The sequence below is a fragment of the Rhinoderma darwinii genome, chromosome 1 (genome assembly GCF_050947455.1).
Source record: "Rhinoderma darwinii isolate aRhiDar2 chromosome 1, aRhiDar2.hap1, whole genome shotgun sequence".
Taxonomy (NCBI): domain Eukaryota; kingdom Metazoa; phylum Chordata; class Amphibia; order Anura; family Rhinodermatidae; genus Rhinoderma; species Rhinoderma darwinii.
Window position 1 is genome coordinate 317467888 of NC_134687.1, and position 144179 is coordinate 317612066.

Below are 144179 nucleotides of genomic sequence, written 5' to 3' on the forward strand. Positions count from 1 at the left end.
AGAAATTTTGATCACAAATGACATTTTATTGGAAAAAATGACATTTTTTTCATTTCAGAGCCCAATTCAAATACGTGCTGTGAAAAAACTGTGCAGTCAAAATGGTAACAACAACCCTAAATGAATTCCTTGAGGCGTGTAGTTTCCAAAATGGGGTCACTATTGGGGGATTCCTACTGTTTTGACACCTCAACACCTCTTCAAACCTGGCATGCTGCCTAAAATATATTCTAATAAAAAAAGAGGACGCCAAATGCACTACGTGCTTCTTTGCTTCTAGGGCTTGTGTTTTAGTCCACGAGCGCAGTAGGGCCACATGTGGGACATTTCTAAAAACTGCAGAAACTGGAAAATACATATTTAGTAGTGTTTCTCTGGTAAAACCTTCTATGTTACAGAAAAAAAAATGAATAAAATTGAAATTCAGCAAGAAAAATGAAATTTGCAAATTTCACCTCCACTTTGCTTTAATTCCTGTAAAATGCCTGAAGGGTTAAAAAACTTTCTAACTGCTGTTTTGAATACTTTGAGGGGTCTAGTTTTTAAAATGGGGTGTTTTATCAGGGTTTCTAATACATAGGCCCCACAAAGCCACTTCAGAACTCAAGAGGTACCTTAAAAAAAAGGCTTTTGAAATTTTCTTAAAAATATGAGAAATTGCTGTTTATGTTCTAAGCCTTGTAACGTCCAAGAAAAATAAAAGAATGTTCAAAAAACGATGCCAATCTAAAGTAGACATATGGAAAATGTGAACTAGTAACTATTTTGGGTGGTATAACAGTCTGTTTTACAAGCAGATGCATTTAAATTCTGAAAAATGCAATTTTTTCAAAATTTTCTCTACATTTTGCAATTTTTCACCAATAAACACTGAATATATCGACCAAATTTTACAACGAACATGAAGCCCAATGTGTCACGAGAAAACATTCTCAGAATCGCTTGGGTAGGTTTAAGCATTCCGACGTTATTACCACATAAAGTGAAATATGTCAGATTTGAAAAATGGGCTCTGAGCCTTAAGGCCAAAACTAGGCTGCGTCCTTAAGGGGATAAGCATGCTAGGGCCACATGTTGGATATTTCCTAAAACTTCAGAACCTTGGCAATAAATATTGAGTTGCATTTCTCTGGTAAAACTTTGTGTTACAAAAAAAATGGATTAAAAATTAATTTCTGCAAAAAAAAAATGAAATGTGTCAATTTCACCTCTACTTTGCTTTAATTCCTGTGAAACGTCTAAAGGGTTAAGAAACTTTCTAATTGCCGTTTTGCATACTTTTAGGGGTGACGTTTTTAAAATGGGGTTACTTTTTGGGGGTTTCTAATATATAAGGCCCTCAAAGCCACAACTGAACTGGCAACTGTAAAAATAGCCTTTTGAAATTTTATTGAAAATGTGAAATTGCTGCTAAAGTTCAAAGCCTTGTAACGTCTTAGAAAAATAAAAGGATGTTAAAAAAACAATGCCAATCTAAAGTAGACATATGGGGGATGTTAATTAGCAACAATTTTGTGTGATATAACTGCCTGTCTTACAAGCAGATACATTTACATTTAGAAAAATGCAAATTTTTTTGCTAAATTTTTGTTTTTCACAATTAAATACTGAACGTATCGAGCAAATTTTGCTAGTATCATAAAGTCCAATGTGTCACGAGACAACAATCTCAGAATCGCTTAGATAGATAAAAGCATTCCGAAGTTATTACCACATAAAGTAAAACATGTCAGATTTGAAAAATGAGGCTCTGTCAGGAAGGTTAAAAGTGGCCAAAGAGGGAAGGGGTTAAAGGGGTTTTCCCATGAAGGACATTTATGACATATCCACAGGATATGTCATACATGTCAGATAGATGCGGGTCCCATCTCTGGGCCCCCCACGTATCTCTAGAACGGGGCTCCCTAATCCCCGTTCTAGCTTTTGGTGCTAATGCGGTCTCGTGGCCACCTCCTGAGTTTATGGTCGGGAGTTACACAAACAGCGTAACTCGCTGAGCTACGTTTTTTTCGTAAGTCCCGACCATAATTTCAGGAAGTGGTCGGGAGACAACGTTAACACCAAAATCTAGAACAGGGTTTAGGGGACCCCGTTCTAGAGATAGGTGTGGGTCCTACAGGTGGGATCCGCATATATCTGACATTTATGACCTATCCTGCGGATAGCTCATAAATTTCCCTCATGGGAAAACCCTTTTAACTATAGACTCCCTGTACCTGATTAATTTTATTGGTTATTTTATGCTCATGGCTTTAATTCTAGGCACATCAACCAATTTGGAATACTTGGAATTTAAGATGCATGCTTTTATTTCTAGTACATTGAAGAGCTTGAGAGTGTTCTATTGTTGTTGTTATTATTATCATCATCATTATCATTATTATTATTTTTTCATTGTTTTCGTTTTACAAAGTGTGTGTGTTTATTTTGCTATGAAAGTGCAGGGGTGGGATCCGGACAGTTCTCACAGTTCTTTCGAACAGCCAGTTTTCGGAACTGGTGTGACCCGGTTCCCCTGCACTAAAGTGTATCTGCGTTTTTAGGACGTAGATACAATTGAGCAGTCTATTTAGCACTGTTAGGCAAGAAAACCATCAGTTCCTTGCACAGCAATTCGGCTCCTTTTTTTGTGAAGCAGGTGACGGAATGACATCATCGCGCTGCCTGTGTCATTCCCCTGGAGCAGGCCTAGCCAGAAGAGGCCAGGCCTGCATCACTGGAGGACGGTATGGGAATGGGACAGGTGACTATCTTTGTGGCTACTTTCTACAGGGGGCACTGTAACACTATCTACTTTCAGGAACTGGGTGTTTGACACTATTTACAAGGGGCACTGTATGTGTGTGACAATGTCTATCGTCCCTGGTTTAGGTTGACGCCACTCTGGCCGGGAATTCTGCTCCTAGAGGAGCCCCAGATGACACTGCCCATATATGGACAGTGACGTCAAGGGCTATCCAAAGACAGGAGTCCCTGGCCAGGGAACTTGCGATGCTCTGGCCGGGGACTCTATAGTTGAAAGCCCTGACATCACTGTCCATATATGGGCAGTGACGTCAAGGGCTTCCGTGAGCTCAGCCCTTAAAGTAGCGCTGTGCCTGGGAAATCCTCTTGTGAGGGTCAGGATCAGTTTATAATGGTCGTCACAAGGATTGATTTCTGAAAAATGGCCGTTAAAAACGGATGTGAAGGGAAACTCATATTATATAGATTCATTACACACACAGTGATCTATTCCCAGCATTTTTTTCTTTTAATGTTGAGGATTATGGCTTACCGTTAATCAAAACCCAAAATTTAGTGTTTTAGAAAATTGTAATATTATATAAGCCCAATTTCAAAAATTATTTTTAATACGGAAATGTTGGCCTGCTGAAAAGTATGTACAGTATATGCATTCAATACTTGGTCGGGGCTCCTTTTGCATAAATTACTGCATCAATGCGGCTTGGCATGGAGGCAATCAGCCTGTGGCACTGCTGAGGTGTTATGGAGGCCAAGGTTGCTTTGATAGTGGCCATCAGCTCGCCTGCATTGTTGGGTCTGGTGTCTTATCTTCCTCTTGACAATATCCCATAGATTCTCTATTGGATTTAGGCTAGTTTGCTGGCCAATCAGGCCCAGTCATACTGTGGATCAGGTATTGGTACCTTTGGCAGTATGGGAAGGTGCCAAGTCCTGCTGGAAAATGAAATCAGCATCTCCATAAAGCTTGTCAGCAGAGGGAAGCATGAAGTGCTCGAAAATGTCCTGGTAGATGGCTGCGTTGACTCCGGACTTGATATAACGCAGTGGACCAACACCAGCAGATAACATGGCTCCCAAACCATCACTGACTGTGGAAACTTTACACTGGACCGGAAGCAACTTGGATTGATGCCTCTCCACTCTTCATCCAGACTCTGGGACCTTGATATCCAAATTAGATGCAAAATTTACTTTCATCTGAAAACAGGACTTTGGACCACTGAGCAACAGTGTTGGTCCACCATGTTATATCAAGTCCAGATTCAACATTAGCCGTAATCATCAACATTAAAAGAAAAAAATGCTCGAAATAGATGACACGGTGTGCAACTAGTCTATATAATATGAGTTTCAGATTTTGAATTGAATTGCTGTAATAAATTAACTTTTTGATGATATTCTAATTCATTGAGAAGGACTAGTGTGTTTGTGTTTACACACGCGCGCGCACGCACGCACGCACGCACACACACACACACACACACACACACACATATAGTGACAACTTGGGGTTAGTTAGCTTACAGGATTGCCATCTCCAGGGTAGGATGGTTGGCACACTCAAGAATTTCCACTCCAACACAGAGAATTCGGTATGAAACTGGCTGCAACTAGCTTTTATTGTCTTCAATACAGCAAGCGGTTTTACAAAACCAGCCTCTAACTAAACATACAGCTTCCCTAGCTATCAAGGTAAAAGGCCTTCTTCCCAGCACCTCACTACAAACAGAGCTTCTGACTCCCACAGGCTGGCAATGCCTGTCTACCTCAGATTGGGAGCCTTGTGTGAATAGATCGCACCATTCTTAACCCCTTAACGCTCAGTGACGTACTATTCCGTTATGGAAACCATCCCGTTCGCGCTCCATGACGGAATAGTACGTCACGGGAGTAACGACACATGCAGGAGTTGTGACAGCTGCTGTCTTGTACAGCGGTTGCCGCAGCTAATATAGCGGGGACCGATCGATGTGTCCCCGCTGATTAACCCCTTAAAAGCCGCGTTCAATAGAGATCGCGGCTTTTTAGGGGTTAAGCTGCCATTGCCGGCCTGCTACACGATAACGGCCTGCGATGGTAACTATGGCAACCGGACACCTAACAATGGTGTCCGGCTATGCCATCGACGGAAGCCTAGTGGGTCCTGACGAAGTAAGGACCCACTATGCTTGCTGTCAGTGAGTAGCTGACAGCTCTAATACACTGCACTACGCATGTAGAGCAGTGTATTAGAATTGCGATCAGGGCCTCCTGCCCTCAAGTCCCCTAGTGGGACAAAGTAATAAAGTTAAAAAAAAGTAAAAAAAAGATGTGTAAAAATAAGAAAATAAAAGTTTTAAAAGTAATAAAAGTAAAAATCCCCCTTTTTCCCTTATCAGTCCTTTATTATTAATAAAAATATATAAACAAACAAACTATACATAATTGGTATCGCCGTGTCCGTAATGGCCTGAACTACAAAATTATTTCATTATTTATCCCGCGCGGTGAACGCCGTAAAAGAAAATAATAATAAACCGTACCAGAATCACAATTGTTTGGTCTCTTCACCTCCCAAAAAATGGAATAAAAAGAGATCAAAAAGTCGCATGTACCTAAAAATGATACTGATCGAAACTGGAGTTCGTTACGCAAAAGATAAGTCCTCACATGGCTTTCTTGATGGAAAAATAAAAAAGTTATGACTATTACAAGAAGTATTTTATTGTGCAAACGCCATAAGACATAAAAAAAACTATAAACATATGGTATCGCCGTAATCATATCACCCCGCAGAATAAAGTGAATGTCATTTATAGTGCACGGTGAACGCTGTAAAAAAATAGAATAAAAAAACTATAGTAGAATTGCTGTTTTTTAGTCACCACTCCACTTAAAAATAGAATAAAAACTGATCAAAAAGCCGCATGCACCCCATAAAAACTACAATGAATTCCTCAAGGGGTCTAGTTTCTAAAATGGGGTCACTTTTGGGGAGTTTCCACTGTTTTGGCACCACAAGACCTCTTCAAACCGGACATGGTGCCTAATAAAAAGGAGGCCTCATAATCCACTATGTGCTCCTTCAGTTCATTACCGCGCTAGGGCCACATGTGGGATATTTCTCAAAACTGCAGAATCTGGGCAATAAATATTGAGTTGCGTTTCTCTGGTAAAACCTTTTGTGTTATAGAAAAAAATGGTATAAAAAGGATTTTCTGACAAAAAAAAAATATATATGTAAATTTCACCTCTACTTTGCTCTAAATTTCCGTGAAACACCTAAAGGGTTCATAAACTTTCTAAATGCTGTTGTGAATACTTTGAGAGTTCTGGTTCCTAAAATGGGGTGTGTCATAGGGGTTTCTAATATATAATCCCCTCAAAGCAACTTCAGAACTGAACTGGAACCTAAAAAAAATAAATTAGGCAATACTTTGCTTCTTACGTTATACTGATAATGAGCAGTGCCCACCTTGAGATGGCCCCAGTTTTGACCGTTTGTATAAACGGAGACCCCTATTAAACCGTTTAAGTGCCCGGTTTTCCCAAGCATACACCACCGAGAAGTGTATTTCTATTGATGAGTTCTTGGTAGATTTTAAAGGGAGGCTTCAATTCCGCCAGTACCTGCCGAGTAAGAGGGCAAGGTATGGTGTGAAGATGTATAAGCTGTGCGAGAGTGCATCAGGGTATACCTACAAATTTAGGATATATGAAGGGAAGGACAGCAGTATTCAGACCCCAGAATGCCCCCCCCCCCCCTTACTGGGAGTTAATGCAAAAATTGTGTGGGATTTGGTACACCCACTGCTGGACCAGGGTTACCAACTCTACCTGGATCATTTTTATATCAGCGTCCCACTCTTCAAGTGCCTCGCTTCCAGAAGTCCTGCGGCATGCGGCACTGCTAGAAAAAATCTGAGAGGCCTCCCTAAGACTCTGCTTGGGCAAACACTCAGAAGGGGTGAGAGCAGGGCACAATCTAGCAGAAACATATTGTGTGTCAAGTACAAGGACAAGAGAGATGTCCTTGTATTGACAACAATACATGGCCACACCGGTACCCACGTACCTGTACGAGGTACTAGTACAGAGACCCCCAAACCAGACTGCATCCTGGACTACAATAGGTACATGGGAGGGGTGGACTTGTCAGATCAAGTCCTGAAGCCCTACAGCTCCATGCGGTGTGATATAAGAAGCTGGCCGTGCACATCATTATCAAGAACCTAATCTTTAGGGACTAAGAAGGGGGCACCCAGTACTTCTGGAAGCGAGGCCACACGCATCGTACCAGGGCAACACTTTCCAGAAGAAGTTCCCCAAACTAGCAAGAAGGGAAAAAGTCAAAAGAGGTGCAAAGTCTTCTATAAGAGGGGGATAAGGGAGGACACAATATATGAATGTGACACGTGTCCCAAAAAACCAGGGCTCTGTATGAAAGAGTGTTTTAAATTTATCATACATCCCTTAGATTTTTCATCTACCCTGACGCACTCCAGACAGCTTATCCCCCTCATCGTTCCCTTCTGAGCCCTGCCATGTGCCCAGGCAGCTAATAACAGCCACATGTAGGGTATTGCCGTACCTGGGAGAACCCACATTACAGTTTATGGGTTGTATATCTCCAGTGGCACATGCTGAGCACAATATATTGGACACTGACATGGCATATATATAGAAAAAATTGCAAATCTCACTCTGCACCATCTGCTGCACATTATCTTTTACATAGTACCTGTGGGGTCAAAATGCTCACTACACCTCTAGATGAATGACTTAAGGGGTGTAGTTTTTAAATGGGGTCACTTCTCGGGGGTTTCAACTGTACTGGTACCTCAGGGGCTTCTGCATACATGACTTAGCACCAGAAAAGCTCCAGTAGGCCGAATGGGGGTCCTTTCCTTCTGAGCCCTCCCATGGGCCCAAACAGCAGTTTATCACCACAAATGGGGTATTGCCGCACTTAGGACAAATTGGGCAACAAAATGGGGTATTTTGTTCCCTGTGAAAATTAGAAATTTTGATCAAAAATGACATCTTGTTGGAAAAAAATTTAATTTTTTTTTAATTTCACAGCCCAATCCAAATACGTGCTGTGAAAAAACTTTGTGGTCAAAATGGTAACAACAACCATAAATAAATTCCTTGAGTGGTGTAGTTTCCAAAATGGGGTCACTTTTGGGGGATTCCTACTGTTTTGGCACCTCAACACCTCTTCAAACCTGGCATGCTGCCTAAAATATATTCTAATAAAAAAAGAGGCACCAAAAAGCACTAGGTGCTTCTTTGCTTCTGGGGCTTCTGTTTTAGTCCACGATCACACTAGAGCCACATGTGGGACATTTCTAAAAACTGCAGAGTCTGGACAATACATATTTAGTAGTGTTTCTCTGGTAAAACCTTCTGTGTTACAGAAAAAAATGGAATAAAATTTAAATTCAGCAAGAAAAATGAAATTTGCAAATTTTACCTCCACTTTGCTTTAATTCCTGTGAAATTCCTAAAGGGTTAAAAAAACGTTCTAAATGCTGTTTTGAATACTTTGAGGGGTCTAGTTTATAAAATGGGGGTTTTTATGCGGGTTTCTAATACATAGGCCCCTCAAAGCCACTTCAGAACTGAACAGGTACCTTAAAAAAAAGGCTTTTGAAATTTTCTTAAAAATATGAGAAATTGCTGTTCATGTTCTAAGCCTTGTAACGTCCAAGAAAAATAAAAAAAAATTCAAAAAACGATGCCAATCTAAAGTAGCCATATGGGAAATGTGAACTAGTAACTATTTTGGGGGGTATAACCATCTGTTTTACAAGCAGATGCATTTAAATTCAGAAAAATGCTATTTTGAAAAAAAATTTGCGAACTTTTGCAATTTTTCACAAATATACACTGAATATATCGAACAAATTTTACCACTAACATAAAGCCCAATGTGTCACGAGAAAACAATCTCAGAATCGCTTGGATAGGTTTAAGCACTCCGACGTTATTACCACATAAAGTGAAATATGTCAGATTTCAAAAATGGGCTCTGAGCCTTAAGGCCAAAACAAGGCTGCGTCCTTAAAGGGAACCTGTCACCAGCATTTTAGCTATAAAGCCAGCAATACCTGGTGAAAGTGGGTGAAAAATCATTGTCATCTAAGCTATAAATATGTTCTAAGTAAGCTCTGTAGCTTTAGTATTCCATTTTTCAGCGGTCCCACACCGTATGCAAATGAGCAGAAAAGAGTCAAATCTTCATCTGAAAAGAGTCAGATTTTCATTCCTCCAGCATCTCAGAGTGGACTCCACCTCCTTCTTTTTGATTGACAGCTCCTTAGCCAGTCAGGGCCGGACAGGTGGTGGCAGTAGGCGGGGTTAAGAAGCTGCATCCCAGAGGGAAAAATAATTACCATAAAAGGCGGGAAAAGTTTAAACGACTATATTTACTGACAGAGGAGGACTTCAGGAAAGAAGAGAACAGGAACGAACTCTGGACAGCTGCGGCCATTGAGGGGTCAGGTGAGTTTAACAGGTAAGATGTTGATGACAGGATCCCTTTAAGGGGTTAAAGGAGTCCTCACAGCTGGCAGCTAATGAAACTCATAAAGCAGCCCAAACCCTGGACTGTCCTCAAGATGGAGTGGAACTTCTACTATTCTCTTCCACTCCAGCAACCCAGACTTTTTAAATATATAATTCTGGGCCGAAACCTGCCCCTTAGTAGCTGCACTGCTACATATCCTCCCACTCTGATCACAACCGGAGGTGGGATCACTTGACTACAACCCCCGGGGTCAAAGTTCCTGCATTGGGGTACCATCTCACATAAACCATATGATATACCCTATAACCAGAGGCACTGCTGTACATCAGATATTTGACTCGTGTCTATCAATCCCTTATCAATATGTGAACTTTCCACTAGGAGAGGGACACAACACACTTTCTCTGCAATATCAAACACTTTACAACATTTCAATTCATGTTTATGAGATACAGTTTTGTTCACCACGTCAAGTGTTACTTTATCAGGGGTTTCAACCAATTGCTCCGGCAATGGTAAAGATGAGTATACATCCCGGTCATGTGACTCCGTGTGATCCACCAGATCCATTTTGTACTCTGCAGTATTAACACATGATTCTTTATCACTCTGCATTTTACTTTCAGGTGACAATGTTACGTCAGTTACTGCACATAAACGGTCAGGAGTTAACCCTAGAACCTGAGCATCATAGCATATACACCCAATGATTGTGGTGTAAACTGTGTATTATCAGCTACATCACCACTTTCCGTAGCTTTACTCACCTCCATCTTGAAGTCTAAAACCACACGTGTCTCAGTATGTAAATGCTCAGACTGGCTAGCCAAGAAGAATTTCCCATGACACCGTTCAGACCAGTGGCGTAACTACCGCGGTAGCAGCAGTAGCGGCTGCTACGGGGCCCGGGGCTTGAGGGGGCCCGGTGGCGCCGCTAGCAGCCGTTATGGCTACTACAGCGGTAGCGCCGCTACTGTGGGGCCCGCGACGCCGAGCCTTACACAGGCCCTCTCATGCCTGTAGGTGTCGCTAGCACCGGAGGGGGCCCCAGTGCTAGCGGCAGCCAAATACATGTATTAGCACTGAATGGCCGGGCATGTTCCGTGCCTGACCATCCAGTGCCTTACAATGACACTGATTGGCTAGCGGCCGCTGTATGTGCCACATTTGTTTGACAAATTTCTCCATAAGACCCATTGCAACGGTCTCCGAACTTTCACAACTCAGCATAAACAGCCTCTCTCCTCAGAGACAGTCACTTAAAAAAATCCAGCTTCTGGCCTTTTAAATTCCAGGTGCCCTTTTTTGTGCCCAAAGCAATTCTCCACAATATGTGACATGTTGGGTTAAGTTAGCTCACAGGATCGCAATCTCCAGGGTAAGATGGTTGGCACACTCAAGAATTTCCACTCCATCACAGAGGATTCGGTATGAAACTGTCCGCTACCAGCTTTATGGTCTTCAATACAGCAAGCGGTTTTACAAAACAGTTCAAAATAAACCCTAGGCCGTCCAGCCTCTAACTAAACATACAGCTTCCCTAGCTATCAAGGTAAAAGGCCTTCTGCCCAGCACCTCACAACACACATGTGCTTACCAGAACCTCTGACTCCCACAGGCTGGCAATGCCTGTCTACCTCAGACTGGGAACCTTGTGTGAATAGATCACACCTTTCTTAAAGGGAATGTGTCACTAGAAAAAAATATATATATATTTTTAGTTAAACTGTTAGTCAATAAATGATTACACATTGTGTAAGGAAATATTATAAATTAGATTCTAATTTATAAAAATTTTATGTGCTGGTCACTAGAGGGAGCAATTCCCAAAATTGCAGCATTGCAATGTGGTAAAGCAACCTCATTGCTTTATGCTGCAAATTTGGTGTAGACACACACGCTCTAGTGTGCTCACACAATGCCCCCTCCTGTATCCTGGCTAGTGCCAGGAGAAAGGAGGGGGTTGAATGTTCAAACCTCCTACACTGTGTGCCGCCATTTTTAGAGCGAATGCACAGTGTAGGAGGATTAGATACAGTGTAATCACACAGTATAGCACGAACATACACAAACATAACTTACCTGCTCCTGCCGCCACCGCTGCCTCTGCTCCGTCCGCTCCTAGTGCTTGCATCTGAACATATGGATGGAAGCCACGACCGGAAGTAGTTATCTTACTGTCCGGCTTCCGGTCCACATGAAAATGGTGCCGGATGTCGCTTGGCCGAAGACCTTCCTTTTGGAATGTGTGGGAGCGGCGCATGCGCCGTTCCCACACAGACGGCGTATGCTATAGTGAATGGAACGGCTCCCGTTCTCATTCACTATGGGGATGTATGTGCCGTATTCCATCTCTGTATGTGTCGTTAATCGATACATACAGAGATGAAAAAAAAAATGGCAGCCCCCATAGAGAAGTAAAAGAAAGAGAAAATAAAAAAGTAAAACACAAAAACACATATAAATAAAATGTATTTCAATAACATACTAAAAGCAAAAACATATAAAAATGTTTTTTTTTGTGACACCTTCCCTTTAAAGGAGCCTTAATAGCTGGCAGCTAATGAGACTCCTAAGGCAGCCCAAACCCTGGACTATATATATAGTAGCGGTGCAACTACTAAGAACCAGGATTCGGGCACAGAATGTAATTATCAAAAGGAATGTTACTAGAGAAAGGGTCCTTTCTCCTTATTTATTTTGTAGGAAACCTGGAAAAATGTGCAGGATGCTGGAGTGGAAATGTTCCACTCCGTCTTTAGGCCAGTCCAGGGTTTGGGCTGCCTTTGGAGTCTCATTAGCTGCCAGCTGAGAAGGCTCCTTTGAAAAAAAATTTGATCTATTCACACAATGCTCCCAGTCTGGGGAAGACAGGCATTGCCAGCCTGTGGGAGTTAAAAGTTCTGGTAAGAACACATGTTTGTTGTGAGGTGCTGGGCAGAAGGCCTTTCACCCTGATAGCTAGGGAAGCTGTATGCTTAGTCAGAGGCTAGGCGGCCTAGGGTTTATTTAGTACTGTTTTGTAAAACTGCTTTCCATGTATGATCCTGGAGATAGCGATCCTGTGAGCTAACTTACCCCAAGTTGTCACTATGTATATATATATATATATATATATATATATATATATATATATATATACATATATACACACACTACCGTTCAAAAGTTTGGGGTCACCCAGACAATTTTGTGTTTTCCATGAAAACTCACACTTATATTTATCAAATGAGTTGCAAAATGACTAGAAAATATAGTCAAGTTGGATTGGCTTGATAGGCACTTCTTGCGTACCATACGGTCAAGCTGCTCCCACAACAGCTCTATGGGGTTGAGATCTGGTGACTTGCGCTGGCCACTCCATTACAGATAGAATACCAGCTGCCTGCTTCTTCCCTAAATAGATCTTGCATAATTTGGAGGTGTGCTTTGGGTCATTGTCCTGTTGTAGGATGAAATTGGCTCCAATCAAGCGCTGTCCACAGGGTATGGCATGGCATTGCAAAATGGAGTGATAGCTTTCCTTATTCAAAATCCCTTTTACCTTGTACAAATCTCCCACTTTACCAGCACCAAAGCAACCCCAGAGCATCACATTACCTCCACCATGCTTGACAGATGGCGTCAGGCACTCTTCCAGCATCTTTTCAGTTGTTCATGCGTCTCACAAATGTTCTTCTGTGTGATCCAAACACCTCAAACTTCGATTCGTCTGTCCATAACACTTTTTTCCAATCTTCCTCTGTCCAATGTCTGTGTGCTTTTGCCTATATTAATCTTTTCCTTTTATTAGCCAGTCTCAGATATGGCTTTTTCTTTGCCACTCTGCCCTGAAGGCCAGCATCCCGGAGTCGCCTCTTCACTGTAGACGTTGACACTGGCGTTTTGCGGGTACTATTTAATGAAGCTGCCAGTTGAGGACCTGTGAGGCGTCTATTTCTCAAACTAGAGACTCTAATGTACTTGTTTTGTTGCTCAGTTGTGCAGCGGGGCCTCTCACTTCTCTTTCTACTCTGGTTAGAGCCTGTTTGTGCTGTCCTCTGAAGGGAGTAGTACACACCGTTGTAGGAAATCTTCAGTTTCTTGGCAATTTCTTGCATGGAATAGCCTTCATTTCTAAGAACAAGAATAGACTGTCGAGTTTCACATGAAAGCTCTCTTTTTCTAGCAATTTTGAGAATTTAATCGAACCCACAAATGTAATGCTCCAGATTCTCAACTAGCTCAAAGGAAGGTCCGTTTTATAGCTTCTCTAAACAGCAAAACTGTTTACAGCGGTGCTAACATAATTGCACAAGGGTTTTCAAGTGTTTTCTAATCATCCATTAGCCTTCTAACACAGTTAGCAAACAAAATGTACCATTAGAACACTGGAGTGATGGTTGCTGGAAATGGGCCTCTATACACCTATGTAGATATTGCATTAAAAACCAGACGTTTGCAGCTAGAATAGTCATTTAGCACATTAACAATGTATAGAGTGTATTTCTGATTAATTTAATGTTATCTTCATTGAAAAACACTGTGCTTTTCTTTAAAAAATAAGGACATTTCTAAGTGACCCTAAACTTTTGAACTTTAATATTAGATAGATGAAAGAAGTTGTGAAGTTTGGACACTAAGTTAGGGAATTAACCCTTCACTGAGGAAGAAAAGAGGGTTGTCCACATATGCAGCCAATTTATACTGACCATCTGTCACGGTCACAGGGAATGTGGACCCACTAGGCCGCTCCGCCGTAGCAGAGAGGCAGCTGGCTTAGTCACAGTCTATACAAGAGTCTATAGCAGTTCCTAACACACGGGTACCTGAACTAGTCCAGACAGTGGCCGAAGCTTCAGCATGGATGGAGGTGGGTGGAGCAGGTTGTGCCAGATATGACGGGTAATACTAGATGCGGCAGACTACACTGGACGTGGTAGATGACACTGGACGTGGCAGAAGACACTGCACATGGCAAACGACACTGGATGTGGAAAACGACAGCAGGTGCAGTAGGACACGACTCCAACACTAATAGGCTCAGGAACAAGAACACAGCACGGGATACAGGATACAGGTAACAGGGCGCGGGTAACAACTGGAACGGGATAACACTAAGGGACCATTTTCAGGACTGACATGGAATACACTAACAATGCTCAGGCAAGGATCAGAAGGGCAGGGCCCTTCTTATAGTCCAGGAAATCATGTGTAGTTGATAATGATGATTTACAAATGCGCGCGCTGGCCCTTTAAGACCAGGCACGAGCGTGCACGTGCACCCTACAGGACACAGCGGACCGGAGCGGAAGTGAGTGCTGGCGTCTCCTAGGAAGGAGATGCGAGCCAGCGCTCACAGATCCATGGCTGCGGCCGTCAGGGGGTGGGTAAACCCGACGGCCCGCGGCCATGGACGTTACACCATCAGGGTGTTAAAAACTGTCGATACTGGGGTTTTTTCGGATGCGTCAGAGTAGGAGCTCTAGATAGAATATAAAAATCTGAGGTGTGAGAGAACAAAACTCTGGTACCTTTTTCATGATGGGAACAGAGATTGCCATTGATCTTAACTGCCGATTCGGGGAAGAATGTAGGTTCCCTATTCTATGACACATTATTGGACCTAGGCCAATATGAGACAGAATGAGAGAAAATCCCAGTTCATCATGTCAAATGCCTTCTTGTTGTCCATCGACAGTAGCATGAGCGGGCTATTGCGGATTGGATTAGGCTCGTAGCTCTAGTAATATCAAAGCTCACATTATGGATAACAGACTGAAGGAAGGGGGTGAGGCGCGTAGTTAGGATCTTGGCAAACAACTGCAGGTCAGTGTTGAGGAGGATAATCGGGCGCTAACTGGCATCAGAAGGCCCTTTCATAGGCTTTGTTATAAGCTTTGTCTCTCTACAGCAGACACGTACTATTTTAACCCTATGATAACATATTTGGGAACTGTCTGATATTATGCATGCATTATCAAAATTGTTGTTTTGGCAATCTGTTTTCTGAACATATAACAGGGCGACCCTGGGGAATTTAAATTCCCTACAGCCTCTCTGTCAGCTCATCAGCAGTCATAGACACACTGTTTATAAAAGTGCAAAGACAGTGACTGGTAGAAGAAGGGGACGCCACAGGGAGTTATGGATTAATGAATTGTCGGGTCCTTGTATATAAGCGAAAAGGAAGCCAAAATCAGCTGGGAAGCACAAACCTTCAATTATTGGGAAGAGGACAAAGAGTACAGTACCTTAAAGAAGTAAAAAATTTGCTAACAGGGAAGGAAAGAATAGTGATAGAAGACTCTAAACTAACAGAAGAGAGAATAACTGCACCAAGTGAGGATGGTAAACAATATCTGATTCATTGCAAATATGGAAAGTTTCTATTATGGAACCGCTTACCTACTATTTCAATATGATTTAGCATAATTAAAATATCCTAAAAGAATGGAAGTATGGTGTCATAGACACAAAGAAAGGCTATTCCAGTGAATGTAAGAATTATAGAGATACACACTGCTTTCTATCTCTCGAAAGGTGTTCTGTACTGGGATACTCCATTTATGTAACGTATAAGTTGACAAACACCTTGTAAGGGTTTACATTGCACAATCCCAATTTACACTGCCCAACATCTCATTTCAGACTAATTTTGTGTTGAGTTACATTGATTATAGTAAACCCTTTGACAGCACGCACTATGATCTGTAAAGCCATAAACTTGGAGCATTAAAAGACTATGTGACCTGTATTTGTAAACTATATGATCAGGGAGGTTGCTAGATCATAAGCCCCAAGCTATGATATTTGCGGTGCACAGGTAAGAGAACTAATATTTGTGGTATTCTAGGGTGGGGAAATAATTCACTATTTGTGGTTGTGTGCATGATTAATAACTAAAATCCCTGAAGGTCTGGGGTGGTTTAGGGGTTAACACCTAATAATCCTGATGATTTAGTATGGGGTAGGGATTCGTGGTATCATCTGCTGTGGTTTAGAGCTACAAATTACTTCAGTGTACCTATAATTTCATAGCTTCAAGGGTTTTTAAATTCTGTATCAGAAACAATGGTTACCTTCACACAGCCATATAGTTAAATAATACAATTTAACTGCTGTACTCTATGTAGAAGTAGTAGCAGTAGTTACATAGATTACAACAGGGCCGGTCACATGACGACGAGTCGTGTCGTCATGAAGGAATACTGTGCAACTAGACTTCCGGTCCCCCGCCAGCGCTATAAAATCTATTAGAATCTCATAATCAGCGGGACGGGATGTATATTCGCGAATGTACTCACATACTGCAGTGAGTACACTGCTAATACTTTTCACTCCCCACATAACCCCTTTAAACCTATGCAACTATAAACCAAGCAAGAAACAAAAAAACACTATTTAGCCATTGTATGGCACACTTTGCTAAAAAAAAGGTTCAATAAAACTATAATGTCTCTAAGGTATATTTTCAGATGACTGTAATATGAAAGCATTTTAGGGTATGTATTGCAGCTGCATGACATGCACCCTCGCGGTTCTACTGATCTTCTAACAGGCTTCAGGCCGTCTTCACGTTTTTTCACATTTTTCCAGATGGGATAACCCTTTTAACTCCATATATCAATATTTTTCTTCAGTTCTAAATTCAGTTCTCAGTAACTACCTTCTGAACATAGAATAATAATGTAAAATGGTAGTAGCATATGTATAATACATAGTCAAATAAATAGTTCAGCAAGTATGATGGGATCTACAGTGTGCAGCTAAAATACTATAACACCAAGTTAAAGCTTAGATATGTCTACCGAGCTGCTTGAAATTATTTTAAGATGTTACACACTATATCAACTTAATCACAATTAATAAATATTTTCCTCCTTTAGCTTGCTGTTCAAGATGTAAATCGCCAATTAACCACAAGCCAATAATAGATCATGGTTTGAATCTTGGGAATGGCGTAAATCAGACAGCAGAAAAGAAAAAAAAGCTAAAACTTAACACAAAAAGAAGGAAAATCCATACGCTCCTGCCTGAGTGAAACTCCAGGAATCATTAGCCAATCAAGTTCTATGACAAAGGCAAAAGTGTTTCAGGAGCAAATGGAATTATTGATATTTGTTTAAATTTGCCAATAGCTTAGACAATGGAACATTGCATAGGTTCTAAAAATGGACTATGTCAAACAGACTGCAAAGAGCCCAATCTAACAATCTGGATCAGTCACACTGAGAAGGAATTGCCAATATCTCATAGCCCTTTATCTATATCCAAGTTAACTCTTGGAGAGATTTCATTTAAAAATAAATTGGTCAAAAATTCCTCAGCCCCATGACTGCCTTTAGAAAAGATTAGGAAGTTAAGCGACTATAACCTAAAAAGGAAACTGGACCTAGCATTATCTTGAACAGTAATTTAGTTGTGGAGAGTTCTCTGTATGTTTCAATCCAACTGTATTATCTGGACCCCGTGTACAGTCGGTAGTAGGCTTCCTTAAGTTTATCTTTTTGAGTTTATATGACCTGTTGTAACGTCCACAGCCGCGGACCGTCGTTCTTACTTGCCCAACAACGGCCGCGGCCATGGACGAGTGAGTGCCGGGCGCATATCCCCCCTGAGAGACGCCGGCACTTACTTCCCTATCGCTGCACTGGTTCCCATAGGGTGCGCGCGCGCTCGCGCCAAGCTTTAAAGGGCCAGTGTACACACATGAGTAAAATCTGCAATTAGTCCATGATCACCCTGGACTATAAAAAGGGCCCTGCCCTTTCACTCATTGCCTGAGCGTTGTTGTGTTTACCCATGTTCGTCTTAGCAAATGGTCCCTTAGTATTATCCTGTTTCCGTTGTTCCCGTGCCCTGCTACCTGTATCCTGTGCTATATTTGTTCCTGTGCCTTAGACTGTTGGAGTCGTGTTGTGCCACCTGTCACGCCTGCTGATATACACTACATCTGGTGTCTGCAAGTTCATCTGTGCCGAGCCTCCATTACTGTCTGGAGTATTAAAGGTACTCTTGTACTAGGACTGTTGTTTGGCCAGCTGCTACTCCTCTACGGCGGTGCGGCCTAATGGGTCCACATACCCACAGATCGTGACACCTGTGTCTGCTATCTTTTGGTCCAGTCCAAGTACTTGCTCTCCAAAAGAACAAATCTATTTAATCCAGATTTAATTCATCTTTAACCCTTCCCGCTGCAGCCACTTTTGACCTTCCTGACAGAGCCTCATTTTTCAAATCTGACGTGTTACTTTATGTGGTAATAACTTTGGATTCTTTTACCTATCCAAGCGATTGCGAGATTGTTTTCTCGTGACCTATTGTACTTTATGTTACTGGTAAAATTTGGTCGATACATTCAGTATTTAATTGTGAAAAACACCAAAATTTGGTGAAAAATTGAAAAAATGTGCTTTTTTAAAAATGTAAATGTATCTGCTTGTAAAAAAAGATAGTTATACCACACAAAATAGTTGCTAATTAACAACCCCATATGTCTACTTTATGTTGGCATCGTTTTTTGAACATCCTTTTATTTTTCTAGGATATTACAAGTCGTAGAACTTTAGCAGAAATTTCTCACATTTTCAATAAAATTTCAAAAGGCTATTTTTACAGGGACGAGTTCAGTTGTGAAGTGGCTTTGAGGGGCCTATACAATACAAACCCCCATAAATCATCCCATTTAAAACCTGCACCCCTCAAAGTATTTAAAACCACATTTAGAAAGTTTCTTAACCCTTTAGGCATTTCACAAGAATTAAAGTAAAGTTGGGGTGAAATTTAAAAATGTAATTTTTTTTTGCAGAAATAAATTTTGAATCCTTTTTTTTTCTCCTGTAACACAGAAGGTTTTACCAGGGAAATGCAACTCAATATTTTTTGAGCAGATTCTGCTGTTTTTAGAAATATCCCATATGTGGCCCTAGTGTGAAGCACATGCCTCAGAAGCAAAGGAGTACCTAGTGGATTTTGGGGCCTTCTTTTTATTAGATTATATTTTTAGGCACAGTATCGGTTTGAAGAGGTCTTATGATGCCAAAATAAAGGAAACACCCCCAAAAAGACCCTGGAAACTATACCCCGCAAGGAATTTAGCTAGGGGTGTAGTGAGTATTTTGACCACACAGTTGTTACGTAGATGTTATTAGAATTTGGACGTGAAAATTAAAAATGTAAGTTTTTTTCCAATAAGATGTCGTTTTAGCTAAAAAAAAACAAACGATTTCCACAAGGAATAAAGAAGAAAAAGCCAACCAAAATTTGTAAAGCAACTTCTCCAGAGTACGGAAATACCCGATATGTGGTCATAAACTGCTGTTTGGGCACATGGCAGGGCTCCGAAGGGAAGGAGTCGATTTTGCTGGATTGGTTTCTCAGCACTATGTCGCATTTGCAAAGCCCCTAAGGTATCAGTACAGTGGAAACTCCCCAAAAGTGATTCCATTTAGGAAACTACACCCCTTGAGGAATTCATCTAGGGGTGTAGTGAGCATTTTGACCCCACAGGTGTTACATAGTTTTTATTAGAATTGAACAGTGAAAATAAAAACAATCCTTTTTCTTCAATAAGACTTTAGCTCAAAATTGTTCACTTTCTCAACAAATAAAGGAAAAAAAAGCACCCCAACATTTGTAAAGCAACTTCTCCAGATTACGAAAATACCCGATATGTGGTCTACTAGAAACTAGTGTTTAGGCAAACGGCAGAGCTCAGAAGGGACGGCATGCCATCTGGCTTTTGGAGCGCAGATTTTGCTGGATTGGTTTCTGGGCGCTATGTCGCATTTGCAAAGCCCCTCTGGACCAAAACAGTGGAAACCCCCCAGAAGCTACCCCATTTTGGAAACTTCACCCCTCAAGGTATTCACCTAGGGGTGTAGTGAGCATGTTCACCCTACTGGTGTTTTCCAGAAATTAGAGTACACTCGATGTTGCAAGAGTGAAAATGGCAATTTTTCCATAGATCTGCCAATATGTGGTGCCCAGCTTGTGCCACCATAACAAGACAGATCTCTAATTATTATGCTGTGTTTCCCGGTTTTAGACACACCCTACATGTGGCCCTAATATTTTGCCTGGACATTCGACAGGGCTCAGGAGTGAAAGAGTACCGTGCAAAATTGAGGCCTAATTTGGTGACTTACGAAGTTTTGGTTTACAATTGCAGAGGCTCTGATGTGAAATAATAAAAGGAACCAATGAGAAGGGACTCCATTTTGGAAACTGCACCCCTCAAGGCATTTATTAAGGCATGTAGTGAGCATTTTCACCCTACAGGTCTTTTACAAAAATGAATGCGCTGCGGCTGGGGCAAAGTAAAAATTGCAATTTTTCCCTAGATATGCCATTTCAGTGGCAAATATGTCGTGCCCGGCTTGTGCCACTGGAGACACACCCCAAAATGGTTCAAAGTGTTCTCCCAGGTATGGGGATGCCATAAATGTGGTAGTAAACTGCTGTTTGGGCACACTATAGGGTTCAGAAGGGAGGGAGCGCCATTTGGATTTTAAAGCACGGATTTTGTTTGAGGTATTACTGGTATTTCAGTTTATAATGTGGGGGCATATGTAAGCTGGGCAGAGTACATCAGGGGCATAGTCAGGTGGTATAATAATGGAGTAAAAAAAAAAAACAATAAAATAATCCATAGATATTTGTTACACTGTGAAGCAATCCTTTCTGCTCAGGCCAATGTCGCATTGATAAATGGTGTAGTTTCTTACGCCACTTTTGGTCCACACTCCACGCCTATGCAGTTTGGGGAATTTTGCTGGGAAGTGTTGTTCTAGTATAATATGGGCGACCTCGCTTCCAGCAGATATGTTTGGGCCCTCCCCTTCCTGGTTCCCTAATTTTAGGGCCTTGATAAATTGCCTCTTGAAACAGAAGAAATGTTCCCCTCTGATCTGCAGAAATGCATTATTTCCTTTCCTGACTTATTGGAGCCTTAACTAATTTTATTTTTTCATAGATGTAGTGGTATGAGGGCAGTTTTTTTTCAGGACGAGCTGTAGTTTTTATTGATAACATTTTAGGGTACATGTGAGTTCTTGATCACTTTTAATCCTATTGTTTGGGAGGCAAGGTGACCAAAAAACTGCAATTCTGGTATAGCTTTTTTAGTTTTTGTTTTTTTTAATACAGCGTTTACTATGCATCATAAATTACATGTTAACTTTATTCTGCAAGTCAGTACGATTCCAGCGATACCAAATTTATAGCGCTTATTTATGTTTTCCAACTTTTTGCACAATAAAATTACTTTTTGATCACTTTTTATTCCAATTTTTGGAAGGCAAGGTGACCAAAAAAAGCATTTCTGGCATTGTTTTTTAGTGGGTTTTATTTTTACGGCGTTCACTGCACGGGATAAATAACATAATATGTTTATAGTTCAGGCCGTTATGGACGCGGCAATACCAAATATGTATGGTTTATTATTATTATTATTATATTTTTGCAATAATAAAAGGCTTGATAAGAGTAAAAGGGGGGTTGTGTTTTATTTTATTACTTGAAACTTGTATTTTATTTTTTCCAACTTTTTCTTTTTTTTTGTCACTTTTTTTACATTCTTTTTTTTTTTTAGTCCCACTATGGAACTTGGTGGTCTAACTATCTGATTTATGTTGTAACACATTGCACTACCTATGTAGTGCAATGTATTAGAACGGTCAGTCGTTCACTGACAGCAAGCTGATTAGGATCTGCCTCTGGGCTTGGTTTAATCAACTTCCGTAATGGCAGACCAGGAGGCCATTGTTAGGCCTGCTTTTGACTTAGCAGCTGTCGACCCCTCTGTGATCGCATCGCAGGGCTGCCTATTTGGCTACAAATCACTAAGATGCAGCGATCCCTTTTGATCGCTGCATCTAAGGGGTTAATGGCAGGCATCGAAGCTAGCTGCCTGTTACAACAGGGTGTCAGCTGTAACATACAGCTGACTCCTGTTGCTGATGGCGCAGGCTCAGCTTCTGAGCCCACGCCATCATCCCGTCTGTACTGAAAGCCTTTTAGGCCCCACCTACAGGCGGGGCCTAGGAGGCTTCCGTACTAGGCAAAACGGGAGGCTAGTATTAGGCCTCCAGTTGCCATTGCAGCCATCGGCGATTGGCTACAAACACCTTAAATGCTGCGGTCGCTTTTGACCGCTGCATTTAAGTGGTTAATAGCGGGGATCGGAGCTAACTTCGGTCCCCACCAATCCAGCAGGGTGTCAGTTGTAACATACAGCTGACACCCGGGGATGATGGCACCGACTCCGCTACTGAGCCCATTTGTCGTATGGATACGGTAATTTGCAGGAAGCACTGGCTTTCTATGACCTATCCATACGACAAATGTCGAGAAGGGGTTAAGTCCAAGTTCTAAGTCCAATTTTTATGGAATTTTAAAAAGGGACAGTGCACTTGTACATATGATCTGTAGATATCGGCAGTAGCGGATCCTCATGTGGGCGGTTCGGGTGGCCGCCCGGGGGCCCAATGCTCCCAGGGGGCCGATGGCTGCCCAAACCGCACATCAGTTAAAAAAGAACTATCCAGCAGCTGGCTGCCGCATTGTTTCGGTCATCAGCCCCATCTGCTGAAGAAGGGGGGCATGTGCACGGGGAGTCAATTGCGGCACAGCAAATCAGCTGTTGATAGCGGACTGTCAGAGAGAGTGATGGGCAGGTGCTGGAGTCTCTCTCCCTGACAGTCAGCTCCTCTGTACTGCTGTGCACTGTCCCGCCTGTCTAAACCTCCAGCAGTTGCTTGATAATGGCAAGACTGCAAGTAGGAGTTGAAGGACCTGTGGTGAAATCACAGCCACATGATCAAGGTCCTGGAGGCTGCACCCAAGCATAAGCACCGCAGAGGAAGAGGCTGTGGTAAGTGTGGTTTGTGTATAGTGGACATAGTGTAACTGTATACAGTGTGTGCTGTGTGTATAATGTAAGTGTATATAGTGTGTGCTGTGTGTATAATGTAAGTTTATACAGTGTGTGCTGTGTATAATGTCAGTCTATATAGTGTGTGCTGTGTATTATGTCAGTCTATATAGTGTGTGCTGTGTGTATAATGTCAGTCTATATAGTGTGTGCTGTGTGTATAATGTCAGTCTATACAGTGTGTGCTGTGTGTATAATGTCAGTCTATATAGTGTGTGTGCTGTGTATAATGTCAGTCTATACAATGTGTGCTGTGTGTATAATGTAAGTTTATACAGTGTTTGCTGTGTGTATAATGTCAGTCTATATAGTGTGCGCTGTGTGTATAATATCAGTCTATATAGTGTGTGCTGTGTATAATGTCAGTCTATATAGTGTGTGCTGTGTATATTGTCAGTCTATACAATGTGTGCTGTGTGTATAATGTAAGTTTATACAGTGTTTGCTGTGTGTATAATGTCAGTCTATATAGTGTGCGCTGTGTGTATAATATCAGTCTATATAGTGTGTGCTGTGTATAATGTCAGTCTATATAGTGTGTGCTGTGTATATTGTCAGTCTATACAATGTGTGCTGTGTGTATAATGTAAGTTTATACAGTGTGTGCTGTGTATAATGTCAGTCTATATAGTGTGTGCTGTGTGTATAATGTGTCTATGTAGTGTGTGCTGTGTATAATGTCAATCTATATAGTGTGTGCTGTGTGTATAATGTCAATCTATATAGTGTGTGCTGTGTGTATAATGTCAGTCTATATAGTGTGTGCTGTGTGTATAATGTCAGTCTATATAGTGTGTGCTGTGCGTATAATGTAAGTCTATATAGTGTGTGCTGTGTGTATAATGTAAGTCTATATAGTGTGTGCTGTGTGTATAATGTAAGTCTATATATTGTGTGCTGTGTATATTGTCAGTCTATATAGTGTGCGCTGTGTGTATAATGTCAGTCTATATAGTGTGTGCTGTGTTTATAATGTCAGTCTATATAGTGTGTGCTGTGTGTATAATGTAAGTCTATATAGTGTGTGCTGTGTGTATAATGACAGTCTATACAGTGTGTGCTGTGTGTATGTCAGTCTATATAGTGTGTGCTGTGTGTATAATGTAAGCCTATATAGTGTGTGCTGTGTGTATAATGTAAGTCTATATAGTGTGTGCTGTGTATATTGTCAGTCTATATAGTGTGTGCTGTGTGTATAATGTCAGTCTATATAGTGTGTGCTGTGTGTATAATGTCAGTCTATATAGTGTGTGCTGTGTGTATAATGTAAGTCTATACAGTGTGTGCTGTGTGTATAATGTCAGTCTATATAGTGTGTGCTGTGTGTATAATGTAAGTCTATATGGTGTGTGTATAGTGGACATAGTGTAAGTCTATATAGTGTGTGCTGTGTGTATAGTGGACATAGTTTAAGTTTATACAGTGTGTGCTGTGCGTATAATGTCAGTCTATATAGTGTGTGCTGTGTGTGTCAGTCTATATAGTGTGTGCTGTGTGTATAATGTAAGTCTATATGGTGTGTGTGTATGTGTGTATAGTGGACATAGTGCAAGTCTATATAGTGTGTGCTGTGTGTATAGAGTTTATAGTGTGTGTAATGTAAGTCTATGTAAGTGGGTGTATGTAGTGTGTGCTTTGAATATATAGTGTGTGGTGTTAGTGTGAATTGTATATAGGGTGTTTCGTTTCTAAATTTTTGTGTGTGAAATTGTTTACCACCCATAGAGCCCTCAGATGCTCAGAACCCACCCTTGCAGTATAATCTCCCCTATAGAGCCCTCAGTAGTTATTATACTGCAAGGGGGAGGGTGTCTGACTGATTAAAGGGTAACTAAACTTTTTTTTTTTTAAATTGACATGTCATAGTGACATGTCAAAAGTTCTGATCGGTGGGGGTCCAGGCACTGAGACCCCTCCAATCGCTAAAACAAAGTGGTAGAAGCGCTCAGGTGAGTGAGGAGCAACTTTGTTTCTGATCGTCTTTCCTCTAATAGCCGAGCCAGCGGTTTACGGGCTCAATAGAAAGTCTGTGAGTCCATAAACCACTCAGAGGAAAGACGATCAGAAATTAAGTGGAACAGTGCTCACCCGAGCACTCCTGCCGCTTTGTTTTAGTGATCGGTGGGGTCTCAGTGCTCGGACCCCCATCGATCAAAACTTCTGACATATCACTATGACATGCCAAAAGATTTTTAAAAGTTTAGTTACCCCTTGGGGACTGAATTTATTGGTCTGAGTTAATGTATGGGCCTGGGGTCTTAATTTGCTTAGGGGTTTGGTCTGGGGTATAAAACAATTTAGTGTGTTTAGTTTCTGAATTTTTGTGTTGCTATAGACGCTGAAAATGGCTGCAGAACGAAGGGCAAAGATTTCTCATCAGGAAACTCTGCAGTCATCAGGAGAAGTCGCCATAACGGTCTGTGTTAGATGGAGAAGAAATGAGAGCGACCCCCATCGGAGAAGACATCACTTGTGAGTCATTGAATTTATAGATCTGTCCCCTCCCCTGACATGTCTGTTGTAGGAAATCCTGGTATTCTATAAAAAGTCTTTGTGTACCCAGGACTAATATACAAATGAGTGTTACCATTCCCATTGTCAGGAGGATGTGTCCCTGCACAGTGTGATACAGTCAGCGATGGTTGGAGACTGTCAGTATGTAGGGACACAGCCCTTTGACAAGGGGAATCGTAACACTCATTTGTCAATGCTCGCACAAAAAGGTGGTGTTCACTATAGACACGACATAGCAGGGCGGTGGTGGAGAGGGGGGCCCAAGCTTGTGGCCCAGGGCCCAGGGCCTATGGTATACTTAATCCGCCACTGGATATCGGACACGTTCCCATTGGATTATTTGGATACTCTGCTAATATGTTATCATTACTGGAGACTACATAACTTGTGTCTGAGCATAACATACCACTGGGTCACAAATTTCACAAGGGAATTGAAGACAGGTGTACCAAACATGTGGCATACTTAATAGCAACTGTTAGTGTTTGTTCTTCAATGATAGCCACAAGGGGAAAAGTAAACCTTGGCCGCACATCCACTTGCTATATTTGATCTATTGCGGCTCAGCAAAATAAAAATGTATGAACATAAGGTTCTTAGTAAAAATTTTGATCAAACTGTATAAGCCCACTTGCCACTTCACGACGACCTCTTTTAAGTAGGTCCCTACTCTATCAAATGCAGTATTGTCAGGGCTAAAACTTCCTTTTTTCCCTGTTATCTCACACCGAATAGCCACCTCTGTAAATTGAAAACTGGTCGCATGCATGCATGCATGGAAAAAGTACACCAGACAGACAAGTTGGTACACGTCTACCCTCAGTCAAGTAGGAAGTGAACTGAACTTTTTATTGAACAAAAGAAAGAAACACACGTTCCCTCCCTAGAGATGTGGGACGTGCTTAAGCTCTATTGGCTCCTCAGCTGTAAGTTCTTCTGTACACTCCTCTTGCATTCCAGGGGCGGTGTCTTCCATAGGCGTGCCCCTGATACATTCTCCATTTTGTTAGATTCCAGTTCTTTGTGTAATATACTGATATATACATACATATATGTGAGGATAATATTTTTGCAAACAATATACATGGTAATGATCCCTGACAGTCCCCCCTAAAAATATTATTACTCTATCCATGAGTCTTGATTAGCAACCTACCACTGACCACTCGAACCAGGCGGATAGGGGTTTTGATTTCTTCACCAACTTGAGACGAGCTACTCCTTATAAGTGACCCCCCTTTGTACCTGGACTTCCAAGGTTTCAGAGTGGTTCTAACTGTCCCTATTCTCCTCAGGATACAGGATGGTTGTCTTGGTATAGTCAACAAACCGCTGCTGGTTGTAATATATATAATTAATCCAGTCTACATTTTTATTAATGGTAATAATTGTCGCACTGTCACTTACTGTCCTAATGAGACTTTTACCCCTGCAGATATAACAGGTCATGGGCAGCATCATCCCCAAACCTAGATACACCCAGGTAACATGACCTCCGGGCTCTCATTGCTGCCATGTACTTCTTACATATGAGTGACAACAACCAGTGACCTTCACCTCACATCTCCAGATAAAACTCCTCAGATCGTAATTTGCAGCGCCGCGGCATATTTACACACATTCTAATTATAAACCTCAGACAATATAAGCAATAGGGCCTCAACTAATAATATAATGCTATCACCAATCTCATGCTATCACCCTCAGGTTTTGGGTCCCATCAGTTCATTGCCAGTCCTGTACATCATCGTCCTCTTCTTCTTCTGTCTTCTGTGGAGTCAGACTGCACAGTGGTGTCCAGTGGGGGATTTATTACTATCCTCCACCTGGTCACTTACTTATTAAAACACTTGATACTGCTGACGGAATAACTCAGGTCTTTACTTTGATCTTTGCTGATGTCATCAGGACTTGGTTTGGTCCTTCTTATCTGTCTCTTTTAGTATACGTCACCGGGCTGTACATAGCACCTCATGCTGTGAGCCTTGGGTGAGATCCCACGTAGAAGGATTAGTGGAGTTTTATTGTGACTACCACAAACCCTCCATATCTATCCTCTTCCTCTGGCAAGTTACTTGTCTGGGCGGCTGCTTAGAATTGTGACACTGCCGTCAGTTCATGATAAACACGTTGTAGTGGCTCAGGCTGCGCCTGCCGCATCTCAGTGATGGAGTTCATCATATTAAAAGTCTTCTAGTTCATGTTTACTGGCACTTGCCGGGGACCCCAACCCTTGTCAATTGTTAAAATAAATACTAATCTGGTGATAACATCATCCGCATACACTATAAACGTTGTTCTAAGTACATACAGTAATAATGACAGGCCCTTAATCGACATCAAACAAACACCTTTATATAAGAAAAACTTCTCTGTTCCACTGGACAGGGCACCTAGAAGATGTGTGACTACTGGATACATTATATTTGAACTTGGTGTTTACACTTTCCAGCAGGATTTATACCTTATTCTCAGCTGATTACCTGGAACATCTCCTATTCACAGAAATATACACCGATTCCACATGTTTATCTGACAAGTGTCTCAAACCAAATCCCCCCCCCCCCTACTCTGGTTCGTTTTACCTGGGAAGGCCTCTCAAGGTCTGTTCTCTTCGTTGGAGGCGGGTATGATAAGGTTGGCACCGGTCTGCCAGGACTATTCTGTAGGCAAATCAAACAGCTCTAACAGAATTTAGCAGCATCAGCTGTAAAGCCTGGGACATACCAATTAGATCTTACCACATCGATCCTTGCAGTCTTGGGGCATATGTGAGGTCATACACCATCAATACAAGGGCCATCAAGAGTGCCTTGGGTGGTACCGATTTACCTTCCTTTATCTGTCCACATTCTGTCAGAATCTGGTTCTCACACCTCCATTCGGAGTTGGACTCTTCCTGTGGAGAACAAGATTTTCATCGCATAATCAGTAATTGATCTTAATCAGATAATTAATTTGAAGAAAAACATTAACAAATAACATCTTTACATTAAACGTTCACATTGAGCAGTAACTAGAAGTGATACATGCAAACTCATTTTACTTCTTTATATATATCTATACATACACATATACACTGCACAGAATTCTCTGCTCTAAAATTTTCCTTTAACAACAAAAATATTTTCAAATGGGAATCTACTTGCACCGTGAAGTTCTCATTTACACAAACATAATACTGACGCCTCCAATAGTCCAATGCTTGGTCCAGAACTTTACATAAAACTTAACCTCAGTATTTAATATTCGCACTAAACTTTTTGAATATTCTTATTAAACAAACTTTGGGACAACATCTGGAGAACTGCTGACATCTTATCATTGTACAAACACCAGGTCAATACTTGGGATAACACTATTCCCCTGTCACTACACACAACGTCTGCAGTGGGGAAGATACTGGCCGGGCTTCAGGCCCCCCTCAGAACAGGTCTACACATACGAGCACATTGTCATACACTTCTACCTCGGGTAGTTGTATGTTCTGCAGTCGCTGGGACGGGTAATCTGGCCGGGCTGCTATTTTCACAGGTACCTTTGCTGTTTTACCTATATCATGCAGTGCGCACATCATGCCGGCTGCTACAAACCTAGTGATGGCATTATTATATCCAGGGACAAGCCAATTTACTGATACCTGGCCGAACATTCCATTGTTGTCAGGTCAGTCATCTCTTGCTCTCTCGATTGGCTTACCCGATGATCCAATAAAGTTCCTACTACCAATGGGCCCATAATTGTGGGCGATGCCAAAAGCGTACCTAGAGTCAGTGTAAATGTCAGCCGTCTTACCTTTCGCCAGGTTACAGCCTCAGCGAGCACCTCCAGCTCTGCTCCTTGAGATGAACAAGAAGGTGAGAGTGGTTTCCGAATAATTTACCTGGTGCCTCGTGTCTTGTACATACTGTATATGATCAAGTATTTCTACATTACAAATTTACATTAAAAACCCATGTCACATATAGATAGAACATTTCAAAGGGGTGGCGTCTTCATTCTCTAAAATAAAAACAAATGTTATACACTTCTCCACACTCATCAGATAATCCAGAACACTTTGAGAATCTCACTTTTATCAGGTTCTGTAAATACTTGATTAATACAAATAGAAATAAAAATTACTAAAATCTTTACATAAAATTAACATTATTCAGATATTTGCTGGAGGGGGATGGTCTCTTACACATTTTGTAGATCTCCTGGAACCAAATTCATTAATTCAAAACAAACCAAAATTGTACCTGATCAGTCCCTTCACCATTCCCCTCTTTGTGGACTCTGCGAAAGTAATGTAGCAGGGTTCAAAACTACATCTCAACATAATAAGGTCTGGCACTCTATCTGGGGGGCACTAGTTTAACCCCCTGTAATACACAACAGCCTGGAACAAAAATGACTTTCTCCTGACAAAAATACATTTTATCTTTAAAATGACTTGCAACCATTTACCTGTAAAACATTTTGCATTTTCCAAAATAACATTTAGGCAGCACTATAGCACATGCCTCATGTGTGAAAACAAAAACAAAACAATTGTAATTAGTTATTCAATAAAATGGAAAATATTATATCCGGTAATATTAATTACTGCAAATCAATAAACTGTATATAAAAATAGGGAACAGTGGGGGCACATACATTTTAAAGACCCCGTGTCTCACAATATCTGTAGTTTAATACATTTGAATTAACATCCAAACACATTAAATCTTATCACATCATAACACATAAATATGCAGCGTAACTTTTATCAACAACAGCGCATGCGCAAAGATAAGAAACTTTCCTGTACACAGAAAAAAAGAAACAGATTTTAACCCCATACACAAAACACTAAGAATTTTTGTTTTTAGACATTACTGCTGTTACAAAATAAGAGCATACAATATAGATCTAAAATCAGTGCAATATTGTAATCCCCTTGTCTCATCTGTCCACGCCCTGTATACCAGTCAGTCTGCTTTTCTGCTTTTCACACTGCACACAGCCCCCCTCCTCCTCCCAACCGAATTCTACAGGAGGGGGTCACACACTCACTCCTCACAGCTTCTATTCTCACAATCTTAACAATTTCAATGCTGGCAAAACAACGTACGTATCTGCAATCATTCATCACACTATTGTATAGGAATTTTCTACGTTCAAAACATTAAACACATAATCTGTAACAGTGTCCAATCTGTCGGCCACAATCTCTATATTATGATGACTGCAGCATATGTTACTGAGGGAAATGACAAAATTAACAAGGTTATCATTTCATACTGATTTGGTTGGGCCAGGCGTGACCTCATCAGGGGTGCACAGGAAGCACATTGCTCAGCTTTGAGGGGGGGTTTTGCTGCCCACAATGAGGACACACTCAACATGAGGTACGGACACCATTACAGGGCGGCGGCTGGTCCTGTGGTTTCTAATACATGTAACATACAATACCTTTCTTATTCCTAACTTCCATTCGCTTCACCAAATCATACGAATAGGATCGTCCGGGTACAGGTGATCCTGATGATTTGAATATGGACCGTAAACCATCCATTCTAACAGTCTATATTATACACGTAATTTATATAACAATTTTCGGTCTACAACTCTCTTGGTCTGGCCGGAAATATTACAATTTCGCAGTCTGCAACTCTCTCTAGGTCTCGCCGAAATATTACAATCTCCAGTCTGCAATTTTATTAAATCTAGCTGGAATATTACAATCCCCCAGTCTGCAATGTATTACATCTCGCTGGAATATTACAATCCCCCAGTCTGCAAATCACAGGTCTTGCTGGAAAATTACTCACGACTTATCGTGCCCCTGTATAAAACAGGTTATATTTTCTATCTAGTCCCTAATTACCCAGAGGATGGTTAGTCGGGCGCGACTAATTTCTTACGGGTTCGTGACCACACAGCGGGGATGTCTCTCATGTCGCCTGAGATAATCCAGCTAACCGACCATGGCTATACAGATTCCCACAAGACCGTCCACTAACACAGATAAGTCGAAGATTTAGAAAATCAACTGACTTACCGTGTTATTGTGGAGGTGATCAGGCTCCTTCAGTGGGCAGTCCTGGGTCGTCTGTTTCACCCTGTGATTGTCGGTTGTCTGGATTCAGATATCCCCTCAAGTGTGGCCCCACACTTCGGGCGCCAAATGTCAGGGCTAGAGATGAGCGAACCGGGACAACCGAACCCGGTTTCGGTCCGAACTTCCGGAAAAGTTCGGTTCGCAGCGAATCAGAACTTCACCGGGTTCGGCCGAACCCGTTTTGACCGAACCCGGGTACATTTTGGCGCCTGCCACATGTTACATCTAAAATGGAGGATTTCACAAGATCACCTGACATCAGGCTACCCCATAATGCCTTGTAAACGGCTCTCCCAGCCAATCGGGAGGCAGCATAGGGGCGGGCTCAAGCCTGCAATAAAAGTCTATGCACAGAGCTCAGTGGCCATTTTACAGACAGGAGCTGTAGGGATAGCATCTCTGTGCAGTAAGGGAAAGCTTTAGGAATCTAAAAGGCAGGAATCCAGCAATCGAAGGGGCTCATCCACTACTCACTACTCAGCCAGTGTGTGAATACGCTTTTAGGGCTCATCCCCGTTTCATCCAACTTGCAATACAGGCAGGCTTTGTAGTACTACAACGCCCAGCATTCCCTGAGTCAGTGCACAGTGGCTGATAGAAATTCTCATTCATTGCCATTTGGCAAGCCAGTGTCAGTGTGAATACGCTTTTAGAAGGGGCTCATCCCCGGCCGTTAACATAACAAACAAATAACAATCCAACTTGCAATACAGGCAGCCTTTGTAGTAGTAGTAGTAGTAGTAGTAGTAGTAGTACTACAAGGCCCAGCATTCCCTGAGTGCACTGCAGCGTGGCTGATAGAAATTCTCATTCATTGCCATTTGGCAAGCCAGTGTCAGTGTGAATACGCTTTTAGAAGGGGCTCATCCCCGGCCGTTAACATAACAAACAAATAACAATCCAACTTGCAATACAGGCAACCTTTGTAGTAGACGTAGTACTACAACGCCCAGCATTCCCTGAGTGCACTGCAGCGTGGCTGATAGAAATTCTCATTGATTGCCATTTGCCAAGCCAGTGTCAGTGTGTGAATACGCTTTTAGAAAGGGCTCATCCTCGGCCGTTAACATAACAAACAAATAACAATCCAACTTGCAATACAGGCAGCCTTTGTAGTAGTAGTAGTAGTAGTAGTAGTAGTAGTAGTAGTAGTAGTAGTAGTAGTAGTAGTAATAGTAGTAGTACAACGCCCAGCATTCCCTGAGTGCACTGCAGCGTGGCTGATAGAAATTCTCATTCATTGCCATTTGCCAAGCCAGTGTCAGTGTGAATACGCTTTTAGAAGGGGCTCATCCCCGGCCGTTAACATAACAAATAAATAACAATCCAACTTGCAATACAGGCAGCCTTTGTAGTAGACGTAGTACTACAAGGCCCAGCATTCCCTGAGTGCACTGCGGCGTGGCTGATAGAAATTCTCATTCATTGCCATTTGCCAAGCCAGTGTCAGTGTGAATACGCTTTTAGAAGGGGCTCATCCCCGGCCGTCAACATAACAAACAAATAACAATCCAACTTGCAATACAGGCAGCCTTTGTAGTAGACGTAGTACTACAAGGCCCAGAATTCCCTGAGTGCACTGCAGCGTGGCTGATAGAAATTCTCATTCATTGCCATTTGCCAAGCCAGTGTCAGTGTGAATACGCTTTTAGAAGGGGCTGATCCCCCAGGTTTTTATTCAACTTGCTGCACTCCAGCAGTGAAATGTCTGGTAAAAAAAAGGTTGTGAAAGGACGGGGTAGAGGAAAAAACACCCATTCCGTCTCCTCTTCCAGTCCAAATGTTGGATCTGTTGGTGCTAGACCCAGTACCAGCATTTGTGGCACAAGACATGTGCCCAGTTCCACTAGTAGCAGCAGCCATGTGCCTGCTGGTAGTAGTAGCAGTATCAGCAAGCAAGACTTGTCCATCTCCTCCGGTGGGCGGGTTACTTTAGACAATACGGCCATTGTGGACTGGTTGGCTGGCTCGCGGTCATCTCAGCAGGAAGACTCTGACGATCTGGCTTCAAGCAAGGTTTCGTTGGATTCCAGATCCTCTACAGTTCCTTGGCACAGTGACAGTAGTAATATACGTGGTACTACCTCTTTACGGTACTCTGCCGTGTGGCAATTTTTCTATACCTTCCCGGAGGACGAAAACATGGCACAGTGCCGTATCTGCAAGCAGAAAGTAAGGCGTGGGCAGGGCAGCAATGTAGGAACTACCGCTCTACGTAAACACATGGAGCGGCATCACAAGGCCATGTGGGACAATCGACATGCCCCACCATCATCATGTACATCTAATGAAGACCCCTCTGCCGCTGCTGCTGCTGCTCCGAGTCCCTGTCATCTAAGTAGTAGCCAGGCCTTATCCACCATGTCGTTGTCATCATCATCATCATCACTGTCATCTAGTGCTCCTCCTACGTCCCGTCAGTTATCCATTACGGAATCGTTGTCCAATAAACAACAATATATACCCAGTCATCCACTTGTCGTGTGGCTTAATTCACACCTGGCTAAGTTGTTGGTGGTGCAGTCGCTGCCGTACCACCTGGTCGATTCCGACGGCTTCAAGCAATTGATGGCGTGCGCTCAGCCTAGGTGGCGAATACCTAGCCGACATTACTTCTCCAAAACAGCTGTCCCTGCCTTGCACAAGCATGTGGAGGAAAAGGTGTGCCAGTCCTTGCAATTATCTGTGTGCAGCAGGGTACATGCCACCGTCGACACGTGGAGCAGCAACTATGGGCAGGGACAGTACATGTCTTTCACGGCCCACTGGGTCAATATTTTGCAGTCCGATGCACCACCGCAGCAATGCCAGGCATTACCACCTCCACGCTTGTATCTTTCTGGTTCAACTCCGTACACCAGGCGCCTACCATCCTCCTCCTCCTACTCCTCCTCCTCCTTGCCTTCCTCCTTGGAGGTCTTCCCGTCCCCGACAGGACACAGCGTATCTTCCACTCCTCCTCCCTCCTCTTTTCATAGGTGCAAGGTGAAGTGCCACAATGCTGTCTTACACCTGCTGAGCCTGGGCCAGAAAAGCCACATAGGGCAGGAGCTGCTGCTGTGCATCAAGGAGGAAATCGCACGCTGGCTGTCTCCTCTGAAACTCACACTGGGCAATGTTGTCTCTGATAACGGCAAGAACGTTGTGGCTGCACTGCGTCTAGGTCACCTGACACACGCTCCTTGCATGGCACATGTGATCAATCTGGTCATAACACGCTTCTTAAAGTCATATGTTGGTTTGAAGGGGGTGCTGGCCATGTCCAGGAGGGTTTGAGTTCGCTTTAGACGTTCGTTTGCATTTAAGCACGCCCTCCTGGACTTGCAGCGTCAAAACAATCTCCCAGAACACAGCCTGATTTGCGACGTTCCAACACTCTGGAATTCCACCCTGCACATGTTGGACCGTCTGTACGAACAGCGGAAATCCGTGAATGATTTCCTGATGCAGCAGACGGGCAGCGTTTGGAGCCAGTGTAATTTCGAGCTCAGGCACTGGCAGCTGGTTAGAGACACATGTCGCGTTTTGAGGCCCTTTGAAGAGGCCACACGATTTGTGAGCCGTGACGCTAGCGGAATGAACGATGTTATGTCGCTGATGTTCATTATGGAGCAAACGCTCACAGCGATGATTCAGCAAAGGATGGAGGAAGGATCACATCTGGCTATGGATGTTGAGGAGGAGGAGGAGGATGAGGATGAGGAAACAGGACCTGAAGAGGAGCTGGATTTGGAGATGGAATCACAGGAAGGGATAGGGGACGAGGCAGCCACACAACATGACAGTGATGGTGGTGATGACGAGTCTGACGACGACCTTGATGATGGACAACCATGGCAGTATGGGGTGGAGATGGAACCAACCGGGCCCTCTGAAACTCTGGCCAGGATGGCGAGCTGTATGCTTCGTTACTTGCGCGCTGACTGTCGTATTGTTTGCATGAAGCAAAGAGATGAGTACTGGATAGCCACACTTTTAGACCCTCGGTATAAAGCCAAAATGGGGGAGTTTTTTGCGCCTTCCGAGAGGGAGGCAAAATTGGCTTATTATCGAGAGAAGCTATGCAGCCAGCTTGTCACGGCTTTCAAACGGCAAACACCTGCTGCAAGCATGTCTGACCGGGGGGCCACTCTCCGCTCCCCACTGTCTCATCGTTCCACCGCCTCTGGCAGAGCTACCTCTGCAATAGGCGTCAGCAGCGGCAGCAGCAGCAGCCAATTCAGTTTGGAAAATATGATGACAACATTTTTACATCCAATACCCCGACCTGACACACATCGTAGTCACCAAAGGGATGTTCACCAACACCAGGTGCAGCACCTAAACAACCAGTTCACTCGTACCTGGACTGTGCCCTTTCTCCGTCAGAAATGCTGATCCCAGACCCCATGGACTTCTGGGTCAGCAGATTGGATCATTGGCAAGAACTGGCCCAGTTTGCCATGAGTGTACTGTCTTGTCCACCCTCCAGTGTAGCGTCAGAGAGGGTATTCAGCGCGGCAGGGGGATTCGTCACCCCTAAGCGAACAAGATTGTCCGCCAACAGCTTGGAAAATCTCACGTTTCTGAAAATGAATCAAGCGTGGATCGGTGAGGATTTTAAAACCCCTGTGCCTGATGCCACTGATTAGATCTGACATTGCTGCTGCTGCTGCCGCCTGCTACTGCCACCTGCTACTACGGGATTCTGTCCTGTCCACTCTTTTTTTAATGTGCCGCTGTTGGTGCTGCTACTACTTCTACCACCAATCCACCCCCAGTGCCGTCTGCTACAAGCAGGCCTGCCCCACCACAGGGCTTTGTCCTGTGACGGTCGTCCAGTCTCTTTTTTTAATGTGCTACTACTACTACTACTACCACCCTTGCTGTCTGTGTTTGCTACCTCTACTACCACCAATACACCTCCACTGCCGTCTGCTACAAGCAGGTCTGAGGCCTGCCCCACCACAGGGCTTTGTCCTGTGACTGTCGTCCAGTCTCTTTTTTTTAATGTGCTGCTACTACCAGGCTACCACCCTTGCTGTCTGTGTTGGCTACCTCTACTACCACCAATACACCTCCACTGACGTCTGCTACAAGCAGGCCTGCCCCACCACAGGGCTTTGTCCTGTGACTGTCGTCCAGTCTCTTTTTTTAATGTGCTGCTACTACCAGTCTACCACCCTTGCTGTCTGTGTTGGCTACCTCTACTACCACCAATACACCTCCACTGCCGTCTGCTACAAGCAGGTCTGCCCCACCACAGGGCTTTGTCCTGTGACTGTCCAGAACTCTTTTTTTAATGTGCTGCTACTACTACTACCACCCTTGCTGTCTGTGTTGGCTACCTCTACTACCACCAATACACCTCCACTGCCGTCTGCTACAAGCAGGCCTGAGGCCTGTCCCACCACAGGGCTTTGTCCTGTGACTGTCGTCCAGTCTCTTTTTTTAATGTGCTGCTACTACTACTACCACCCTTGCTGTCTGTGTTGGCTACCTCTACTACCACCAATACACCTCCACTGCCGCCCATCTGCTACAAGCAGGCCTGAGGCCTGCCCCACCACAGGGCTTTGTCCTGTGACTGTCGTCCAGTCTCTTTTTTTAATGTGCTGCTACTACCAGTCTACCACCCTTGCTGTCTGTGTTGGCTACCTCTACTACCACCAATACACCTCCACTGCCGTCTGCTACAAGCAGGCCTGCTCCACCACAGGGCTTTGTCCTGTGACTGTCCAGTCTCTTTTTTTAATGTGCTGCTACTACTACTACCACCCTTACTGTCTGTGTTGGCTACCTCTACTACCACCAATACACCTCCACTGCCGTCTGCTACAACAAGGCCTGAGGCCTACCCCACCACAGGACTTTGTCCTGTGACTGTCGTCCAGTCTCTTTTTTTAATGTGCTGCTACTACTACTACCACCCTTGCTGTCTGTGTTGGCTACCTCTACTACCACCAATACACCTCCACTGCCGCCCGTCTGCTAGAAGCAGGCCTGAGGCCTGCCCCACCACAGGGCTTTGTCCTGTGACTGTCGTCCAGTCTCTTTTTTTAATGTGCTGCTACTACCAGTCTACCACCCTTGCTGTCTGTGTTGGCTACCTCTACTACCACCAATACACCTCCACAGCCGCCCGTCTGCTAAAAGCAGGCGTGAGGCTTGCCCCACCACAGGGCTTTGTCTTGTGACTGTCCAGTGTCTTTTAATGTGCTGCTACTACTACTCTACTACCACCCTTGCCAATAAAAATGGTCAATTTTTTGAGGGCTTGTCAAAAGCCATTGCTTGTTGCTTTTACATCCATGTATGGATGAACCCCGGCAGGCATCTGCCAATAAAAAGGGTAAATTTTTTGAGGGCTTGTCAAAAGCCATTGCTTGTTGCTTTTACATCCATGTATGGAAGAACCCCGGCAGGCATCTGCCAATAGAAAGGGTCAATTTTTGGAGGGCTTGTCAAAAGCCATTGCTTGTTGCTTTTACATCCATGTATGGAACTCTTTTATTATAAAAGAAAAAAAACATAACAACAACATCAGCCGATGTAAACCATAACCAAAATACAACATATACAAACATAAACATAAGACATTATATACATATTTTTAAATACATCACTGTAATCCTCCATGTTCCCAGACTTGGCCAATTCCTCAACCAGCTACACTCATCCACATTCAACTTTTTTTGTATCCCCCGCCACCTCTCAGTATCCATTTGCCCCCACTCACTCCCTTCCGTACTCATTTGAAACAATCAGCCAGAATGTGTCAAACCCCCCAACGTTCATACCCATATTTATATACAACATACTTTAATCTTTACACCCACATATACATAAGAATATATATACACCTATATACACCTCCACCTATATACTTATATATATATATATATATTTTTTTTTTTTTTTTTTTTTCCTTTTTTTCTTTTTTCCTCAATATATATACTAACCCTAACTCTAACTAACCTAACCCTCCACCACACCAGGCCAACACCCCACCTCATGTCCCCTCACGTCCGCTTAGTCCTGATGCTGGCCTCTGCCACCACACTGTAGACCACCCACTCAGACCCTCGCCCCATGTCCTCTCATGTTCTGCATAGTCCGGGCCCGAGCGGGAGAAAAAATTGAAAACAATATAATCCTCCCCACACCCCCCCATTCCCCCACCCAACCTATCTAAACCCCTGTCACTCTCCCTCGCATATACATAACAACAAAAAAAAAACACAACCCGAAAGCACCAAGTTCGGTTCCTGTAAGCCTTTATACTGCCTTTATGTACTGAAAACAAAAAACTCTGCCGTGCACAATCCCAGCCTACCACCAGAAAGAGGAGAAAGAGACCCACCCGACCCCCCCGGGGATAGGATCCACCCACGCCGACACCTTCCCTATCGCTTCCCCCTAAAGCTGTCCCTTCTCTTACCGTTTGCTTGATCTAGCCCTAAACTCGCCCTCCTTTCCCTATTGTTTTCCCTATCGCTTAATTTTTTAGTGCCTAAGCGAGGGCGGACCCCCCCCAGATGAGCCAGATGAGCCCACCCCCCCTGAAGGTCAATACCCTAAGGCACCCCAAAAGAAAAGCCCCTCCATAGGCGAGAGGCTTTGGATGCTCCCAGTCTATCAACCTCCAAAGAACGTACCTTCACCAGGCCACCGATGATGTTCCCTACAACTTCTTCCACCAGAAGGATTTTGCTCTGCGTAGATACTAAACACCGTGCGTTCCAGGTAAAGTGCCTAACCACTATGCTAACTAAAAAAGAAGTGTTACGGTCCCTACCACCTAGGTCTCCGAACATCCCATAAGCCCACCCGGCATAGGAGAGGTTGGCTAAGCCGAGCCAGCCGATGGAGGCACCCACCCTTTTGTACACCTCTGCATTAAAGGAGCAATGAAGCAGGAAATGCTCCATACTCTCTAGTGTATCGCTACACTCCTCCCGAGGACATACTCTGTCGTCAGTGTTTTCTGTACTTCAAATTGCCCCTTACGTACAGTCTCCCGTGGAAGCAGCGCCAAGCCAGATCCCAAAACTTCTGGGGAATCCTCACTGAATTTAAAAGTTTTAATCCCTCCCCGAGGTCACTACTTTGGCAGTCTTTGAGAGCCAGGGGCTTCCGGAAGTGGGTCATCAGAACCCTTCTGTCGAGGAATTTCCTCGGCATGGTCCTGATCTCCCACACCTCCAGACCCCACCGGCGTACCATCTTCAAGACCAGGGCGGCATAAGCCGGGAGATGTCCATGGGGTGTACGCAGGTCTTTCACTTGGCCTCCTCTCTCCCATTCCTGGAAGAAGGGCTGAAACCACTCCCTGTAGGAGAGAATCCACCAAGGAGCCCTCTCTTGCCAGAGGTTTGCCATATTGATCTTAACAAAGGTGTTCACTAGGAACACCACTGGGTTAACCATACCTAACCCTCCTAGTTTCCTTGGTAGATACGTAACTTCTCTCTTAATTAGGTTGAGCCTGTTCCCCCATAACAGTTGTAAGAACAGGCTATAGACCCGAGCCCAGAGAGGTTCTGGCAAGATGCACACACTGCCGAGGTATAGCAACATGGGCACCAGGTAAGCTTTGGCCAAGTGAACCCTTTCTCTAAGGGTTAAGGACCAACCCTTCCATTGGCCGACCTTCTGGGCAACTAACTTTAGCCTGTCATCCCAGTTTTTCTTGGGATAATCACCCGGGCCAAATTCCACTCCTAAGATCTTTGCAGACCCCTGAGGTTCTGGAAGGGTGCCCAGGAGACCAAAACTAGGATCTCCTCCTCCCAGCCAGAGACTTACGCACTTGTCACGGTTAACCCTGGACCCAGATGCCCGTGAGTAACATTCCACTTCTGACATCACCCACTCCGCCTCCCCTTGCGAGGAGACGAAAATGGAGACGTCATCCGCTTATGCAACCACCCTCTGAGTGGCTTCCGGCCCTTCCAAGCCGACCCCGATCCCCGCCAACGGTCCACGGTCAACCCTTCTTAAAAAAGGGTCAATCGCAAACACATATAGCAGGGGACTCAAAGGACAGCCCTGGCGGACACCAGACCCAACCTCAAAGGGTGTTCCAACCCAACCGTTAACCAGCGCGAAAGTCTCTGCCCCAGCGTATAAGGTCTGGAGCCAATTGACAAACCCATCCCGGCAGACCATAACTCAGAAGGACCGACCATAGATACTCGTGATTCACTCGGTCAAACGCTTTGGCCTGGTCCAAGGACAGAACGTACCCCTTCCACTGGCCAGAATTTCCCCGCTCCACTGCCTCTCTGACACTGAGGACAGCACTAAAAGTGCTGCGGCCTGGAACGGAACAATGCTGGACCGGCGTTGCAAATTTCACCAACCGATTAAACAGCACCTTTGCGAGAACCTTTCTGTCCGTATTGAGGAGCGCTATGGGACGCCAATTCTCAATACGAGTCGAATCCTTACCTTTTGATAGAACAATCAAAGCTGACCTCCTCATTGACCTCGGCAGAGTGCCCGAGGATAGACACTCATTAAATACAGATGTCAAGAGGGGAACTAGGGTTCCTTTAAAGGTCTTGTAGAACTCGGATGTTAAGCCATCCGGCCCTGGCGATTTTTTCAGACCTAGTCCGTCAATCGCCAGCATTACTTCCTCTTCTTTGATTGGATCTATCAAGACATTAAGGGAGGAATCCTCTCCTGGCTCAGGGATAGTTTCAGCCAGGAAAGTCGACATCTCCTCTCGGTCTGGATCCTGCCTACCCAAAAGGTGAGAGTAGAAGGATCTAACGACCTCCAGGATCCCTGACTTGGATCTCTTCAGGGACCCTGTACTGTCTATTAGTCCTGTCACTATTTTACGACTCACTGACATCTTACAGTTCCTGTAGGGGTCGGGCGAGCGGTACCTCCCGAAATCCCTCTCAAGAACCAAAGATGCGTGCCTATCATACTGACACCTTTTGAGCAGCGCTTTCACCCCGGAGATCTCCTCCTGACTACCTCCGTCCGAGACCAGACGTTCGAATTTCCTCCTCAGTTCCTGATACAGGCGGTACCTGCTCATGGACCTGAGGCCTGAAAGCTGGCGGAAAAATCCTGCTACCCGATATTTAAACAACTCCCACCACTCAGACTTAGTGCCACCTAGATCCAACAAAGGTACCTGGTCCTGGAGAAAATCTTCAAAGGCCTGTCTTATTTCCGCTTCTTCCAGGAGAGTGGAATTCAGCCTCCATATACCTCGACCCATCCGAAGGGATTCTGCAATGTTCAGAGAAAACAAAATCATACAGTGGTCGGAGAAGTCCACCTCAACAACGGACACTGGTGAAGAGATGGCTTCCTCCTTCAAAAAAAACCTATCTATCCTAGACCTACAGCTTCCTCTTTGATAGGTGAACCCGGGGTGACCTGGGGTATGCCTGATGTGGCTATCCACCAGGCGAGCTTCGCTAGCTATGCTATTTAAGGCTACACTATCGTAGGCCAGTCTGTCTATGGAACCTCCTCTATCGCGGGGTATAACGACAGTGTTAAAATCCCCTCCAAAGATGACCTGTCGACTAGAAAAAAGGAAAGGCTTAATCCTCATGAAGAGATTTATTCGGTCCCACTTAGTTTGGGGACCATAGATGTTGATTAATCGCAATTCTTGTCCCTTTGAGAACATCTAAAATCAGGCACCTCCCCATTTCTAATTCTATCATCCGTCTGCATTTTACCGGTGTGGTGAAAAGAACCGCCACACCGCTATATGGCTCGGCCGCAAGAGACCAGTAGGAGGGCCCGCGTCGCCAATCCCTCCTGGCTTTTACGACGTCTGCCAAAAGTGACAGCCTGGTCTCCTGCAAAAACAAAATGTCAGCTTCAACTCGGCTGAGAAAATCAAAGGCCGCAAATTTAGCCATATCTGAATTAAAGAGGCTCTGTCACCAGATTTTGCAACCCCTATCTGCTATTGCAGCAGATAGGCGCTGCAATGTAGATTAGAGTAACGTTTTTATTTTTAAAAAACGAGCATTTTTGGCCAAGTTATGACCATTTTTGTATTTATGCAAATGAGGCTTGCAAAAGTACAACTGGGCGTGTTGAAAAGTAAAAGTACAACTGGGCATGTATTATGTGCGTACATCGGGGCGTTTTTACTTCTTTTACTAGCTGGGCGTTCTGATGTAGCTACTTACCTGCAAACGCCGATCCTGGGTTTCCCTCAGCTCCCTCTCCTTTTGCCTCTTCTCCAGCCTTCGATGGTAGGAAGGCTGGAGCCCTTTCCTTGATGTCTTCACTTGCCCTTTTGCTCCGCCCTCTTTGCACGCCTCCCCACCCACAGGAGCCACCCCTCTCTCTCCTCCTGCAGGCTTGGCGACGGCATTGACCACGGAGCGGGGACACCTAATGAATGGGTGACCTAAGTCACCACACAGGTGACACCTAATCTGGTCACACGATGCAGCTAGATGACCTATCCCCCCACAATGAGCGCACTTCTGTACTGTGCAAGCTGACACAGCCTCGGTTGCCCCTGGTAGAAGACCAGGATACGATCCCTCCCAAGGAAAGCAGAGGATGGGATGTGGGACACAGTTTGCCCCAGACGTTTAAGTTTCACCATAAACGTCCAGGCCCCCGACCAGATGCCAAACTCGTCCAGGTTCTTCCTGGGCATCTCCGCTACTTCCCCATATCGACTTAGCCAGGTCATGATGTCAACGCAAGAAAGTGACTCGTTACGGGTGAGAACGATCACCTTCTTGAGACCATTCTGACGGGATATTGCTTGTGCAGCAAAATCCCGCCAGCCGGGCTCGTCCTTCACCAGCTCATAATTCCCCCAGAAGACCTCTAGGCCTCCTGGTTGAACAAAGCTGATATCGAACTCAGCTGAGCCATGAGGATGTATCAGGGCGAAGATGTCACGCGCCCTGAAGCCCATCCCCAGCAGCAGCTCCACCACCGTTTTTCTGGGGGGACAGATTTCATTGCCACGCCACCGGAGACGGACCACATTCCTCCTGACCACAGCCTGCCCAGTTGTCGGGAGCGACCACTGATCTAATCTTTTCTCTCGGAAGGCCTCTAACCCGTACCTATCTATCCGGAAGGATAGATCCCTCTGCACACCCTCTATGGTTAGGGACTGCTTCCCCTCCCTTAAGGCCTGCAGGAGGCGCTGTTGCAAGTGACCCTCCCCAGGGCCCGAGGACGAGGGTGGGTGGGCCGGCGGCCCCCCCCCCACCACTACCCCGGCATAAGTCCTGCTTGGGGCGCTGGGAAGGGGAGCGCCAGGTCCCCCCACACTTCCGGCTGAAACATCCTCCCGTGATCCTAACACCCTTTTGGCCAAGCCAGGTTCCACATTGTTACATTTTTCCTTAACCTTCCCTGCCCTGACCCCCACCCCCACCTCTGCATCATCAGGCGCAACTATGGAGGGGCCGCCAGATGACATAAGCGGCACCTCCACGCAACCCTCCGCATCATTGGTGTCCATGTCACTTGCCAGGGCAGGGAGAGGCACTTCTTCATTTATATTTACATTAGCATTTACATTAACATTTTTATTCACATTTGCATTTTTATTAATATTTTTATTCATATTTTTTTTTCCACTGTATTTACTGTATTCACTGTATTATTGGCTTCTCTATTCTTTATCATGTTGCTTTCTGCTTCTATAAGCATTTTGCATGATGAGCTGCTTTGCAGCGGCCGCTCTGTGCATATGCCAGCCGGGCCACTCCCCTCCTCCACTCTGGAGTGTCCGACTCCGCCCCTTTCACCTGCCAGGCTGCACAGCAGCGGCCGCTCCGCGTGTTTATCAGCCAGGCCTCTCCCCTCCTCCACTCTGGAGTGGCCGGCTCCGCCTCCAGCAGAGGCTTTGGCTACGCCCTTGTCCGAGGCATCGGGAGCCCGCTGGCCTATCACACTGGCCGGTCCCAGTGCGACCGGACCGGCCTCATTGCAGGCACCCGACCCGCGGGACAGCGTTGCCCCCGACTTCCGGTCCGCCCCCTCCTCCGGTATGCGGCTCACACCGCACACCGGTCTCCGGGGCTCGCCGTCAGCCGGGACTGGGGCCACGCCCCCTGCAGCGCTCTGACAGCCAGCGTCGCCCACTTCACAGTGAGCGGCTTCCGGCGCCATCTTGCCTGCCCTCGATGCTATCTCCCCGCTTTCCCGCCCCGACTCCACTGCAGAAGCCGGGGCTGGGGGGTTTGCGGGTCCTGCACATCGGACCAGAATCTCTTCTGGCCCGGAGTGCAGGGGAGACCCGTGCACATATACAAGTCTCACCTCTCTACTTTCTTCCATCTGTCTCCTCAGCTTTTTCCGTCTCCTCCGCTCTGCTGTACTTCTCTCACCTTCCTCCGGGGGCAGCTCCGTGCCGAAGCTGAACCCCTCCAGCGATACTGGGGATTCCTGGTCACGTATCTTGGTCATCATACCGGGGGGGTGCTCCCCCTCGGACACGGAGCTGCTCCCCGAATCTGGCAGCTGTGCTGCACCTGGCAAGATAGAACTCGCCGGAACTGACTGATCCAAATCCTCCTGCACAGGAACCGGTACTGACTTGCCAGGGTTTTCCTCGTCCGCAGTTCCTCTGCTTGCTGTCACCTTGCTTGCTGTCAGTTTTTTTTTTCTTTGTTTTCTTTTTGGTTTAATCCTTCCATTTGCTGGAACCTGTCGTCGTTACGTAATTTCTCTGCGAAGGCTCCTCCCCCTTCCAGAATTACGGCTCTCCTGTCTTCCACCTCCTTTACCTCCCGCAGCAGGGAGCGGACCTGTGCCGAGTATTTGGCCCGCCTGCTGCCGGAGGATTTTGCCGCTCTCTGCCGGCCCGCCGTCACTTCTCCTCTGAGCCGCTGCAGGGACTTCCCCAGGTCTTTATATTCCTCGAGGTGGGCCACGAGGCGGGATCCAAAAGTAGTGGGCTCCTCTCCCAGGCCTCAGTGACCCCCACTCCACGAGGTCCCTGCAGCCATGGTGTTCCGGTCCTGCTTCTCCTTGCTCCATTGCCTCTGCTCTCCTGGCGGCATGCTGCGATGCCCCAGCCGCCTGGGGGGGTGAGGCCACATTGCTGCAGCCCCGCGATGTCCTCCTCTCCCCTGGGGCTGGCTCAGCTTTCCCAGCCGACTGGGATGTCCCTCCACCCCCCACCGGTCTGCTCTGGAGGGTGGAGGCCCGGGACTCCATCTCCAGATGGAGCCCCCCTCGGGGCACTCTGCTAGCCCAGGCAGATGTACTATACCTGGGCAGATAACAGAGCAGAGTCCCTGGGAAGGTATGCAAAAAACACCACACCCAAAGTAAGCACCTCCTCTCTCCTCAGAGAGCAAGCCGCATCTGCCAAAAAAATGGGTCAATTTTTGAAGGGCTTGCACCTAAAAGCCATTGCTTGTTGCTTTTACATTACATCCATGTATGGAAGAACCCCGGCAGGCATCTGCCAATAAAAAGGGTCAATTTTTTGAGGGCTTGTCAAAAGCCATTGCTTGTTGCTTTTACATCCATGTATGGAAGAACCCCGGCAGGCATCTGCCAATAAAAAGGGTCAATTTTTGGAGGGCTTGTCAAAATCCATTGCTTGTTGTTTTTGCATCCATGTATGGATGAACCCCGGCAGGCATCTGCCACCATAAAGGGTAAATTTTTTGAGGACTTGTCAAAAACAATTGCTTCTTCTTTTACCACCTTATATGTATGAACCCTGGCAGGCATCAGCCGCCTAAAATGGTTAATTTTTGTACCTTTTTTAACAATGCATTAAGCATACAACATGCACAAGTGCAGTGGTTTCTGTTAGTCATCACCGTGTCCCATCCGTTTTCCTATAGCCATACATGTTGGCGGAACTTTGACACTAACTTTGCATTAAAGACAGCTCAAAAGTACTTGGATACACTCATGGGTGACCTAAGAGTGTTATACAGGGCTTCTAGGGCTTTTAAACAGTGTTATACACGATTTTTAGGGGCTTTCTTGTATTACAGGTTCGGTCAGAACTAGTTCGGTCCGAATCGAACTTTTTCACGAAATTCGGCGAACTTGCCAAACCGAACTTTTCATAAGTTCGCTCATCTCTAGTCAGGGCTAAAACTTCCTTTTTTCCCTGTTATCTCACACCGAATAGCCACCTCTGTAAATTGAAAACTGGTCGCATGCATGCATGGAAAAAGTACACCAGACAGACAAGTTGGTACACGTCTTCCCTTAGTCAAGTAGGAAGTGAACTGAACTTTTTATTGAACAAAAGAAAGAAACACACGTTCCCTCCCTAGAGATGTGGGACGTGCTTAAGCCCTATTAGCTCCTCAACTGTAAGTTGTTCTGTACACTCCTCTTGCATTCCAGTTCTTTGTGTAATATACTGATATATACATACATATATGTGAGGATAATATTTTTGCAAACAATATACATGGTAATGATCCCTGACAGTATCGTATGGCAACCAGTGCCACTGCCACACAGCACATGCAGAGGGAGCAACCCAGGAGACAGCACCCATGCCACCAGTTTAAGACACCTTGGCTCTGGGCCACGTCCCCCCACAGATGTAGCACCACAGAAATAAAGATCACCACACAACACCACAAAAAAGTAAACAAATGGAAAAAGCTCACCTTTCCTTGTAGTCTCAGTGGCCAAATTGAGAACAAATAGGTAAAAACCCTTATGCAGTCTCCTGCTTTTTAAAAACACCTGGGCCAAATGGGTGGAGTGCTGGTACCAGAAAAAAAGACAGACTATAAATATCCACAAGGGAGAGATCAAAACCTGGACTGCACATCCACTTGCTAGCTTGATCTATTGCGGCTCAGCAAAATAAAAATATACGATCATGAGGTTCTTCGAAAAACATTTTAAACAAACTGTGTAAGCCCACTTGCCACTTCGCTGCGACCTCTTTTAAGTGGGTCCCTACTCTATCAAGTGCAGTATCGCATGACAACTAGTGCCCCTGCAACACAGCACCTGCAGAGGGAGCAACCCAGGAGACCAACAGCAAATGGTCAAAATGTTAACGAAGAACCTCATGTTCATGTTTATATAAAGGTTTTGGCTTAGTACAGTAGCTGTAGCTCAATGTGTATATTTTGGATGTGCAGTCTATGTTTCCTTCTTCGTGTTGAACATCTTCAATGATAGTGCCACCAATGTTCTGTAGCCCCGGTTATGTTTTTTCTTTTTTTTTTACGGTGGGCGTTTTTGAATATAATAATAATATTTGAGTTTATGACGGGATATGGGTTATTTTTATATTATATTCTATTTGCAGCAAGTTCCATTGGGGAATATGTATTCATCTAACTTTCTTAATGAGCATATCAGTTGAGTGAAATTCTTTCTAAGCAAACTGAATGTAGAGCTTTAAAGGGACACTAAATTTAATTGTGAGGCACTGTCTGTGCATTTTATTGTAATTTAATGTTCTTTGTACAGTAAGCATACATTTTTGGCTGAGAAGAGCTACATTATATTGTAATGTTCTTCAATGTACTAATAGAAAGTCCGGAAAAATGTCTGACTCCATAATCATGCGATCCCTTTAAGGATTCCAAGACATTAGCACTTTCCTCTGTTCTATGACCATTTTTTTTTTCTCTTGATTATGGTTCTGTTCTGTTCTGCTTGCCATGTACCGCCTGTCTGAATTCTACCTATAATTGCCTATATTTGCCATTGCCAGCTACCACCCTAGAAGACTGTTTTTGGGGCTACAACCTGGGGATACTCTTTGTGGGGAATAAAGGTAAATACCAGGACTCCAATAGATGCCATGTGTCATTCCAGCTTGTGCCAATTTAGGCCATGGCAAGCAATATAGGCAGTACCTTAGGATGATAAAGACCAAAAAAAATATATAGCTTACTTCACAATTCTATTCCGTTGAAGGATATGCTTATGTTGCTACTACAGCCATGCAACATACTACTAACTACCTTATTGGAGCCTCAATAATGGCTAGTTGGTGTTAAGGACACTAAGGGTCCTCTTACGCTCTGTTCATATCTGCGTTGGGGTCCCGTTCTGACGTTCTGTCAAAGCTTTCCGTCAGAACAGAAACCATGGGCACCGGATCCGTCACCATTGAAATCAATGGTGATGGAAATGGAAACCTCTGGTTTCCGTTTGTGTCTGTTCAGAGTCCCGTTCTGACGGAAAGCTCCAATGGAACGTCAGGACGGGACCCCAACGCAGATGTGAACAGAGCCTTACACGGCCCAGCCTGGCAGGGGATAGCACATTGATCATTGGTCATTTTCTCCTTTCCGAAGGAGCTATGATCAGTAATGTATGAGGATGAGTAATTGTTACTACGATGGCTTGTCCTCGTGCATTTCCATCATGTTGGCAGCCCATCTCCCTGTTTACACAGGGAGATGAGCTTCCGACAACGATAATATTTTTGACTGCATAAACGATACAATCAGCCGATGAACAAACGTTTGCTCGTTCGTTGGCTGATTGTTGCCCTGTTTACACAGGGCAATGATCGGGAACGAGCGTTCTGTGAACACTTGTTTGCACGATAATGGGCACATGTAAAAGGGACTTTATTCATGGAATCATTAGCATAAAAGCAAATGTGGAAGATAATGTTTTAAATATTAGCCCCTACATTATTACCTGAGTCACACCTCTAAAACCAACCCTGGTTTTAACCTCGAGAGTTATGATTACTAGACCTAGTGATGCAAATGACACCCCTGAAATGTTCCCAATTGTAGTGCTCACAGCAGGCTCTATATTTAGACAACAACTAGCACCCACAAAGCAGTGCCACCTTTCAAGTTTTCCAAACAATATTGTAATTCCATACTGTATCTATAGAATTGGCAATATAATGTTCAGACATAAAACTATGTACCAATAAATAGCAGTGATCATAACATAATCAATCATAATGTAACCATAGAGCAGGGACTGCTACTGCAGTGCCCATATAAACATACAACATAGAGTGCTATAATATACCACATCTCCTCCGTTGACCTGCACTGTTCTCTACTAACAGTAGCTTACATTTATGCAGTTACTTGAATGTAACTCTTTGTTCCTATGCTGTTCTCTACAGTCAGATCAGCACTGGATAATTCCATTGGGAAAAAACAATATATAATTGATCTCCTACTAGGAGATCATTTGGTCTGGCCCGACCTCACTCAGTCCGCGCTGCCGCCGCTTCATTCGCTTCTTCGCTTCGTCCGCCCTACTTATTCTACATTGTGGAGCAGGAGGAGAGCGAACGGAGGCAACTATGGCGGCGGCGGCGGTCTGAGTGAGGCCGGTGCATGCCAGCCCGAGAGTGGACCAGTCCGGTCTCCTGACCTGAGTCACCTGACCTCCCATCAGTGACCTGAGGTCAGGTGAACAGACTTGTCCACTCACGGGCCAGCACAGTCCAGTTATATGACCTCACGTCGGTATCGTGAGGTCAGATTACTCAAGTCAGGTGACTGGACTGGTCCACTCCTGTCACCGCACGTACTGACCTCACTCTGAACGCCAGTGCCGCCATGGTTTTTGTGCTACAAGCTGTTACAAATGTGACAGGACCTGTTTTAGAGGAGAACACAAAGTCAGGGTTTTTCCCATGAGAGACATTTCTTACATATCCACTTGATATGTCATAAATGTCAGATAGATGCGGGTCCCACCTATGGGACCCACACCTATCTCTAGAATGGGGCCCCCTGAACCCCGTTCTGCCTCTCTGTGTTGCGGCAGATGCAGGTGAATTCCGACCATGAAGAAGAAAACAGCGTAGCTCGCTGAGCTACGCTGTTTGCGTAAGTTCCATAGAACTGAATAGTAGTTATGTAAACAGCGTAACTCGTATGCTACGCTGCCTCCGTAACTGCCATTCACTACTATGGGAGTTACGGAAATAGCGTAGCTCAGCGAGAACACAGAGAGGATAATCAGTCGGAACACAGAGAGGTAGAATGGCGTTCTAGAGATAGGTGCAGGTTCCCTTAGAAAATCTCTGGTGATCTCATTCGGACGTGGATTGTAACTTGTCAAATCTAAAGTTGCTCAGCAGCAAATAAAACTTTCCATTGAGTACTGCAGAGAATATTAATTACACAAAATGCTTCACAGTATCTAATCGGCCGGGGACTCCTTACCTCAATGACATAGCTCATTATAGTAATAACAAAGTTCATTTTAATGTCATTCTTATGCTTAGATTCCTCTAACAAGTAAACAGCTTATAACAAAACCAAATAATGTCATTAATTAACGGCTACATTTTAAATCCTAACTTCAGTTAAGAAATGATGCATCTATCTCTAAATACCTTTGTAATATGGCGCATGAGTTATATGGTGAGCTAATACAGGAGAAGGAAAATATAAGATAGGTATAAGCTAATACAACATTAGAGTCAAAGGACATCTGCACTCCACATTGACGAAAATGAATGGTACAGATAACAATGATTTGCGTGAAAGATGCACAGTGAAAAGCTGAGGAGATATTTAAAAAGTCGGTCTAGGAGGAATATAATCTTTCACATCAGGAATTGAAAGTGAACATGGATAAATAAAAGTCAAGTATTTTACAAAACAAATTGAGTAAATTTGAGAGAGACACACAAAATTTTCTCCACATCCATGTATATACTTGGGCAGATGAAACTAGAAAAAGCAGGAACGACCAGAGAAGAACCGGAATAGATACAAGCTTGTAAAGGTCATCGACTCATACAGATGGATTGTCAAAATCTAGAGAACAAATGGTGCTCAGATCAACAACAAAGAAAGGACATCAGCCTTTTTTGGAGGGAAAACAACCGGGATAATCCTGGGGAAATGGACTCTTCAAGCCTGGGAGCCATGTCCCAGAGAGACAAACAAAAGAAGATAAAATGCAAGATGAAAACTCAAAAAATAGGTGAGCGTACGCTTAATTTATTTCTTCTAAAGCACTTACCAACAGTGAAAAGTCTTTCATTGACAAAGGGTTGGGTTTTGTTCTTACCCAGGACATTGCTAAATTTGACTTTGAGGTAAATTTACAAACGTTTTGCAGGATTCTGCATTTAAAATAGCATTTTCATGATTGATATGTGCAAAAAAGGTTGAAATCTGTTGACATTTCGTCATCCCTGAGCACCCTTAGCCAGATTTGTTCAATTGTATCGAGTCTAATGCTGGAATCATTCCATCAGGTTGTGGCTAATGTGATTAAAGAAAAGATAAAGAAGGGATAAAACATAATTTGGGGTGAGGTGAGACTAGAGCTGGACTGAGACTGAAATTCAGGCCTGGCATTTAAAAGCACACAGGCACTCTTGCTGTGTGGTAAATGTGAATTGTTTGTTTACTTGTGGGTTATAACTTATCGTGGGTGAATGTCACATTTACAGAATACAAACTACTGTAAACTGCACTCTGTTGTCTATTTGCCAAAGCCAGAGTGACACCAAGTGGAAATTGAATTTCCCTCCAGGAAAATTATGATTGCTCTTGATGGGAGGCTGGGCCATATTTGTAATAGAGACCCCCGCGGTCTTTATTACATGCAGTCAAAAAACAATCAAGCACATTCTTCACCCCCACACCTGCTTCCCTAGATGAGGGTCTATTATAAATGTCTCCCTGTCTGTGCTGAAAGCAATGAAAATTGCTGGAGCCCGTCCAGTTTAGACACCCTCTCCCCAGGTCAGACACCCCATCAGAAAAAAAAAGCTTACTGCTCCTGCATTTTCTCTTGTCAGCAGGTACCCGGCGTTGACGCCAAGCATGTCAGCACGTTATGTGCTAGGTCGCGCGTGGCGCCAGGACCTTGTACACGGTGAGTCACATACTGCCCAATAAGGCAGCCTGAGTGGATCCAGTGTGGGCTACTGCGGGCCACTTCCTCATCAGGCTCGGTTGCGGTCACACACCCTGCAATCACGATCGTACACGCCTGACAACACAGGCAGGTGCAGGCCAAAAGGTGTGTACACAGGGCACAGCATGGACGTCAGTGTGCAAAATAGATCTCCAGCTCAAATTTCAGGCATTTCTAGCAGTGGAACAACCTCAGCTGAACCACTGGACAAGGTGGAACCACGGAGTATAAATATTTGATAATGAGGCCCCAGCTATAAGGGTACTAGACCCATTTTATCAGAAATGCTAGAGTAATCAGAAAAGACTATCTAAATCAAAAATCTCAGTAAATGCAAAGAAAATATTGCACGGTGCCGTCGCAGGTATAATTTGAAAAAAAGGAGAAAAAGGAAGGAAAAAAAGGGGGGGAAAAGGTCATAATTCTAGCAGCACACACCGAGATACAAAATTACAAAAAGTATTTATTATTAAATATAGAAAGGTTATATAGATACCATTTCCCTGGTTATTACCATGCATAATAATCAAAGATTAAAGTAAATTATAACGACCACATAAGTGACCTGGCCAGGTATATTAAAAAGACAGGGCCCAAAAAATGCAAAATATTAGCTCGAAGGAGCAACATGCAGTATACTTATATATAAAAATAGATACAGCCGGTAAATGTGTGTGTGTGTGTGTGTGTGTATATATATATATATATATATATATATATATATATATATATATATATATATATATATATATATATATAAAATGAAAAGAGGACCGTGATGATCCAAACAAGTCTCTTGTAGATTGGCATTTCCTAAATACAAAGTGCAAGGAAAGCACATTAATCATGGATGAAATATACTAATTGTAAAGGATCTGCCAGACACAGCTTCTGTGTCGACGCCCGTGGGTAATCAGTCTGCACCTGCTCCTAAGTCTGAGAGAGTGACACGATCTTCTACCAGTCAGGCTGGGAGGCTGAGGAGTGGGAGAGCCTATCACAGCCTGGCCAGACGGAGCTAGCTCCCGCCCTCTGTCTATTTATACCTGCATTTCCTGCTCCTCCTTTGCCTGTGATTCTTTCCTGTTTCCTGGCTCTGCTGCTCCTGCTATTATAATTGACCTTGCTTCATTTTGACCCAGGCTTTACTGACTACGCTCCTGCTCTGCGATTGGTACCTCGTACACTCCTGGTTTGACTCGGCTCGTTCACTACTCTTGTTGCTCACGGTGTTGCCGTGGTCAACTGCCCCATTTCCCTTAGCTTCTGTGTACCCTCGTCTGTTTGTCTGTCGTGCACTTATTGAGCGTAGGGACCGTCGCCCAGTTGTATGCCGTCGCCTAGGACGGGCCGTTGCAAGTAGGCAGGGACTGAGTGGCGGGTAGATTAGGGCTCACCTGTCTGTCTCCCTACCCCATCATAACATAATCACAGGCCCATATACCTTTTCTACCCTGGTCCCTGACACAACTATGGACCCCCTTGAGACCCTGGCTCAGCAAATGCAGGGCCTCTCCCTACAGGTCCAAGCCCTGGCTCAGAAGGGCAACCAGCATGGTGCTACCCTGGTAGTGCCCCCCACTACACCTCTTGAACTCCACCTCAAGTTGCCTGACCGGTTCTCAGGGGACCGGAAGACTTTTTTCTCCTTTCGGGAGAGTTGTAGGCTCTATTTCCGTTTAAAGCCCCACTCCTCAGGTTCTGAGAGCCAGCGAGTGGGTATAATTATGTCCTGGCTCCAGGACGGGCCCCAAGAATGGGCCTTCTCCTTGGCTCCTGATGCCCCTGAACTTTCCTCTGTTGATCTTTTTTTTCCGCTCTCGGGCTCATATATGACGAGACTGACAAGACTGCCTTTGCCGAGAGTCAGCTGGTGACCTTACGTCAAGGTAAGAGACCCGTTGAGGAGTACTGTTCTGACTTTAGGAAGTGGTGTGTAGCTTCTCGGTGGAATGACCCTGCCTTGAGGTGCCAGTTTAGATTGGGTCTGTCGAACGCCCTGAAAGACCTGTTAGTTAGCTATCCCTCTTCTGACTCCCTAGATCAGGTTATGGCTTTAGCGGTACGTCTTGACCGACGTCTCAGGGAACGACGACTGGAACGTTGTTGTGCCTTCCCCTCTGACCCCCCCATGATGGCTCCCGAGGTTCCATTGCCTCATTCTTCCACGGAAAACTCGGATGAACCTATGCAACTCGGGGCCTCCGTGTGTCCCCAACTACGTAGAGAGTTCCGCAGGAAGAATGGTCTCTGCTTCTACTGTGGGGATGACAAGCATCAAGTGAACAACTGTCCTAGGCGTAAGAATAAGCAGCCGGAAGAACTTCCGCGCCTAAGTGACCATCGGGGAGGTCACTTGGGCACACAGGTATTTCCCGTATATATGAAACCTAATAAGATCTTGTTTCCCTTTCAGGTCTCTTTTGAGGGTAGGTCTGCCACCGGCAGTGCCTTCGTGGATTCAGGGTCTTCTGCTAATATTATGTCTGTGGAATTTGCTATGTCTCTAGCTATGCCATTGATTGATTTGCCTAAACCTTTCCCGGTAGTGGGTATCGACTCCACTCGTCTTGCTAATGGTTATTTTACACAGCATACCCCTGTTTTTGAACTCCTTGTTGGCTCCATGCATTTGGAGCAGTGCTCTGTACTGGTGGTGCAGGGATTATCGTCCGATTTGGTTTTAGGCCTTCCCTGGTTGCAGATGCATAATCCCACGTTTAACTGGAATACTGGGGATCTTACCAAATGGGGTAATGAATGCATGACGTCATGCTTTTCTGTTAATTTTATCTCTCTCCCTGAGTAGGTGAACACTCTACCTGAGTTTATTCAGGACTTCGCTGATGTTTTTTCTAAAAAGGCCTCCGAAGTGTTACCTCCTCATAGAGAATTCGATTGCGCAATCGATTTGGTACCAGGAGCTAAGCTCCCTAAGGGTAGGATATTTAATCTCTCTTGTCCCGAACGTGAAGCCATGAGAGAGTATATCCAGGAATGCCTGGCCAAGGGTTACATTCGCCCCTCTACTTCTCTGGTAGGTGCTGGCTTCTTCTTCGTAGGGAAGAAGGATGGTGGTCTTAGGCCGTGCATTGACTACCGAAACTTGAATAAGGTCACTGTAAGGAACCAGTATCCCCTTCCTTTGATTCCTGATCTCTTCAATCAGGTTCAGGGGGCCCAATGGTTCTCTAAGTTTGACCTTCGGGGGGCTTATAACCTTATCCGCATCAAAGAGGGGGATGAGTGGAAGACTGCGCTTAACACGCCCGAAGGTCATTTCGAATACCTCGTCATGCCCTTTGGGTTGTGTAATGCTCCCGCGGTCTTCAAGAATTTCATAAATGAGATTTTAAGAGACTACCTGGGGGTATTTCTTGTAGTGTACCTTGATGACATACTTGTGTTTTCCAAGGACTGGTCCTCCCACATTGAGCATGTCAGGAAGGTGCTCCAGGCACTTCGGGAAAACAAACTGTTTGCTAAAACCGAAAAATGTGTGTTTGGGGTGCAGGAGATACAATTTTTGGGTCAAATCCTCACTCCTCATGAATTCCGCATGGACCCTGCCAAGGTTCAGGCTGTGGCTGAATGGGTCCAACCTGCCTCCCTGAAGGTGTTACAGTGCTTCCTGGGGTTTGCTAATTATTACAGGAGATTTATTGCTAACTTCTCGGTCATCGCTAAGCCTCTTACAGATCTTACTCGCAAAGGTGCTGACCTCCACTGGCCTCCAGAGGCGGTCCAGGCTTTTGAGGCCCTTAAGAAGTGCTTTATCTCGGCCCCTGTGCTGATTCAGCCTAACCAAATGGAGCCATTCATCGTGGAGGTTGACGCCTCCGAGGTGGGAGTGGGTGCTGTCTTGTCCCAGGGTACCAGGTCCCTCACCCATCTCCGTCCCTGTGCCTACTTCTCCAGGAAGTTCTCGCCCACGGAGAGTAACTATGATATTGACAACCGCGAACTGTTAGCCATTAAATGGGCATTTGAAGAGTGCCACCACTTCCTGGAGGGGGCTAGGCACCAGGTAACGGTCCTTACCGACCACAAGAATCTGGTTTTCTTAGAATCTGCCCGGAGGCTAAACCCGAGACAAGCTCGATGGGCGTTATTTTTTACTACATTCAACTTTTTGGTCACCTATAGGGCTGGGTCTAAAAGTAATAAGGCTGATGCACTGTCACATAGCTTCATGGCCAGCCCTCCTTCGGAGGAAGATCCTGCTTTTGTTTTGCCCCCAGGTATAATCATTTCCTCTGTTGATTCTGGCTTAGTCTCCGAAATTGCGGCTGATCAAAGTTCAGCTCCCGGGAACCTTCCTGAGAACAAGCTGTTTGTTCCCCTGCAATTCCGGCTAAGGGTACGCAGGGAAAATCCTGACTCTGCACTATCTGGCCATCCAGGCATCCTGGGTACCAAGCATCTCATTGCCAGAAACTATTGGTGGCCTGGGTTGCTTAAAGACGTTAAGGCCTACGTCGCCGCTTGTGAAATTTGTGCTAGGTCCAAGACTCCTAGGTCCCGACCAGTGGGCTTTCTATGTTCTTTGCCCATTCCCCAGAGACCTTGGACCCATATCTCCATGGATTTTATCACCGATTTGCCTCCGTCTCAAGGCAAGTCGGTGGTGTGGGTTGTAGTAGACCGCTTCAGTAAGATGTGCCACTTTGTGCCCCTCAAGAAGCTACCCAATGCTAAGACATTAGCTACCTTGTTTGTCAAACACATCCTGCGTCTCCATGGGGTTCCTGTCAATATTGTTTCTGACAAAGGGGTACAATTTGTTTCATTGTTTTGGAGAGCCTTCTGTAAAAAGTTGGAGATTGATCTGTCCTTCTCCTCTGCCTTTCATCCTGAAACTAATGGCCAAACTGAGAGGACTATTCAGTCTCTAGAACAATATTTAGGGTGTTTTATCTCTGACTGTCAATATGATTGGGTCTCCTTCATTCCCCTCGCCGAATTTTCCCTTAATAACCGGGTCAGTAACTCGTCAGGGGTCTCCCCCTTTTTCTGTAATTTTGGGTTTAATCCACGGTTCTCCTCTGTTTCACGTGGTAGTTCCAACAATCCCGAGGTAGATGTCGTTCATCAGGAACTGTGCACAGTCTGGGCCCAGGTTCAGAAGAACCTAGAGGCGTCCCAGAGCATACAAAAGACTCAGGCAGATAGAAGACGTTCTGCTAACCCCTTGTTTGTGGTCGGGCATCTGGTGTGGCTATCTTCTAAAAATTTGCGCCTTAAAGTCTCGTCCAAAAAATTTGCTCCCCGATATATAGGGCCGTACAAGGTCATTGAAGTCCTTAACCCTGTCTCCTTCCGACTGGAGTTACCCCCGTCTTATCGAGTAAACGACGTGTTTCATGCCTCCCTCCTTAAACACTGCTCCCTGTCCTTGGCTCCCTCGAGGAAACCTCCGGTCCCTGTTCTCACCCCTGAAGGGGTAGAATTCGAGGTGGCCAAGATTGTGGACAGCAGGATGGTCCAAGGGTCTCTCCAGTACCTGGTTCATTGGAGAGGATACGGGCCTGAGGAGAGGACTTGGGTACCCGCCCGGGATGTTCACGCTGGGGTATTGCTCAGGAAGTTCCATCTTCGCTTCCCCAATAAGCCAGGTCCACTTAGAAAGGGTCCAGTGGCCCCTCTTAAAAGGGGGGGTACTGTAAAGCATCTGCCAGACACAGCTTCTGTGTCGACGCCCGTGGGTAATCAGTCTGCACCTGCTCCTAAGTCTGAGAGAGTGACACGATCTTCTACCAGTCAGGCTGGGAGGCTGAGGAGTGGGAGAGCCTATAACAGCCTGGCCAGACGGAGCTAGCTCCCGCCCTCTGTCTATTTATACCTGCATTTCCTGCTCCTCCTTTGCCTGTGATTCTTTCCTGTTTCCTGGCTCTGCTGCTTCTGATATTATTATTGACCTTGCTTCATTTTGACCCAGGCTTTACTGACTACGCTCCTGCTCTGCGATTGGTACCTCGTACACTTCTGGTTTGACTCGGCTCGTTCACTACTCTTGTTGCTCACGGTGTTGCCGTGGTCAACTGCCCCATTTCCCTTAGCTTCTGTGTACCCTTGTCTGTTTGTCTGTCGTGCACTTATTGAGCGTAGGGACCGTCGCCCATTTGTACGCCGTCGCCTAGGACGGGCCGTTGCAAGTAGGCAGGGACTGAGTGGCGGGTAGATTAGGGTTCACCTGTCTGTCTCCCTACCCCATCATAACACTAATCTTTGCAGAAGTCTTTATGGGGCCCCGTTATTCTTTTTGCATGCACAAATTGAAGTCTGGTTTGAATCGACTGGTGCATCTCCCCACATCCTGATTGTAGTACAAGTGGCTGTAATAAATAACTGCAGTAGACTCTGTGTGCTGGATTATCTCCAATATTGATGTGCCATAAACAGAAGACATTTCAAGCGAGGAGCAGCCGGTCCAAGCCCATGTCAGGACGATTCAACGCTGGCTTTCAGGGGCAGAAACTGGTCCAGGTATGTATAGCCAGAAAAGCCGTTACTTACAGCAGAGGATAAAACACTTCTTTGAGGTCAAGAGAAGTCCGCCAGAGCAGTGCAAGGCAGCATGCTACAAGATCAGTTCAGCACAGCATGTGCACAGCATGTAATCATGCAGGACAGATGCACGGTGTGATGACGTCACTCACATCCGTGTCAACATTGAGCTAACGCGTTTTGTCCCTTCCGGGACTACCTCAGATCCGTCATGGCCATCATCTTTTCCACATCTTATTTGGGGATACCACTCATAATAGGGCTATTTAGTATCAAGTTAATAATAAACCAAAAATCTCTACAGGACTCATCCCATTCAATGGTATCTCAGAAGATAAATTCAATAAACATCATAATGACACTATAAAGCATATTTTACATAAAGAGAGCAATATCTGAGATAAAAATACAATGATTCAATACGAAATAGAAAAACAACATAGTAAAAAAAGAGCTATTAATTATAGTACAATCATTGCATATACCTCAAAATGAGATATCAAGCCCATCAAAGTTATGAAAAGGTGCCTTCTCCCAAAAAAAAATAAAAAAAGGAATGCGGGTGAACAGCGAAATTTTGAGGACAGCACATAGATTAATCAAGTGTTCCTTAATAAATCCGGAACAAAATTATGTCGGGCAGGCAGGGTGCTAGCAGCCGACAACAGGGAGTCAGTAATGGACATTGCCATAATGACAGTCGCAGACCAGGTTCCCATCAGCGGCGGCAGGCATATTGTCCATTATAAAAAGGGGGACAGAATTTTAGAGAATTCATGAAGTGTCAGGAGTCATCTAGCGGGGACAGAGAGCCAGTCTAAATCTACTGGGTCTCTATCAGCGGCAGAGGACACACTGACACTAGATTAATACCAAACTAAAATTAGTCATTCAAATAAGAAACGTGCCAGCCGCCGGCGACAGGGAGTCAGTCAGGGACATTACCCAAAAAGGTCAGTCACAGACCGGGACCCATCGGCGGCGACAGGCAAGTAATCCATTGTAAAAGGGGGATCAAATTGGAGAGAATCCAAACACTATCAAATGTCACCCAGCGGGGACAGGGAACCATGAGTAACCGTCCCGTCAGAAGAAGACAGCCGGAAGGTCTCTGTTATCTTAGGGAGAGTCCACAGGGGATCACTGTCAAATGAGGCACTGGTATACAGTCACCACATGAGAGAGCATGGATACCAGCAGGGAGCAAATATTACCCATTTTATTCAAATCCATTTATAGGAACATATTGAATTTAATTTCGTTATTAAGACCTCCCGGTGCCAAGGTGCCTAGTGTGTAAATCCACATAATTTCTTTTTGCAGCAAGATTCTATTTCTGTCACCTCCCCTCCTATCGTCAGGCAGTTGATAATGTTCCATAAATTTTAATCCAACAGTAGATTGTTGATGATATGCTTTAAAATGAGCTGCCAAGGGATTTTTTAATTCACCTTTTCTGATATCGGAAATATGTTCGCTGATGCGTACCTGAATTTCACACTTGCTTTTTCCAATATACATCTTGCCACAAGGGCAGATAAGAGTATACCACCATGCATGAACGACAATTAATGAAAGTCTGTACCCGACATTCCTTCTTATGATTCACACCTGTAAATCTATCCATTTGTAGGACATATCTACAAGAGTTACATGTCCCACACTTGTATATACCCCTTTGGACGATTTTTCAACCAGGCCTGGTTTTCATTTGTTTTTCGCTTAAATTTAGAGTTGACCAAAATATCACTTAGTGTTGGTGTCTTTTTTGGGACCATGCTAGGAACCAAACTTCCCAGGTCCTTGATTTTACTATCTAATATCAAGTGAGGCCAGTTTTTAATCATAAGATTCCGTAGGACATCCCAATGAGAGCCATATGTTAAAATGAACCGAACTCTATTATCTTTCAGGGTGTTTCTTCTCCCTTATAAAATCTAAATTTATGTCACAACAGGGTCTATTGTAGCCTCGTTTTATTATTTTTTTTCGAGTAACCCCTAGATGGAAAACGTTCTGTCAAGTCACTGGCTTCGTATTTAAATTTATCAAAACTGGAACAATTTCTTAGATTCCCCTTATTTGTGAAGGAAGATGATGGCTGCCTGCTACTAATAAAGTGTTGCCTGCAGTTGGCTTTCGATAAGTAGAGGTTATCAGCACATAATTTTCCTTCTGAATATTGAGGTCTAAAAAACTTATTATAGACTCACTATATGTATATGTAAGAAGGATGTTAAGGGTGATTTAGTTTAATTCATTTACAAAGTTCTTAAGTTCCTGAGCCGATCCCTTCCAACAGATAAGGATATCATCCATATATCTGTACCAACAGGCTACATATTTGACAAACAAATGATTCTTATAAACCAGGAATTCCTCCTACCACTCCAGGTGCAGACAGGCATATGATGGAGCACAGGATGACCCCATTGCAGTCCCCTGCACCTGGCAGTAGTGTTTACCATCAAAAGAAAAACTGTTGTAATTCAATATGAACTCCAACATTTCAATAAAGAATTCATTTTTATGGGCCCAATTCCCACCCCGTTTTTCTATAAAATGTGCCTCGGCTCTCAAGCCAATCTCATGCAGAATTGAGGTGTATAGGGATTCTACATCCAAACCTACCAGCAAAATATCTGTATAAATGTTTAAATCATTTATCTTCCTTAGGAGGTCACCTGTATCAAAAAACAAAAGATGGAGGATGGGAAACAAATGGTTTCAATTTCTCATCTATATACTTTCCAAGGTGATCTGTGGGTCCTCCACATCCAGAGATTATATCAGAAATCAGAAATGCTGTTTAGTCAACTATTAAACATGGCCCAGGCTACTACTATCTGCCCGTCTACTCTGCTTCCTTTTATTACATCCCCCTCTCAACTGTGGCTACTTCCACATGCAGCAATGCAAGCCAGTGCAGCTCCGTACAGCCTCCCTCCTCTATTACGTGTAATCCCCAATTAGTGACAGTGCCTCATGATGCCATGATGATGGAGACGCGGTGTCCAACGCAGTTACCTTTCTATTCCCTGATCGTGCCTACTTGGAGGAAAGATGTAAAGGGAGGCTCCAGTCGCACTTATAACCAGTAAAAACTTTACTGGTCCAATGCAGAGGGAGAATAATAAGCAGCCCTACTTAACCACCGTTGATTTTCCCACCTACATTGAGAGTGCACCAAGGTGACTGTATACACCGCAGTCCATGCCTACACATGCCACCACAGGTCACTGAGAGACTACTCTCTAGCATGTAGCTTACCCACAATAGGCGGATCATCTGTGGGTTGCACCGGTTGCTTTGTGAAATGCACTCAGCGCCTCCCGGGGTTCTCGTGGGAAAGTGGCACACTACCTTTCAGTGGCCCCCACCTACACTCAGCAACAAGGGTATGAACTTCACCCCATCAATTATAGCACAACTGATTTAGATAACCGTCATGCGTCATATATACAAAGTTTTTCGGCGTCTCCGATAAACGCTGTGTGAACAAGGCCTTACACACGAACAACACTTCATTAAAACAGCAATGGGTGCACAAACATATTTCCCGCTGACAATCTGTCTTTAAGGGCAGCTCAGTCCTGGTCCTGATGGTGGGCTCTCAAAGAGCAGGGGGAAACACTTTATTGCATAGGCTGCAGGGAGATTGCTTTCACTGGCAGCAGGGCTGCTACTCACTATATGTGGGCTCTCGTACTGCCCACTGTAGCATCCACGGCCGCGGACCATCAGGATTACTCAGCCCTCTACGGCCGCAGCCATGGACTTGTGAGCGCTGGCCCGCATCTCCTCCCCAGGAGACACCAGCCCTCACTTACGCTGTGCTGTGTCCCGTAGGGTGCGGGCGCACGCTCGCGCCCGGCCTTAAAGGGCCGTTGTGCGCACATGTAAAACATCATTAATTAGCCAATGATCACCCTGAACTATAAGAAGGGCTCTACCCTTTTATTCCTTGCCTGAGCGTTGTTTGTATTTCTCTGTTAGTCTTGCAAATGGTCCTGTAGTCGTATCCTGTTCCCTGTGTTCCCGTCCTCTGCTACCCGTATCCTGTATCCCGTGCTGTACTTGTTTTTGTACCATCTCTAGTGTGGAGTTGCGCTGTGCTGTCTATTATGCCTGCTGTGTTACACCACGTCTGGTATCCTCCTCCACGTCTTGCATCGTCTGTGCCTAGCCATTCCTATTGTCTGGACTATCACAGGTATCCTTGTGCTTGGACTATATACATTCACTTGGTACACTGTTGTTTGGCCAGCTGCTATCCCACTGCGGCGGTGAGGCCCAGTGGGTCCACACACCCACAGATCGTGACAGTATGCTCAGGCCATGAACCCCGCTGGCCAACCAAAGACCATGACGACGTGACAGGCCATCCAGGCAGACATATGAGACCTTCGGTCACGACAGGACCAAATCCTCCTGGCAGTGAATTCCATTGCACATCGGCTGGATGCGCAAGCTGCAGCCGCCACAGCAGCGGTTCCTGTTGCTCCAGCTGTTCCTCCTGCTACACCTCCTGTCAGTACCCGTGCCGATTTCCAATTCTCGCTGCCACTACCTCCTTGCTACGAAGAAGACGCAAGGTCCTGCAGGGGATTTCTGAACCAGTGCCAGATCCACTTCAGCCTACATGCCAGAGCATATCCTTCCGATGGCGCTAGGATTGCATTCATAGTCTCTCTCCTTGTTGGCAAAGCCCTCTCATGGGCGAATCCCATCTGGGAACCGTGACTTACAATGCTTCCTACAAACTTTCCACACAGTATTTAAGGGACCTGGATGAGTCTCTTCAGCAGCTGCATCCCTGCTGACCCTGCGCCAAGGTAGACACCTCTGTGGGCGAGTACGCCATTCGGTTCCGTACCCTGGCGGCCTAGCTGACCTGGAACATTGACTTAGTGGCCACATTCTGGCAGGGTCTATCCTCTGAAATCAAAGATGAGCTTTCCGCTCGAGAACTGCCTTCTACCCTAGATGACCTCATTCTTCCAGCTACCCGGATTGACATGCGGATTCAGGAACGGTCTCAAGAAGTGCCCTGGTCCAGAAGACTTCCTAGGATGGCTCCTACATTTCAGCAACCCCTGGTGCCCTCATCAGCTGCTCCACCTGAGGAGCCTATGCAAGTAGACCACCTCAAATTGTCTGTCCAAGAGAAATAACGCAGACGCACTTCGGGACTATGTCTGTATTGCGGCCTCGGAGGCCATTTTGTGCGTCTGTGTCCCCAAAAACCCCAAAACTCCAGTGCTTAGGTTTGGTTGGAGAGACAACCCTAGGCGGAACGTGCGCTAATTAAAAGACTCTCTCCCAAATTGTCCATTCTTATGACTATAGTGTCCGGTGAGAAGACGCACCGGGTCTCTGCCTACCTGGATTCTGGGTCCGCGGCAAACTTCATCCTACAGGCCCTAATGGATCAGCTCCAGTTGCTGACGGCTCCATTGGAGACACCCCTGGCTGTTGCCTCGGTGAACGGTCTTCCGCTGCCCGATCCCATCGTGTCCGACACCAAGCCACTGAAGCTCCAAGTTGGAGCTCTTCATACCGAACAAATTACATTTCTCATCTTGCCCAAAGCCATCAATCCAGTGTTGCTGGGCCTGCCATGGCTCCGGCTTCATGCCCCCGTTCTGGACTGGAATTCCAGAAAAGTTCTCCAATGGGGCTCCAAATGTCTCCACCGCTGCCTGTTACAGGTTCATACTGTTCTGTCTCCTATATCTCAGTCGTTGACAGGACTACCTACTTATTTTGTACAGTTTGCGGACGTTTTTTTGTAAGAAGGAGGCTGAGATGCTTCCCTCACACTGGGCGTACAACTGCCCGATTGAACTGGTTCCTGATGCTTCACCTCCCCACGGAACGCGTATACCCCCTCTCCTTTCCAGTGACTCAGTGTATGTCAGACTATATCAAGAAGAATCTGGGGAGGGGTTTCATACGAAAACCATCCTCCCCAGCCGGCGCGGGGTTCTTCTTCGTAAAGAAAAAAGACGGATCTCTTCGTTCCTGCATTGACTACCGTGGTCTCAACCAGATCACGGTCAAAAACAAATACCCTTTGTCACTGATCTCGGAAATATTTGATTGCATTCAAGGAGACAAGATCTTTTCTAAACTAGCCTTGAGTGGGGACTACAACCTAATCTGAATCCGTCAAGGTGACGAGTGGAAGACGGCATTTAACACTCAAGACGGGCACTATGAATACCTGGTGATGCCCTTCGGCTTGTGTAACGCTCCCGCGGTCTTCCAAGAATTTGTCAATTATATCTTCTGAGATCTCCTCTATGTCTGTGTTCTAGTCTATATTGATGACATTTTGAGCTTCTTTCCACATCCGACGACACATCGGAGAAATGACCGTCAAGTCCTGCTGCGATTGAGGGAGAATCGCCTGTATGCCAAGATGGAGAAAATTCTCTTCCCTTCCTGGGCTATATCATCTCAGATCAGGGTCTCAAGATGGATCCTGAGAAAGTGAAGTCCGTCCTGGAGTTGCCACGTCCTCAGGACCTGCGGGCCATACAGCGTTTTTTGGGATTTGCTAACTTCTACTTGCAATTTATTCCAAACTTCTCTGTCGGTCCCCATCTCTACCCTTGCCAAGAAAGGTAGGAACGCCAAAGTGTGGACTCCAGAGGCAGAATCAGCATTCAATAGCCTCAAGAATGCCTTCACTTCAGCCTCGATCCTCCATCATCCTGATGTGTCTCGGCAGTTCTCGATGGAGGTCGACGCTTCTTCTGTTGCTTCAGGTGCACTTCTGTTCCAGAGAGGCTCCAAAGCAAAGGCAGTAGTATGTGGCTATTACTCTAGACTTTTTACTCCCTGCTGAGCGCAATTACTCTATTAGGGATCGGGAGTTACTGGCCATCAAATTGGCTCTGGAGGAGTGGAGACATCTACTAGAGGGCGCAGCTCACCCCATCTGATATATACCGACCACAAGAACCTCACCTATTTTCAGTCGGCTTAACGGCTGAACGCCCATCAAGCCAGGTGGTCACTGTTCTTCACCCGGATCCAATTTGTGTTCCACTACCCTCCCGCTGGCAAAAATGTGAGGGTCGATGCCCTGTCCTGGTTGTTTGAAACAGAGGACACTGTGGAGTCCCCTCAATGTATCAAAGACCTGTCCTACATTATTTTTGCTAATCCCCTGCAAATTAGAGACCTCCCGGGGAGGAATTTTGTGCGGTTGGCAGACAGGAAGAGAATCCTTCGCTGGGGACACAGCTCCAAACTGGCCGGGCACGCAGGTGTTCGTAATAATAGAGATCTGATTGCTCGTAATTTCTGGTGGCCCATGCTGCCCAAACATATTGTGGACTTTGTCGCTTCCTGCACTGTTTGTGCTTTCAACAAAGTTGCTCACTCCAAGCCTGCCGGTCTGCTCCAACCTCTGCCTGTGCCCAACGCTCCCTGGCAGCATATAGCAATGGACTTTGTCACAGTTCTTCCTTCCTCAGCAGGATGCAATACGGTCTGGGTGGTGGTGGACCGGTTCTCTAAGATCGTACATTTTATCCCACTGACCGGCCTACCTTCTGCCTCTCGACCGGCTAATCTCTTCATCCAGCACATCTTCCTCTTGCATGGCTTGCCTCTTCATATCGTGTCTAATCGGTGGGTTCAGTTCACCTCTAAATTCTGGAGACTCCTAGATGTGAAATTGGAATGTGAAATTTTCCACCGCCTACCATCCCCAGTCCAATGGCCAAGTCGAGAGGATTAACGAAATCATGGAGGATTATCTTCGCCACTTTATCTCCATGCAGCATGATGACTGGGTACAGCTTCTTCCATGGACCGAGTTCTCATACAACAACTACACAAGTAAGTCCACTGCTTCCACAACGTTCTTCATTGTCTATGGCCAACATCCACGAATCCCTCTTCCAGTGTCGGCTACATCTTAGGTACCCGCAGCTGACTCTGCATTTGGGGACTTTCTGCAAATCTGGCAACAGACCCGTTCCTCTATTCTGCTGGCAGTCGATCGCATGAAGCGAAACGCGGGTACAAGAAGAGAGCCGCCTCAGTATCTTACGGTTACCAAAGTCTGGCTGTCCTCAAGGAATATCCATCTGAAGGTGCCTTCATACAAATTTGCTCCCAGGTTCCCTGGGCCTTTTGAGATCCTGCATCAAATTAACCCAGTCTCCTATGCAACGGCCGCGGTCGTAGACCGCAGACCACTTTCATCCTGCTGACGTCTTCCTCCCTGGCCACATGCAGCCATCTTTTCCTGCAGTGACCACTTGGATGCTTGCACAAGCTCATTCTCGGCCTTAAGGGGTAAGCGCACACACATATTAAGAATTAACTAATTACTCACACATCACCCTGGGCTATAAAAAGTGCCCTGCCCCTTTACTCCTTTTCTGTTTGTATTCCTCTGTTAGTCTTGCAAATGGTTCCTTAGTCGTATCCTGTTCCCTGTGTGCCCGTGCCCTGCTACCTGTATCCCGTGCTGTATTTGTTCCTGCGCCCTCTCTAGTGTTAGAGTCGTGTTGTGCCATCGGCTTTTCCTGCTGTCATACACCATGTCTGGTGTCATATGCCATGCCTGGCACCTCCTGCCATGTTTTGTATCACCTGCCGTCAAGGTACCATCTTTGCCCAAGCCGCTGCTACCGACTGGACAATTACAGGTACCCTTGTGCTTGGACTTTGTATAGACTTGGTGTAATGGCAGGAAGGAGGTGAAGGGAAAGTGAGCCCTAATCTACCCACCGCCCTGTCCCTGCCTACTTGCAACGACCCGCCCTAGGCGACGAGGTACAACTGGGCGGCGGTCCCTACGCTGGCTAAGTGCACAGGAAGACAAACAGGGAACACGCAAGGGAAGGGGCAGTAGCCACGGAACGCCACGAGGAAACGGGGCGGCGAACGAACAGTCAGGACCAGGACGAAGTGAGTACACCCGAGCGGGCACGGAGACAGAAGCAAGCCAGGGCAAGCAAGCAGGTCAAGCAGAACTGCAGCAAGGCAGAAGCACGGCAGAAGCAGGCTGGAGCAAGCAGCAGTGGGGCCAGGAATCCAAAAGAATTACAAGCACTGAGGGAGAGCACAGGGCAGGTAATAAAGGGCAGGGGGCGGAGCTAACTCCGAGAGACCAGGCCGCGATAGGCTCTCCCACTCCTGAGCCTGCCACCCTGGTTGGTGGGAGATGGTGTCAGTCGAACAGGTCTGGCCTCAGGTGTGGATTGATTAATCCCAGGAGTATAGCTAGATGAAGTACCTGGCAGATCCCTAACACTTGGTACACTGTTGCTTGGCCAGCTGCTCCTCCGCTACGGTGGTGCGGCCTAGTGGGTCCACATACCCACAGATCGTTAAATCATATAGGCTTTGGCTGCCTCCTACCCTCAAAATCCCCAAATCCTTTCATGTGTCCCTCCTGAAGCCTGTGGTTCTGAACCGCTACACTAAAACTCCTAGTCCTGCAGTTGCTTCCGATGTGTTCAAGGTAAAGTAGATCCTGGACTTCAAGGGAGTAGGAGGAAGGACTTTTTATTTGGCGAATTGGAAGGGGTTTGGTCCAGAGGAGAGGTCCTGGGAGCCGGAAGAGAACCTCAATGCCCCTACCCTCATTAAGAAGTACCTCTCTCGCTCTGGTCCCAAGAAGAGGGGGCATAAAAGGGGGGATACAGTAGCATCCACGGCCGCGGACCGTTGGGATTACTCACCCCTCGACGGCCGCAGCCATGGACTTGTGAGCACTGGCCCGCATCTCCTCCCCAGGAGACGCCAGCGCTCACTCCGCTGTGTCCCGTAGGGTGCGCACACTCGCGACCAGCCTTAAAGGGCCAGTGCGCGCACATGTAAAACATCATTAATTAGCCCATGATCACCCTGGACTATAAGAAGGGCTCTGCCCTTTTACTTCTTGTTAGTCTTGCAAATGGTCCTGTAGTCGTATCCTGTTCCCTGTGTTCCCGTTCCCTGCTACCTGTATCCTGTATCCCGTGCTGTACTTGTTCTTGTGTCATCTCTAGTGTGGAGTCGCGTTGTGCTTTCTATTACGCCTGCTATGTTACACCACGTCTGGTGTCCTTCGCCATGTCTTGCATCACCTGCTGCCAAAGGTCCTGTCTGTGCCTAGCCGTTACTACTGTCTGGACTATCACAGGTACCCTTGTGCTTGGACTATATATATTGACTTGGTACACTGTTGTTTGGCCAGCTGATATCCCGCTACGGCGGTGCCCCCCAGTGGGTCCACACACCCACAGATCGTGACACCCACTCTTTTCCTTCCCAACCTTGCACCCAACAAACAGAAATGGGGGCATGGCGATACTGTGCAAAGTCAGTGCTAAGTGAGTCTATGCTGACATTGCACACCTCCTAATGGTCTGGCCGGCAGGGAAGCACACGGTGCTCAGAAGACAGGAGGGAAGACGCAGCTAACAGGTACAAAAGGAAAGGAGTAGAAAAACATACAAACACCAGGGAGGAACGTGGGCGGTTACAGGCTTGGCAGGACATGGTGGAAGATATACAACGGCACCACTCTTCCTCCTGTCACTTTGTGACCCACTTCTTACAAACAGATAAGATGAAAGACATTACACTTTTGGCATTATCACTCTGCAAGGACTTACAGAGGGGATAGGAAACATTGGGACAACACTTGACAATCTTCCACAACAGAAAATGAGGGAGGCTGTTTTACCCTTACAAGCGACCACTGCCGACGCCGGCCCATCCGGAATTTGCCCGAATTGCCAGATGTGCAGTCCGGCCCTGGGTGAAACAAACGCGATCTAAAGTTTTGTTATTTGAAGGATGATACAACTATAATAAAAAAAAAGGCAGATAAGGGAGGTGCCACAGTTTTTATACATAAGAATAAATACTGTAAAGAAGCTGAGAATCAGCTCTCGAATGGGAGTGTTTATAGATGCCTATTGGCAGATCCTACATCCACCTTCAAGCAGGAGATCGATTTGTTTCTCCAGGTTGCATTTTTGATGGGGGCCCTTGATAACAATGTGAAAACAGCGTAGACAAATAAGTTTCCGCAAGTACCAATTTTCTATTTACTGTCAAAGGTTTATAAAAATCTGCAAAACTCCCCAGGACGCTTAATTGTATCGGTGTGGATTCGGTTCTGCACCCTTTGGCAGTATATGTTGACTCGTACTTGCAGAAAACCGTTAAGAAGTTACTTTGTGTTTGAAGGACACAGAAGACTTTGAACATCGTATTTAAACTCTTGACATCGGGAGTGGTACATATTTATGTACACTTGACGTCAAAAGCCTATTAACAAACATCCACCACAGTGAAGGGGTAAGTTTAATGAGGGAAAAGTTAATTGAGGATGCTTACTTGAGTAATGAGAAAAGAGGATTTTTAATCACTCTATTGGAATTCATTCTAACAAAAAATTACTTCAGATTTGGAGATGACTTCTTGCATCTACAGGGGACTTTGATAGGGTGCCCTGTGGCTCCAAGTTTTGCAAAAAAAAAAAACTTGACAGATTTTGAGACTGAATATGTTTTGTACTGTCATTATAAAGATTACATTGGGTTATGGCTTCATTATGTGGATGACGTATTTGGCCTTTGGGAGGGTAGTCATCGGGATATTTTATTATCTAAGAATTATTTTAACAATCAACATGAACTGATTAAATTCGCATTGGAAACGAGCACAGAAAAAATACACTCCTTGAATGCGGAGGTTAGAAAGGGGGAATGTTTGTTGATGAACACTTTATATAATAAATCTGCAGTAGAAATTATCTACAAAGAAGGGATAACTTCCATTTTCCTCATACGTTCAAGTGCATCCCAAGAAGTCAGTTCATGCAGGCTTGCAGAATTTTCAGTACGGATGGTGAATATATGAGGAACATGGAAAAAATAACAAATTGACTTATTGAGAGGGGGTAATAATAGGGGGGTTGGAGATTAGCATGTGATGCAGGTGGTACCCCCAAGACCAGGTAAAAAATATGATATATATTACTATATATGACAATCACACCAAAATAATTAGAGGTACTATTGTTAAATATTGGGATATGCTAAAGCAGGATCCAAAATATGGACTCGTTTCCATGGATACATCAACATTTCCATACCAGAAAGGTAAATTACTGGCGAATCACAAGAGAGCAGATTATAAGAAGAAAAGAGTATCAAAACAAACCTTTTTACGGACCCCAAAAATGGGTAGGTTCTCTCAATTGTCTTGTCACAACTGTGCCTCCATAATTATATCTGCACAATATTCATCCTGTGAAGGGAACTTAAATATTAATAAAGTCTATTTGGGACAAACTTCTCGCAGTATAAGATTGCATATAAATGAATATCGGTCAGCCATCATGGGGAGACTACAGTAAAGACTACAGTAAAGTGTCATTTTTTTAAGAATAAACATAAGGTCTATGATCTGAGGTGGTTAGTATTGAAAAAAGTGGAAGGTCTCGATGAATAACATACCAGAATATGACTACTCCAAAGGGAGGTATATTGGAAACTAGCTTTTATACCCAGCGTTGCTCGGGAGGTTGACTTACGGTATAGATAGAGTAAAAGCTCACTATTTAAATACCTCTCAGTATGAATTTAATTGAGATCTATGGTGTTAAATGATTATATTACATTGTAGCAAGAGACAAACTTCTGTCCCCCATAGATACATATATATTCCATGCATTGTACAGTGACACAATAGCTGAGCCCTCAGTGCATGACAACTAATGCGACTCCTGGTAACGTGGCCTGTTCAGTCCCCGCTGCTCATATAAAAGTACTGCCCACCAACACGAGAGAAAACCCTGCAAATTCCGCATACATAGCATAGCCTCACCTGTAACTACAGCTTCTTATTCACATTCTGCCGCAACCACGGGCTACGTACTACAACTCCCAGCGTGCCCCAGTATCATGACATTTCCACCTTTCTTTTAATCTCTTAATCACCGGATGCACAGCAAGGCGTGGTATTGAGAGTGGCCTCGATGACGTGATCAATTTTAAACCAATGAAAAATCGGGCTTCAAACAAACAAACTTTCGAAAATATATATAAGATACACATTAGAATCACTAAGCCTGAATGGTCTCAATGAAACCTGCAGTTTCATTATGTTCGTATAGATTCGGCACTGACCCAATAATGGGCCACAATTATCCAGCAGAAGACAACCTCATTTGAAGCTGACTTTTAGGCCTCATTTACACGAACGTGATATACGTCCGTGCGACGCGCGTGCTTTTCACGCGGGTCGCACGGACCTATACAAGTCTATGGGGGCATGCAGACAGTCCGTGAGTTTTGCTCAGCGTGAGTGCGCTGAAAAAAACTCACGACATGTTCTAAATTTCTGCGTTTTTCGCGCATCACGCACCCATTGAAGTCAATGGGTGCGTGAAAACCACGAAGGTCGCACGGAAGCACTTCCGTGCGAACTGCGTGATTCGCGCAAGAGCTGTCAAACTCTGAATGTAAACAGAAAAGCACCACGTGCTTTTCTGTTTACAAACATCCAAACGGAGTGTCTTAGAGATGAGTGAACCGAACTTCGGCCGAACTCGTTTTGACCGAACCCGGCAAAAAAAATTTCCGGTACGCGACGTCAGGAGACAGTCACTGTCCAGGGTGCTGAAAGAGTTAAACTGGTTCAGCACCCTGGACAGTGACTTCCGATCACAATATACATGAACGTGTAAAAAAAAAAAGAAGTTCTGACTTACCGATAACTCCCGGCTTCTTCCTCCAATCTGACCTCCCGGGATGACAATTCAGTCCAAGTGACAGCTGCAGCCAAGCACAGGCCAAGCACAGGCTGCAGCCAATCACAGGCTGCAGCGGTCACATGGCCTGCCGCGTCATCCAGGGAGGTGGGGCCGGATATCAAGAGAGGGACGCGTCACCAAGGCAACGGCCGGGAGACCGGACTGGAGGAAGCAGGAAGTTCTTGGTAAGTATGAACGTCTTTTTTTTATTCACAGGTTGCTGTATATTGTGATCGGAATTCACTGTCGAGGGTGCTGAAAGAGTTACTGCCGATCAGTTAACTCTTTCAGCACCCTGGACAGTGACTGACGTCGACTAGCCTCATCTCTATGATGGCGGCTGCGCGAAAATCACGCAGCCGCGCATCATACACTGATGACACACGGAGCTGTCCAGTGCCTTTTACGCACGCAAAACGCTGCGTTTTTTTGCGTGTGCCAAGCGCACACGCTCGTGTAAATGAGGCCTTAAGCCAATCACTTGCCACTATTGTCTTACTTTATTGAGTTGATTACAGGATTGTCAGATTTTATTTTTTTACTGAGTAGGATAGCAGAGAAGTCCTGCACTATTCTGTCAAAAGCAATGGAAACCTGAAACAGAATAATACACAGAAAACCTTCAGTTTGAATAGAGCTTAACAAAAGTATGATGGACAATAGAATGCTAAAGAAAGCTTATTACAAAACTTTTATCTTATATATAAAAGTATATTGAAATCTTTATTACATGTGGGCGTCAATCACCATTCCTTCATCCTAAAGGGCTTGTCCACTTTGGTCAAAGTTTTTTTTTAAGGCCACAGAAAATAAGCTGATCACTGTGAATCCTTCCCAGGAAGCATTACATGTTACTTATTGAAATCAATGGGTTGTACATGTAATGCATGGAGGGATGCAAAGAGAGAGGTGCTCTATGTAGCCAATCTCTGCTCCAGATAATTGATGGAGATCCTGAATAATGGACTTTCTCTTCTATTAACTCAGAATGCTCTAATACAGTATTTGAAAATTTGTTTTCTAAAACAGACAACCCATTGAACACTATTCTACTTTAGTTTCTCTACCTTTTTGGTAAAAAATATTTGATACATATAAAATAATTTGTGCTTCCTCATTTAAACCAATGAGCGTCCTAATAAATTTATTCCTGTCAACCCAATATCATTAGCAAATGCAGTTTTATGTAACTCAAAATGTAAAACTATAATGAGAGTACAAATATAAATGTTTCTAAATTACTGAATTTTAATTGAAGCAGCTTCACTTTTATTACCCTTTATTTGAAATTTATTTGAAATAAATCGAGACAATAAAGTTTCCCGCTTCACTTACAATAAATAAATAAATGCAATGTACTACAGTAGAGTGATCAATGTTCTACTGGTGATTTTCCAATTCACCACCACCTATTTGTCAAACTGTCAATGTGTTCATGCGCCGAGTTGTTTTCCAACAATAGATCATTTTGATTTCTGAAAACTATTAAGTACTAGAAAAGTGATGTAAAGAAAAGCATGTTCATTTCTGGAACATAGGAGTATCTCATAAATTTTAAACAGAGATTTTAAGAAGTTTACTGGCATAGTATATGCAGGTGGTAGAGCAAATCAAGGATATAACCTGTGAGGCTTTATTCACACGAGCATGTTCGGTCCGTAAAGTCCCGGACCAAACACACTGCAAGGAGCCGGGCTCCTAGCATCATAGTTATGTTATGTTACGCTAGGAGTCCCTGCCTCTCTGTGGAACTACTGTCCCGTACTGAAAACATGATTACAGTTGTTGCAGCGAGGCAGGGACTCCTAGCGTCGTACATATCTATGATGCTAGGAGCACGGCTCCCTTCAGTGTGTTCGGTCCGGGACTTGCGGCCGAAATACGTTCCGTCTTTTACGGACCGAACATGCTCGTGTGAATCCAGCTTAAGGGTATGTTCACACAGCTTATTTTCGGCCGTTTTTTGGGCCGTAAACAGTCAAAAAATGGCCTAAAAATCGGAAGTAGAACGCCTCCAAATGGGAAAACGGCGTTCTGTTACGACGGGCTGTTTTTTTACGTGGCCGTTTTGAAAAAAGGCAGCGTAAAAGAAACGGCCCGGGAAAAAGAAGTGCAGGTCAGGAGCCGTTTTCATAGACTCTATTGAAAGCAGCTCCAAAAACGGCTGTAAAAAACGCGGCGAAAATTGCGAGTGGCTTAAAAAACGTCTGAAAATCAGGAGCTGTTTTCCCTTGAAAACAGATCCGTATTTTTAGACGTTTTAGGGTTTGCGTGTGAACATACCCTAAGGGCATGTTCACACGCAGTGTTTTCAGGCGTAATTCGGGCGTTTTACGCCTCGAATTACGCCTGAAAAAACGGCTCTATTACGCCTACAAACATCTGCCCATTGCTTGCAATGGGATTTACAATGTTCTGTTCCCACGAGCCTTTACTTTACGCGTCGCTGTCAAAATACGGCGCGTAAAATGACGGCTCGTGAAAAGAAGTGCAGGACACTTCTTGGGACGTTTTTGGAGCTTTTTTTCATTGACTCCATTGAAAAACAGCTCCAAAAACGGGCGTAAAAAACGCCGGGAAAAACTCGAGTTGCTATAAAAACGTCTGAAAATCAGGAGCTGTTTTCGCCTGAAAACAACTCCGTATTTTCAGACGTTTTTGGTCACTACGTGTGAACATACCTTTATAGTGGTACTGAAGTATTTATGTCTTTTTGGCTTATCTTCTATGGAAAACCCTCCCCAAATGTCCTGTAAAAGCACATGGAAATAATAGGGATGTTGATGCTGGTGGGCAACCACTGCAACGACCAGTTTTAAAGGGAATGTGTCGTTAGTTAAACAGTTAGTGTATAGGTGATTAAACATTGTTCTAATTTTTTTTATTTTTTCACGAGTAAGGAAATATTATAAATTAGATTCTAATTTATAATATTTCCCAGTGCTGATCACTAGATGGAGCAATTCCAAAAATTGCAGCATTGCATGTGGTAAAGCAACCACATTGCTTTATGCTGCAAAATTTGAGAAAACTCACTCGCTCTAGTGAGCTCTCAGAATCCCCCCTCCTTTATCCTGGCTAGTGCCGGGAGAAACGAGGGGATTGAACGGTCAAACCTCCTACACTGTGTGTCGCCATTTTTTGAGCTAACACACAGTGTAGTAGGTTAACATACAGTAGTAAACACACAGTAAAACACGTACATACACAGACCTAACTTACCTGCTCCTGCCGCCGCCGCTCCCTCCGGTCCGTCCGCTCCGTCTGCTACCTCCGCTCCAAGTGCACAAGTCCGGAAGCCGCGACCGGATGTAGTAATCTTACTGTCCGGCCGCGACTTCCGGTCCACAAGAAAATGGCGCCGGACGTCGCACAGTTCTATTTGGACTGTGTGGGAGCGGCACATGCGCCGTTCCCACACAGACAGCGTACAGCATAGTGGATGGAATGGGCCCCGTTCGCATTCACTATGGGACTGTATGTGCCGTATTCCATGTCTGTGTGTGTCGTTAATCGACACATACAGAGATGGAAAAAAAAATGGCAGCCCCCATGGACAAGAAAAAGTGAAAAAATAAAAAAAAGTAAAACACAAACACACAAATAAATAAAAAAATGTTTAATAAAACACTAAAAGCAAATTGGTCTAAAAAATATTTTTTCCGTGACACTCGTCCTTTAAAGGGGTTGTATAGGATTAATAAAACATTGCTGCTTTCTTCCAGAAACCATGCCACACCTGTCCATGGGATGTGTCTGGTATTGAAGTAAATGGCGCTGAGCTGCAATACCAAACATAACTTGGACAACCCCATAAACGTTGGAGGATCACTGGTATCCTTGCATTACACAGACACCAGTATTTTTTTTTTATAGGCATTATAAAATAATGAAGGGTGGCAAGCAATATGTGTGTGAATTACAAGCATTGCCACTCATCTTGTTAGAAAGTTGAGTTACTTATACAGTGCCCTGCTGCACTCTTTATCATCTGCTTTAATATGTGAATACTTTATTTTCTGAATAATAGGTATAATGAATCTAGGATCACAACATCTACTACTTTACATCAGTAATACTCACTATATAACTCTCTAACTGTACAAAACAGAAAACCTGAGACAATAGCACTTTAAAGAAACATTACAGCAATCTTTTACAGCCGTTTACCATCTTGACATTCTAGTTAAACTAGTGTACCATATAGACATTGTTTTCAGCTATTGATGCACTTCATGAAGAAGGCAATGAAGCATGACGACAAGAAGACATGAATGTAAACTTCAGCATTTACCATCGCCAGCACAACCACCAATTGACTCACTTCAGTTTTTCAAACTAAAGTTGGTACTGAATGGTATTCTCTTTCCATCAATGTGGTGAATTTAACATAGGGCACCCAATATTTAAAGGTGAGAATGGTGATCTAGCATCCATATAATTTTATTAATTCCTGTTATTGCTAGTGTTCACATTATTATTTTTTTCCCCATACGTTAGAAATAATCGGAGAATTCATAGGACAAAGCACATATAAACCAAAGCAGGGGCGTAGCTATGGTGGGTGTAGAGCTAGCAGTTGCACCCATGTCCTGGTGCCTGAGGACGCCCAAGAGCCCATTTTCCACAAAAGAAGAAACCAATATTATAATTGCATATGGCAGGTGGGGGCCCTGTTACAGACTTTGCACTGGGGCACAGTAGCTTTAAGTTACGCCTCTGAACCAGAGCCTTTCCAGTATTGCTTGTCTAGTTCTAAAATTCCTATAGTGTAATGCTTCTGGTGTTTTTTTACTTCTTTATTGGTTCCCTGTTACTGACTTGGTTTGATATTGACATTGCTTTTTTCTCACTGAACTTTGCTACAACTGCCTTTACACTCCAACTGATGCCAGTCCATGAGTGCCACTTCAGAGTGCCAGATGACATTGTCTGATGTACTCTGATACCTCACCAGTCTGATCGTGTCACTCCAGATTGCCAGCCACAGCTGTCTGACATACTGTGCTCCAGCTGTCTCTACACTACAACTAACATGCTTCAAGTCCATGTGTGACATTGCACACTACTTTCTGACTTCGGCCGAAAGCCTCTTTATCGGCTCCTGCCATTTTGGTTTGTTCACAATGCTTCTGTATCTACTTCTGGGAGTTTTGGCCATGTAAGCAACGTCTTGCTAACAGTCACTGCTCTGCAGTGCCAGAAGACATTTTTGATGAAAGCAGCCTTTCGATAGAAGGTCCTGATGCAAACTGTAAAGAATAGTGGTAGAAATGTTATGGTTTGGGCCTGCTTTGCTGCATCAAGTCGACAGCTCACCATCATAGAATCCACTATGAATTCTTCATTGTACCAGAAGATGCTTAAAGGTTAATGGGAGACTGTCTGTCAGAAGATTGAAGCTCAACTGAAAGTGGATCTTGCATCACTACGACCCTAAACATACCAGTAAATCCGCCAAGAAATGGCTGAAAAAAAGAAAAGAAATAGAGGGTACTTGAATGGCCAAGTCTTTGAATGTCAATTTTTTGTTCAATTACATCATCTTTATTTTTAAACAATGTTTGTATGAAGATCAAACATTGATATATCTAAATGTTAAATAGGAGAAACTTTAGTGTCCTTATTTTTTACATGATGACTGCATGTGTGTGTATGTATATATGTATGTTGTGTGTGTGTGTGTGTGTGTATATATATATATATGTAGCGTGCGTGCGTGTATATATATATATATATATATATATATATAGTGTGTGTGTGTATATATGTATGTTGTGTGTGTGTGTGTGTGTGTGTGTGTGTGTGTGTATATATATATATATATATATATATATATATATATATATATATATATATGTGTATATAAGAAACAGAGGATTGGAGCAGCACTTTGATTATAAGCCGAACTAGGCCGGTGCTTGGCTTCAAAATAAAGGAGTGACCTCTCCTTGTATAATGAACGTCCAAATGAAGAGAAAGTGGAGCAGCACTCAGAAAAAATAGATTTATTTATCCAACATCCACTACAACTTTTCACCTTCTCTTTCGCTTTCTCTTCATTTGGACGATATATGTGTGTATATATATATATATATATATATATATATATATATATATATATATATATATATTTCAATATGTAAAATATATACACACACACACACACACACACACACCGATCAGCCGTAAAATTTAAATCACGGATATATCATTACAATGATGCCTGTCAAGGAGTGGGATATATTAGGCAGCAACTGAACAGTCAATTCTTGAAGTTGATGTGTTGGAAGCAGGAAAAATGGACAAGTGTAAGGATCTGAGCGACTTTGAAAAGAGCTAAATTGGGATAGCAGGACGACTGGGTCAAAGCATCTCCAAAACGGCAGGCCTTGTGAGGTCTTCTTGGTATGCAGTGACTAATACCTACCAAAAGTGGACCAAGGATGAACAACTGGTGAACTGGTGACAGGTTCATGGGCACCCAAGGCTCACTGATGCGTATGGGGAGCGAAGGCTAGCCCGCCTGGTCCGATGCCACAGAGGAGCTACTGTAGGACAAATTGATGAAAAAAATAATTCTGGCTATGATAGCAAGGTGTCAGAACACAAAGTGCATTACAGCTTGCTGCATTTGGGGCTGAATAGCCACAGACCAGTCAAAGTCCTGGCCTCTGTTCACCTCTGAAAGCGTCTACAATTGGCATGTGAGAAATGGGCACGTGATCAATGGCAGAAGCTAGCCTGCTCAGATGAACCATGTTAACTTTTACACCATGTTGATGGCCATGTGCATGTGTGTTGCTTACCTGGGGAAGAGATGGCACCAGGATGCACTATGGGAAGAAGGGAAGAAGGCAATCCATGGAGGTAGTGTGATGCTCTGGGCAATGTTCTGTTGGGAAACCTTGGGTCCTGGCATGTGAATGTTACTTTGACACGTACCACATACCCTTAACAGTATTGCAGACCAAGTAACCCCCTTAATGGTAAATGTATTCCCTAATGCCAGTGGCCACTTTCAGCATAATAATGCACCAAGCCACACTGCAAAAATTGTTCACTAATGGTTTAAGAAACATGACAAAGAGATTAAGGTGGTGACTTGACCTCCAAATTCCCCAGATCTCAACCCAATCGAGTATAACAAGTTCGATCCATGGAGTCCTTAACTTACAGGGCTTAAAGGATCTGCTGGTAATGTGTTGGTGCCAGATACCACAGGAAACCTTCAGAGGTCTTGTGAAATCAAATGCCTTGATGGGTTGAAGCTGTTTTGGTAGCACAAGCGTAACCTACATAATATTATGCAGGTGGTTTTAATGTTACTGGGGAACTGTGTGTATGTTTTTTTAAATATATATGTATATGTATATATATATGTATATATATATATATATATATATATATATATACATATATACATATATATATGTATATATATACACATATACACTACCGTTCAAAAGTTTAGGGTCACTTAGAAATTTCCTTATTTTTGAAAGAAAAGCACAGGTTTTTTCAATGAAGATAACATTAAATTATTCAGAAATACACTCTATACATTGTTAATGTGCTAAATGACTATTCTAGCTGCAAACGTCTGGTTTTTAATGCAATATCTACATAGGTGTATAGAGGCCCATTTCCAGCAACCATCACTCCAGTGTTCTAATGGTACATTGTGTTTACTAACTGTGTTAGAAGGCTAATGGATGATTAGAAAACACTTGAAAACCCTTGTGCAATTATGTTAGCACCGCTATAAACAGCTTTGCTGTTTAGAGGAGCTATAAAACTGACCTTCCTTTGAGCTAGTTGAGAATCTGGAGCATTACATTTGTGGGTTCGATTAAACTCTCAAAATGGCTAGAAAAAGAGAGCTTTCATGTGAAACTTGACAGTCTATTCTTGTTCTTAGAAATGAAGGCTATTCCATGCGAGAAATTGCCAAGAAACTGAAGATTTCCTACAACGGTGTGTACTACTCCCTTCAGAGGACAGCACAAACAGGCTCTAACCAGAGAAGAAAGAGAAGTGGGAGGCCCCGCTGCACAACTGAGCAACAAGACAAGTACATTAGAGTCTCTAGTTTGAGAAATAGACGCCTCACCGGTCCTCAACTGGCAGCTTCATTAAATAGTACCCGCAAAACGCCAGTGTCAACGTCTACAGTGAAGAGGCGACTCCGGGATGCTGGCCTTCAGGGCAGAGTGGCAAAGAAAAAGCCATATCTGAGACTGACTAATAAAAGGAAAAGATTAATATGGGCAAAAGCACACAGACATAGGACAGAGGAAGATTGGAAAAAAGTGTTATGGACAGACGAATCGAAGTTTGAGGTGTTTGGATCACTCAGAAGAACATTTGTGAGACGCAGAACAACTGAAAAGATGCTGGAAGAGGGCCTGATGCCATCTGTCAAGCATGGTGGAGGTAATGTGATGGTCTGGGGTTGCTTTGGTGCTGGTAAAGTGGGAGATTTGTACAAGGTAAAAGGGATTTTGAATAAGGAAGGCTATCACTCCATTTTGCAACGCCATGCCATACCCTGTGGACAGCGCTTGATTGGAGCCAATTTCATCCTACAACAGGACAATGACCCAAAGCACACCTCCAAATTATGCAAGAACTATTTAGGGAATAAGCAGACAGCTGGTATTCTATCTGTAATGGAGTGGCCAGCGCAGTCACCACATCTCAACCCCATAGAGCTGTTGTGGGAGCAGCTTGACCATATGGTACGCAAGAAGTGCCCATCAAGACAATCCAACTTGTGGGAGGGGCTTCTGGAAGCATGGGGTGAAATTTCTCCCGATTACCTCAGCAAATTAACAGCTAGAATTCCAAAGGTCTGCAATTCTGTAATTGCTGCAAATGGAGCATTCTTTGACGAAAACAATGTTATAAGGAGAAAATTATTATTTCAAATAAAAATCATTATTTCTAACCTTGTCAATGTCTGGGTGACCCCAAACTTTTGAATGGTAGTTTATATATATTAGTGTGTATGTGTGTATATATATATATATACATATATATATATATATATATATTATATATATATAATATTCTTCGGGGGCCCTTTAAAAAACCCAGCTTCATCGTAGACCTAGAACAATAGTATATGAAATGGCAATGCTCTGCTGTATAAATTCTACTATCAATAACTTTAAGTTTCATTTTCACCACAAAAAAATCTCTCGGATCATACTAGAGGAAAAGTAGACAATCATTTTGCCAGCCATTTCCCTTGACAAAACGAGAAATTTTCTCACAGGCATCCTGTGCAGTCTATGATAGGAGTGGGCTGCAAACTGACAGTGCCTCAGCAGCAAAGAGAGCTCATAGAAAAAAATAGTGAGATGAGAACAACCTTTCCAATCCCCTACATGAAGCTGATAATTAATAAATGAACCACCCTGGGATGCCTCTAAAGCTTTCTCAGATGACATATCTGTCGTGAGCTCGGCAAAGCATTAAATGGCCATTTTCTGACAGAATGACTTCACTGCCTTGGAGCCTTATGACTTTGTGTGTAATAATTTTTTCTCAGTTTTATTTTTTTTTTTTTTTTTTATAATTTATTTTATTTTTTTTTTGCTTTCTCTTTCCCTGGTTGATAGCTCTAGTTCATTTCAGCCTGTTTAATTGGGCCCCGGATGAATTTAGTCGACAGGGCCATTCATCATGTGGCAGCCGCTGGCGGACAAGCCCAAAGGGAGCATGGCTGACAGCTCCACAAGCTTAGGATGCTGCCTGGCTGTGGAAGTTCACATATTTGGGCATTAGTGCAGCTATTAGTATAACAAGCTTCGTTTATCCTTGTCACTACCACTTCAGCATCTCATGTAATCATCTGAAATGTAGATTACTGCTAGACAAATGGGACCGAGCATGAGAATCCTGGAGGAAAAAAAATGTGACAGGGATTGCTTGTTAAAAGATGTTTTTTTCTCTCCCGCTATTTTCAATCGTTTGCAACATGAATGCTTTGATTAACCTCATATTCACATCATTTTAACTGTAATGTTTTAGATTCTACACATTACACAACCTGAGATAGCAAATCTAAACTAGTAGATCGCAAATATTACAGATATTAGATAGTTGACTCCTTGCTTTCTCTGTCATTTACAATGGAAGGTGTGAAAGTGCATAATCTGGGTGAGTCTCATGCAAGCCAAAGTAATTGTTATTTTACTGATACAGTACTTATTGCCATAAGAATAACAGAAATAAGATATTACTTTTAGGCTGTGTTCACACCTTCTTAGTGTTGTTTTTGACAGCAAGAAAAGAACAGCCTGCAGTGCTACTATTACCCTCAAAAATACCAGAACCCCAACAGACCCCATTAAAGACAATGGGGTTGGTCAGCATCCATTTGAATCCTTTAGGAAACGGTTCCATCACACTGTTATGGCTTCTGTTATAAATGTGTATGTATAAATAGAAAATATAAGTGTTGAGGGTCCTCAGTAGTTAATAACTTTTAATGGCTAACGAAAAAGATAATAACAAATTGTGAGTTTTCGAGACAATTTCTTTCGGCAAGGAGACCACCTTTTCTATCTACTGGCTAACACAGTACAAAGAAAAATGTTTTCCTTATGTATATATAATTTACGCAGAACCTTACTCATATTGTCCTAGACATACATTAGAGTAAAAAAGAAATGTCACTAGGACAAAAAAACATAACTTTTTTTTTCTTTCTCATAACTAAATGTTTTTAGGGGATTGTGCTATTTAAAGTACTAACACATCTGCATAAGCGGTCTCATTTTTCTTTTGTAACTGATACAGTATTGTTTCTTTACATTTAACACTAGCAGAACTAGAAATTGTATCCACTTGGCTGAAAGTAAAATATGCTCAGTGTTATTTTAATGTACCAAATATACCTGAGACCTGACACCATTGTATCCAACAAGGTATTGTGTATTAAAGTGCAATCTCTATCTCTGCAATTATGCACTGAATTTCACTTGATCCTTATTTTGATTTTAAAGGGGTTTTCCATTCCCTAAAAATTGATGGCCTATCCTCAGGATAGACCATCATTAGCTGATCACTCGGGGTCCAACTGCCGAGACCCCCGTCGACCAGCTGTTTTGGAGGGGCCGCAGCACTTCACAGTATTACAACCTTCTCCCATTGAAGTGAATGGGAGAAGGCTGTAACACTGTGAACCGCCGCTACTGCTGTGTTGGCAATTCACCGTACGAGCAGTGACCGGAATGAAGGGGAAGCAGCACTCGTACGATCGCCGGCAGTGGGACCCAGAGCGATCATCTATTGAAGTCCTATTCTAAGGATAGGCCATCTATTTTTAGGGACTGGAGAACCCCTTTAAACATTGCATCATAAAAACCCTACTATTGATAAACTATCAGAACTGCAGACATGCTGGAATGCTGAGATGACGGTACTTTAAAAGACATACAACTTTTGCCCCAACATGTTTTGCTAAGTTCTTGTCGTCTATAGGGGAAACGGGACACTGATGGCAAGATGCGGCAAACTGGTAATCTAATTACTGGGTTGACAACCTCATCATTGTGCGCTATCTCCTATTGATATTTAGAAGTGTGTGTCAAATCTAATGATCTATTTATTTTGTGGGGTATCTCATAATTTTGTTATCGTTGCCATCTATGGATAAATGTGCCATACAGTATATATCAGAGAATCCACATAGTAGTGCTACGTATCAGAAAGCCATTAAATTGTTATTTCGCACAAAAATAAACAATGTTCTTGTACCTTTACCCCTTAATGACCGGGCCTGTTTGTACCTTATTGACCAAGCCAGATTTGTCAAATCTGGTATGTCTGACTATATCAGAGAATAACTCTGCGAAAGTTTTGAATATCCAAGTAATTCTGACATTGTTTTTTCGTCACATGTTGTACTTTATTTTACTGGTAAAAGTAGACTGATACGATCTGCGTAAATTAATAAAAAAATAGGAAAATTGAAGAAATTTTGTAAAAATTTAAATTTTCCCTGTTTTTGACTGCAATATGTCACACATGTACATACATACTGTACAATTTTTTTAAATTAAATATATATTTCCATCTCTTTACTCTATTTTGGCAGCACTTTGGACAAAAAATAATAATTTTTGAGCAATTTAGAAGACTTACAAATTTAATAATAATTTTATAAATTTTGAAGTACATTTTGTTTTCCTGCATCAAGCCAGGTTTTCAGAGGCTCATATGTGTTAGAATGATGGAAACTCCCATAAGTGACCCCATTTTGAAAACTACATCCCTTAAGGTATTTATTAAGGGATGTTATAAGTATTTTGACCACACAGTTTTTTTGTAAGAATTCATGCAAAGCAGGCGTATAAAAATATAATTAAACTTTTTCACAAATGTGTCAATTTTAAGACAGATTTCTTTTAAAGTGAACATGAGAATGAAGAAACACACCCCAAAATCTCTCACCCTGTTTCTCCTGTTTTCAAAAATACCCCCATTATGGCCCTAATGCGTTGCTTGGACACACGGCAGGGCCCGAAAGGAAGGGAGCAGCCAGAGGCTTTCAGGACTCATATTTTGCTTGAAAATGTTGTAGGTCCCACTGTACATTTGGAGAGGCTTTGAGCTACAAGAACGATAGAAACTCCACAAAAAGCCCATTTAGAAAACTATACCCCTTAAGGTATTTATCTATGGGTGTAGTTAGCATTTTGACCACACAGGTTTTTCACTAAATATATTGGAATTAGCCTGTAAAAATTAAAATCGACTTTTTTTCTGAAACAACATAGAAGTTTTTAATATTTTAATAGTTACAAGGAATAACGAAGAAAATGCATCTCAACATTTGTAAAGCAATGTCTCCCGATTACGACAATACCTCATACGTGGTAATAAACTGCTTTTTGGACCCACAGCAGGGCTCAGACGGGAAGGAGCGCCATTTGGATTTTGGATTTCTGATTTTGCTGGAATGGTTTTCAGTGCAATGTCGCATTTGCAATGCACTGAAGGGACCAAAACAGTGGAAACCCACCTAAAGTTACCACATTTTGGAAACTACACCTCTCAAGGAATTTATCTAGGGGTATAGTGAGCATTTAGACCCCACGGGTCTTTTGCAGAGTTTATTTGCAGAGTTTATTAGAATTGGGCCGCGAAAATTAATATCAACATTTTTTCCACTAAAATGTTGAATTTTCTCATTTTTACAAGGGATAAAGGAGAAAAAAAACAACAATTTTTGTAAAGCAATTTCTCCCGTGTACGGAAATACCCCACATGTGGTCATAGGTTTTTTCATTAGAAATGTATTAACCATTTCAGGACTGATCCATTTTTTGCTTTCTTATTTTAGATTTTCACTCCCCGCCTTCCAAGAGCCATAACTTTTATATTTTTCCATCAATAGAGTGGTGTGAGGGCTTATTTCTTGCAGGAGGAGCTGTAGTTTTTATTGGTACCATTTATTGGTACATAAAAAGTGATTAAAAAGTTGTATTACATTTTTTTTTAGAGCTAAGGTGACAAAAAAAACAGCGATTTTGGTGGTTTCAATTATTACATTTTTTGAAGGTGTTCACTGTGCGAATTAAATAATGGTATATTGTAATAGTTCGGACTTTGACGGACGTAGCGATACCAATTTTGTTCATTTTTTTTACATTACTTTAGATGAAAAATGGTAAAAGTTTTTTTTTAACTTTAAAAAAAAAAAATTTTTCACTACTAATAACTTTAATTCTTCTACACATTTTATTAATCCCCTTAGGGGACTTGTTCCAGTGATCATTGGATCACTGGTACAATACACTGCAATACTAATGTATTGCAGTATATTGTTATTTTTACAGGCTTCTGTAACAGAGCGATCGCTGTACCTGTACGTTAGTCCCGGGTGTCAGCTGTAATACACAGCGTATGGAGCGGGCTCAGCACTTGAGCCCACTCTATACATCAACCCCTGCACCATAACATGCAATTAAATCATAGTGCGCAAAGGGGTTAATGCACAGCGGATGGTTCAAAGTGAAAATTGCAATTTTCCACTCGTATGCCATTTTAGTGCATAATATGTTGTGCCCAGTTTGTGCTACAGACGACAAATACCTCATAAAACGTTAAGCGGGTTCTCCCGGGTATGGCGATGCCATATATGTGGGCGCTAACTGCTGTTTGGGCACGCTGCAGGGCTCAGGAGGGAGGGAGCGCCATTTTGCTTTTGGAGCGCAGATTTTGCTTGATAGTAGTTGTTTGGGGTTTTACTGGTATTTCAGTTTATACTGTGGGGGCATGTGTAAGCTGGGTAGAGTACATCAGGGCATAATAAGAGGGTATAATAATGGGGTAAATAAATAATATTTCATAGATATGTGGTCGGTGTCACACTGATAAATGGCGCCCGATCTTATCCGCTTTTGGAACGCTCTGCTCATTTTGCATCGTCATATTCTGAAAGCCCGAACTTTTTTATTTTTTCACCACCGGAGCCATGTGAGGGCTTATTTGTTGTGGGACAATCTGTTGTTTTTATTGGTACCATTTTGGGGTACATGCGATTTTTTTTGATCACTTTTTATTACATTTTTTTGCAATCCTGACCAAAAACCAGGAAGTTTTTTAGTTTATTTTTTTGCGGCGTTCACCGTACGCTATAAATGACATTTTTACTTTATTCTGCGAGTTGGTACGTTAAGGGCATGACCACACGTGGCGGATTTCCTCCGCAACTGTCCGCATCAATGCCGCACAGAATCTGCGTTGCAGATTCTGCTGCGGATCTGCACAAAATGTGCAGAAAATTGATGCGGACTAGCTGCTGCGGACTGCGGGAAAAGTGCTTCCCTTCTCCCTATCAGTGCAGGATAGAGAGAAGGGACAGCACTTTCCCTAGTGAAAGTAAAAGAATTTCATACTTACCGGCCGTTGTCTTGGTGACGCGTCCCTCTTTCGGCATCCAGCCCGACCTCCCTGGATGACGCGCCAGTCCATGTGACCGCTGCAGCCTGTGCTTGGCCTGTGATTGGCTGCAGCCGTCACTTACACTGAATCGTCATCCTGGGAGGCCGGACTGGAGACAGACGCAGGGAGTTCTCGGTAAGTATGAACTTATATGTTTTTTTACAGATACATGTATATTGAGATCGGTAGTCACTGTCCCGGGTGCAGAAACAGTTACTGCCGATCGCTTAACTCTTTCAGCACCCTGGACAGTGACTATTTACAGACGTCTCCTAGCAACGCTCCCGTCATTACGGGAGCCCCATTGACTTCCTCAGTCTGGCTGTAGACCTAGAAATACATAGGTCCAGCCAGAATGAAGAAATGTCATGGTAGCAAAACCAATACGCTCCGCAGCACACATAAGATCTGCGGACTTCATTGCGGAATTTTGACTCTCCATTGAAGTCAATGGAGAAATTCCGCCATGAGTCCGCCACTGCTCCGCAACAGACAGAGCATGCTGCGGACACCAAATTCCGCTCCGCAGCCTATGCTCCGCAGCGGAATTTTACGCCTCGTCTAAACGAACACTGCTAAATTAAAGTGTAAGTCAATGGACAAACAGCACCGCTGCGGATTAACGCTGCGGAGTGTCCGCAGCGGAATTTAAGTGAAATTCCGCCACGTGTGAACCCGCCCTTACAGCGATACCATATGTATATAGGTTTTTTTCCTTTTTTTAGCGTTTGCACAATAAAATGACTTATTTATAAAATAAATAATTTTCTGTGTTACCATGTTCTGAGAGCCATAATTTTTTAATTTTTTAGTCAAAAAAGCTGTGTAAGGGCTTGTTTTTTTGCGGAACGGATTTAAGTTTTTATTGGTACTATTTATTGGTACATGCGACTTTTCGATCACTTTTTATTCTTTATTTTGGGAGGGGTGGTGACCAAAAAAATTGCGATTCTGTCGTAGTTTTTCATAGATTTTTTTGGGGGGTTTTCATCGTGTGGGAAAAATAACATTATCGTTATATAGTTGGGGTCGTTATGAACGCGGTGATACCAAATATGTGTACTTCTTTAACGTGTTAATTTTTTTCCTACAATACAAGTCTTATTATAGAGGGAAAAAAAGCATTTTGTGTTTATATAACTTCTAACTCAATTTGACACTTTTTTTTTTTTTTTAAACATTTATTACTTTTTTTTACTTTTTTTACTTGTCCCACTAGGGGATTACGAGACTTGCAGCTTTGATCGCCATTGTCTAGCCTCCGATTGCCACAACAAGCATCGGCAGCCCCCACAATCACTTTGTGGGGGCTGCCGATGTGCTTCAAACCACTTAAATGCGGCGACGCATTTAAGGGGTTAAGTGCCGAAAGCAGCGGTGATGGTCTGCTGACCGGCAAGACTGATGTGTCAGCTGTCTAGTACAGCTGGCAGCGCGGGATTGTCACTCTGTGTTTACACAGAGTGACAGTTTGAAATACTGACGAAAATGAACGTCTTGGGTGCAGGATCTAGCAGCCGACCATGACGTTCATTTTCGTCATAGGTCGGGAAAGGGTTAAAGCAGAGGCGTAGCTAGGTTCTCCAGCACCCGGGGCAAAGATTCATTTTGGAGCCCCCCCCAACCTCTTTCCCGACATCTCCTTCCCCCTGGCCGTGTTTGTTTTCTCTACCAATCAATGACGTGTCATTTCTTTTCCACATTTCTTTTTATGTAACTCGAGCATAAAAACATTTGCACATTCTACAAGCAATATAGTTCTATACACAACACCAGAATAGTGCTCAGTACAGAGAAAAAAGACAGAACCTCCTATTATTTTCTTTGAAGTATCAGTTCTTGCCCAGGTGTACACCACCAATATGAATCATAAAGTTATAGGTAAGGGGAAAGAAGAAAGGGTGGCAAGACTGTTTGTATGTTGGGTCGCCTTCAACTAGTATAAGTTTTGATATCAACAATTAAATAGGGAAATACATTTTAATGCAATGTCCCCTTTAAATTGCACCAAAAGATTGTCTATTTTATTTCATTTGTTATCAAGTTTTTTTTATTTTTTACTTTTTAAAGCATATTATTTTTTGTTTTTCAATTCCCAGTGATTTTAGATACCCTCCTGTGTGGTAGGTTGTGTCTGTATCACCAGGAAGAAGCTGACTTAAGATCAGGGAAACGTATGTCGGGAATATACCGACTCTAGTAATAGGGAAAGACAAATAGAGGGAGAGAGATAGTGTAGAATTCCAGCCCTACCTGTGAGACTGTCCTATAGCGAATGCGAACGAGGAACAGTGTGGACATCGCTTGCTCACGCTGTGTGAGCGGCGAGTCTTGATGACGTCACAGTCATCTGCTTCCCAAACACAAGTCGCTGGTTGCTAACGATTCAGGACGCACTCGTGGCTCTACTCCCGCTGCTGGGGAGACAGCATCAGCACAGCGATGCGGTGAGACATCACTGCTGACACTTAGCCAAGATAGGGTTGTGCTGTAGCTTGGGTCTCGCTGTTGAAAAAATTCTGTGCGGCGATACTGTGTGATATCGCTGCAGCTGTTAAGCCGCTGGTTGCTAGCGATTCAGGATGCACTCATGGCTCTACTCCCACTGCTGGGTAGACAGTATAAGCACAGCGACGCGGTGAGACATCACTGCTGACACTTAGCCACAATAGGGTTGTGCTGTGGCTCGGGTCTCGCTGTCGCAGAGAAAATCTCTGTGTAGCGATACTGTGTGATATCGCTGCAACTGTTCAGATGCTTCTAGGTCCGAGCAACGATCTCAGTCCCTGGATGTGTAATAAAACTGCAGTGAAAAACTCTATCTATATGTCTAGATGACCCATTCACAAAGGTCAAGCAAGGCAACCTGGAGTGGGCTTGGGTAATAGAAATAATTATAAAAAAATTAAAAATATAAAATACACTATTTCAACTCCAATGAGCACTCCCTCCTTAGTCTTGGTGATACAGACACAACCTACCACAAAGGCCACAAAGGAGGGTATCTAAAATAACTGGGAATTGAAAAACACAATTGAGTAAAAAATATACAAAATATACACAAAAAATAATATGCTTTAAAAAGTAAAAAATAAAAAAACCTTGATAACAAATGAAATAAAATAGACAATTTTTTGGTGCAATTTAAAGGGAACATTGCATTAAAATTTCTTTCCCTATTTAATTGTCGATATCAATACTTATACTAGTTGAAGGCGACCCAACATACAAACAGTCTTGCCCCCTTTCTTCTTTCACCTTACCTATAACTTTATATTTTATTAGTGCTCAGTACATAAATACAGCCCCAGAACCAAGCTCAGTACATAAATACAGCCCCAGAACCAAGCTCAGTAAATAAATACAACACCAGCACAAATACATCTCAGTTTAGTGCAACCCCTGCCGTATAGGTATGTATGACGTAAAACTAGAGCTGCCAGCATGGCCCGAACAATGATAAGGATAAGCTGGGAGATGCTGATTCACAAAAAATAAATCATATCATAATCATACCACCCATCATATCGCTGCAGATCATACAGTGACTACAGTGCTGATCAGAGGCAGAATGAACATTTACATTAGGTGACTCACTGGTGACGTCTCAGATTCTAGTTCTTTTTCTTCATCTGATCCAGACCTCTATGATGACTTCTCCCGGTCACAGACCATTTCTGCAGTTTGCCGCTCAGATGTCTTCAGCTTCTCACTTTTCCAACATTTCTACACCTATAAATAAAGATAAAGTTCTCATTATACCACACACTACGTCCCTAAATATAAAAGCGCCATACACTGCACCTCTAATTATAATAGCACCATACACCGTGTCCCACACACACACACACACACACACACACACACACACACACACACACACACACACACACACACACACACACTGTGCCCCCTGTAGATAGTGCCTGCCATAGAGCCCTCTGTAGATAGTGCCCCCCATAGATAGTGCCCCCATATAGCCCACCCCTGCATTATGGTGTCCCACAAATAGCTCACCCTATAGTGATCCACAGGTAGCCCACCCCTGTATATAGCCCCCCTGTAGATATAGCCCCCCCTGTATATAGTGCTCCACATATAGTCCACCCCTGTATATAGTGCTCCACATATAGTCCACCCCTGTATATAGTGCTCCACAGATAGCACACTCCTGTATATAGCCCCCCTGTAGATATAGCCCACCCCTATATATAGTGCTCCATAGATAGCCCACCCCTGTATATAGCCCCCCTGTAGATATAGCCTATCCCTGTATATAGTGCTCCATAGATAGCCCACCCATGTATATAGCCCCCCTGTAGATATAGCCCATCCCTGTATATGGTGCTCCATAGATAGCCCACCCCAGTATATAGCCCCCCTGTAGATAGAGCCCCCCCTGTAGATAAAGTCCCCTGTAGATAAAGTCCCCCCTGTAGATAAAGCCCCCCGTAGATAAAGCCCCCTTGTAGATAAAGCCCCCCTGTAGATAAAGCCCCCTTGTAGATAAAGCCCCCCTGTAGATAAAGCCACACACTTTTTTATTACAATAAAATAACAAACTATTCAAACTCCCCTTAATGCCGCTCCCACGCCGGCCGGCAGCAATGGAGACCTGCTCTCTTCTGCGCACGTCTCCTGGGAGTTGAACGAAGCGTCTATGAAAGGCGCTGATGGGCTGGGCAGAATTACTTTCCCTGTCAGTCAGCTCCTTTCAGCTACGGAAGCGCGATACCGCTTCACTCGCACAAAAGAACTGAATGGCCGGGCACGGAACGTACCCGGCCATTTATTGCTTCTAATTGTACCTGTGTCCTATAGACACAGGTACAATTATAGTGCAGGAGGAGGAGGCGCTGGCGCGCCCCTCTATGTTGCGCCCGGGGCACATCCCCCTCCTGCCCCCCCCCAGCTATGCCCCTGCTTAAAGGGCCCCCACAACCTCTGTGCCCCATAGCAGCTATAGTTACGTGCTTGTGCCTACCGTATCTGTCTACGATCTGGCCTTTACCGCCTTTAGGATGTTTTCCTCACAAACCTTCTTGTTAACGCAATCATGGGCCAAAATATATTAGACTGAAATTTGTAATGGGTATGTCAACTGATACCCGCCCTCCAGTGATTTATCCAGTTTCCAAATCATAGGTGATCGATATATATATCTCTGAGAGAAAAGATGACACAAGAGACTATGCTTGTATGCTCAAAATCTATCTCTGATCTTTATTGATCCAAACAAGTATATAAGTATAATGACAGAAAAGGTGTAGGCTTTGATTTCAGCCAATCATCTAAAATATGATAATGACTCTGATTCAGCCAATGAGAATATTTAAATGCATTATAATGATTCTTCACCCTCCAAGGTCCCTACAAGTTAATGTGTCTCTACTTCTTATCTCACTAGAGAATGGAGACTGCAGATAAGATGGCACAACATTAAATTATTTAAACAAAGCCCTTCTTCAAGGCTGACCCCCTCCCTTATGGTAAACAATGTCATTGTTCATTCTACCAAGGATAATTGATCTGCTCCTTACAAGAATAATAAAACTATTCAATTCAAGAACACATAACATAGAATTGCTTCAAGACATCTGCTGACTTAGATTAATATATTACTTTTTACTTATTAATCTCAAGATGGCTCCTTAAGGCCAAACGATGGATTCCAACTATCCAAAATGGACGCCTACGATACAAGATGGAGTCCACGCAAAATGTCATCTTTTAAACTAATCAGTTTCACATTTCCCACCTTTTGTTTATATGAGGACATTTTGCATCCACGTCAGGTACTTAAAGGAGGGCTTATCCCCCCTTGAGGACTTACCTAACCTTTTCACCTCATCCCCTGGGCATGTCAACAAAATTCCATCCCATAATTGTTTCACTCATAGGGTACACTTGATCAAAGGATCTAGGATGGTGGGTAATAATTTTAGCCTTTGCTGCGGAACATTGCAAGAGTTTTGGCAGGCCTCAAAACATGAGGCGCAGAAGCAAATATAATGTAATGCATAATAAAACAACCTGCAGGACACTCTGGAGCAACCCATTATACATCCCCCAACACCCTCAAACCAGTTAGAGGGATTGAGCCATGACAACCAATCTGGCCACTCCAGGTTCCAATCATCTTTAGAATTTGCTTTCCTGAACTCTTCCTTTATTTTCTTAGCTTGTTCTATATCATGCTTGACCTGCATAATTCCAGAAAGGTCTATATAATGGCAACAAACTGTATCAACTACTTGGCACGTGCTTCTTGGGCAGCATTCAAAACATCCCTCACTATTGTATATTAATTATCTAACAAATGCAGAAGCTACATTCAAAACATCAAACACATATTCTGTAACAGTGTCCAATCTGGCGGCCACTTTCTCTATATTATGAGCATTTTTTACTGCTAAACCTACTAATATTGACAATAATCTAAACTTCTCCTCCACGGCACTTGTATTGGTCATAATTGTGTCATACTGTCACTTACTGTCCTAATGGGACCTTTACCCCTGCAGATATAACAGGTGATGGGCAGCATCTTGCTCAAACCTAAAGACAGCCAGGTCACATAACATCAGGGCTCTCATTGCTGCCATGTACTTCTTACTTATGAGTGACAACAACCAGTGACCTTCACCTCATACCTCCACATAAAACTCCTCAGATTGTAATTTGCAGCACCGTGGCATATTTACATACATTAGAATTATAAACCTCAGACAATATAAACAATAGGGCACTTGGTGTTACATTTTTCTGCAGGATTTGTACCTTGTTTTAAGCTGATTACCAGGTACAGCTCCTACCGACAAAAATATACACAGATTCCACATGTTTATCTGACAAGTGTTGCAAACCTATTTTTTCCCATACTCTGGTTTGTTTTACCTGGGAAGGCCTCTCAAGGTCTGTTCTCTTTGTGGGAGGCGGGTATGATAAGGTTGGCACCAGTCTGCCAGGACTGTTCTATAGGCAAATCAAACAGCACTAACAGAATTTAGCAGCACAACAGCTGTAAAGCCTGGAACATACCAATTAGATCTTAGCAAACCGATCCTTGCAGTCTAGGGGCATATGTGAGGTCATACACCATCAATGCAAGTGCCATCAAGAGTGCATTGGGTACTACCGGTTTACCTTCCTTTATCCATCCACATTCTGTTAGAATCTGGCTTTCACACCTTCCGCTCCCAGTTGGACACTTCCTGTGGAGAACAATCTTTTTCATTGCATAATCATTAATTGATCTTAATCAGATAATTCAGTTGAAGAAAAACATTAAGGGTATGTTCACACACAGTGAGCAAAAACGTCTGAAAATACAGAGCTGTTTTTTACGGCCGTTTTTGGAGCTGTTTTTCAATGGAGTCAATGAAAAACGCCTCCAAAAACGTCCCAAGAAGCGTCATTTTGACAGCAACGCTTAAAATAAAGGCTCGTGGGAACAGAACATCGGAATTCCCATTGAAAGCAATGGGCAGATGTTTGCAGGCGTATTAGGGGCGTTTTTTTCAGGTGTAATTCGAGGCGTAAAACGCCCGAATTACTTCTGAAAATAGCCCGTGTGAACATACCCTAACAATTACATATTTATTTTAAACATTCACACTGGGCAGTAACTAAAAGTGATACATGCAAACTGATTCTTCTTCTTTTTATATATACTGCACAGAATTTTCTGCTCTAAAATTTTTCTTTTTCAACAAAAATATTTTCAAATGGGAATCTACTTGCACTAAGAAGTTATCATTTACACAAACATAATACTGACGCATGCCTCCAATAGTCCAATGCTAAGGCTGATCCAGAACTTTACATAAAACTTAACCTTAGTATTTAATATTCCCCCAACACTTCTTGAATACAGTTATTGAACAAACTAACTTTGGAATAACATCTGGAGAACTGCTGACATCTTGTCATTGTACAAACACCAGTTCCATACTTGGGATAAGCACTGTTCCCCTGTCACTACACACAACTTCTGTAGTGGGGAAGATACCGGCCGGCCTTCAGGCCACCCTGAGAACAGGTCTACACACACGAGCACATTGTCATACACTTCTTCCTCGGGTAGTTCTATGTTCTGCAGTCGCTGGGACGGGTAGTCTGGCCGGGGTGCACTTTTCATAGGTACCTTTGCGGTTTTACCTATATTATGCCGTGCGCACATCATGCAGGCTGCTACAAACCTAGTGGTGGCATTATTGTATCCAGGGACAAGCCAATTTACTGATACCTGGCTGCACATACTCTTGTTGTCAGGTCTATCATCTCTTACGCTCTCAATTGGTTTACCCGATGATCCAACAAAGGTCCTACTACCAATGGGCCCATAATTGTGGGCGAAGCCAAAAGCCTACCTAGAGTCAGTGTAAATGTCGGCCGTCTTACCTTTTGCCAGGTTACAGCCTCAGCGAGCACCTCCAGCTCTGCTCCTTGAGATGAACAAGAAGGTGAGAGTGGTTTCTGGATCAGTTACCTTGTGCCTCGTATTCTGTCTTGTACATACTGTATATGATGAAGTATCGCTACATTACAAATTTACATTAAAAAACCCATGTCACATAGAGATAGACCATTTCAAAAGGGTGGAGTTTTCAGGGTCACCAAAATAATTTTTCCACATTCATCTGATAATCCAGAATATTTGTACATCTCACTTTTATCAGGTTCTGTAAATACTTGATTAATATAAAAACAAATACAAATTATTTTATTAAAATCTTGCATAAAATTAATAATGTTTATGTAATTTTCGCCTCCTGTGTAAATTTGCTGGAGGGGGATGGTCTCTTACACAATACCTCATATTGAGTGGAGACTACAGCACAGCATACCCTGTGCCATATTTACCATTCTAGAAAAATCTGGAACCATCTACATAGAAAAACCTCAAACTTTAGGTTACTGTCATACACATTTAATCTGGATTACTCATTGGTGTCTCATACACATTTTGTAGATCTCCTGGAACCTAATTCATTAATTCAAAACAAAACAAAATTGTACCCAATCAGTCATCACTACTCCCTCCTTTTTGGACTCTGCGAAAGTAATGTAGCAGGGTTCAAAACTGCATATCTCAACATAATAAGGTTGGGCACCGTATCTGGGGGCCACTAGTTTGTCCCCATGTAATACACAATCGCCTGAAACAAAAATGACTCCTGACAAAACTAAATTTTATCTTTTAGATACCATGCAATCATTTACTTTTAAAACCTCATAAATTTTTAAAAATTACATTTAGGCAGTACTATAGCACTTCCTATGCATATGTAAAAACAAAAATAACAACTATAATTCTTTATCCAATAAAACAGAAAATAATATATCTGCTAATATTAATTACTGCAAACCAATTAACTATATGTGGGAGTAGGGAACAGTAGGGCTACATACATCTTCAAGACCCTGTGTCTCACAATATCTGTATTTTAATTCATTTGATTTAAGTTCAAAACATTACGACATTAAATCTTATCACATCATAACACATAAATATGCAGCGTAACTTTTATCTTTTATGCAGACAAATTCTGACATAATATTGGTAGTTACGGACAACAGCTCATGCGCAAAGATAAGAAACATTTCTAACCACTGCAACCAGCGAGCAGAATTCTCCTGTCTCACACACATAATCCCCCTTTTCTTCAGACCAATGCTTTTCTAAAATGACTCCAATTTAAACCTATACACAAAACACTAAAAATTTTACACAGTACTGTTATTAAAAATGAGAACATACAATATAGATCTAAAACCAGTTCAATATTGTAATCACTTGTCTCATCAGTGCTCTATATATAAGCTTATATCAGTCTGCTTTTCAGACTTCACACTGCACACGTTATATCACAGACATGTTACATCACACAGCCCCCTTCCCCATCATAATCTATATTAGTCATCATCATCATCATCATCATCAATTCCTTATATGCAGCACTCCGGATTCATTTCCTGTCTCTGTCTATTCACAAACAGCCATTTATTAACATCCACACAACCTACATTTTTGAACAATCAACTCATTTGATCACATGTCCCATCCTCCCCACTCAGCCATTCACTCTGTGGGCTGTAGTCCGGGGATTTGCTACGCATGTTGGTTATTATTTCTTTAAGGGCCTTGGGTGTGTGCCAATACCAATGTCCTTCACTGTAATTTGTGTAAGTAGTTATATTACTACGACACATGTGGGTCATTCTTTGCTTTGAACAGATGGTTATGTTACAATGGTATTTATTTCCAGCGGTCTGATGTTATAGTAATACAGACTGACTGACTTGGATGTTATACTACATCAAAAGTCCATGCCGGATTATCAAATGCATGCTAGAAATCAGTCTGTACTGATTCCCGCCTTATGCCAGTCTGACAATGCATATGTTATGTCCGTGGTCGCTGACCACGATCTCCTTCCATCCAGTCGACGCCCTTCTCTCCAGGGATGTCTGCACATACGGCCGTTCTGTTCCACAGTGACCACCAGGGTACACTCGCGGGCTCAGTCCAGACTTAGGAAGCCAAAGCGTACGCAGGTGAGAGATTGAGCTGATTGCTCCCAGAGCACCCTGGGCTATAAGAAGGGCTGTGCCCCTCCCTGCAATGCCTGAGCGTTGTTTGTCGTATCCAAAGTTTGTCTATGCAAATGGTCTCCTAGTGTTTTCCAGTTCCCAGTGTTCCCCATACCTGTTGTAATGGTACGGGGTGGGGAGACGACAGGTGAGCCCTAATCTACCCGCAACTCAGTCCCTGCCTACTGGCACGGCCCGTCCTAAATGACGGCGTACAACTGGGTGACGATCCCTACGCTCAGTAAATGCAAAGACAGACAACACAAGACAAGGGCACACAGCAGGAAGGGGAGTAAGGGCAGTACGTAGTAGCAAAACAGAGCAGGAGAATTGTCCTGCAAGCCAGGGTCAAAAAGTTACAGCGGTCAATCAGGTAAATAGCAGGAATAGCAAAGCCAGGAAAACAAGAGAATCACAGGCAAGGAACATGCTACAAGTGAGGGTATAAATAGACCAAGGGCGGGAGCTAGAACCGTCAGGCCAGGCTGTGATAGGTTCTCCCTCTCCTCAGCCAGCAAGCCTGAGTGGTAACAGATCGCGTCACTCTAGCAGACCTTGGAGCTGATGAAGGCTGATTAACCCCGGACGTCGACACAGAACCTGTGTCAGGCAAACCCTTTACACCTGTATCCTGTATCCTGTGCTATCCTGGTCAAGTGCCGTGCTGAGCTGTAGTCGTGCTGTGCTGTATTTCACGCCTGTCCTGCTACTCCACGCCTGACGTCTACCTGCTGCCTAGTCCCAGCCGAGACTGCCTTGTTACTGTCCGAGCTGCCACGGTTACACTATATGAACTATAGACTGTGATTTGCGCCCTGTTGGCCAGCTGTCATACCGTCAAGGCGGTACGGCCCAGTGGGTCCATGAACCCATCGTGACAGCATACAACTTTTTGTTATTAAGGACCCTTATACATAATATTACAAGCTGGCAGTGTGTGCTAAAAGTGTATCAATGATTATTCAAAACAACATTCAAAGTTTATCCTATTGCACTGGGTAATGGTACCCTTATCACACGTTTCACATGCACTTTCATATATATTCATTTGACTACTACAATCCTGACAAAGAACCTGATTATTACAGAACCCTTTTAGTTGTTATAGCGTTTCCTTCCCCTGTTTGTCACAATAATCTTTGGCTGTACGTCACACTATGGGGCTTCCCCTGTTGCTCTGCTCTCCAAGTTCTCCATTATTAGGACTTAACCACAGAAGTTCTTGTGTTACTAAAAGTACTACAGGATATTACCTACGAATATCCAACCAACCTTTGTCACCTACGGACAGATTCTGCCACCTACGGGCAGTTCGTAGTACCTTTCTGTCACCTTCGGACAGATTGTGTCACCTACGGACACATAGTACCACGTCGAGCCAGGCGTCCCCACATGCGACTATCGTAGAGCAAGCAGGCAACAGGATAACATTCCCCTTTGATCATTAACCCGTTAGTGACCAGCCCATAGTCTTTTTACGTCGGTCACTAATGGGCCTTATTCCGATGCCATAGACTTTTTACGTCGCGGCATCGGAATAAGTAAACAGAGCAGGGAGCTGTCAAATCTCCCTGCTCTCAGCTGCCAGAGGCAGCTGAGGGCTGGGAGCGTCCCTGCTCTGCCGGGTGAGATCGATATTAGTATCGATCTCACCCGTTTAACTCCTCAGATACGGTGCTCAATAGCGAGCACCGCATCTAAGTGGTTTTGGAGAGAGGGAGAGAGCTCCCTCTCTCTCCCACCGACACCCGGCCATACGATCGCCGAGTGTCAGTGTCTCCCATGGCAGCCGGGGGCCTAATAAAGGCCCCCAGGTCTGCCTGTAATGAATGCCTGCTAGATCATAGCAGATGCCTGTCCGTTTTAAACGGACAGGCATAATACACTGCAATACAGAAGTATTGCAGTGTATTATAATAGCGATCGCAGAATCTCATATTAAAGTCCCCTAGTGGGACTAGTAAAAAAGTTTTAAAAAAGTTTAATAAAGTAAATAAAAAAAAATGTGAAAAAAAATGAAAAACCCACTTTTTCCCCTTACAAACTGCTTTAGTATTAAAAAAACAAAATAAAGTAAAAAAGTCACACATATTTGGTATCGCCGTGTCTGTAACGACCCCGACTATAAAGCTATTACATTACTTAACCTGCACGGTGAACGCCGTAAAAAAATTAACTAAAAAAAGATGGAAAAATTGCTGTTTTCTGTGAATCCTGACTTTAAAAAAATGTGATTAAAAAGTGATCAAAAAGTCGCATCTACTCCAAAATGATACCAATAAAAACTACAAGTTGTCCCGCAAAAAAAAGCCCTCATACAACTGCATCGGCAAAAAAATAAAAACGTTACGGCTCTTCAAATATGGAGACACAAAAACAAATAATTTTGAAAAAAATACTGTGTAAAAGTAGTAAAACATACAAAAACTATACAAATTTGGTATCGTTGCAATCGTAACAACCCGCTGAATAAAGTTATTGTGTTATTTCTAGCACACGGTAAATGGCATAGACTTAGGACGCAAAAAAGAGTGGCGAAATTTAAGATTTTTTTCTATTCCCCCCCCAAAAAAAGTTAATAAAAGTTAATCAATAAATAATATGTACTTCAAAATGGTGCTATTAAAAAATACAACTTGTCCCGCAAAAAACAAGACCTTATACAGCTATGTTGACGCAAAAATAAAAAAGTTATAGCTCTTGGAATGCGACGATGGAAAAACTTAAAAAATAGCTTGGTCATTAACGTCTAAAATAGGCTGGTCATTAAGGGGCTAACAGTTTCTACACAACAGCCAAAATATATATAACATTTTCAACAGACCTATAACAATACACAGTTCATTGCAGGTTCACTACACAGCATTCAGCTTCCTCATCTTGCACAGACAGATGTATGCCATGGATTTACACTACTTCTACACAAGTTTCTCTCTTTTTTTTTTCCACGTCATCACATTCCACAGGAGGGGGTCACGCACTCACTCCTTACATCTTCTGTTCTCACAATCGTAACAATTTCAATGTTCAATGCCGGCAAAAATTCTCTCATACCATGAAGCTCAAACTTCACACATCTGTACAACAACTCAAGATAACGTACGTATGTGCAATCATTCATCACACTAAAAGCTTTCAACATACTTGCTGGATAAAGACTGCATTTCAGGAGATGTGACATCATGACAGCTAATTCCGGCCTCGGCAATGAATGAGTGAACAAGGTTTGTAAGAATAAGCTTCTTACGTACCGGCCGGTTTTCAATATTCACTGATCCAATACCGCCAGGCCTCCAGCGACAGCTTACCAGACGAGCAATCTCCCGGGTTTCGGCACCAAAAACTGTTAACGCAGTCATGGGCCAAAATATATTAGACTGTGCCATTTGTAATGGGTATGTCAACCAATACCCGCCTCTCCAGTGATTTATCCAGTTTCCAAATCATAGATGATCAAAGATCACACAAGAGACCATGCTTGTATGCTCAAAATCATTCTCTGATCTTTATTGATCCAAACAAGTATATAAGTATGATGACAGAAAAGGTGTAGGCTTTGATTTCAGCCAATCATTTACAATATGATAATGACTCTGATTCAGCCAATGAGAATATTTCAATGCATTATAATGATTCTTCACCCTCCAAGGTCCCTACAAGTTAATGTGTCTCTACTTCTTATCTCACTAGAGAATGGAGACTGCAGATAAGATGGCACAACATTAAATCATTTAAACAAAACCCTTCTTCAAGGCTCATCCCCTCCCTTATGGTAAAAATTTCATTGTCCATTCTACCAAGGATAATTGATCTGCTCCTTACAAGAATAATAAAACCATTCAATTCAAGAACACATAACATAGAATTGCTTCAAGACAGCTGCTGACTTAGATTAATATATTACTTTTTACCTATTAATCTCAAGATGGCTCCTTCAGACCAAAAGATGGATTCCAACGATCCAAAATGGATACCTACCATACAAGATGAAGTCCATGCAAAATGTCATCTTTTGAACATATTATAATCACTTTCACACTCCTGCTTTTACACTCTCGAAGATTTTGCATAATGTCTGATTCTTTTATATTTTTGTCATGGGAAGTATGGGTACGCCACAAAGAACTATGGTATTTTTTCGATATCAGGTGATTCAGCGCCCACAAAATATGTCTCCAAGAAACTCATTTAATTCTGGAAAAAAAATCAGGGTCTCTTAAGAAATTATGGGTCAAGTAAGTCTGTCAAACCTTCCATACCACCTACTCCATGTTAACCTCCATTGCTCTAGCCACACCCACCGTTCTAAACTTACACCCTGCATCCTGCCCAATGTCTGGCTCCTCTTTTCGGTCGCTCTGCTGCCCGTCTTCCTCGCTGCCACTGCTCTCCTACTGGGGCCTCTGGTGCGCCTATTGCGAAAGTGTGCACTGACCCTCAGCTTCTTAAAGGGTCAGCGCACGCCAATGCCCCCTCTCCCATTACTGAAGACTTTCACACTCCTGCTTTTACACTCTCGAAGATTTTGCATAATGTCTGATTCTTTTACATTTTTGTCATGGGAAGTATGGGTACGCCACAAAGAACTATGGTATTTTTTCGATTACAGGTGATTCAGCGCCCACAAAATATGTCTCCAAGAAACTCATTTAATTCTGGAAAATAATCACGGTCTCTTAAGAAATTATGGGTCAAGTAAGTCTGTAAAACCTTCCATACCACATACTCCATGTTAACCTCCATTGCTCTGTCCACACCTACCATTCTAAACTTACACCGTGCATCCTGCCCAATGTCTGGCTCCTCTTTTGGGTCACTCTGCTGCCCGTCTTCCTCGCTGCCACTGCTCTCCTACTGGGGCCTCTGGTGCGCCTATGGCGCAAGTGTGCACTGACCCTCAGCTTCTTAAAGGGTCAGTGCATGCCAATGCCCACTCTCCCATTACTGAAGACCTGATCAAAAGCTTCTATAGGAAATATATTATCAGGTTCATCATTTTATCTCATTTACCAAGCTAGTTGTTTGACCATGTCCTTTGTCTTCTGGTTGCCCTAACCTGCTGACTTGACCATTTTGAACGAATTCCGCTTGTCCTAGACTCCACATGTCTAAGTTTTTGCCTCCTGATTTTGTCCTGGATCATGTCGTTATTTGTTCAACGTTGCTAGCTGTTGGTAACGGACACTACTCCTGAGGTAGCGACCTGGAAATTCCCCGCAGCGAATTTCAAGTACCTGTATAGCAGTTAAAGTGTGAAGACCGAGTAATTCCTTAGACTCTACTCCTGGGTTTATCCCTAAACTAAATACATATTAACATAGTGGATCCACATCTGTTCCAGAAGGTGCATTACACTCCAGAGGAGTCTCACTGCTAATACATCACTCTCTACGCTAAAATGCCATAGTGATGTGGGCAGGATTATATTTTTATCTGCAGAAGTAAACACAAAACCCTACACTTTGTATTTAAAGTCCTCCTCAAGAAGGCTCATCCGTCATAAAAGCTGATCTTACTTTTGCCCATCAATACACCCCTTTATAAATGATTTGCAGTGGGGACTTCATTCAGGTTATAGACCTGATCCTAGATAGATTGTGTGTTGCTCCTGCTAGTGTGAATATTCCTATATCTTACTTCCCTCAGCTGATACACAGTGTGGGTTTGGATGGACCTGTGATTACATTGACATCCTAATGCTATTTAGTTTGCGTGTCACTCAACTGGGAGAAATTAATTGCCTAAAATTGACTACATGTCTAGCTCCCAAAATGAGCCTATTTATGTTGAGTCTATTTCCCATGGTACTCGTGGGATCTCTGACCATATTCCTCTTATTATCCATATACAGTTCACAGCCTTGCATCCTAATTGGAGAGACCACCCCTTTTGGTTGAAATTGATAGGTTCCAATGACACAATACCAGACCAAATAGACTCCTTACATCACACTAAAGGCCCAGACCTTAAACATACCCTACGGTGGGACACTTCAAAGGTGTATTTGAGAGGCTGTTTGAGATCTATTATCTCATATATCAAGAGATCCACAACTCATGAAGATCTCTTATTAGAATCCCAGGTTTGGAAGCAGAAAATGTATTAAAAACGGACCCTTCAGAGTTCAATAATACAAACTGGTTGGGCGCTTACATAAACAATGTCTTCAACTTTGGTCCAAGCACAATTTATTTTTCACTCGCCAATTCTATATTGAGCCAGGTAATTAATCTAGCCAGCTGTTAGCTCGTATGATTAAAAAAGATAATACCACAAAATCCGCTCTTGCCCGACGGCGCATTTTGCTACTATTTAGCAGGGCGATTACGTAGTCTTAAATCTTGGTTTCACCGTTCCCCATTGGTTATCACAGACTATTATTTGGCCACTGCAGTGGCTGGTCAGTTTGTTTTTTCTCCGTTTCTTAGCGCATTCTGACTACCAGGCAGACTAACCTGTATTCCTCTTCTCACTTCAGATGACTGGCAAGAAGGGTTACGTTCTTACTTGACTGTTTTTCCTATGGTTTATAAATATTAATCTGATACAATTGTATATTGTATATTAAACGTATTTCACACCAACAAGGTTAGAGTATATAAAATGAGTAGTATTCCTACTTTAGATAGTCAAAGATGCCACCAGCCTCCTGTTGATTTTTTGCACCTAATATGGACGAGCCATTTTTGGAACAAGGTATTCAAATTTAATTCCCTCTGCTCCCCGTTTCCTTGGTGTATGATTCCAAAGTAGCATTATCTGGTATACTAGATGAAGAACAATAGTAACACTACTTACATATATTCCTATTATCTTCTGGCTCGGCTGATAGACCACTTTCTATTTCTCTCTGTAAAATTCTGGTATATACAGTGATACGAAAAAGCTATTTTTACACATAAGGGACTGCCGTGCTAAATTTCAAGGAGTTTGGGGCCTATGTTTGAATGCAGTATCAATACTTCCTTTTTCCTTTTTTAAACTGTGACCTAATATCACGATGGACCTATATGTTAGTTCAATTTATGTTGTTAGGTTGTTTTATCTCCTACTTCCTTTCGTTTATTGTTGTTTAGCTGTGCTATTAGCTAATGGTATTTTTTTTATTATTTGATCAATGACTCTGTACTTGATGTTGCATATCTGTATTTTGAGATGTGATACTTTTCTGTTTGTGCAACATATTAAAAAAACAAGTTTTAAAAAAAAAAAAAAAGATGTTTCATGCCAGTTCCAAAAAAAACCCCATTGTTAGTAAAGTATGTGTAGCTGACATGAAATATTTATAGACAGGGTAAATTAAACGATAAGAATTAGGGTTAAGCACTACATTCTTACTACAGACGTGTTAAATGACATGAAGTAATTTTTCAGTTTTTAATAAATAAGAAAAAATAAATCAAATAAATCAAATAAATCAATATTAGTTGTATTTGTCAGCTGATTTCAGATGCGGCTAAAATCATTGATATTTGTTATACAAAAAAAATAGTCCCAATTTTTATTAGACCCCCGGACGAAGGCATTTCTGCCGAAACGCGCGTCGGGCTTGGTGTCTCTGCAGTCGCAGGAGCTTGTACACATGGGTAAGCTGACTTCTGGTCATATATATGGCCTGTTTCCATTGATATAATGTTATATGCATTGATTTTGGGCAATGATATAGTTAGAACTTCACTCTTGGTAAATACATTTGTCTATTTTAGCGCCTTGATCTCTGCATCATATGATATGTTATGATATTTTGTCTCCCCATGTTGCTTCTAACTGCAGAACACTTTTTGCATAGCATGGTTCTAATTTTATTAGTCATTGTGTGTTCATTAATGTCAAAATAAAGTTTTTCTATATTTCTATTTATCTGAGTGTTAATTGACCTTCATCTATAGGCGAAACCTGGGATATTATAGGTCAATGCACCAAGTTGATACTTGGTTTTACATCAAACTATCTGTTTCTGGTCAGCAGCAAGCAGTTTTAGGTTTGTTCCTGAATGTACAAATAATTTCCAATTTTTATTAGGCCTAGTTCACACAGAGGATTTTATTAGGCAGAAAAAATTTGCCTCAATTCCTCATTGCCTGCCATTGAGGACCGCGGGCAAAAAACACAGCGAAAAACGCTTTTTCTGCCTCCCATTAATTTCAAAGGGAAGTCAGAGGCGGAATGGCGGCAAGAAAGAACATGCCGCTTTTTCTTCTCATGAGCGGCTGATAGCCGCTCTGGGAAAGGAACGCCTCTGCCACCCATTAACATTAATGGGAGGCGGTTTCGGAAATTTTTTGGTTCTGATTCCGACGCAGTTTCTGCGTCAAAATCAGCACCAAAAAAACTCTGCGTGAACTGGGCCTTAAACAGATCTTTGTAAAGACATGGAAATGTTTATGTATAATTAGTGTGTAATCCTTAGCGATATTTTAATCCACCAATGTACTTCATGAATAGAGGTGTCCACTCCATATTTGTGATTTGCTGAATTATGTATTCGTCTTGGTAGCCAGGATTCCCCTACAAATTAAGCTGGATTCATACGAGCATGTTCGGTCCGTAATGGACGAAACGTATTTCGGCCGCAAGTCCCGGACCGAACACACTGCAGGGAGCCGGGCTCCTAGCTTCATAGTTATGTACGACGCTAGGAGTCCCTGCCTCGCTGCGGGACAACTGTCCCGTACTGTAATCATGTTTTCAGTATGGGACAGTAGTTCCACGGAGAGGCAGGGACTCCTAGCGTCGTACATAACTATGATGCTAGAAGCCCGGCTCCCTGCAGTGTGTTCGGTCCGGGACTTGCGGCCGAAATACGTTCCGTCCATTATGGACCGAACATGTTCGCGTGAATCCAGCCTTACAGTATTATATTGTTGTCTTTAATGTTATGTGTTTCCGCCCACAAGGACTTTATATTTTTATTTCCCTCAGAGATATAATCTAGTACTGATTGCTCCACCGGAGACACTTTTAATGGGCCCAATGGCCCACCTTCAGTATATTTCTGCTACATTGTCTTTGTTTTGAGTTCACATTGGACAACCCTTGTCCATGAAAATACTACCAACATTGAGCTGTTAGCAGGGGGGTCCCACTGCTAGAAGCCCCACAACCAGCTGTTATTGAAAAGGAGAGTGGCCTCTTATGGTATCTTCACAAGCAGTGTTTTCAGGCGTATTTCTGGGCGTTTACGCCTCAAAAAACGCTTGAAAAAACGGAAGCTGAATGCCTACAAACATCTGCCCATTGAAATCAATGGGAAAAACAGCATTTAGTTCATAAGCCTCTGTTTAAAAAAAACGCAGCGAACAAAGACTCTCCATAAAAAGAAGTAGCATGTCACTTCTTGAGACGTTTTTGGAGCCGTTGTTCATTGACTCCATTGAAAAGCAGCTCCAACAACGTCCGTAAAATACGCTGCGAGTTGCTACAAAAACGTCTGAAAATCAGGAGCTGTTTTCGCCTGAAAACAGCTCCGTATGTTCAGACTTATTTTGCTAAGCCGTGTGAACATACCCTTACTGTGTATTTCCCCTACAGCATTTCACATGAAAACACTTAATGGGAGCCATTAAAGCCATCCTTGTGATACATCCATGCACTGAGTTCACCAGAGCATAAGCAACTCTGGCTAATAGTGAGGGTTCTGAAAAGGGATAGCTCGGTATTTAACTTTATATGATTTAATAGGGCAAAGGCAAAGTTGTTGCCCAAAGTGGCTTAACCAAAGTGCCCTAATGTCCTAACTTTCCAGTCCCTTAACAATACACTACTCTCCTCCCAAACAGTGCGAATTTAAAAAGTACACCCTTCACTTCAGTTTGCAAGTGTAAGTTCCTAAAATAATTTTTCAGGACATAATGGCAAAATACTAATGCTGTTTTATGGATATTTCAACTCTTTTTTTTCTTCAATGTTTCGTCTTTATGTCTAAAATGTAAGGAAATGGAAAGACTGCAGTGACTTTCATACGTTTTGTGCAAAAATAGGTCAGATGAACTCAACTACTTTATACGACTGGTTGAAAGTAATGAGACTGCAAGCGAAGACCCTTGAATTAGTAAGTAGAACAGCCCATATCACAAAGGAGACATTTTATGTAAAAAACACATAAAGATCATTTTATCTTTACTAATAGATTAATGCATATGCGAAAGCAATGTGACATATTTCACATAACATCAAACACCTCCAACACTTTCCTTTCATGCACAACTGAGCAGAATAGAACAGAGTTCAAACACCAAATTCTATTTTATAAAGAAGTACATTTTATATTAAAAATAAGATGATAGAAATCTTGTGTTACTATGTAAAGAATGAGACTCTTATAATAAAACAATGTAAGACCAGGTATGCAAGTGACAAAATGTTACAAGGCGTTACATGTCGAGCAGTATTAGGCTATGTTCACATTAGCTGGAAAAAATAGCGCATCATGAATCACAGCTGGCACCTCACACTAACGGCCACGATCGGAGTTAACTCATATTCCAGCTGCTTAACCCCTTCCCAACATTTGCCGTATGGATACGCCATGGAAAGCCAGTGCTTCCCGCATTTTGCTGTATCCATACGACAAATGCATGGCACCGGCTCAGAAGCTGAGTTGGTGCCATCATTGCCGGATGTCAGCGGGGTATTACAGCTGACATCCGGCTGTAATGACGGGGACCAAAATTAGCTTCGATCCCCGCCATTAACCCCTTAAATGCAGCGGTCAAAAGCGATCGCTGCATTTAAGGAGTTTGCAGCTCATCGGCACCCTAGCAATGAAATTTACGGGGTTGCGGTGGCTGCAATAGCTACCGGAAGCCTAATACTGGCCTCCCGGTCTGCCTAGTAGGTAAGTCTTCCAGGCCCCACCCGGAGGCGGAGCCTGAAAGGCTTCCGTGGCCGACGACAATATGGCGCCGACTCAGGAGCTAAACCGGCATCATCAGCGGTGGATGTCAGGTGTATGTTACAGCTGACATCCACCTGTAAAGGCAGGAACCGGAGCTAGCTCCGATTACTGCCATTAACCCCTTAGATGTAGCGATCGACTTGCTGTCAGTGAATGACTGACAAATCTAATACATTGCACTACATAAGTAGTGCAATGTATTAGAAAAAAAATCTGACAGTTGGACCTTCAAGTCCCCTAGTGGGACTTGAAAAAAAAGTGTAAAAAAAAGTATAGAAAAGTGTAAAAAAAAGTGAAAAAAAGTTTTAAAACATATAATAAAAGTTTCAAGTAATAAAATAAAATACAATCGCCCTTTTCTCTTATCAAGTCTTTTATTATTAAAAAATAAACCATACATATCTTGTATCGCCGTGACCGTTATGGCCTGAGCTATAAAAATATTATGTTATTTATTCCACGCGGTGAACGGCGTAAAAAAAAACCTAAAACAACCATACCAGAATGTAAAGGATCTGCCAGGCACAGCTTCGGGGTTAACTCCCAGAACTAATCAGTCAGCACCTGAGAATACATCCCTGAGACTGACTCCTGCTTCCACCATTCAGGCTGGCAGGCTTAGGAGTGGGAGAACCTATCGTAACCTGGCCAGACTCAGCTAGCTCCCGCCCTCGGTCTATTTAAGCCTGCCCTTCCTGTCCCTCGGTGCCTGTGATTCTTTCCTTGTGGTTTCCTGGCCCAGCTACAGCTCCTGCTATTTTTGATCCTGCTCCATACAGACCCTGGCTTACCGACTACTCTTCTGCTTTTCGTTTTGTACCTCGCACACTCCTGGCTTGACTCGGCTCGTTCACCACTCTGGTTGCTCACGGTGTTGCCGTGGGCAACTGCCCCTTTTCCTTGCTTGTGTTCCTTTGTATGTTTGTCGTGTTTGTCATGCACTTACTGAGCGCAGGGACCGCCGCCCAGTTGTACCCGTCGCCTAGGGCGGGTCGTTGCAAGTAGGCAGGGACAGAGTGGCGGGTAGATTAGGGCTCACTTGTCCGTCTCCCTACCCCCTGCCATTACATAATCACAGGCCCATACCTAGTCTACTCCTGGTCCCTGACACCACTATGGATCCCCGTGAGACCCTGGCTCAGCAAATGCAGGGTCTCTCCCTACAGGTCCAGGCCCTGGCTCAGAGGGTCAACCAGCCTGATGCTACCCTGGTAGTTCCCCTCACCGCACCTCTTGAACCCCACCTCAAGTTGCCCGACCGGTTCTCAGGGGACCGGAGGGCTTTTCTCTCCTTTCAGGAGAGTTGTAGGCTTTACTTTCGTTTAAAGCCTCATTCCTCAGGTTCTGAGAGCCAGCGGGTGGGTATAATTATGTCCCGGCTCCAGGAAGGGCCCCAAGAGTGGGCCTTCTCCTTGGCTCCTGACGCCCCTGAACTTTCCTCCGTTGATTGTTTCTTTTCTGCTCTCGGACTTATTTATGACGAGACTGACAGGACTGCCTTTGCCGAGAGTCAGCTGGTGACCTTAAGTCAGGGTAAGAGACCTGTTGAGGAGTATTGCTCTGACTTTCGGAAGTGGTGCGTAGCTTCTCGGTGGAATGACCCTGCCTTAAGGTGCCAGTTTAGGTTGGGTCTGTCGAATGCCCTGAAAGACCTGCTAGTTAGCTATCCCTCTTCTGACTCCCTAGACCAGGTTATGGCTTTAGCGGTACGACTTGACCGACGTCTCAGGGAACGACAACGTGAACGTTTATGTGTTTTCTCCTCCGACTCCCCCATGATGCCTCCCGAAGCTCCGTTGCTTCGTTCCTCCCCGAAAGATTCAGAGATACCTATGCAACTCGGGGCCTCCGTGTCCCCCCAACAACGTAGAGAATTCCGCAGGAAGAATGGTCTCTGCTTCTACTGTGGGGACGACAAGCATCAAGTGAACAACTGTAGTAAACGTAAGATTGCAGCCAGAGAACTTCCGCGTCTAAGTGATCATCGGGGAGGTCACTTGGGCGCACAGGTATTTCCCGTAAATATGAAACGTACTAAGATCTTGCTTCCCTTTCAGGTCTCTTTTGGTGGTAGGTCTGCTACCGGCAGTGCCTTCGTGGATTCAGGGTCCTCTACTAATATCATGTCTGTGGAATTTGCTATGTCCCTTGCTATGCCTCTGATTGATTTGTCTAAACCTGTCCCGGTAGTGGGTATCGACTCCACTCCTCTTGCTAATGGTTATTTTACACAGCATACCCCTGTTTTTGAACTCCTTGTTGGCTCCATGAATTTGGAGCAATGCTCTGTACTGTTGATGCAGGGATTATCGTACGATTTGGTTCTAGGTCTTCCCTGGTTGCAGTTGCATAATCCCACGTTTGACTGGAATACTGGGGAGCTAACCAAATGGGGTAATGAATGTTGTACGTCATGTTTTTCTGTTAATTCTATTTCTCCCCCTAAGGAGGTGAATACGCTACCCGAGTTTGTTCAGGACTTCGCTGATGTTTTCTCTAGGGAGGCCTCCGAAGTGTTACCTCCTCATAGAGAATACAATTGCGCTATAGAATTGGTACCAGGAGCTAAGCTTCCTAAGGGTAGGATATTTAATCTTTCTTGTCCCGAACGTGAAGCTATAAGAGTGTATATCCAGGAATCCCTGGAAAAGGGTTACATTCGTCCCTCTTCTTCTCCGGTAGGTGCTGGCTTCTTCTTCGTGGGGAAGAAGGATGGTGGTCTTAGGCCATGCATTGACTACCGTAGCCTGAATAAGGTCACGGTAAGGAACCAGTATCCCCTTCCTTTGATTCCTGATCTCTTTAATAAGGTTCAGGGAGCCCAATGGTTTTCTAAATTGGATCTATGGGGGGCGTATAACCTTATTCGCATCAAAGAGGGGGATGAGTGGAAGACTGCGTTTAACACACCCGAAGGCCATTTCGAATACCTCGTCATGCCCTTTGGGTTGTGTAATGCCCCTGCGGTCTTTCAGAATTTCATAAATGAGATTTTGAGAAATTACCTGGGGATTTTTCTGGTAGTGTACCTTGATGACATACTGGTGTTTTCCAAGGACTGGTCCTCCCACATTGAGTATGTCAGGAAGGTGCTCCAGGTCCTTCGGGAAAACAAACTGTTTGCCAAAACTGAAAAATGTGTGTTTGGGGTACAGGAGATTCAATTTTTGGGTCAAATCCTCACTCCTCATGAATTCCGCATGGACCCCGCCAAGGTTCAGGCTGTGGCGGAATGGGTCCAACCTGCCTCCCTGAAGGCGTTACAGTGTTTTTTGGGGTTCGCTAATTATTACAGGAGATTTATTGCTAACTTCTCGGTCATCGCTAAGCCCCTTACGGACCTCACTCGCAAGGGTGCTGATCTCCTCCACTGGCCTCCTGAGGCTGTCCAGGCTTTTGAGGTCCTTAAGAAGTGCTTTGTCTCGGCCCCGGTGCTGGTTCAGCCCAACCAAATGGAGCCATTTATCGTGGAAGTTGACGCATCTGAGGTGGGAGTGGGGGCTGTCTTGTCCCAGGGTACCAGGTCCCTCACCCATCTCCGCCCCTGTGCCTACTTCTCCAGGAAGTTTTCACCAACTGAAAGTAACTATGATATTGGCAACCGCGAACTCTTAGCCATTAAATGGGCATTTGAAGAGTGGCGCCACTTCCTGGAGGGGGCTAGGCACCAGGTAACGGTCCTTACCGACCACAAGAATCTGGTTTTCCTAGAATCTGCCCGGAGGCTAAACCCGAGACAAGCTCGATGGGCGTTATTTTTTACCAGATTAAATTTTTTGGTTACCTATAGGGCTGGGTCTAAAAATATTAATGCTGATGCACTGTCGCGTAGCTTCATGGCCAGCCCTCCTTCGGAGGAAGATCCTGCTTGTATTTTGCCTCCAGGTATAATCATTTCCTCGATCGATTCTGATTTAGTCTCTGATATTGCTGCTGATCAAGGTGCAGCTCCCGGGAACCTTCCTGAGAACAAGCTGTTTGTTCCCCTGCAATTCCGGCTAAGGGTACTTAGGGAAAATCATGACTCCGCTCTATCTGGCCATCCAGGCATCCTGGGTACCAAACACCTCATTACCAGAAATTATTGGTGGCCTGGGTTGCCTAAAGACGTTAAGGCCTACGTTGCCGCTTGTGAGGTTTGTGCTAGGTCCAAGACTCCCAGGTCCCGACCAGCGGGCTTACTGCGTTCGTTGCCCATTCCCCAGAGACCTTGGACACATATCTCCATGGATTTTATCACCGATTTGCCTCCATCCCAAGGCAAGTCGGTGGTGTGGGTGGTGGTGGACAGCTTCAGTAAGATGTGCCACTTTGTGCCCCTCAAGAAACTACCCAACGCCAAAACGTTGGCTACCTTGTTTGTCAAACACATCCTGCGTCTCCATGGGGTCCCTGTCAATATTGTTTCGGACAGAGGGGTACAATTTGTTTCATTGTTTTGGAGAGCCTTCTGTATGAAGTTGGGGATTGATCTGTCCTTCTCCTCTGCCTTCCATCCTGAAACCAATGGCCAAACGGAGAGGACTAATCAATCTCTAGAACAATACTTAAGGTGTTTTGTCTCTGACTGTCAATTTGATTGGGTCTCTTTCATTCCCCTCGCCGAATTTTCCCTTAATAACTGGGTCAGTAACTCGTCAGGGGTCTCTCCTTTTTTTTGTAATTTTGGGTTTAATCCACGGTTCTCCTCCGTTTCACCTGGTAGTTCCAACAATCCCGAGGTAGAGGTCGTTCATCGGGAACTGTGCACAGTCTGGGCCCAGGTTCAGAAAAACCTAGAGGTGTCCCAGAGCGTACAAAAAACTCAGGCTGATAAAAAACGTTCTGCTAACCCCCTGTTTATGGTCGGGGATCTGGTGTGGTTATCATCTAGGAACTTGCGTCTCAGGGTTCCGTCCAAGAAGTTTGCTCCCTGGTTTATTGGGCCGTATAAGGTCATTGAGGTCCTCAATCCTGTCTCCTTCCGGCTGGAGTGGGAGAGCCTATCGTAACCTGGCCAGACTCAGCTAGCTCCCGCCCTCGGTCTATTTAAGCCTGCCCTTCCTGTCCCTCGGTGCCTGTGATTCTTTCCTTGTGGTTTCCTGGCCCAGCTACAGCTCCTGCTATTTTTGATCCTGCTCCATACAGACCCTGGCTTACCGACTACTCTTCTGCTTTTCGTTTTGTACCTCGCACACTCCTGGCTTGACTCGGCTCGTTCACCACTCTGGTTGCTCACGGTGTTGCCGTGGGCAACTGCCCCTTTTCCTTGCTTGTGTTCCTTTGTATGTTTGTCGTGTTTGTCGTGCACTTACTGAGCGCAGGGACCGCCGCCCAGTTGTACCCGTCGCCTAGGGCGGGTCGTTACAAGTAGGCAGGGACAGAGTGGCGGGTAGATTAGGGCTCACTTGTCCGTCTCCCTACCCCCTGCCATTACACAGAATTTCAGTTTTTTGGTCACTTTGCCCTACAAATATTTGAATAAAAAGTGATTGAAAAGTCACATGTATCCAAAAATGGTACCTAAATAAACTATAACTCGTCTCACAAAAAATAAGCTCTCATACAGCTCAATCGACGAAAAAATTTAAACGTTATGGTTCTCACAACTTGGCGACAGACAAAATACATTCTTTTTACAAAAGTAATTTTATTGTGCAAAAAGTTGTAAAACATAAAAAAGTGCTATAAATTTGGTATCGCCGGAATCGGACTGACCTGCAGAATAAAGTTAAGATGTAATTTATAACGCATAGTGAACGCTGTATAAAAAAACTGAAAAACTGACAGAATTGCTGTTTTTTGATTACCTTGCCTCCCAAAAAATAGGAAAAAAAGTGATCAAAAAGTCGCATGTACGCTAAAATGGTACCAATAATAACTACAGCTCGTCCAGCAAAAAAAAACAGCCCTCATTACACTACGTCTATGAAAAAATAAAATTAGTTAAGGCTTCCATAAGTCAGGAAATAAAAAATATGCAGTTGTGCAGGCCCGAGGGGAACATTTCAAGAGGCGAATTATCAAGGCCCTAAAATTAGGGAAATAGGAAGGGGAGAGCCCAAACCAAGCGAGGGTGCCCATAATATGCCAGGTCAACTTTATCCCAGCAAAATTCTCCAAACTGCAAAGGTGCGGAGTGTGGACCAAAAGAGGGATAAGAAAGGACATTTATCAGTGCAATATTGGCAGGGCCAGACTGGCCATTGGGCAGTTCTGGCAAATGCCAGATGGGCCGCTGAACAGTGGGCTGCCTGCTGGCCATCCAAACAATCAGTGTCGGCTCAGGCAGCAAGGTACAGCATTTGTAAGGGGGCGGCCGGAACAGCAGCTAAGAACTGCTGTCCGACTGTAATAGCAGCCGTGGTCTGTTCTGCTATTACTAAATCTCCCTGTGCTGCTTTAAAATCCAATTTCCCCCTCCAGCCCCCCTTTCCTGCTCTTCACACAACCTCTCCTCCTCCTGCTGCTGTTACCAGTCGGGACGTGAGCGAGGGGGAGTGTCGGGCTGTGAGCAGGAGAAGTGCTGGAGAGAAGACCATCACCCCATCAACCTGCTGAACTCTCTCCACAAATATCCTACATAAACGTAAGTGCATGTGTGTTTACAATGTGTACTTTATATGTGTATAATGTATGCATGTAATGTGCATATTTGTGTGTCTGTGATGTGTACATATGTGTGTGTGTGTGTGTGTATAGTGTGTGATGTGTTCATGTGTGTGTATATATAGTGTGTGATGTATATATAGTGTGTGATGTGTTCATGTGTGCATATATCGTGTATGTGATGTGTACATGTGTGTGTGTGTACATATAGTGTGTGATGTGTTCATGTGTGTATATATAGTGTGTGATGTATTCATGTGTGTGTGTATATATAGTGTGTGATGTGTTCATGTGTGTGTATATATAGTGTGTGATGTGTTCATGTGTGTATATATAGTGTGTGATGTGTACATGTGTATATAAAGTGTGTGATGTGTTCTTGTGTGTAAATATATAGTGTGTGATGTGTTCATGTGTGTATATATAGTGTATGTGATGTGTACATGTGTGTATATATAGTGTGTGATGTGTACATGTGTGTGTGTATATATAGTGTGTGATGTGTACATGTGTGTGTATATATAGTGTGTGATGTGTACATGTGTGTGTATATATAGTGTGTGATGTGTTCATGTGTGTATATATAGTGTATGTAATGTGTACATGTGTGCATATATAGTGTGTGATCTGTTTATGTGTGTATATATAGTGTGTGATGTGTATATAGTGTGTTTGATGTGTACGTGTGTGTCTGTCTGTGTGTGTGTGTGTGTATGTATGTATATATATATATATATATATATATATATGTGTGTGTGTGTATATATACACTACCGTTCAAAAGTTTAGGGTCACTTAGAAATGTCCTTATTTTTGCAAGAAAAGCACAGTTTTTTTTCAATGAAGATAACATAAAATTAATCAGAAATACACTCTATACATTGTTAATGTGCTAAATGACTATTCTAGCTGCAAACGTCTTGTTTTTAATGCAATATCTACATAGGTGTATAGAGGCCCATTTCCAGCAACCATCACTCCAGTGTTCTAATGGTACATTGTGTTTGCTAACTGTGTTAGAAGGCTAATGGATGATTAGAAAACACTTGAAAACCCTTGTGCAATTATGTTAGCACCGCTGTAAACAGTTTTGCTGTTTAGAGGAGCTATAAAACTGACCTTCCTTTGAGCTAGTTGAGAATCTGGAGCATTACATTTGTGGGTTCGATTAAACTCTCAAAATGGCTAGAAAAAGAGAGCTTTCATGTGAAACTCGACATTCTATTCTTGTTCTTAGAAATGAAGGCTATTCCATGCGAGAAATTGCCAAGAAACTGAAGATTTCCTACAACGGTGTGTACTACTCCCTTCAGAGGACAGCACAAACAGGCTCTAAACAGAGTAGAAAGAGAAGTGGGTGGCCCCGCTGCACAACTGAGCAACAAGACAAGTACATTAGAGTCTCTAGTTTGAGAAATAGACGCCTCACAGGTCCTCAACTGGCAGCTTCATTAAATAGTACCCGCAAAACGCCAGTGTCAACGTCTACAGTGAAGAGGCGACTCCGGGATGCTGGCCTTCAGGGCAGAGTGGCAAAGAAAAAGTCATATCTGAGACTGGCTAATAAAAGGAAAAGATTAATATGGGCAAAAGCACACAGACATTGGACAGAGGAAGATTGGAAAAAAGTGTTATGGACAGACGAATCGAAGTTTGAGGTGTTTGGATCACACAGAAGAACATTTGTGAAACGCAGAACAACTGAAAATATGCTGGAAGAGTGCCTGACGCCATCTGTCAAGCATGGTGGAGGTAATGTGATGGTCTGTGGTTGCTTTGGTGCTGGTAAAGTGGGAGATTTGTACAAGGTGAAAGGGATTTTGAATAAGGAAGGCTATCACTCCATTTTGCAACGCCATGCCATACCCTGTGGACAGCGCTTGATTGGAGCCAATTTCATCCTACAACAGGACAATGACCCAAAGCACACCTCCAAATTATGCAAAATAACTATTTAGGGAAGAAGCAGGCAGCTGGTATTCTATCTGTAATGGAGTGGCCAGCGCAGACACCAGATCTCAACCCCATAGAGCTGTTGTGGGAGCAGCTTGACCATATGGTATGCAAGAAGTGCCCATCAAGCCAATCCAACTTGTGGGAGGGGCTTCTGGAAGCATGGGGTGAAATTTCTCCCGATTACCTCAGCAAATTAACAGCTAGAATGCCAAAGGTCTGCAATGCTGTAATTGCTGCAAATGGAGCATTCTTTGACGAGAGCAAAGTTTGAAGGAGAAAATTATTATTTCAAATAGAAATCATTATTTCTAACCTTGTCAATGTCTTGACTATATTTTCTAGTCATTTTGCAACTCATTTGATAAATATAAGTGTGAGTTTTCATGGAAAACACAAAATTGTCTGGGTGACCCCAAACTTTTGAACGGTAGTGTATATATAGTAGCTGCTGTCTTACAACGATACAGCTGCAAACCATATCAACATGCTGCATTCCCACGAGTCAGCACAATGTCCATGCAGTTTTTTGCAGACATTAACAATCATTTCAAAACCGCACCGACTTTTGGTAAAACTGCATGTGCTACGTGTCGTACTGGACAACTTTTGTTGTTACGATCTAATTGCCTAATTGTTTGCATTAAAGGCTTTGTAACCCTTTGAAGGGGATTTTTTTAATGTATTTTAATAAAATGTCAGTCAGTGTGTTTTGTGCAACTTTATAATTAGTTTTTTATTAAAAAATCTTTTTACTTTTTGAGATGCAGCTGCTCTGTATCCTGTATACAGAGCAGCTGTATCTTATGCTGAATCCTGAACATGTCAGGTGTGTGGGACTGACGGGTTCAGTGTCAGCGTGTCCTGTGTGTCTCTGACACGCAGGATCCACCTCTAATAGATCACATCTAAGTTACTTAAATTTGGTAGATTACAGGTGGATACAGTTGACTACTCTATTGATTCTGACAATAAAAACGGAAACCTTGTGAAATGGAGACAAATGGAAACCATTAGCAACAGTAGCGTTACCATTGAAATCTATGGTTTCTGTTTGGTTTCCGTTCGTGGGTTCCCCTGACGGAAAGGTCTGACGGAACCCATGCACGCATCCCCGACGCAGGTGAGAATGAAGCCTAATTATGACTGTATGATCTGTACAGGTGAAGGAGGGTACTATTTTTTGGGGTATAAGCAACTCCCAGTATATCATTACCATTGTTCAGGTCATACTGGAAGCTGCTAACCTGACTTTGCAAATGATCTCTGTACTGAAATGTATTTGTACTGAGCTTTGTTCTGGTGCTGTAGATATGTACTGTACTTGGATATTGTGCTTTATATATGTACTGAGGTTTGTTCTGGTGCTGTATATATGTACAGAGCTTGGTTTTGGTGCTGTATAGATGTACTGAGCTTTGTTCTGGTCCTGTATATATGTACTGAGCTTGGTTCTTGAGCTGTATATATGTACTGAGCTTGGTTCTGGTGTAGAGCAGATGGCATTGTTGAAATTCATTGTATGTTTAATAAGAACCTGTCTGGTAGTTTTAACCCCTTGAACCGCCACCATGCAGTAATACATGACCTGACAATATTTCGAAACATACCCCTGTATGTTTTTTTGAGATGCAAATCTTTAAAATCAACTTTTAAAATAGTCCACGCTATATGCTAATTACTATATAAAGGGTCATGGGTCGGTGCCGCTATCCTGTAGAGTCACACAGTCCTAACTGAAAGTCCACCTTTCCCTGCTTGTTTGACATCTCCCTGGCTGTTCTACATTACTACGAGTCTCCTCCAACTTTCTTGGATGCACCATTGCCTTGTACTCTATGAACACGCACCGTTCAGTGAGTTGTACTCTGCCCGGCTTCATCACTGCACTGCGCATGTCAGGGGAGTACAAGGCAATGGAGAAGGCTGGTAGTAATAAAGAACAGTCAAGGGGATGCCAATCAAGATCTGGGGGGCGCCATTTCAATTTTTGCCTCAGGCAGCAGAAAAGCCAGAATTGCCCTGGGCAGCAGCGCCACTGAAACCAGCTGCCGCCACCCCCTCATGCACTAATTGTATCTGCCTTACAATGATGCTGATTGGCATGGCAGAAAGACTTGCCCCGCCAATCAGCGCTTTTCAACTGCTTCTGTTGTTAAAAGGCACTGATTGACGGGGCAAGTCATTCTGCCCTGCCAATCGGCGCCGTCGTTCAGAGCCCAAACAGACCTGCTCAGAAGACTGCATTGACATAGGATCACGTGGGAACGGGATCGAGGTGAGTATGTAAAGTTGTTTTTTTTGTTCTTTTTTTTCCACTTAAAAGTGTGAGCGGCATTATCTATGGGGGGGAGAGCTATATGTGGGGCACTATATACAGGGGAGCTATATGTGGGCCACAATCTACGGGAGAGGCTATATGTGGGGCACCATCTACAGGGGGGACTATATGTGGGGTACTATATACAAAAAAACTCCTCTAGAATAACGAGCATGTACATTATTCTCGTGGAAAAACAGTGGATTCGTTGGAGTTGGGGCTATCAAGAACTATTCCACTTACACCTGTTTTAATAAATCTCTCCATGTCTTGTATAGCTGACAGGTGGTCCCAGCCCAACACTGGCGGCTGCGTATGGCCTGTGGTGGGCCTGTGTGCTTAAAAATGCCAGGGCTGATTTTAATTTTAAGTCCCAGTCTGGCCCTGGACACTGGCCTGTGCAGAAAGGATTGTGTCACAAGGTAACACACATCTATGGATTATTTTACTGTTTTATTTTACCCCATTATTACTCCACCTGACTATGCCCCTGATGTACTCTGCCCAGCTTGCATATGTCCCCACATTATTAACGGAAACACCAGTAATACTCAAACAAAACTACTAGCAAGCAAAATCCGCGCTCCAAAAGCCAAATGGCGCTCGTTCCCCTCTACAACGTACCCAAACAGCAGTTTACTTCCACATATATGCATCGCCATACCCGGGAGAACCCTTTTAACAATTTTCGGTGTGTGTTTCTCCAGTGGTATAAGCTGGGCACAACATATTTGCCACTGAAATGGCATATCTAGGGAAAAATGAAAAATTTTACTTTGCACCATCCGCAGCGCATTCATTTATAGAAAAGACCGGTGGGGTTTCCACTGTTTTGGTCCTACAGGGGCTTTGCAAATGCGACATAGCGCCCAGAAACCAATCTAACAAAATCTGCACTCCAAAAGCCAAATGCTCCTTCCCTTCTGAGCCCTACTGTGTGCCCAAACAGCAGTTTATGACCACAAATTCGGTATTTCCGTACTCCAGAGAATTTGCTTTACAAATGTTGGGGTTCTTTTTTTCCTTTATTTATTGAGAAAATGAAAATTTTTTAGCTAAAGCTGCGTCTTATTGAACAAAAGAGATTCTTTTTATTTTTACTGCCCAATTCTAATAAATTCTATGAAACACCTGTGGGGTCAGAATGCTCACTACACCCCTAGATGAATTCCTCAAGGGGTGTAGTTTCCTAAATGGAGTCACTTTTTGGGCGTTTTCATTGTTTTGGTCCCTCAAGGGCTTTGCAAATGTGACATGGACTCCATTCCTGCTAAATTTGAGCTTCAAAAGCCAAATGGCGCTCCTTCCCTTCTGAGCCCTACCGTGTGTCCAAACAGCCGTTTCTGACCACATATGGAGTATTGTTTTACTCGGGTGAAATTGATTTACAAATTTTGTGGTGCTTTTTCTCCTTTAGTCCTTGTGGAAATGAGAAAAAATTAGCTAAACCTACATTTTCTTTGAAAAAATGTAGATTTTAATTTTCATGGCCTATTTCCAATAATTTCTGCAATAAACCTGTGGGGTCAAAATGCTCACTATACCCCTAGATAATTTCCTTAAGGTGTATAGTTTCCCAAATGGGGTCACTTTTGGGGGATTTCCACTGTTTTGGCACCGCAAGAGCCCTTCAATCCTGACATGGGGCCTAAAATATATTCTAATAAAAAGAAGGCCCCAAAATCCTCTAGGTGCTCCTTTGCTTCGGAGGCCGGTGCTTCAGTCCATAAGCATACTAGGGCCACATGTGGAATATTTCCTAAAACTCCAGAACCTGGGCAATAAATATTGAGTTACATTTCTCTGGTAAAACTTTCTATGTTACAAAAAAAATGGATTAAAAATGAGTTTCTGCAAAAAAAAAAAAAAAAATTTACATTTCACCTCTGCTTTGCTTTAAAGGGAATGTGTCGGTAGAATATTTTTTTTTTTTTTAGTTAAGCAATTATTATTTAAGTGATTACACATTGTTTTAATTTTTTTAATTTTTTCACAATTCAGGAAATATTATAAATTAGATTCTAATTTATAACATTTCCATGCGCTGGTCACTAGAGGGAGCAGTTCCCAAAATTCCAACATGGTCAACATGGTCAACCTCATTGCTTTATGCTGCAAATTTGGGGTAGACACACTCGCTCTAGTGTCCTCACACAATCCCCCCTCCCTTATTCTGGCTAGTGCCAGGAGAAGGAGGGGGTTGAATCTTCAAACCTCCTACACTGTGTGCCGCCATTTTCTGAGCGAATGCACAGTGTAGGAGGATTAGATACAGTGCTAAGCAGACAGTAAAACACTAACATACACGAACATAATACACACATCACATACACAAACATAACTTACTTGCTCCTGCCGCCTCCGCTCCTATTCCTTGCGTCTCCGCTTCCTTGAACATATGGCAGGAAGCCGTCATCTGACTGTCCGGCAGCAGCTTCCGGTCCACATGAAAATGGCGCCAGATTTCGCTCTGCTAACGAGCTTCGTTTTGGTCAGTGTGGGAGCAGCGCATGCGCCGTTCCCACACAGACGGCGTACGCTGCAGTGAATGGAACGGCTCCCGTTCGCATTCTCTATGGGGATGTATGTGCCATATTCCATCTCTGTATGTGTCGTTAATCGACACATACAGAGATGAAAAAAAAATGGCAGCCCCCATAGAGAAGTAAAAATTAAGAAAAAGTAAAAAGTAGAACACACGATCACAAATAAATAAATTTAATTTTTTTATCATACTAAAAGCAATATGATAAAAAAATAAAAATTTCATGACACCTTCCCTTTAATTCCTGTGAAACGTCTAAAGAGTTAAGAAACTTTCTAAATGCTGTTTTGAATACTTTGATGGGTGAAGTTTTTAAAATGGGGTGAATTATTGGGGGTTTCTAATATATAAGGCCCTCAAAACTACTTCACAACTGAACTGGCCCCTGTAAAAATAGCCTTTTGAAATTTTCTTGAAAATGTGAGCAATTGCTGCTAAAGTTCTAAGCCTTGTAACGTCCTAGAAAAAAAAAGAATGCTCAAAAAATGATGCCAATCTAAAGTAAACATATGCGGGATGTTCATTAGCAACAATTTTGTGTGGTATAACTGCCTGTCTTACAAGCAGATACATTAAAATTTAGAGAAATGCATATTTTTGCTATTTTTTGCTACATTTTGGTGTTTTCACAACTAAATACTGAATGTATCGAGCAAATTTTGCCAGTAACATAAAGTTCAATGTGTCACGAGAAAACAGTCTCAGAATTGCTTGGATAGGTAAAAGCATTCCGACGTTATTACCACATAAAGTGAAACATGTCAGATTTAAAAAATGAGGCTCTGTCAGGAAGGTCAAAAGTGGCCAAAGAGGAAAGGGGTTAATCACTTAGATGCTGCAGTCAATAGTAACCACAGCATCTAAGACATTAGACAGAGGAGGGGCCCTGTGTTACTCCATCGCCACCCCGTAATGTGATCACAGTGTACCAATAGTACAATTTTTTGCTTGATTTTCGACGAATAAACAAAACTCTATTTTGACTTTTTTTTGGAGATGTGTGCTGTATCCCGACCATTGGTGAGATGAAGGTTACCAATAGTTGTCATGGCAGCCTTGTAGCCTAATGAAAGCCCCCAGGTCTGCCATCTTGGTGCTCCTTTTAAGCGCTGAGACAGGAATAGCGTAACGTCCGTGGTCGCTGACCTCGAACTCCTTCCATCCAGTCGACGCCCTTCTCTCCAGAGATGTCTGCACATACGGCCATCCTGTTCCACAGTGACCACCAGGGTGCGCTCGCTAGCTCAGTCCAGACTTAAGAAGCCAAAGCACACGCAGGTGGGAGATTGAGCAGATTGCTCCCAGAGCACCCTGGGCTACAAGAAGGGCCCAGCCCCTTCCTCCCATGCCTGAGCGTCGTTGTCATACCCAAAGTTTGTCTATGCAAATGGTCTCCTAGTGTCTTCCAGTTCCCAGTGTTTTCCGTACCTGTATCCTGTATCCCGTGCTATCCTGGTGAAGTGCCGTGCTAAGCTGTAGTCGTGCTGTGCTGCATACCACACCTGTCCTGCTACACCATGCCTGACGTCTGCCAGCTGCCTAGTCCCAGCCGAGCCTGCCTGGCTACCGTCCGAGCTGCCACAGGTACCCTATACGAACTATAGACTGTTACCTGTGCCTTGTTGGCCAGCTGCCATACTGCCAAGGCGGTAGGGCCCAGTGGGTCCACGAACCCAACTTGAAAAATAGGAGCCATCAAAAAGCACTAAACACAGCAACACATAAGTTTTGCAGTGTGTTGTACCAGTGATCTAATGATTGCTTGATAAAGTCTGCTAGTGGGACAAAAAATGCTTTTATATTAAGTTATTTGTAATATAGGAAAATAAAATAAAATTAAAACTTTTAAAGAAGCTTTTTTAATTTTTCCCATAAAGTAATGAAATATTTTTTGGGGAATTGCAACGTCCGTAAAAGAGAAAACATGGTGTCAAAATTCTTACTATTCTACTAAATAAATACCTTGCGGGTGTTTTTCCAAAATGGGGTCACGTTTGGGTGGTTTCTAATATTTTGGTCCCTGGGGGGCTTCGTCCGCAAACCACGCCAGGAAAATCTGCGCTGAATAACCCAAATGATGCTCCCTCTATTTTGAGCCCTGCTGTCAAAACAGCCATTAATGACCACACATTTCATTTTTAGGAGAAATTGCTATACAAATGTTAGGGTGCTTTTTCTCCTTTTGGTCTTGTGAGAATTTTATTTTCACAGCCCAATATTAAGGGGTTTTTCCCATCAGAGACATTTATGACATATCCACAGTATATGTATTTTTTTGCTTTATGCCTTTTGTCTCCTCCTGTTTTCTCTAATGATATGTATAAGTGATTGTCATTTAGTGGAATGTTTAATATGATGCACTCTGAACACTTTTATATGAGAACAATGCTATGCATGTAATTGTACACCTGTGTGAGTCTCTCTGACATGCTGATGTCTTGATTGGATTACCTGCACCATGTGATGTTGTATACTTCCTTATTTAAACTCACACTGTTAGACACATTGTTAGGCTTGAGAAAGACCCTCCACTTGTCACGGGTCGAAACGTTGCCATTTTTTACTGGATGTTTGACCAATAAAAGAACTTATTGGTTGAAACTTGGGAGACGTGTGCTGCTGTTCACCACGCTTTTTCTGAAGATATTCACAGGATATGTCATAAATGTCAGATGCGGGTCCCACCTCTGGGACCCGCACCTACACTACCGTTCAAAAGTTTGGGGTCACCCAGACAATTTTGTGTTTTCCATGAAAACTCACACTTATATTTATCAAATGAGTTGCAAAATGACTAGAAAATATAGTCAAGACATTGACAAGGTTAGAAATAATGATTTTTATTTGAAATAATAATTTTCTCCTTCAAACTTTGCTTTCGTCAAAGAATGCTCCATTTGCAGCAATTACAGCATGGCAGACCTTTGGCATTCTAGCTGTTAATTTGTTGAGGTAATTGGGAGAAATTTCACCCCATGCTTCCAGAAGCCCCTCCCACAAGTTGGATTGGCTTGATGGGCACTTCTTGCGTACCATACGGTCAAGCTGCTCCCACAACAGCTCTATGGGGTTGAGATCTGGTGACTGCGCTGGCCACTCCATTACAGATAGAATACCAGCTGCCTGCTTCTTCCCTAAATAGTTCTTGCATAATTTGGAGGTGTGCTTTGGGTCATTGTCCTGTTGTAGGATGAAATTGGCTCCAATCAAGCGCTGTCCACAGGGTATGGCATGGCGCTGCAAAATGGAGTGATAGCCTTTTTTATTCAAAATCCCTTTTACCTTGTACAAAGCTCCCACTTTACCAGCACCAAAGACCATCACTTTACCTCCACCATGCTTGATAGATGGCGTCGGGCACTCTTCCAGCATCTTTTCAGTTGTTCTGCATCTCACAAATGTTCTTCTGTGTGATCCAAACACCTCAAACTTCGATTCGTCTGTCCATAACACTTTTTTCTAATCTTCCTCTGTCCAATGTCTGTGTGCTTTTGCCCATATTAATCTTTTCCTTTTTATTAGCCAGTCTCTTATATGGCTTTTTCTTTGCCACTCTGCACTGAAGGCCAGCATCCCGGAGTCGCCTCTTCACTGTAGACGTTGACACTGGCGTTTTGTGTGCACTATTTAATGAAGCTGCCAGTTGAGGACCTGTGAGGCGTCTATTTCTCAAACTAGAGACTATAATGTACTTGTCTTGTCGCTCAGTTGTGCAGCGGGGCCTCCCACTTCTCTTTCTACTCTGGTTAGAGCCTGTTTGTGCTGTCCTCTGAAGGGAGTAGTACACACCGTTGTAGGAAATCTTCAGTTTCTTGGCAATTTCTCGCATGGAATAGCCTTCATTTCTAAGAACAAGAATAGACTGTCGAGTTTCACATGAAAGCTCTCTTTTTCTAGCCATTTTGAGAGTTTAATCGAACCCACAAATGTAATGCTCCAGATTCTCAACTAGCTCAAAGGAAGGTCAGTTTTATAGCTCCTCTAAACAGCAAAACTGTTGCATACATAATTGCACAAGGGTTTTCAAGTGTTTTCTAATCATCCATTAGCCTTCTAACACAGTTAGCAAACACAATGTACCATTAGAACACTGGAGTGATGGTTGCTGGAAATGGGCCTCTATACACCTATGTAGATATTGCATTAAAAACCAGACGTTTGCGGCTAGAATAGTCATTTAGCACATTAACAATGTATAGAGTGTATTTCTAATTAATTTAATGTTATCTTCATTGAAAAAAACTGTGCTTTTCTTTCAAAAATAAGGATATTTCTAAGTGACCCTAAACTTTTGAACGGTAGTGTATCTCTAGAACGGGGCCCCTAAACCCCGTTCTACTGCTCTGTGTTGTGGTTGAAGCGTGTGATTTCCGACCATGAATTACGGAAACAGCGTAGCTCGCTGAGCAACACTGTTTCCGTAACTCCCATAGTAGTAAATGCCAGTTACGGAAGCAGAGTAGCATGCGAGCTACGCTGTTTCTGTAACTGCCATTCCGTTCTATGGGACTTACAGAGACAGCATAGAGACATAAAGAGTCACTCTATGTATTTAAAGATGACTGTACATGATGGTTTCTTATACAGCCAATTTGAATTTTAACCTTATCTCTTAGCCGCTGTTAATTCCTATAGGTTGTATTATTCATTAACAGTATGGTGGTATTATTCAGTAACAGTATGGTTGTATTATTCATTAACAGTATGGTGGTATTATTCAGTAACAGTATGGTGGTATTATTCAGTAACAGTATGGTTGTATTATTCAGTAACATTATGGAGGTATTATTCAGTAACAGTATGGTGGTATTATTCAGTAACAGTATGGTGGTATGATTCATTAACAGTATGCTGGTATTATTCATTAACAGTAGAGTGGTATTATTTAATAACAGTATGGTGGTATTCAGTAACATTATGGTGGTATTATTCAGTCACTATGTAGTAATAGTGGTAATAAATGGCCATGTTGTGTCGTTATTATTGGTTCCTTGCATAGTGGTATTAATGGTAATATTGGCCTTGGTATACTGGGTTTTGTTCTGTAACAGTATGGTGATATTTGTTACTTGTATAGCGGTATTATTTAGTAACAGTATCGCTGTATTATTCAGTCACTATGTACTGATACAATTTTTCATGATATAGTGGTGTTATTAAGTAACAGTATTGGGGTATTATTCAATAAATAAATGTATGTGTTAGCTATGTGTGGTAATGATCTGGAGGCATTATTCTATAGTATTATTTGGCAAGTGCATGACTGTTATTCAGAGATTTACTATTATATATTACATATAGTAGATAAGTGATTATGATTGGTCAAATTACTGGGTGTCAGGGTTGATGTATCTATGGATATAGGCTTTAGGCCCCACAGCACTGATTTTCAGGTATTTCCAGAGACAGTGTACTGAAACATACTGTGGTATGTTTATATAAGCCTATCATGTGTTCTAAAAATTTGTTTTATAGTTATGCTTTTATTTTATTTTTATTTTTTTTGGGGGGGGGGGGGCAAAACATATGCCTTGAGACTTGTGCCTCTGATATTTTTAGACCCTGGCAATACCCTTGCTTGCTATTATTCAGAGTCACTAAAAGTAGAGCATAATAATATTAGATTTTTTTTTCTATGATTCAACTTCCATTTTAAATGACGCGATGTGCTCTTGCTAGTAGCAAGAATTAATAAACTACGAGGTCATGGAAATTTCTTGCTCTTTGGGGATTGCAGTTCTCACTTCATTGACTAAAAGAATCCATTTGATTAGCTGACTTAAAAAGGTGTTAAGCTAAATACATTTAGTATCCTTGCTTGAAGGATTAAGCCATGTAAGAGCTTGAATTTTGATCAGAGGTGAAAGGAAGTATGACAATGTTTGAATATTGATATTTAATCTTACCCTGTACTGCATACGTGTATACAAAATAGATCACAATTTCTAATTGATTCTATGCAAGGAAAAGATACATTTTTGGGCCTTGTAATTTGAACTGGAATATATTGCAAGACTTTCTGCACCCAGGATGACCAATCTTTTTGGAAATTTTCGACTTCTTCAACCAAATGCTCTTAATCCCTTGGTGCCACAGCTATTTTTCCTTTTTCCTTCAAAAAGTCTAAGGGCATGTTCACACACACACAATCTCAAAAAGTCTGAAAATACAGAGCTGTTTTCAAGTGGGAAAACAGCTCCTGATTTTCAGTCGTTTTTTAATCATACTCGCATTTTTCGCAGCTTTCTTACGGCCATTTTTTTTTAGCTGTTTTTCTATAGAGTCAATGAAAAACTGCTCCAAAAACGGCTCAAGAAGTGACATGCACTTCTTTTTCACTGCCATTTTTTACGCGGCCGTTTTTTTAAAAAGGGCCGCGTAAAAAAACGGCCCGTCGTAACAGAACGTTGTTTTTCCCATTGAAATTAATGGGCAGATGTTTTTAGGCATTCTGCTTACAATTTTTCAGCCGTTTTTCAGGCCGTTTACGGCCCGAAAAAAGCTGTAAATAGGTAGTGTGAACATAGCTTCACTTTTATATTTTTCTTTTAACATAGCCCTATGAGGGCTTGTTTTTTGTGGAATGAGTTTTAGTTTTTATTGGCACCATTCAATGTACCACATAATGTACTGGGAAACTGAAAAGAAAATTCTTTGTGGTGTGAAATGGGAAAAAAACAGCGATTTCTCCATTGTTTTTTGTTTATGTTTTTACTGCGTTCACCATATGGTAAAAACAACATGTTAACTTTATTCTGCAGGTCGGTAGAATTACGGCGAAACCAAATTTATATAGTTTGTTTTATGTTTTACTACTTTTACAAAAAACTATTTGTTAAAGAAAAATTGTTTTGTGTAACCATGTTCTCAGAGCTATAACTTTTTTATTTTTCTTTCACTGGAGCAGTGTGAGGGCTCTTTTTTAAATGATGAGTTGTAGTTTTTATTGGTACAATTTTTAAGGTATATTCAACTTTTTGATCATTTTTTATTCCATGTTTTTTTGACAAGCTATTGACCAAAAAACAGCAATTCTTGCGCTTTTTATTTGAATATTTTTACAACATTCACAGTGCAGGTTAGAATAGTTCGGACTTTTACGGACGCGGCAATACCAATTATGTTATTTTTTTTTACATTACTTAGGAGCAGGAAGTAGGGAGTATGGAGCGGGCTCACAGGCTGAGCACGCTCCATAGAACGAGCATGTCGACTGTGTGTAACAGCCGACACTTCAATGTAACAAGCGGGATCCTACTCGTTTAATCCCTTTGATGCCGTGGTGAAAAGCGACCGCAACACCTAAGACGTTAGAAACAGAGGGGCGGCCATCTGTGCGATTGCGCCCTCCCCCCCGCATCACTATCGTGGGGTGACGATGTTTGGCATGGCAACCTGGGTCTGCCATCTTTGTACTTCTATGAAGCTCTGTCTCAGGGCTTCATAGGAGACTGTCAGTAAAACTACATACAGCAACACATTACTATTGCAGAATGTCATCCAAGCGATCCAATGATCGCTGGTTCAAGTCCCCTTGGGGAACTAGTAACAAAAGTTAAATACAGTTAAAAAAAAGGTTTTTTTAATATATAAAAAAATAAAACTATTAAAAGTTTAAAAAAAACCTTTCCCCATTTTCCCCAAGTGCAATGTAAAAAAAAAAGAAAAAATTAACTAACTGGTATTGCAGCGTCCGTAAAACTCCAAACTATTAAATATAACATTATTTAACCTGCACGGTGAACTCCACAAAGAAAAAAATGCAGCTGCATCTCCCACAAAAAAATTGAATAAAAAGTGATGAAAAAGTCTCATGTAACCCAAAATGGTACCAATAGAAACTACAGCTCGCCCCGCAAAAAAAGCAACGAAAATAAAAAGTTACGGCTCTCAGAATATGGCGACAAAACACAAATTGTATTTTTTAGCAATAAGTTTTTTGTAAAAGTAAAAGTATTAAAACATTTGGGCCGCATATAGAAATAGTTTGAGTTTGACGGGCCACACTACTTTCAAATTTGATACAAAACAAAATTATTGTTAATAGTTATTTGAACTACTATAACAATACTACATTACTATAACAATACTACACTACTATAATACTACATTACTATAACACTACATTTCTATAATAACAATACTACATTACTATAATAATACTACATTATTATAACACTACATTACATAATACTACATTAGTATAATAATACTACATTACTATAACAATATTACATTACTATAACACTACATTAAATTACTAGAACAATACTACATTACTATAACAATACTATTACTCTAATAATACTACATTTCTATAACAATAATACACTATTATAATAATACTACATTACTATAACCTGTGGATATGTCATAAATGTCCAAGATAGGAAAATTCCTTTTTAAGCTGGCCATACATTTGTGATTTTAGATGGCCGTTTCTGAACAACTTGCCGTTTAAGGTTAGTCTTGTGAAGGTTGACGTTTTGGATGACAACACCATGTGTTAAAACAACAAATTACTGATAAATCGCTGCCTTTATTGAGGCCTGGTCTTCTACTGATGGAATGCAGATCAGTTGTTTTGCCTGAACGATTTCCAACCTTGCACTTGACAACAACTTGAAAAAAATCCATCAACTTTTCCACAAATTTCTGTCTTTAGTTAGCGTTTGTTATACTCGTTCGTGTCACAAAAAGGCACCGACAGTTGGCAGAAATTGTTCTAAATCGACCTTTTCGGCCATTCAAAATCTTTAGTTTATAGTTAAAGAAAAACTGGTGTTGAACATGTGTAATCAGATGAACCAGGCCTGCTTAGTTATGAAAATGTCCTTTCTGGTTATCCAAACACGTAATAGCCAATAGTAGGAGTTATAGTACCTCACCTCTAATGATGATCCATGTAAAAACGCAAATTAATATAGCATCTGCAATGGTGATAAAATCCCACTAAGAAGATGGAGTAGATGTTGCTAAACATTAACATGTACCAAACTTAGTCCTAATTTACTACTTACCCCCTAAGGCTCTGTTCACACTTCATTTGTGAACTATGTTTGGCGTATGCACCGTGCAAAGCTCCTGGCACATACGCCATACCAATGGGGCCCCATTCACCCAGCTTATGCCAAAAGGCTATCCCTTTGGCATACACCGTGCAGGTATGTGTCAGCATACCTTCTTTTTTGATGTATGGAATAGCGTAGTAGACTACACTAATCAATGCAGAGACATACAGTAAATAAAAGATATACCACATGGTATACTTTTTTACTATGGGGTCCTAGGGATGACATATGCCACTGTATGCCTAAAAGTGGCATACGTCACAGTCTTCCGTCAGAGGTATACATCTGGAAATTCTCCCTATATATACCATCGACAGAAGGCTCAAACGTAATTTGAACAGAGCCTGACAGTAAGCCTCTGCTACTAACTCCACTTCCTGAAACTTTTAATTTCAAAACAAAGGTATAGCATATAGTGTGCCGTATCGCTCAACTTATTGCAACCAGATGAACAGGTGTATAAAGCTATACGTGACACAGGGTAAAAGAAACCATAATAGTACGATACATATTAAATATTTATTTGAGATTACCTTAAATATATAAGCATGAGGATGGTATAAAGGATAGGAGGTACTCAGTGGTTTATATGTATCCTATCACATCCAACAGCGGGCGGATTTACTACTGTGTCTGGGTCTAGAATGTGTCAGAAATTGGCACAATTTGGCGCAATTGTCATGTGTGCACCTCAATAGACACTTTGTAAAAGTGACTAAAAATGGGTGTAGTTTAGTGGGAAAGAAACGTAGCTTACTAGAAAGGGAGTGGTGCTTAAAATGCGCCAGCATGTATCCTAAAAATCAAATCAAAGTGTGTCTAACAGGTCATACAAGATACGCCAAAATGATCATACAGCATGAATAAAGCTGTGCATGCTCTAGTTTCCCTTGCTGTGTGCAGTGTTTATCGGTGGAGGCCGCTGATGGACATGCCTGGTCACATGCCCCTCTATCAGCGGCCATGTCCAGAACTGGAGCGCCATACAGTCTGTAGAGAAGGCTGTACTAAAAAGGGATCTGCACTTCACAGAGAAAGACATCAAGGATGATCCTAGAAGATGACAGAGTCAAATCCAAATTTTTTGGGCAATCGGGCACTTGCGATTCGCTGCAAATTTATTCTGAATCGAATTGGACGACCGATTCGATTGAATCGTACCTGATACGAATTTCTCGAAATTGGCTCCTCTCTAGTTGTGACACAACGCACTTTATTTACATAGAACTGCTGGAGCACTGTGAGTACCAATCAGAGTGACTGTGATATTGTGTGGCAATAAGTTATGCACTCTTTACAAAAGGTGGATCCACTTAGACTTGATCAGAACTGACCTTAGAAAATCGCTCAGGAGCACACTTTTTAGCCGAGCCGTCAGTGCAGCACGCTGACTGCTTTGGCTTAGAATGGTTTGCTACAGCTTCTATGTACTGTGAAACATAGCAGCTGCAAAAGTAAAATAGTGCATTTAAAAAAAAATAACATTCAATTACAAAAGTAGTTTTTATCCCCAAATAAATGCATTTCAATAAAAATAAAATATGACCACAATGATGTCCATAGCCTTTAAGTTGCTTCTCTTGCAGCCCTTTTTATAGCCTAATCTGGATAACCTTATCGAAATGATTAATCTGCTCCATCTGCCATGAAGAATCAACCGAACCAGACATTATCTGTTAATTTTACAAATGAGTGACCCTCATTTATTATTCTGTTTATGCCTGATTTTGGCTTAAAAATTTGCTACTAAAATTGCGCCAAATTCATGCAAAAATGTGTAGCATTTGTCTTCTCATGCAAAAAAAAGAAAACTGGATCTGGACATGCCTTAAATGTATTTTTAGCCTCAAAGGCAAAGGTTTAAAAAGGAGCAAATTAGTGGCGTAAATGTATGCCTGCTCATAGCGCTCGTAGACGCAATTCTTACCAACTACCCTCACAATTTTCATTGGTGCAAAACCCACTATCATTAATAAATGTGGGCCATTATGTTTACATTTGGACTAAGTTTTGTTGTGTCTGTATGCCGTTATGTATCACTGTACTTTAGCTTGTAAAGTTGATACATGAAGAAGTCCCTGTACCCCAAAGCCTTTATATCTTCTGGTTATTTTTTTGGTTTAATGATATATTTCAGCTCTCTGGTAGACTTTTTTCATTGTACTTTGTAAGTTCTGAGGTTTGGAAATAGAAATTCCATGCACCGGTTTTCCCTGCAATAGACATAAACTATCTAGGCCAAACTATCAATGTGGCTTGCTAAATAATTATAAAGGGTTCTACAATCAATTCTAAATCATTTTTAGAGACTTATTACCAAAATACTATTTATGAACATTGTATATAAAATGCACACAGTTTACAATTTACTAATAGAATTTATAATAAAGATCTTAAACTGAACACATTCAACTTTAATGAAGCAAGTAAAATAACTCTTAATTTTGTTGCCTTCAGTTTGATTTTCTGCTTGACTAGTTTTCTTTAAGACCTCTGTAAGGATGCCAGCTCATCAGCTTTTATTGTTAATCACAAACATAATTTTATAAATCCAAATCATACAATTCTTTATTGTGCTGAATATGATAAGCAAGTTAATGAAAATTTTGCATTTAGGAGCTCTCCCTGGTGTCAGAATTTATGTTAAGACTTTTCTGTAAATGACTCCTGAAATTATGTGGTTTACGTTCTGTATTTGGAGTGGACTATGATAATTCATGGACTTGTTGCTAGACTGAATATTCACAAGGGAATATTACCAAACCCCTGCATTTTAGCATTTCAGAAGATAAGTCTGTAGAAAGTACATGTAGTGGTGTTGACTTTTCTCATTCAATCTCCTTGTAAAAATTTTCTTTGAGTGTCATTTGCATTATTTAACAGTGCCTGAGATAGTGTCTATATAGTTTTGTGTAGAAATAAGCACTTAACAATTACGTTTTACCCTTTGCAAAAAATATTTATTTGTAGCAAAAATGAGTGTTATGTAGATCACGTGCAGAGAATAAATGTGAATATCACCCGGCATGTTAAAGTCCATAATGTATTCGAATTAATTCTTCCCGTTTTCTTATTGTTCGTTTGCAGGGACTTCACGTGGAGGAAAGATTACTGCGCCTGGTACGACGCTTCAGGAGTCCGTCCCCTTTCTCAAACATGGCGAAACGTCGCACCAGGCGTAGTAATGCGCCAATCTTTCCTCCAGAGACATGTAGTCTCTGCAAACAAACCGTAAAACTACCAGGAAGAATTCTTCCGGATACATTATGGATTTTAAAACGATGGGTGATACTCACATTTATTCTCTGTATGTGATCTGCATGACAGAGATTTTTTGATAAAAATTTATATTTTTGTGCAAAGAGAAAGACATAATTGTTATGTGGTTATTTTCTACACAATATTGTTACTATGAGACATTGGAAGCATCTCATGTAGCACACATTTTACCCTTGTGTTTTTTAAATTAAGGGTCAAAATTTATATTGCTTCTATAGCGATAATGTCTAAACATTTATACCCATAGTATCGTGATGGCTGTAGAAAGTGGTTTTTGCATTATTTTCCCGCGATGCTCAATGAAAAACGCGGCAAGAATGTGCAGACAGGTCAAATTTTTTCTGCCTGCAAAATACTCCATGTGAACAGGGCCTTAGTGTTAAATTAACGCATTGACCATGCCTCATAGGAATTTTGTTTAACGTAGACTCAAAATATTATGTGGTTTAAAAAAAATCTAACCAATAATTCCTAGTTAGAGATGAGCAAAACTTTGGATATTGTTTTTATTGGTTGGGGGGGGGGGGTGTTAAATGGGTTGTAGTTGAATGGTATAGTCTTGAGAATATAGGAATACTGTTGCTTGTTGTACTGTCTAGGTCTTGCTAGCAGAAAAAGCAAACTAGCCGGGTGAGAGTGAGTGGAGGACTTCCTTTCTAATGCAATTTGTCTGTGTCTTGTTCATGCTACTATGTAAAATGTTATCAGTGATGTTATTTGCAATTCTCTAGACCATTTGTCGTATGGATACGTCATGGAAAGCCAGTGCTTCCCGCAAATTGCCGTATACATAGAACAAACAGGGAAGCGGTTACTGTATAAAATTACACAGTTAGAAAGTAAAGATGGCTGCTGTTCCTAACAGCAGGACATCTTTACACAATGCTCAGGGGGGTGTCACACCCCCGCCATCTGCGATTGCTGCGATTGACCGGTCTATTTGCGGCTTTAGTGAATCACTGTGCCACATGATGGTGATTGGTGCTATCTAGGAAAGCACCAATAACCCCTCCGATCTATACAATTGGTTGGTCTGCATAGACCATCCAATCGCAGCCATGGTGGGTGTTTCAAACACCCTGCAGCAGCTCTGCCCACCTGATTCCGGATAGGAACGGTGAGCAGAGCTGGTGTGACCGTTCTGTGAGCCGATACTTACGAGTTCTGAGGCCTTCTGGTCTTGCGATCCTGAGGCGTCCGCATCCTGCTGCTGTGTGATCATCTCTGCTGTGGTCATCATCATCTGTGTTGCTGCTGATGATTTTTTGTAAATTTTTTTTACCAGCAGCACTAGTTCTTTCCCTAAGTTTTCCAGCCTCTGTTCCTGTACAAATCCCCCTCCCCCTTCCCCCTTTTGACGAACTGCAGCCGCTGAGTGCGAATCAGTGACCACAATCATTTTTTTTTTTTCTGCACCGTCTCCCTGTGTGCGCCCTGCCATCACTGATCAGCATCTGTGTTTTTTTTGGCGCAGGTTTTTTTTTGTCTTTTTTAGTCTTTTTCTCACCACATCAATTTACTATGTGCGCCCTGTGGCCGCTGAGCACTGACTGCCATCACTGATCGGGATCTGTGCTCAATTTTTGACACAGGTTTTTTATTTTTTTTGTCCTTTTTTTTAATCTACCTGTGTGCACCTTGTGGCCACTGAGTGCGGAGTCTATAATCAGCCTCAGTGGTAATTTATTGACGCAGGTTTTTTTGTGCCTTTTTTTATATATATATATATATATAAAACTGTAAAAAAAATAATATATTCAGGTGTAGTTAGTACCTGCATAGGCAGGGCGTTTGAGTAGCAGACAGCTACTGACGTCCGTTTTGTAAAAAAAATACATGGCAGAAGTTTTAGCTATATATTTTTTATACAGTTTTAGTGTCAATTTACAGCTTATAGTTAGCGTCAGTTAGTGACGGAAATTCAGTTTATTTTAAACTAAAGTTCGTTCACTACATTTTTGATAGAGTTGCGACAGTTTTAGTGTAAATTTAGAGAGTTATAGTTAGCATCAGTTAGTGACGGACATTCCGGTTTTTTTTAACTGAAGTTCGTTCACAAAATTTTAATAGCGTAGGGACAGTATTAGTGTAAATTTACAGTGTTCTAGTTAGCATCAGTTAGTGACGGACATTCAGGGTTTTTTTTAACTGAAGTTCGTTCACTAAATATTTGATAGCGTAGTGACAAAGTTGTAGCTATATTTTTTTTTATAGTACTTATGAGCCAAAATAAACTGTTCCTATGACCTTGCTTTTCAAAAAGAATGTGACACCTTATATCAAAAATATAGAGCACGAGGTTACCCCAAAAGAAGCTTACATAGGGCCTATGCCAGGGCCAGGGAGACGGACAGAATGGTTCTTCTTGCCAATCAAACTAAAAATTCGGAAGCAATTAGTACTAATATTAGATGTATTGGGACTTATGATATCTGTTTCGAGAGAGTGAAAACCATCTTAGAAAAACACTGGCCCATAATTTTGACCGACCCCGATTTAAACGGTGTACTAACTAGCACTCCAAGTTGAACTTACCGTAGAGGCAAGAATCTGAGAGAATTTTTGGTTCATAGCCACTATTCAAAACCAACTATACCACGTGATACCTGGCTTCCATCACCTACTTTGGGTTCTTATCCATGTGGACACTGTTCCTTCTGTCGTCTTATGCCAAAAATGAAGAAATTTGTCAATCCTTTAGATGGGACGTCCTATGAGATTAGACAGTTCATGACTTGCCAGAGTGCAGGAGTAATATATATTGCGCAATGCCCATGTCCTAAAGTCTATGTAGGCAAAACCATTCAACAATTTGGATTGAGGATCTCTAAACACTTAAGTTCTATTAAACGAAAAGAAGATACCGCTTTGTCTAGACACAAAAGATGTGTACACTAGATCTATTCAATTTTGGGGTATCACTTTGTTGAAACCTAGTCCCAGAGGAGGTAATTTAGATTGTAGGTTGTTGCAGGAGGAAGCACGGTGGATTTACCGCCTAAATAGCCTTAGTCCTGGTGGATTTAAAGAGGGCTTTACTTTTGTAGCCTTCTTGTGAATATAAATATTTTATTGATCCTAAAGCCCTTATGAACTGTGCAGACAATTCTGTACTTTCTATAAATAATATAATAAAAAAATATTTTTGTCTTCTTAATAATGTTAATATTGACTAATTTTCTAAATACATCTTGGTATGGTGCGATCGCATATTGTCTTCATTATTGTTTTGCACCTAAATATACTTATACCTCGCTGATGCTCCTATTCCTGGAGCTTTCTCTTATATCTCTTTTGATCTTTATACATATATATTTAATAAATATCTTGTCTTTGATAAATCTACCTATATGCTTAACCTTTTGTCAATATGGTTGTTGATATCTAGCGATGTCCAAGCTTATCTATATATGTAGTCATCCTCTTTCTTCTCCCTATCCGTAATATCACGTATATAATTTTTTTTGTATACTGTCTCATTAATAACTAATATTGTATACCCCACCGAGTAGATGATGACTGACATAGAGGTACCTAGGGAGTAATACATTTTTCTCCTAGTATAATTGATTTATTCTATATATTATTTTACACTGTGTGCTACAATTTTGCTTTTTAGTCCTCTGAATTATAGTGGCTTTTCTCTTCTTACATCTGGAAGTCCTGTGGTAATACTTTACATCACTTACAAACTTGTATGTGCTTCAAATGTAAGTTCACTGACATGCGCAGTGAACTGTTGTTTATACTCTCCCTGTCAATCAATGTATCCACAGGAGTGAAAGCAAGTCCCTCATTGGTTGGGCATTATTGCTGTGAGATTGGAGCATTCCCCTGTCAGTTTCCTAACCTAGGGGGTTCTTTCTACAAGAATTATTTTGATTTGTAGCATCAGTTTAGCTATGCAAAGGAACTGCAGCCGCTATTTTAGGTATCTCCTAGAGGCAGTGTGGTCATTAGAAGTGGTAGTTTGACCCTGCACTCAGATAGCACAGACTACTGAGCAATAATAGCATTGCCATACAGGGACCTTCAGTTCACATTGCGCTTTTAATTTTCACTTGTATGCTTTATAGTCATTAATAAATAAAGTTACACGTTTAATACTATAAGCCTTCAATAGGTAGCTGGGAAACAAGGGCTAATCTATTTGCCTTTGGCAATATTGATGTGTTTTGTCAGTATCATACTAGGACCAAATGTCGGATATTTCTAAAAAAAAAAAACCCTGCAGAATCTGGGCAGTAAATATTGAGTTGTGTTTCTCTGGTAAAACTACTTTGCTTTAATTATTGTAAAACGCCAAAGGGTTAAAAAAAACTTTCTAAGTGTTGAATACTTTGAGAGGTGTAGTTTTTTTTAAATGTGGTGATTTATGGGGGTTTGTATTGTATGGGCCACTCAAAGCCACTTCACATCTGAACTGGTCCCTGTAAAAATAGCCTTTTGAAATTTTCTTGAAAATGTGAGAAATTTCTGCTAAAGTTCTAAGCCTTGTAACGTCCTAGAAAAATAAAAGGATTCTCAAAAAGCAACGCCAATCCAAAGTAGACATATGGGAAATGTTAATTAGCAACTACTTTGTGTGGTATAACTATCTGTCTTACAAACAGATACATTTAAATTTATAAAAATGCAAATTTGTGCAATTTTTTTGCAAAATTTTGGTGTTTTTCACAATTAAATACTGAATGTATCGACAAAATTTTACCAGTAACCTAAAGTCCAATGTGTCATGAGAAAACAATCTCAGTATCGCTTGGATAGGTAAAAGCATTCCAAAGTTATTACCACATAAAGTGACACGTCAGATTTGAAAAATAAGGCTCTGTCAGGAAGGTCAAAAGTGGCAGCAGCGGGAAGGGGTTAAAGAGAACCTGTAACCTCTCCTGAAATATCTATTTTAGCAAATACTTGTATTCCCCATGAAATAACAATTCTGAAATATATTTTCTAAGAACTCTGCATTCTGCTATTCCTGTTATTCATACTAGAAATTTATGAATAAATTGACAACTGGGTGTTATTATTTCCCTTGTCAAAGGCATGTGTCCCTTCTCACTATGTCAGCACTGATTGGATAGTGTAGTGACACCCCCCCCCCCCAACTAGTACACCCAGTTATCAATTAATTTATACATTTATAACAGAGGAACAGCACAACGTATATTTTTAAGAAAATATGCTCTAGAATTGTTATTTCATGGGAAATGCAATTATTTACTCTAACAGACATGTCAGGAGAGATGACAGGTCCTTGTTAAACAAATCCGTAATAATCAAGTCAACATTAAATAAAAGTGAATTTTGAAAATTTTGGGGATTTCCAAACTTTTATACAGCATTAACATAGATTCATCTGGGTTTTCATTATAGACTGCAAAAAGTATTTTATAGATTCCTCAAAAAAGGCATAGGAGTCAGTCAGCAATCCATACTCTTGTGAACATAAATGGTTAGATTAACTAAAACTGGTGCTAAAAGTTGACTTGTCACTGTTTGTATTTTCTGAAGGGCCCTTGAAAAATGAAAGGCAGAATCTGTCTGGTTGCTAATGTAAACTAGTCCACTTTTTCTTAGTACCAGTTCTGATAAATCTTACCCAGTGTCTTCCAATTTTTTAGCCTTTTAAAAAACTTTTTTGTTATCCAAGGAATCTGGGAATCTAGTGGTCTTACATGTTATGGTAAGCACCTTATTAGAAGTTTGTAAACTTTTGTCTAAATGCTATGTATTATTATTGTCCATTAATGTCTTTCACTGGTCATGGAAAAATCTTTTCTAAATCCTTTGAGGCTTAAAGGCTATATAAACCTAAGGCAAATTATTTTTTTTATAAAAAGGTGCATCCGTGTGTTTTGTGTAACTTTGCAAATACTTTTTATTAAAAATTAATTTTACCTTTTTAGATGCAGCTGCTCTGTATTCTCTATACAGAGCAGCTATATCCAGTGCTATTCACTGAATCCGACAGTCCCGCGGAGCTGATGGGTTCAGTGACAGCGGGTCCTGCGTGTCTCTGACAAGCAGGATCCACTTGTTATCCATCACATCTAAGTTCATAACTTAGATGTGTGTCACGGTCTGTTGGTATGTGGACCCACTAGGCCGCACCGCTGGCCAAACAACAGAGCACCCAATCAATACAAAGTCCAGCACAAGGGTACCTGAACAGTCCGGACAGTGGCAGAGGCTTTAGCACAGATGGAGGTGGGTGCAGCAGGTTACGCCAGATGTGGCGGATGACAGCAGGTTGCGCCAGACGTGGCAGATGACAGCAGGTGCAGCAGGTTGCACCAGACGTGGCAGATGACAGCAGGTGCAGCAGTATGCGCCAGACGTGGCGGACGACAACATGAGCAGCAGGACACGACTTCAATCACTAACAGGCTCAGGAAGAATAACACAGCACGGTATACAGGATACAGGTAGCAGGGCAGGAGAACACTGAGAACAGGGTAAACACTAAGGGACCATTTGCAAAGACTAACATGGGAATCACTAACAACGCTCAGGCAATTAGTGAAGGGGCAGAGCCCTTATTGTAGTCCAGGGTGAGCTGAGAGTAATTAGTCAATTCTTAACATGTGTGCATGCTAGCCCTTTAAAGGACCAGTGTCACGAAAAAAAAAAAATTTAGATCAATTTGCTTTTAGTGTTTTATTAAACATTTTTTTATTTATTTGTGTGTTTGTGTTTTACTTTTTTTTATTTTTTCACTTTTTCTTGTCCATGGGGGCTGCCATTTTTTTTTCCATCTCTGTATGTGTCGATTAACGACACATACAGACATGGAATACGGCACATACAGTCCCATAGTGAATGCGAACGGGGCCCGTTCCATCCACTATGCTGTACGCCATCTGTGTGGGAACGGCTCATGCGCCGCTCCCACACAGTCCAAATTGAACTGTGCGACGTCCGGCGCCATTTTCTTGTGGACCGGAAGTCGCGGCCGGACAGTAAGATTACTACTTCCGGTCGCGGCTTCCGGACTTGTGCACTTGGAGCGGAGGTAGCAGACGGAGCGGACGGACCGGCGGCGGCAGGAGCAGGTAAGTTAGGTCTGTGTATGTACGTGTTTTACTGTGTGTTTACTACTGTGTGTTAACCAACTACACTGTGTGTTAGCTCAAAAAATGGCGACACACAGTGTAGGAGGTTTGACCGTTCAATCCCCTCGTTTCTCCCGGCACTAGCCAGGATAAAGGAGGGGGGATTCTGAGAGCTCACTTGAGCGAGTGAGTTTTCTCAAATTTTGCAGCATAAAGCAATGTGGTTGCTTTACCACATGCAATGCTGCAATTTTGGGAATTGCTCCATCTAGTGACCAGCGCTGGGAAATATTATAAATTAGAATCTAATTTATAATATTTCCTGACTCGTGAAAAAAATTAAAATAATTAGAACAATGTTTAATCACCTATACACTAACTGTTTAACTAAAAAAAAAAAAATTCCCTTTAAGGCCGGGAATGAGCTCAATGCGTGCACCCTAGTGGTCACTGCGGGAAAGAATGGCTGCATGTGCTGGCATCCTCGGGGAAGAAGATGTCGGCAGGATGAAAGGGGTCTGCGGTCTGTGACCGCGGCCGTTACAGTACGCCCCTCCTCTTCTTAATGAGGGCAGGGGCATTGAGGTTCTCTTCTGGCTCCCAGGACCTCTCCTCAGGACCAAACCCTCTCCAGTCCACCAAATAGAAAGTCCTTCCTCTTACCCTTTTGCAGGCCAGGACCTCCTTCAACTCAAACAAATCAGATGAACCGCTGGGAGCAACTGCGCGACTGGGAGTCTTACTGTAGCTGTTCAGGAGGGACACATGAAAGGAGTTGGGGATTCTAAAGGTAGGAGGCAGCCAAAGCTTATAGGAGACAGGGTTTATCTGTTGTAGTATCTCAAATGGTCCGAGGAACCTGGGAGCAAACTTGTATGAAGGCACCGTTAAACGAATATTCCGTGAGGACAGCCAGACTTTGGTGCCTGGAAGATACTGAGGCGGCTCTCTTCTTTTTATATCCACTTTTCGCTTCATGCGATCGACTGCTAGCAGAATAGAGGACCGAGTCTGTTGCCAGTTTTGCAGAAAGCATCCCAAATGCAGAGTCAGCAGCGGGTAACTGAGATGTAGCCGACATAGGAAGAGGGACTCTAAGATGTTGACTGTACACAATGTAGAATGGTGTGGAAGTGGTGGACTCACTTGTGTGATTGTTGTATGAGAACTCGGCCCATGGAAGAAGCTGTACCCAGTCATCATGCTGCATGGAGATGAAGTGGCAGAGATCATTCTCCATGATCTGGTTAATCCTCTCTACTTGACCATTGGACTGGGGGTGATAAGCTGAGGAAAAGTAAAATTTCCCATCCAAGAGCCCAGCTAGTTTAGAGCTGTGTCCTCAGTGGAGAATTCTTCTCCTGTCTGCCAACCGAACAAAAGTCCTCCCTGGAGGGATGTCTCTATCATGCAAACGATTGGCAGTGACAATGCAGGACGGGTTTATGATACTTTTAAGGGATTCCACCATGTCATCCGTCTCAAACGACCTGGACAGGGCATCGTCCCTCACATTCTTGTCAGCAGGACGGTAGTGGAGCACAAATTGGAAACAGTTGAAGAACAGCGACCACCTGGCTTGACGGGGGTTTAGTCGTTGAGCCGACTGGAGATAGGTGAGGTTCTTGTGGTTGGTGTATATCAGTATGGGGTGAACTGCGCCCTCTAGGAGATGTCTCCACTCCTCCAGAGCCAATTTGATGGCCAGTAGCTCCCGATCCCCAATAGAGTAGTTGCACTCTGCAGAGGAAAAAAGTCTTGCGTAATAGCCACATGCTACTGCATTCCCTTCGGAGCTCTTCTGGAACAGAAGTGCACCTGCACCAACAGAAGAAGCGTCCACCTCCAATGAGAACTGCCAAGACACGTCAGGATAATGGAGGATCGAGGCTGAAGTGATGGCTTTCTTGAGGCTATTAAATGCAGATTCTGCCTCTGGAGTCCACACCTTGGCATTCACACCCTTTTTAGAAAGGGTAGAGATGGGAGCCGTCAGCGATGAGAAGTTTGGGATAAACTGCAGGTAGAAGT